At 45.3% G+C, this 144,179-nt stretch overlaps 7 protein-coding genes across 10 annotated transcripts in view; 3 read left to right on the top strand and 4 right to left on the bottom strand.

Moving 5' to 3' along the window:
- LOC130376216 (serine/threonine-protein kinase SBK1-like) overlaps nucleotides 1–10,615 on the top strand; it is a 12,258-nt gene extending 1,643 nt beyond the window's left edge. The window contains exons 2-4 of the mRNA XM_056583441.1: nucleotides 2,476–2,751; nucleotides 3,990–4,192; nucleotides 7,812–10,615. Coding sequence (XP_056439416.1) covers nucleotides 2,556–2,751; nucleotides 3,990–4,192; nucleotides 7,812–8,762 — 1,350 coding nt within the window. The 5' untranslated portion in view covers nucleotides 2,476–2,555 and the 3' untranslated portion in view covers nucleotides 8,763–10,615. The remainder of the gene's footprint in view (nucleotides 1–2,475; nucleotides 2,752–3,989; nucleotides 4,193–7,811) is intronic.
- A 41-nt stretch (nucleotides 10,616–10,656) lies between these two features.
- On the bottom strand, nucleotides 10,657–19,019 carry LOC130376194 (retinoic acid-induced protein 1-like). 2 transcript variants are annotated; one of them, XR_008893966.1, is made up of 7 exons: nucleotides 18,365–19,019; nucleotides 15,818–17,946; nucleotides 15,097–15,190; nucleotides 14,867–14,916; nucleotides 14,383–14,451; nucleotides 11,647–11,694; nucleotides 10,658–10,879 (listed from the first exon to the last, which is right to left on the bottom strand). XR_008893966.1 is itself a non-coding variant. In XM_056583421.1 (6 exons), the coding sequence occupies exons 2-5, from the start codon at nucleotides 17,903–17,905 to the stop codon at nucleotides 14,407–14,409; spliced, it is 2,277 nt and encodes a 758-aa protein (XP_056439396.1). In that variant the 5' UTR covers nucleotides 17,906–17,946; nucleotides 18,365–19,019; the 3' UTR covers nucleotides 10,657–10,879; nucleotides 14,383–14,406. The 2 variants fall into 2 exon arrangements, 1 of the variants encoding a protein (XP_056439396.1); XM_056583421.1 differs by lacking the exon at nucleotides 11,647–11,694 and having other exon boundaries at nucleotides 10,657–10,879.
- Nucleotides 19,017–41,590, bottom strand: LOC130376170 (myosin phosphatase Rho-interacting protein-like). 3 transcript variants are annotated; one of them, XM_056583393.1, is made up of 22 exons: nucleotides 41,375–41,590; nucleotides 40,406–40,483; nucleotides 40,203–40,268; nucleotides 39,760–39,911; nucleotides 38,781–38,865; nucleotides 38,286–38,454; nucleotides 37,230–37,365; nucleotides 36,164–36,287; nucleotides 31,639–31,731; nucleotides 31,288–31,341; nucleotides 31,099–31,176; nucleotides 28,366–28,455; nucleotides 28,139–28,248; nucleotides 27,120–27,654; nucleotides 26,849–26,953; nucleotides 24,378–26,738; nucleotides 23,856–24,003; nucleotides 23,318–23,435; nucleotides 22,130–22,268; nucleotides 21,607–21,708; nucleotides 20,898–20,984; nucleotides 19,017–20,268 (listed from the first exon to the last, which is right to left on the bottom strand). In XM_056583393.1, exons 1-22 carry the CDS (start codon nucleotides 41,498–41,500, stop codon nucleotides 20,128–20,130), a joined length of 5,097 nt encoding a protein of 1,698 aa, XP_056439368.1. In that variant the 5' UTR covers nucleotides 41,501–41,590; the 3' UTR covers nucleotides 19,017–20,127. The 3 variants fall into 3 exon arrangements, with proteins under 3 accessions (XP_056439368.1, XP_056439382.1, XP_056439376.1); XM_056583407.1 differs by having other exon boundaries at nucleotides 31,108–31,176; XM_056583401.1 differs by having other exon boundaries at nucleotides 31,639–31,728.
- Nucleotides 41,591–53,002: 11,412 nt separating this feature from the next.
- On the top strand, nucleotides 53,003–61,439 carry LOC130376160 (dehydrogenase/reductase SDR family member 7C-B-like). Its single transcript, XM_056583383.1, has 7 exons — nucleotides 53,003–53,151; nucleotides 55,105–55,281; nucleotides 55,772–55,884; nucleotides 56,144–56,354; nucleotides 59,572–59,664; nucleotides 60,178–60,327; nucleotides 60,813–61,439. Exons 2-7 carry the CDS (start codon nucleotides 55,119–55,121, stop codon nucleotides 61,016–61,018), a joined length of 936 nt encoding a protein of 311 aa, XP_056439358.1. The 5' UTR covers nucleotides 53,003–53,151; nucleotides 55,105–55,118; the 3' UTR covers nucleotides 61,019–61,439.
- On the bottom strand, nucleotides 61,225–63,622 carry LOC130402131 (globoside alpha-1,3-N-acetylgalactosaminyltransferase 1-like). The gene is given in 5 exon segments (XM_056606248.1): nucleotides 61,225–61,862; nucleotides 62,593–62,712; nucleotides 62,803–62,937; nucleotides 63,161–63,193; nucleotides 63,549–63,622. Coding segments are annotated over 5 exon segments (504 nt in total). The 3' UTR covers nucleotides 61,225–61,720.
- Nucleotides 63,623–73,284: 9,662 nt separating this feature from the next.
- LOC130376150 (adhesion G protein-coupled receptor E1-like) lies at nucleotides 73,285–87,231 on the bottom strand. The gene is made up of 10 exons (XM_056583373.1): nucleotides 87,113–87,231; nucleotides 86,236–86,411; nucleotides 85,333–85,536; nucleotides 84,554–84,757; nucleotides 84,103–84,344; nucleotides 83,941–84,007; nucleotides 75,357–75,448; nucleotides 75,041–75,200; nucleotides 74,745–74,810; nucleotides 73,285–73,733 (listed from the first exon to the last, which is right to left on the bottom strand). The coding sequence occupies exons 1-10, from the start codon at nucleotides 87,177–87,179 to the stop codon at nucleotides 73,674–73,676; spliced, it is 1,338 nt and encodes a 445-aa protein (XP_056439348.1). The 5' UTR covers nucleotides 87,180–87,231; the 3' UTR covers nucleotides 73,285–73,673.
- A 541-nt stretch (nucleotides 87,232–87,772) lies between these two features.
- Nucleotides 87,773–140,989, top strand: LOC130402122 (adhesion G protein-coupled receptor E2-like). Its single transcript, XM_056606235.1, has 21 exons — nucleotides 87,773–87,782; nucleotides 120,072–120,209; nucleotides 120,434–120,580; nucleotides 121,181–121,210; nucleotides 121,497–121,640; nucleotides 131,280–131,426; nucleotides 131,524–131,670; nucleotides 132,046–132,083; nucleotides 132,241–132,321; nucleotides 132,703–132,732; nucleotides 132,821–132,980; nucleotides 133,135–133,248; nucleotides 133,778–133,953; nucleotides 134,152–134,352; nucleotides 134,927–135,130; nucleotides 135,575–135,816; nucleotides 135,912–135,978; nucleotides 136,316–136,407; nucleotides 136,564–136,723; nucleotides 136,994–137,059; nucleotides 139,745–140,989. Exons 1-21 carry the CDS (start codon nucleotides 87,773–87,775, stop codon nucleotides 139,802–139,804), a joined length of 2,454 nt encoding a protein of 817 aa, XP_056462210.1. The 3' UTR covers nucleotides 139,805–140,989.
- The last annotated feature ends 3,190 nt before the right edge of the window (nucleotides 140,990–144,179 follow it).

Genomic DNA, 144,179 nt, shown 5'->3' with positions numbered 1-144,179 from the left:
AGAGAGAGAGAGCTAAGGGGAGCCGGCTCGGACCACCTCTGTCTCCAGAGATCTGAGGGACCAGGACCTTATAGATCCTCTAACATGGAGGGGTTAGACAGTGCAGAGACCGGACATTAAGGAGCAGGTAGGGTTAGACAGTGAATACAGAGACAGGTCATTAAGGATCAGGTATGGGTTAGACAGTACAGAGACAGGTCCTTAAGGAGCAGGTAGGGGTTACACAGTACAGAGACAGGTCATTAAGGAGCAGGTAGGGGTTGGACAGTATAGAGACAGGTCATTAAGGAGCAGGTAGGGATAAGACAGTATAGAGACAGGTCATTAAGGAACAGGTAGGGGTTGGACAGTACAGAGACAGGTCATTAAGGAGCAGGTAGGGGTTAGACAGTACAGAGACAGGTCATTAAGGAGCAGGTAGGGGTTAGACAGTGAACACATAGACGGGTCATTAAGGAGCAGGTTGGGGTTGGACAGTGAACACAGAGACAGGTCATTAAGGAGCAGGAAGGGGTTGGACAGTGAACACAGAGACAGGTCATTAAGGAGCAGGGAGGGGTTAGACAGTGAAAAGTAAACCCCCACCCTCAAGTAAACATAGAGCATGAACCCAAACCCCTTCGTCTATGAGTGAGATCCTATGAACATTGCAGGGTCTTTTCCTCGCTAGAGGAGACTGATCGCTTCGTGCTTAGTGTCATGGTGTCACCATGACACCACCACCATACTCTCTCCCACCCTCGCTCTCTCTTGATCCCTTTCTCATTTCAATCTCTATTCTCCCCCTCTCCCTCTTTCTCCTCTCTCTGTATCTCCCTCCCTCCCCTCTCTCCCTCCCTGAAAGGGATAGAGGCAAGGTGCTGATTGGAGACGGTTTCCTTTCTTCCCTCTGCTCTTTGATATGACACCACTGTGTGTGTTTGGTTCTAGTGTCTGTGTGTGTGTGTGTGTGTGTGTGTGTGTGTGTGTGTGTGTGTGTGTGTGTGTGTTTGCGTGCATGTGTGCCTCAACATGCATATATGTTCTATGATTGGTGCATATGAGTGTTAACGAAGCAACCACACTTGAAAAGGCCCCTGACCCAGTTTTCCTTGTGCTGTTGATCAAGAACCAAAGCCCTGCTGGTAGGAGCACGAATCATACCATCACACGTCACATCCCGCCCCCGGTGGAGAAGACTTCTCTGGGATGCTAACTTATTTAGCAGATACTTTTATCCAGAGCGACTTGAGCTGAGATGAATTCAGAGGACCAGAGGATCCGCCCGACCGGTTCAGAGACAGAAGCACGGCCAATCAGCAAGGCTCAATTCGATTAACCACCAGTGGTTCATACAAGTGTGGTGCATGGCAAACACACAGCATGTGTGTGTGTGTGTGTGTGTGTGTGTGTGTGTGTGTGTGTGTGTGTGTGTGTGTGTGTGTGTGTGTATGTGTTTGTGTGTATGTGTGGGTGTGAGGGGATGAACGTGTGCGTCCATACTGTGGGCAGTTTCTCTTCATGGATGACTCGTGGATCCAGTGTGTTCGCCACGAGCAGATAGGGATGCCCTCTGTTTTGTGGTGTGTGTGTGTGAGAGTGTGTGTGAGTGTGTTTCGTTGGGTGTGTGTGCGTGCATGTGTGTATATGTCTATGATGCACCACGTATCATTTCATGTGTCTGTGTGCACATGTGCACAGCCCCTGTTTGAGTGTATGTGTTTGTGTGTGTGTGTGTGTGTGTGTGTTTGTGTGTGTGTGTGTGTGTGTGTGTTTGTGTGTGTGTGTGTGTGACTGTGTTTTGTGTGTGTGGGTGTATGTGTGTCTGTGTGTGTGTGTGTGTGTCTCTGTGTGTGTGTTTGTGTGTGTGTGTGTGTGTGTGTGGTCCACACTGTGGGGGTTTCTGTTGACCTTGTGGAAACTCTGCTGAGTCGACCGGCTGCTGGGAGGTTCCGGAAGAAGACCCTGTGTGAAGGACAGACATCCCCCCCACCCCCAACCCCAACCCCAAACCCCACCCCCAACCCCCCAGTCTGATGGAGAGACAGCCCCCCGAGCCCCACCCCAACCCCTAACCCCACCACCACCTCTGACCCCAATCCACTGCTGTATGTGTGTGTGCTTGTGTGTACGTGTAAATGTTAATGTACGTTTGTGTATGTATGTGTGTGTGTGTGTGTGGGGGGGTGAGTGTGTGTGTACGTTTGAATGAGCGTGTGTGTGTTTGTGTGTGCTTGTGTGTATGTGTAAGTGTGAATGTATGTTTGTGTATGTGTGTGTGTGTGTGTGTGTGTGTGTGGGGGGGGGTGAGTATGTGCAGAAGGGATGTGTGTATTAGCTGATAAGAATTTATGTTTCTGTGTGCCGGTAGAGATGAGGATCAGATATATAACATCCATCCGTTTGTTTAAAAGGCCCGTGGAGCTGATGCTGTCGCCGTAGCAACCCTGCATCCTCTGATCTCACGACCTCCGTCCTGTTCTCCTCGCACAACAGGAAGAAGAGTCTGTCCTCCCCCCGACCTGACAGACTCCTGACCACGCCCCCTGGTGCTATAGCCCCGCGCCTCTGGAAGGATGAGTTCCGCCCCCCACTGCCCCCACCCGTACCCCAACCCGCAGCCCCCTGGGGGGGGGGACCTGCTGGAGGAGCTGCATCTCATCGCCGCCCACAACCTGGAGACCCTGGAGGTGGGGCGCTTCTACGAGGTCCTGAGGCAGCTGGGGAAGGGGACCTACGGCAAGGTGGACCTGGTGGTGCACCGAGTCCGAGGTGAGACAGACACGAGTGTGTGTTTGTGTGTGTGTGTGTGTGTGTGTGTGTGTGTGTGTGTGTGTGTGTGTGTGTGTGTGTGTGTGTGTGTGTGTGTGTGTGTGTGTGTGTGTGGGTGTTTATATTTGAGTCTGATAGTGATGGGTGTGTGTTTTTGTGTGTGTGTGTGTATGTGTGTGTGTTTCTCTGTAGGAGGTGGTTAATGCTCTCTCTAAATGTCAGCGCCCCTCTCTCTCCCTGAGTATCTCAGTGTTTCCCGCTCCATAATGAAACCATTCAGGTGGAGATCACTCTGTCTTCTGAGGTCAAGCTCTTAATGTGAAAAGCAGACAAACACGCATGCACGCCTGCAGACACAGACACACACCCCATCAAACACAGGTATCCTCAGACTAGAGCCCTTTACTCCATACTGCCCATACAGCAGACTACAGCCCTTAACGCCATACTGCCCATAAAGTAGACTACAGCACTTCACTCCATACTGCCCATACAACTGACATGCTTGAGGCGCGAACATTGAAGAAATGACAAAAAAACACAAATTCAAACAGAGAAGCCTGGGATTTATAAGGTGGGGTTTAGGAAGCTAGCGTTGGTATCGCTCTGTTGATTCTCCCCTCCCTCTCATCGGGAAAGCTAGCCAGTCTAGACGTAATGTCTCACTCCCTCTAACTCGCTCTGGAACGAGTCCAGCGAGGGGGAAATGGAGACAGGGACATAAGGTGATGTCATCTCATTGGTCTGATGTCATCTCTCCCTCACTTCAGAGGAATGGAATCCATTCGTTGCTTTTCCAGTTGAACTCATGAGCCCCCCCCCCCCCCCACTGTAACGAGGTGAACCCCCCCGCTCACTGTAACGAGGTGAACCCCCCTACCCCGTGGCTACCGTCTCTCCAGTCTGATGGCCGGGACCAGTTTACTCTGCCAACCTCCTCGTACCGGCTCTGTCGGAGGGACTGGTTTACATCCTGACGTCACGCTAAAGGCACGCTAAAGACGCTTTACCCAAAGAGACTCACAATAGGTCCATTTGTCAGAAGAAAGAAATACAACCATATATCGCTGTCGGTGCAGTAAGGATGTTCATAGAACCAAGTGCCAAGCACTAACAATCACCAGGTTAACCCATTCATCGTACACAACAGAGATAACTAGGATAAGATGCTACACGATGCTAAGTCCTGCTATTAAGTGCATGGCTCCCCTAACGACCGGGTCTGCTGTGGTTGCCAGGCACCAAGATGGCACTGAAGCTGCTCCGTAAGAAGACGACCAAGCTGAAGTCCTTCCTGCGGGAGTACAGTGCCTCGCTCTTCCTCTCGCCCTGCCCCTTCATCATCAGTACGCTGGGCGTCGCCTTCCAGACCGACGACCACTACGTCTTCGCCCAGGAGTTCGCCCCCGCCGGGGACCTCTTCGACATCATCCCCCCGCAGGTGAGGGCCGTACGCACACACACGCGCACACGCAAAGATCACAAACATACACACACACACGCACGCACACACACGCAAGTACCACAAACACCCGAGCACGCACGCACACACACATGCGCGCACACACACACACACACACGCAAGCACGCATGCCCACACACACAAAAAAATACACCTTCACCCACACACACAAATAAATACACAGATGGGCACAAACAGGTGTGCACGCAGACCCACACCAATGGACACAACACATATTGACATATGCGTACACCAACACACACACACACACTATGAAACATGTAGACTCAAGTCTGTCTCCATTCTCTTCAGCCTCCACCCCCACTGTCGGTTAGCCACCATCTCCATAGCAACAACAAATGTTTTACCACTTTGAACACATTTTTGTTGGCAATCCTGAGAGCAGTCAATAAACTGAATAAGGAACTGGAATACGACGTTGCATCGGGAGACGTGGTAGGAATTAAAAATTCTATGCTTTGTAAAGATTCACGTTCTATAACGACGTTCTATTGGCACAAATAAATATATGCCAGGGTTTATGAGGCAGTATTTATGGAATAGGTTACGTAACATTTGGTAACTTTGATGCCAGGGGCCGTCTGTATTGAGCCATTCTGAGTGCTTTACATCAGCAGGCATCACATGTTTAAAGGGCAAGCGAATAACGACCAAAACAACACACATAATACAACACAACACAACACACACAGTACAACACAACACAACAAATCAACACAGCACAACACAACAAGGACAACTTCAAGGACTCGAGCTGAACGGAGCGAAAGTAAAACAGCTTCTGATAAAAGCTGCTTTGTTTCCATATCCGTAGATATATACTGTATACATATAACCTGAATCTCTCCCCATTGTGGTCAGTCCAGCCGTCATTAGTGGGGTTTTATTGATTTATGGCTTCATTTATGTGAAATGTTCTAACTCATGGTACAATATGGAACCGTATTACAAATTAAAATAGTGTACGGCAGAGATGGAAATTAACTTTTTTGCCCACCAGCCACTGTGGCAGGTAGATTTAAAAATCGACCAGCCACTCATCTTTTTTACCAGCCACTTTTTATACGCTATATATTTTTTAATATATGCGTACATTTTAAACAATATAATAGTAACAATAGATAAGAAAAGTGTTTTTCATACACATCAGTTGGTGTTACGATGACAAGTTTGGGGATAATTCATCTATACAAAGTATTTTCATTAAAAAACGAATTGACATATTAATAATAAAACAACATGCATGGCTACACCATCATAAGTCAATAGGAACATTTGTTTTTTTGTATTTACATGTGACTGCATACAAATGTGTCCACACAGACATGGTAACTAACGTATGATAGTAAGTATTATATGCCCTTAACACTAATATTCAGAAGAAAATATGTGTGGCATTCAGTCCAATGCTGAAAATATATCTGTGGCATTCAGTAGGCCAATGCTGTGGTAAAGTGTGTAAAGTATGACCAAGTGTTTCTTTCTGTTCAATAGATAGAACTTTATCAATCCCCTGTAGGAGAAATTTGTTAATGTTTGTCCCTATAAAACAATAATGGTAAAATAATAAATACAAAACACGACGGTAACTGAGTAGGTCAAACCGTCCAATCTGAAGGCTCTACTTAACCACTCCCCCTACTCACTTCCACCAATGCGAAGCGAACAGAACTGAGTAGGGGAGGGCGTAGCCTAACTAGTTTGTGAACGACCCAGAGAAACGCAACTCAAATTCAATGTGAACATATATGAGGCTTTAATAAAGTGTGTCAAAAAGAGGGCATGTCCGGGCAAAAGAGGACGTCTGGTTACCCTACCGTGTGGCGTGTAGTGATGGGAATTTCGATTCACTTAGAAGATTCATAGTCATTTGAGTGAATCACTAAAAAGATCCGAATCTTTTGAGTCCTTTGAATCTGAATCAGTTGAAATTTTGTCGCTGAATGAGCCCAGCAGCCCACTCCCTAGTGCCTAAAGCGCACGCTCACAGCAAACCACTGTAATGCAGTTTTGAGGATATCCAGGGGAAATACGCGAACATATTTGAATATTAAAAAGGATGCATTGCAAACATCGGAGATGTCGCCAACGTGACTGCTATCTGAATTAGGAAAAAAACGTATGGATTAATTTTTTTTCTCTTCGAAGCTCGTCAAACACAGAAATATTCTGAGAGTTCACATAGTCAGCAAACAACTTTATTTTTAATAAGCTACTTTCATTTTAGAATACAATCTCTCGTAAAATAATGCCTTTGTAACAAAAGAGTTTAACGATTTACATTCAGTACGAGCCCGACCCATTTAGTATGAGTCCGTTGAGTTGGTCTTTCACTCAACAGGATATGAGTCCGACCCATTCAATATGAGTAATTTAAGTTAGTCTTTCACTCAAACGGATACGAGTCCGACCCATTTCAACTGAGTCCTTTGAGTTAGTCTTTCACCCAGCCGGATACGAGTCAGACCCATTTCATCTGAATCCTTTGAGTTAGTCTTTCACTCAACCGGATACGAATCCGACCCATGAATTCGCTCAGTCTATGGATCTGGATCTGTGTACAGCTCTGTCTACAGGAAGTTCTTATTCAACCACGCAGCTGGCAGCTCCGGGTCCTTATGCTTAATCTAAGTTACTATGCAGATGAAAAACGGAAGTGTTAATGTTGTTATAGACCTACAGTTTGATGACATTCGTGCATTGTTTTAATAATGTCGTCCGTAGCAGCCAGAACCGAAAGATTCGGGTTAATTGAGACCACGGACTCGTGACTCATGGGTGAATGTAAGGATTCGGATCTTTGAATCCGATTGACTCAGATTCAACCACCACTAGTGGCGTGTGAGCGTGTGCATGGGTTGAATTGCGTGTGTCTCACGCCGAACGCGTGAGACTTGAGAGCCCTGTTACCGATATTATCCCGGATATTGACAGTCGCAGTTCAGCAAAAGAGGCGTAGAGGAAGAAGGGGCCCGGATGTTGACAGTAATGGTTGTGGAACTGTGCAGCGCCGTATATAACGAATGTATGAGATATGCAAATTTGATCGGACCTGACTGGAAAGTATTACCCGCCACAGTGGCGGGTGAAGTGACACAATTCACCCGCCACCATACAAATCCACCCGCAAATGGCGTGTGGCGGGTGTTAATTTCCATCCCTGGTGTACGGGCAGTGAGATCTAAATCACCTTTGCATGTTATTGTCTGAAGAAGATACCACCAAATCATCTGTGCCTTAGTTTAATTACTCACAAAGTCCTGCTTCTGTGATTCATATTTTTAGCTAATGAGTTGGAAAATGAATACATAAATTTAAATGAATCATTCATTGGAGCTACGGCCTCAGGAGGCGTGTGACCTGATTATGTTGTTTTAATTAAACCCATTTTCTACGGCGATTGAGGGCTGAAATCTCTCCTTCAAACCGTGGTATCCCCTTGTAACGCAGGACTGCAGGGCGGAATCGAACCTGCACCCACTGCCAAGCGGGGCGCCCCAGGGTGAGCCCCGCCCACATACTGAGCCCCGCCCACAGGCTGAGGATCATACTGTTGTTTTGTCCTCCCTCCGTCCAGGTGGGGCTACCGGAGGGCGTGGCCAAGCGCTGTGTGCACCAGGTGGCGATGGCGCTGGACTACCTCCACAGCCACCGGCTGGTGCACCGCGACATCAAGCCCGAAAACGTGCTCATCTTTGACCGCGAGTGCCGCAAGGTCAAGCTGTCGGATTTCGGCATGACGCGGCGCGCCGGCTCCCCGGTGAAGCGCGTGACGGGCACCATCCCGTACACGGCGCCCGAGCTGTGCGGCGACGCGGCCGCCCCGCCCGACGCGGCGCTCGGCGTGGAGTACAGCACCGACGTGTGGGCCTTCGGCGTGCTGCTCTTCTGCATGCTCACTGGGAACTTCCCCTGGGAGAAGGCGCTGCCCGCTGACGTCTTCTACGACGAGTTCTCCCGCTGGGAGCGGCGGCGGGGCGGGGCTGGCGGCGTGCCGTCCCAGTGGCGCCGCTTCTCCGACCCCGCCCTGCGCATGTTCCGCCGACTGCTGGCCGCCGAGCGAGACCGCCGCTGCTCTGTCAAGGAGGTGTTCAGCCACTTCAACCACGCCTGGATGCTGGAAGCCAGCCCCGCCCCCACAGGGGGCGGCCCCGGGAATGTCACCGGGAATGTCAATGGAAATGGCACCGGGAGCGTCACCAGGAACAGCACCGGGAGCGTCGTCGGGAGCAGCCCCGGGCCTGTCGGCCCCCCCGGTAGCGGGGGTGTCGTGGCGGGCGTGGGGTTCCCCGTGGAGTTCAGCTCCTCCTCGTCGGAGGAGGAGGTGCTGGTGAGCAGGCTGAAGCACCAGAGTCTGACTCCTATGGCCGTGGTGAAGGGAGGCGTGCTGGTGGACAAGCGCTACTCCTCCTCCTCCTCCTCCCTGTCCGTTGGTGGCTCCGCCTCCTCCGCCAGCAGCTATGAGCGCACCGGTCGCGACGCCAGCGGCCGCATTCTACTGGCCACCCCCATCGAGATCTGCGTGTAACGATGGGGTTGTTTGGTTTAGTGTGTGGTGTTTAGGGCGATGTCACGTGCACTCACACATGCACGCACGCGGAGGCACGCACGCCGCCCAGCGCTGGAGTCTGACGAAGAGGAGGAGGATGATGATGTTTTGCCATTTAGGAAGAGAGGACACCAGTGCAGGCATTCCGGTTGCCAGGGTTACGGAGCTTCGGAGCAGCTACGGCCACGCCCTTCTTCATATTGCCAAAGTGTTTGTCGTTCATCGATCGTTTCCGATATCGATCGAGAGAACGAGTCTTTGCGGTGCTGTACAGAGAAGAACGAAGAGACAATCCACCGAGAGATGTGAATAAACACTTTACTGACAGCGAACTGACAGCCAATCACTGAGACTGAGAGAGAACGCGCCCAGCTTGGGTTCAACAGAACCTCAGCAGCGATGCAGCAACATTCTGTGACGACATCACAACATGTAGACCTGTCTGTATGCATCAGGCCTCCAGTTTTGTACAACTCATGTAGGCCGACACAGAGGTACATTCTGGTTACCAGTAGTGACAGAAGAGACTATGGGTTGTACAAATTTAGAACATACACATTTTTGTTAATTTATTTTAATTGCTTATGATTTTTCTTTTTTTACATAAATGGTGTTTTGTTATCGTTGTCATTATCATTCGTGTTTGGATGGAATTGTTCATTTGAGTAAAAGTCAAATATAATTAAATGGGTTTTATTGAGTGGCAGTTAAGATTTATCTGCTGTTTTTGCTGATGGATTAGTAGCTGCTGTCAGAGGCTTTAGAAGTAGATTTATCTCAGTTACAAAAAACTACTTTAATTCTTGGCAAGTAAAAATAATAAATACGAAAGACGGATGGATATAATATGTGAATATTTGAAAACTTGAAAATAACTTGAATTTAATTTAGAATATTTCAGCCCACAATTTAATGTACGTGTGTGCATTACTGAACTGATCATTGTTTTAAACAAAAACCAAGCTAATAATGGTCAGATACAGTGGTATCCTGATTACTTATACTTTTCTTACTTATTATGTATTTATTATTTAGTACCGTGAAGTTGGTTTGGAAGTATGATGGCGAATCGTGGGAAAGTAATGCAGGGAACGGAGAATTAGTGGAAGAGTATTTTCTCTTGCTCTCATTTTTTTTTGCATGTGATTGATTTTGTTCTGGTGGTTTAACAGTTGAGATGAACATGGCTGGAGTCTGAACTTAACCTGCCTGCAATCCTGGCTACACAATAATACGTTGTATATGGTAAGATTATATGATTTTAAAGGTTTGGTCGCTGAAGGATTCAAATTGGATCATTTTTATTCTTCTTTTGATCGTCTCGTTTCCTATTGGTTCATTTCAATGTTGTAATTTAATCGTTATAATCGTGACGTTCCTGTGTGGTTTGTACCCAGCGTACATTGCCAGGCTGTTCCCGACTTTAAACGCTCGACTTGGGACTTGAATAACTGTGTTGTTGTTGTGGTCTGTGTATAAAGATGAAAGCAGACACAATGACTGATTGCTTCTAAAAATCACACATAATGGGCGAGAAACTTTTTAAAATAAGACGACAGACAGATGAAGCTGAGATTAAATAAATAACACTGTGCTATAAAAAGAGGGAGGGTTCTTTTTCTGGGGTGTGGATGATTGCTGTTTATAGAGACAGGGAATGACTCCATAAGCCACATCCATCATTGTCTACGCTTGTTAACTGTATAATGTTATTCTAAACGTGGAGGTTTACAGTGAGGACAGGAACAGCGTCTCAGAATGTAAAAGCACCAGGGTCAAAGTTCAATGTTGTGGCCTGGTACGTAAAGGTAGAAAACGACTAATTTGTGTTGTTAGAGACAATAAAACAATAAAAACGCAATAGCAATGATCTTTTAAAGAATAGTTATTAATTTAATTTACATAAATTGCATAAATAACACAGAATCCAGTTCATTGTGCAGACACAAATTATCCAAACAAGGAAGTTCCACAAATTAATGTGTAATAAATAGTACAAAGTGACTTGCAGGAAACAAACTGAAGTGTGGATCAGAGAGCAAGGTTGTCCGTCGCCCGTAACTCACTCAGTTCCCTGCAGAGTCCCGGAAGGTGTTCTGCATGGGGTCACAGGTCAACGGGGACAGGGATCAATATCACGGCAATCTGGCTCCTCAAGACCTCAAGACATTTCTAGATGACTGGCGAGCGAGATAACCAACCACAAGCCTCCGCTGAGGACAGGAAGTAAGTCACAATGTTTTTTTAACTCGCAGATGCTTATGGGTGATAACAATATACAATATAGACTTTATATAAACAATAGATTCTTTGGATGGCAAACATTCTTCTTTTTTCAATAAAGTCGTGATACTGGACCAGTTCCTAGATCATGGAGCTGCTCATTCTATGGCCTGCTCCCCACCAGCATTGCCGCCAGTTGGGCAGGAAATCTTGCCCAATCTTCCAACACCACCCACCAGTGATGTATTAGCGCCCCCTGCTGGCCGTCTACTGCCCTGTGGACTGTGTCTGACCAAAGCTGCGTGTGAAGAGTGTGAACCACTAGCTGGGCCTCAATGGGGACCAGTGACTCACTGGGAACTATGGGAGAAGGGCTTCGGGGATACAAACGGGGTCTCTAAGGACATCCGTGCGAAACACACACGCATATACACAGGCACTTACGCACGCACATACACACACAAACACATGCACACACATACATACAAACACACACAAGCAAATACACACACACACACACACACACACACACAGTGTGTTGGTGGTATAGCAGCCTGTGTGTTTAACAGGGAGGCAGACAGTTGTCATATACTTCATCACAATATGAATGTCATTATTGTACTGGACGTCCTCTTCTCACCAGGAAGTGGGCAGCCCGCTCAGGTCAACATGCTAGCCGGTGTTACCACTGAGGAGACAACAGGAGGAGGTGTGGTCAGGTGTCACGTTGGGTCAGGGGGGCGGGGCTATGCAGATAATAATAATAATAATAATAAATGACATTTATATAGCGCTTAATATGGTACTCTAAGACGCTTTACATAATGGCCTATCAAAGTGGGAGTTAGGTGGGGAAGGCTAGTGTGAAAAGGTATGTTTTGAGGGCAGATTTGAAAGAAGAGAGGGTTGGAGAGACTTTGATGTGGGAGGGGAGTGAATTCCAAAGGGTGGTGGCAGCAACTGAGAAGGCCCGATCACCCCAAGTCCGTCGCTCAGTCCGTGGAACTTGTAGCAGATTGGCAGAATTGGACCTGAGGAATCGGGAGGGGGCGTGGTGATGGAGGAGGTCGGCAAGGTAGGGGGGGGCTAGGCTGTTGAGGGCCTTGTAGGGGATGAGTACGATTTTGTAGTTGATTCTGTGTTTAATTGGAAGCCAATGGAGTTCACGGAGGACAGGTGTGATGTGTTCTCTGGAGCGGGTACCAGTGAGGAGGCGTGCAGCTGAGTTCTGGACATATTGAAGTTTTTTGAGGACTTTGTTGGTGGTGCCGTAGAGAAGACCATTGCAGTAGTCAAGCCTGGATGAAATGAAAGCGTGGATGAGTGTCGCAGCAGCGGTAGTTGACAGGTTGGGGCGGAGGCGGGCGATGTTTCGGAGGTGGAAAAAGGCAGTTTTGGTAATATGGTTAACATGGGGGAGGAAGGAGAGAGTGGGGTCCAGGATAACTCCAAGGTTACGGATTTTGGTGGAGGGGGTGATGGTGGAGCCGTCAATGTTAAGGGTGAAGTTCAGAGTGGAGTGAGTGAGGGTGTCAGGACCAATGATGAGGATTTCGGATTTGTTGGAGTTGAGTTTGAGAAAGCTGTTTTGCATCCAGGTCTTGATGTCAGTCAAACAGTTGGAGAGGGTTGAGAGGGTGGAAGGACTGATGGTTTTGGAGGGGAGGTAAAGCTGTGTGTCATCGGCGTAACAATGGAACCGGAGTCCATGGTGACGAAGGATCTGACCAAGAGGAAGCATGTACAGAATGAAGAGGAGTGGACCAAGCACAGAACCCTGGGGGACACCGTGGATGAGAGGAGTAGTGGCTGATTGACAGTTGTTGATGGCGATGAATTGATGTCTGTCGGAGAGATAGGATCCAAGCCAGGAGAGGGCGGTGCCAGTGATGCCAAGGGTAGATTGGAGACGGGAGAGGAGAATGGAGTGATTGATCGTGTCAAAGGCAGCACTGAGGTCAAGGAGGATGAGGATATTTAGGGAGCCAGTGTCAGAGGATAGCAGAAGGTCATTGGTCACTTTGAGGAGGGCAGTTTCTGTACTGTGTTTGGAGCGGAAACCGGATTGGAAGAGTTCAAAGAGGTCGTTGGTGTCAAGGTAGGTGATGAGTTGTTTGGCAACAACACGTTCCAGGAATTTAGACAGAAAAGGTAGATTGGAGATGGGGCGGTAGTTGTTAGGGGAATCAGGATCCAGGCTGGGTTTCTTTAGTACGGGGGTGACTGAAGCAAGCTTTAGGGAGGAGGGGACATGGCCGGAGGATAGAGAGGAGTTTACAGTGTTCGTGATGAGGGTGGAGAGAATGGGGAGACAGGCCTTTAGAAGTGTGGTGGGGAGCGGGTCCAGGTTGCAGGTTGTTGATTTCATGGTTGAGACTATGGAGGAAAGATCAGAGGGGGTGATGGTAGCAAATGAGGAGAAGGATTGACCGGTGGTTAGGGGGGGATCCGGTTTGGGACGTAGGGCGGGGTCGATGGTCAACTGGCTGTGGATTGTGCTGATTTTATCATTGAAGAAGGATAGGAAGTTATTGCATTTTTCAACTGAGAAGGAGTGAGAGATGGTGTCCAATGGCTTGAGGAGTGTGTTAATGGTGTTGAAGAGGGTCCTTGGATTGCTGCTGCCAGACTGGATGATTCCTGAGTAGTAGGAGGAGCGGGCTGAGTTCAGGGTGTCGTTGTATAGCTGGAGGTGTTGTTTGTACATTTCCTGGTGGACGCTAAGACCTGTTTTGTGGGAAAGCCGTTCCAGTTGGCGTCGTTTGGATTTGAGATGGCGGAGTTCGTCAGTGTACCATGGGGCAGAGTGGGAGAATGAGACCAATTTAGACTGAACAGGTGCAAGCTGTTCAAGGCAGGACGAGACGGATGAGTTATAGCAGTTAACCAGGTAGTCGGGGGAGTTGTTGTGGGTGATGGTGAGTTTAGCGATGGACTCAGAAAGACATGTGGAAAGAGAGGATGGGTTAATGGATTTGAGGTTGCGGAAAGTGATGGTGCGTTTTTGCTTCTTATGGGGGGAGGGAGTGTGAGTTTGAAAAGTAATGGCCAGATGGTCGGAGATGTGTAGGTTGTTAATGGCCAGGTGACTGATTGTGATGCCAGTGGAACAGACCAGATCCAGGGTGTGGCCTTTGTTATGAGTTGGAAAATCGATGTGTTGGGTGATGTTGAAGAATGAAAAGATTTCCAGAAGTTCCATTGCGGGATAGGCGTTCCATGGCTCTAAGGTTATTCTGTTATAACCTTATATATATTTACATGAACATATTTCCCCATCCAGCTGCCATTCTAATGAGTTCAAGGAATGTATTTCTGAATCCGGATTATCATCACTTCATGACATCATTTGATGTCATGAAGAGGTGTGGCCTACCTGATGAGTGGGTGGTCCCTGAGGTCATCTCCGGAGGCCGGATTGAGCTGCCCTTGTCAACACCTTGTTCTACAGACACAAGGACTTAGGTCAGCATCCAGGTCATCACACTCTCCCCAGGTCAGCATTCAGATCATCACCCTCTCACCAGGTCAGCATTCAGGTCATGACTCTCTCACCAGGTCACCATTCAGATCATCACTCTCTCACCAGGTCGGCATTCAGGTCATCACTCTCTCACCTCGCAGTGAGGCCTCAGACAAGGTGGGGTCAGCGACTCATTATCATAACCCTAATCAATATGGATATTACGCAGTTGGTAATGACCAGGATAAGATAAGATGGACGGATATGAATCGATTCATCTTAGACAGGATATTTGCCTAAGAAAATCACCATGGCAACCACTCTGACTAGACCCCCCCCGCCCCCCTTGCCAACATTACAACGCTCGCTTCAGCCTCACTCGCCTTTGAGTGGTTACCTTGTGTTGGGAACATTTCATGGAGAAGTTTTCCTCATTTAGAAGACAACCTGCAAACAGAGACGCATTGTATTCATAATAGCCTCGTTGAAATTCCTTTAGATATTCATCCATCAATTTGCATAGCACTATTAACCATTTTCAGAGAACTAAAAATGTGTATTATTTTTGGTAAAAAGCTTGTTTTGGTAAAAGCTTTTAAAGTACATTAGTGCGGTTGTGTTGGGTACCTGAGCTGATGGCACATCGGTAGTGGTAGTTCAGACTGCAGCCCTTCTGGAAACAGCCCATAATTGCCCCCGACTCATGGCATTCACAGCACACCTGGAAATGAAATCACACACACACACACACACACACACACACACACACACACACACACACACACACACACACACACACACACACACACACACACACACACACACACACACACACACACACACACACACACACACACGTTTAACATTCAGTAAACAAAGTCCCCACTTTCTTTCTAAAACCAGACCCCCCACGTAGCCAGCATGTTTGAGCGACGTTACTTGATAATCCCAAATTAAAATAAAAAATAAACTGAATGCCTGCTAGACCATGACGTGTGGAACCCAGAGAGGCCGTTTGAATCAGATTTAAATACCATCCTACGGTTCTTCATACTAAGTGCGAATAAGTTGAAACTAAGTGTCAAGCCATATCTACATCCTATGCTACCCACTACATAATCATCATCTATGGTCACTAGAAAATCATCACTAGATGAAATTCTAGTTCTGATAGATGATGATTGGTCTTCCTCCAAAGGGCCAGTCCTCTGTTACGGTACTGACCACGTCCCTGGTGACCTGTATCCATCCATAGCAGTACTAGGTTACCCACTACATACTGTTCCACTTCCTAATCATCCATCCTAACTTGTCCTTGGGTTAGGTGTTCCTGTGCGGCGGTACTGACCACGTCCCTGGTGCCCCTGGCCGCCTCCTTCAGGCCGTAGAGCCGGCCCCGGACCAGGAACACTCCCGTGGCCCAGACGCCACAGTCCTCGTGGACCCACCACTCCTCCGGCCACCGCGTCGCCTCCATGGGAACGCGAGGGGATTCCGCTGCCATGACGGAGGACCGGTCGTCCTCATCATCACCACCGCCTCCCCCCTCCTCCTCCTCCTCACCATGGACACGGTCGCCCTCGGCGGCAGGACACAAACCGCCACACACGTGGATCTCGCTTCGTTCTGTCTTCACTCTCGGCGTGCGTTCGGCGTTGTCCGTTGTGGGCGTCGACCTCTCCGGCCCCACGGTGTCCAGCCGGGGGGAGGAGCGGCGCGGTGGGCCCCCCCCCTGGGGGAGCGGGGCCACGGGGTAGTAGGGTCCGTGGAGGTCCCCCAGGCCCAGGGCATTGGCCGAGCGGCCGCAGAGGCAGCAGGCCCCGGGGGGGCGGCCCCTGCTCCGGGGGCCCAGCCGGCCCAACCGGTAGCAGGAGGTGCCGGGCACAGGGCCGGGCGGGGCCCCGGGGCCGCCGCCCTCCTCCTCCTGTTGGTTCACCACCGTGCAGCTCCTCTTCCCCACGTGGATGAAGGGCTGGTAGTGGTCGGTCTGGCTCCTCCTCCTCCCCTCCCGGGGCTGGGTGTACTTCAGCAGGAGGTCCGGCTCCCCGGGGGCGAACAGCGGGGGCGGGCTGCTGGGACGACGGCGTTTCCGCGGTCGCCGCCGTTTCCCCGCCACGGTTTTCCTCGGCGCCGCCTTCCTGGCGGCGGGCGGCGTGGGCCGAGGCTCTGGCCGCGGCGCCGCGGACTGAGGGGAGGGTCGGGACCGCGTGGTCCTAACAACCTGTTTGGCGTCTTGGGGGGTCTGTGGCGGGGATTTGAGGCACGCTCGTTCTGAACGCCGCGTTCTACTGCGGGCCGATTCAGAGAGCTGCCGAACGTACCGACAATCGTCTGAATCCGTCGAGTTATCGGACGACTTATCGGAAGAGTTGTCGGAAGAGTCTTCCGAAGAACACCTTGGAGTCCGTGTTTTGCGCTGGAGCTTCGGCCGCGGGGGGGCCTCCGTCTGGTCCTCCTGCTCCTCCTCCGATGACGAGGAGGAGGAAGAGGCGACCCCGTTGATGTAGTCCATCACCTCCTCCGTGTCCTCCACCTCCTCGTACCCACACTTCACCTGGCTCCTCAGGTTGTGCTGCGACACTCTGCAGGTGAACTCCGCCGCCGTCGCCATGGGGATCGCCGCCATCCTGATCCTGGGGCTGCGCCGCAGGTCGCCGCGCTCACTCCCGACCGTCGCTTCGCCTGACACGCTCCCCTTATCGGACCCGCTGTCCTCAGAGTCGCGGAGCATCGGTTCACCGCCGCCGGCCGCCTCCTCCAGGGCGACGCTGTCCTCGTCGCTAGAGATGTTGATGGGCGACTCCGAGTAGTGGCCGTAGCGGACGGTGACGTCGGAGAGCAGCACCACCGGCCGGGCGTGGCGCTCCGGGATCACGCTGTCCGACGAGTCCGACGAGCACGAACTCTCGCCGCTGGCCGAACTCAGCGCTGAGGGGAGCAGGAAGCAGCCCCGCCCCTCGCCGTCCAGCGCGAGCTCCGCCCCCTCCGCCAGGCTGACGCTCCCCCCGCTGACGGAGCTGCACGCCGCCGAGTCCTTGGACGCTGACAGCAGGAAGATGACATCAGAGCCGCTGTCGCTGTCCGTCCCCGAGCTGCTGTCCACGGCGGCGGCGGTCTCCGTGGGGTAGAAGCCCGCCTGCCACAGCCGCCCGTGGACGCTCTCGTGGAAGAGGCCCCGGCCCTGCGGCGCCGCAGTCCTACAATCCATTGCGGCGTCCTGGAGGCCCGCCTCCTCCATCTTGGGCCGCAGTGGAAGGACGAGGCCGCCGTCGGGCCTGCTGCCGTCCGCTCTGAGCCGGGCTCTGAGTGGGGAGCTGCCGTCGGCGCTGCGGGTTACGGCGTGGCGGCGGTACCACTCGGGTCTCTTCACCAGGGCCATGGCCTCGGTGTGACCGCGGGGCAGGGGGCTGACGCTGAAGCCCGTCGACAGATCCATGCCTCTGGCGGCTGGCGCCCTCTAGCTGGTCCCTGCGGGTACTACAAGAAATAGATAGGTAAGATAAGTACATTTAACGGGACGATCAGAGATCCAGACCTGTGGGAGCCGACCAGGGGGTCCTCCTAAACTCGACTGTAGATGGGAAGTCTCAGTCTAGATCTTCATTCAGATAACAGGTGCAAACATAATGGCTATCTCAAAAGATGTTCGCATAAGCAGTATGTCTACTACAGTCATTGTTATGGTTGCACATTCACTAATATTAAAAGCCTCTCTATTAACACTCCGGTTAACATTCTTGGGATAGTCTCCAGATGCACAGAGGAGATCTCTGAGATGATGATAACAACATGCCCCATAGTACAAGCTGTTATGGAGGCTGTGACAGTGGAATAAGGGCCAATAACGTAAGAAAATAAATGTAATAAAGATAAGTCCTTCATAATATCAGCTTACCGAGACGGTTGAGATGGAGCTCGGGTCTCATCCGGCGCTGTTTCGGCTCTGCGGCTGAAAGAACAGCGCTGACGACCCCTCTGACAGCTGGCAGAGCGCTAGCCTTGGGTTAGCTTCTCTCGGAGGCTAACAGCTAGCCTCGAAGGCTAACAGCTATCGCGGAGGCTAACAGCTATCACGGAGGCTAAAGCTAGCACCAAGTTAGCTCGGTTAGCTTTGCTCCGTGGCTAACTGCTGGCCCCAGGTTAGCCTGGTTAGCTTCGCTCCAAAGCTAGCACGTTAGCCTGGCTAGCTTCCGGCCCACACGGACGGGATGAAAACAGAACCGTCGCGGCTCCGCCTCATCTCCGCAGACCGGTTCGTGTGTGACGCGGACCGACGGAGGACCCGCGGGTCACCAGAGGATCCATAGATCCAGGATCGGGGGGCTCGGCGCCATAATGCACCGTACAGCGGGGGTCTCTGACGGCAGCTTTACGGTACACAACATAGGACCTTGTTGTGAGGACACGGGCGACCAGACGCTTACTGCCGAGCCTCCCCGGACCCCCGGAGTGGGCGATGCAGAGCCTAATCCTGAAATAAAATAAATGTATACTAGGTTTATTATATTAACTGTTTCCTTAAAGTCCATAACTGCTGGCAGACAGACCGATCCACGCACACCCACATATTATGTGATCTTAATGAATTTGATTGAGCAGTGATAACTCGGTGATAGTATTCCAATGTGTTATTTATTAAGGAAACAAACATCGAACATTTAATTTTACGCACAATTTATGGAAATGTATAAACCTTATAAAGATATGTTGTATTAGGTTTAAAAACATGAGACTCACAATAAGTACATTTGTCAGAAGAAATAGAAAAAAATATCTATCACTATCTATCCATAGGCTATGTACAGTAGCCTATGGATTAATTCAAACATGGAGAATAAGATAATTAAAAAAAGGTAAAGTATGGTTTTAATGTTTGCACGAATACACTTTTTTTTTTTTTTACATAATTCTGGAGCAAAACTCATCCATCAGTCGGCCTATATAGTAGTTTATATTAGCCTATATACTGTCAATTAGTGCATATAATGTATTATACCAAGTTTTAATTAATCTATTAGTCTTTCCTTCGTAGATCATTATTCATGTATATATATATATATATATATATAATATTTCATATTCCTAATAGTGCAATTAAATTAGTTAACGGTTGCATCTGGTCCCAGAGAAGCTCAGTGCTGAGGTCATGAAGGCTGACCCAATGCGGTGGTTTCTCTGCTATGGTGGCCAGCCATTGGTCCATCAAGCCTCCCGTTCCACCCCTTGACTCGGGTCAAGGGTAATCTGCCCAATCACAGCTCAAGCAGCACAGATTGGCCTGCCCACATTGTTAGGGACTTCATCTAGGCTCTCTTGTGCAACCAAAGTGTATCAAGAGAGACGGGACCATGACGCCATCGTTACCGTCCATCTCGAGTAAATCGTCTGAGATGAGAAAGGAGCCCAGACTTTTTCTACAAGACCACGTATTAGACCAGGGCAGTAGATACACAGTAAAAACTGTAGATACAGAAGATACAGTAGATACAGTACACACAGACACAGTAATAAGCCATCTTCATCTCTCTTGTGAGGGGAATCCTATAGAGTGAACTCAGTGAGATCAAGGGGCCTGAAGACTACAACATTAGCTATGTCATTTATACACAGGGTGTATAAATGGGTGGGTTTAAATAAAGTTGGGAGTGGGGAGGGGGGTCATGGTATGGTTTGCTCAAGGGCTCGATGGGCCAGTCGCAGGTTCTCCTGTAGGACGTCCATGTCTCCCTGGAATCTAACCTTCAAGACAGTCAGCTCTGTGGAGCTTGCTGTCTGCTGTTGCACTGCGAGGCTATGGTCCTGTGTTACACAGAAAATAGCACTGGTAGTTATGTATTTATCACCACTGATGCTGCAACTACTACTGCTACTAGGCTACTATTACTAAGACTACTACTGCTAGTACTACTACTACTATTACCTGTACTACTACTATACTTCTACGACCGATACTATACTATACTGTACTATACTGCTGCTGCTGCTACTACTATTACTGTCTATAACTACTACTACTATTGCCGCTACTGCTGCTACTGCTACTACTTTTACTGTAAACTACTACTGCTACTTTGGTCTGTTTGACCACAAGGCTCTGGTCGTTTAGTGGTACAACATTTAACCAACCATCACTAATATATATTTATTAATATATACTACGACTATTACTATTTCCAACACTGCAACCATTACAAAACAATGACTACTACTGTGATACTACAATTGCTATGACTAAAGGTGCTAATGTGATGACTACCACTTGTTTATACTAGTATTACTTCCGCAATAACCATACTGATCCATAATCCTGATGATAATCCTGATGATAAACCTGGTGATAATCCTAGTGATAATCCTGATGATAAACCTGGTGATAATCCTGATGATCATCCTGATGATCATCCTGGTGATAGCAGTGTGACGCCTACACTGTGGGAGAGCAGCAGCTCCTCTCTGAGGGAGGAGACCTCCCTCCTCAGACCCTGGATCTCCCACTCCTTCATTCGCAGGGACATCTGAAACATTGTGGAATAGATCATGAATTATGGAACATTTATATGAATATTGACTTTGTCAAGTACCACAATCATCGAGAAATTAAAGTAATATTAAGTTTCAGTGACACCTAAGATAAGATAAGATAAGATATACTTTATTCATCTCAGCAGAGAAATAAAGGTGTTCCAACAACCGGCATACCTACACACATGTATGCATACATATCTAGTGGTCAGCAATAATATTGAAAGAAATTGTTTTAATGTTCAGTTTAGGATAAGATCAAACAATGTTCTCTTACATAGTATTAATGCACAGTCTGTAACAACAGTGAAGGCTCAGTCAAAACCAGCTTACCGTACAGCCTACAGACTACTGTATAGCCTCCTGTGGTACCTAGATAATTCGGTTACCCACTGTTATATAGTTATCACTACTACTACTACTACTACTATTACACCACCTCACATTTCCTCTTACATAATATAGGTTTTTCTCAAAGTCCGATCTGACAATGTGCTTTTGTGTATTAAGAACCGTCATGAATGACCAGACACCAGACCTCAGACCACAGTTAAAGAGATAGTTCAAAGTTAAGAGTTGGAGAGTTAAGAGTCTCCAGCCAGAGTGAGCGATCACCTCCTGCTCAAACACGCTGGCTCCCTGTCCGAGCGGAGACGCCTCCTGCTTGGAGCGGGAACGCAGCCGGCTGAGTTCTGTTGCTAGGAGACCGCTCAGCTCCTACACACAGGGACACACAGGGACACACAACACATCTGTTACAACATCAAAACGTAACACAACACAACCTGTTGAGTTCTGTTGCTAGGACAACGCTCAGCTCCTACACACACAGAGACACACAACCCAAATGTCACAGTACAACACAACTATCACAACACAATCAAATCATGCCAACACAACAAAACACGACCATTAGAACACAACACAATCGTCACAACATAATCAAACCATTCAAACGGCTCGTTGCCATGACGCATGGATCTGGCCCATCACATCACCCAAGGTTCTTGTGATTTCAAAATTAGTCTGGACGTCAACCTCCGATCTCATAACCGCATGGATAAAATACGTCACAGATGTTGGTTCATACACCTCATTCACACTCTTTGAAACCAGTGTCAGTGGACCCTGGGCTGACCTGGTTCCTCTCCTTCAGCTCCCGGTTCTCCTGGCCGCTCTGGCAGAGGGCGGTCCGCTCTGCCTCCAGAGCCCGGGAGAGGAGACTGTTCTCCAGCCGCTGGAGGGAGAACTGCTGGACCACAACCTCCAGCTCCTCCCTGTGGACCCCAGAGAGTCACACACACACAGACACACACATGCGCACTCACAGACAAACACATGCACGGACGCACAAACATACACAGACATACACAAACAGACATGCACACAAACACACACACACACACACACACACACACACACACACACACACACACACACACACACACACACACACACACACACACACACACAGACACACAGACTCACACACACACACACACACACACACACACACACACACACACACACACACACACACACACACACACACAGAATAAATAATTGCAAAAGGAACCCGTTCAGATAAATGAATACCAGATAGACAGAATCTGGAAGACAGAGAGTGAACAAACATGTCTTGGCAACTTTTACATAAATACACGTTAATATACATGTTTTTGATGCTCCACTAGCCTGAACATGATATTGTCCCTTATTGCCTGATACTAGCAGTAACTGACCACTAGGAAAATTACCCCTTAAGGACAGAAGACACACACAAGTCAGACGGTCGACTAAATGCTGCCAGACGGATCATTTCACACTCACTGCCTGTGTGTATTGTCACCAGTGTGTACAGAGTTAACAGTGTGTACCAGTGTGAATAGAGTGTACAGTGTGTCTAGTTTGTACCAGTGTATACAGTGTGTACAGTGTGTACCTGTGTGTAGTGCGTACCTATGTGTATTGCCTACAGTGTGTACCTGTGTGTAGTGTGTACCTGTGTGTATTCTCTACAGTGTGTACCTGTGTGCAGTGTGTAGTGTCTACAGTGTGTACAGTGTGTACCTGTGTGTAGTGTCTACAGTGTGTACCTGTGGGCACAGTGTGTGTAGTGTATACCTGCGTGTAGTGTGTGTACAGTGGGTGTAGTGTGTAGCTGTGTGTAGTGTGTGTGTACAGTGTGTACAGTGCTTACCTGTGTGTAGTGTGTACAGTCTGCACCTGTGTGTAGTGTGTGTAGTGTGTGTGTACAGTGTGTACAGTGCTTACCTGTGTGTAGTGTGTACAGTGTGTACCTGTGTGTAGTGTGTGTAGTGTGTACCTGTGCTGCCGCTGTGTTTCCTGCAGGTGTGTGTTGTCAGCAGAGAGCCGAGCCTGGTGAGTCTTGTCTGTCTGTCTGTCCAGCTGCAGCTGGAAAGCCCTCTTCATGGATTCTATGGCTGAGAGCAGAGAGGGGCTTTAATATCAACCCTGTTCTCAGTTCTGTTGAGTTGCGTCTGTATTCTAGCTCATTTGCGGGTTCCCTCAAATCAAAATATTTGAACTTTTGCGCAAGGTTTGCGTGAAGCTGTGTAAGGATCAGTGTTGAGATCGTCTCTGTGCCAATCATGCCTTAAAGTCCTAAACTACAACTAAAGACTACAGAATCAAAATATATATAATATAATATAATACAAAAAAGACTTGCGATAAAATCTAGGCGACCGGGGCATTATCCTTTATTTTGCTTCCCCAGAAGTGCAGTCTGCTGTGACAAAGTCTTAAAGCAGACTACTGGACCCAGGTGACCCTTTGTGTGATCGCATGAAACATCCCCCATCACATCCTCTATCCACCACAGTGAGCCTGCCAACGTTTACCCGTGACCGTGGCGGAGGTCTCCTCCTCCAGGAGCCGGTCTTGCTCCGTTACCAGACGCTGCAGCTCCCCCTGGTGGTGGAGCCGGACCCCCTCTAGTGCCCTCTGCTGGGACACCTCCAGGGCGGACAGGCCGCTCTCGCAAGCCGCCTGGGGACAGAGCAGGGAAACCGACCGTTATTCTGCTTCCTTCAAAACTAACACTAAGGGGGCGGTTTGATGGTTAGCGTCCGTCCAAACACCTTCTGCCACCTTTAGTGATGACGACTACGAGGAAACACAACAGAGGCAATGTGATGCATCAATATACATCCGCTGCATACACATTGAAAGGTGGACTCCAATATCAACATTGCAATTTCATTAAAGCTGTTGATAAATGTAACGTTTAAATGTTGCAAGCATTGGATGCATGATGTAATGCAGCAATTTAATAAATCAAATCATATGAAATGTAACGATCACCATGCATTTGTGTCATTGTTGCCATGGTCATTTACATAGAAGATTTCAGTTCTACTTGCCTTTAGTGTTTCCACATCCTTCTCATGCTGCAGCCGTAGAGTACCTATAATCCCCTCATGCTCTGCTCTCAGCACCTCGGCTACAAGGCACAGCTGCTGCTCCAGCTCCGCCACTTGTCCTCTCAGCCTTACGACCCTCCCCTCCTTGGCCCCTTCTTCCTCATCGTCCTCTACCTCCTCTTCCTTCTTGTCAAGGCCCACATCTCCGCCTTGATTAGACTTTTCAGTATTCCCCACTTCCCGATATGAGCTCTCTTTGCTGTCATGCCAGGAGGGACCCTTGTCTTGAGACCTTCCCATGCTTTGTATTCTATCTACCATGGCGTGGTCTGAGACAGGAGAAGGTTTGGCCGCATTAAGCGTTGAAGGAACCTCATGATTGGACTCCCCCATCATTTGTAGGTTGGACCTGGTATCAAGCAGCCAGATGCTAGGTGTTTGTGACTCCTTGTTTTCACCCAGAAGGTTAGTGCTGGGGGTTTTAGTGCCTGCTGAAGCCTTCTCAATCTCTTTCTCCAGAAAGGACACCTCGGCCCTCAACTCTTTGTTTTCCTTCCCCAGGCTCACACAGTTTGTGCAGGTAGGAGAGGTGATGAGCTGTCCTTGTTGTTGATTTTCATTGAGTTTCCCACTAGATTGGACTCGGTGTAGCCAGTGGTGCCCTGAACGGTAATATTTACAGAGTCGTTGACCCAAGAGCTTCAGCTTGTCACTGGTAGAGGAGTTATCAATAGAGGTGATGAAGTTCAGCAAATAAATGTTCTGCTGTATGCAGAAGTCGTTCCCAATATGTTTAGCTATGTCCATTGTGCCAGTGACGTCAGACCAATTCTCATTTTCTGGGGTTACCAAACTCCCAGTGCCATTTGAATACGTGCCCTCATCTATTTCCACCAGGCTAGCCCCCCCTATGCTTGTACAAGAAGCTTTTTCCAACAGAAAATCTTTGGCAAGAAGCAGCAGTTTCCTCTCTATCAACCTATGTTCTGTTACCTCCATCAGAAGAACACAGAGGAGTTTGTCCTCAGCGGTTTGTGAAGAATCAGCCTTTATCCTGATGAGCATTGTCCCCCATAACTCGTCTTCGTCCCGCTGAAGATAGCTGGCTAACGTAGACTCTGTTGCCTCTTGCTGTCTTTCTATTGATCTTACATCAGACCTGTCTATCATTTTGATTAGTTTCCCCTGATCTCTTGATGCCATCCCTGTCCCCTCGGAAACTTTCAGGAATTGTTCCTCATCCGGAATCTTCTGTCTCTCTGACGACTTTTCTTTCTCCAACTCTGTGCTGAGCCTCGCCAGCTCAGCCTCCAACTCCGCCGTCCTCCGCCCCCAGGTCCTCCAGGCCTCCTCCATTTCCACGTTGCAGGACCGCAGCTCGCTACAGCTTTGTTCTGATTGGTGGAGCTTCCGCTCCAGATCTATCAGCTTGGCCTCTGTGGCCTCGAAACAGCGCAGAAGGCATCTCTTACTTTCACTGTCCGCCATGGGCTCGTCAACCTCCACCCCGCTCTCGTCGGTGTCCTCAGAGATGGTTGGAGCCTGGAGAGCGGCAGATCTGAGCGCCTGGGACTCCACCTTGCTCAGACGTTGCTCCAGGGAGGCGATCAGCAACTTGGCCTCCATGAGTCCCTGGTTCCTTGAGTTCAGCTCCGTCTCCAGGAGAGCCACCCTCGTCTTGCTCCACCGCTCCATCTCTGGGAGGTGGCGGACGTCTGCCTTCAGTCTCTCGATCTCCCGGTCGGCCTCTGTCAGCTGGTTCAGCATCTCCTGGTTGTGCTGGTGGAGGGCCTTGTTCTGGCCTCTGAGCAGCTCAACCTCCTGCAAAAGTCTTGCGACTGTCGGCTCGTCTTGGCCGCAAGGAGACTCAAATAAGTTGTGAGTTTGCTGGTGATCTTGGTCTAAACCCTTTCCGTCCCATGTGGTTTTGTTTGTATGCGTGTCAGAGCTGGTTACATCCTGGTATGCTTCCCTATCCAGGTGGGTTTGGATATTGGAAGTGAGCCTTTCCCTGTTATAGTGAAGCAGTGACACCTCATCGTCAGAGACCAGAGACGGTGCGGCTGTGGTTGGCGAGGACGGGAATACAGGATGGAGGCCCCCCAGTTCCTGCTGGTTGCCGTTGGTGTCGTGCAGCCAGATGCTGGGTGCCTGAGATGGGGGAGATCCCTGGGACTCCACCGGGGACAGGGAAATGCCGAGCTGTTCCTGCATGCTCTGCCTTATGTCGTTCTGCTGCTGGAGAAGACCCCGCGTCTCCAAGTACAGTTTTTTCAGGCTCTGAGCGTGGCCGCTCAGTGGCACGGAGCCACGTCTACCCAAGGAATCGCCCTCCTTCTCAGGGCTCAGTGTGGAGTCCATCTTAGGAAGGAGCAGAGGTCTTGGTTAGTATCAGACGAGAAAGCGATGATGGTTGGTTACCAGCACAACCATGGGATGCTCATGCTTTTCTTTTCGGCTACAGTGGTTACCATTGGGCATGTCTCCTGATGGGAAAATCCTGTTGTTCTCAACTGAGCTTCCAACTCCAGCCTCCGGCAATCAGATTCTTCCAGACAACACTTCAGATCCTCAACCTTAAAGCAAATAGCAAACAACAAAATGTCACTTTTTCCTGTTTCCCAATCCTGCTGCACTATGTCCCACCAATTTTACAAAATGATCCCCCAAATACATTCAAAGTCAATCCAATGAATGTAAAAGATAGCTCTGTGCTTTTACTCCATCGTGAGCAGCCCTCACCCCCTGCCGGTAGGTCTCCATGAGCCTCTGCAGCTCCACCGTGTCCTCGTCTGCGGCCTCGGGGAACAGCGGCACCACCCTCTCCACCCTAAAGGTAGTTCTCTCCACCTGTATCCAGAATTTCTCCATATCCTCCTCCTCCACCAAAATCTGCTGGGGCCCAGAGGTTCCCCCAGGGGGGTCCAGCTCCCGGCCCCCTACTCCCTCGTCTCCTGCCGTCTCTCGGGACTGAGCGACGCCCAGGATGCTCTCGTACCTCTTCCTCCTCTGCTGGCGCCTCTTCTTCCTCTCCTGGTTCAGTGTATCCGGGGAGCCCGGCTCCCCACTCCGGATCTCCAGCTCCAGGCTGGACTCACTCAGCGGTCTGAACTCAGTCCAGTCCGAGGCCTTGCCGCCATCGTCCCTCCGTCTGTCCTGCAGGTTCTTGGGGGTGTCTTTGTGGTGCGGGGCCTCCTCTCTGGGCCCCTTGAAGGGCGAGTCGTGGGTGACGTCAGGCTTGGGGAGAGCCTCGGTCGGGAAGTGGATTCCTGGAAAACTACAAACCGGAAATAAAACACAACACAAGGAGACTATAAGTAGACTGCATTCTGAGGATCTTTAATGAGCCATCGTGGAGATGAATCCAGGTTGCTTCAAGTCAGCTAGCGGACTAGATTAGTCAGCTCTAGTCCCTCCTACTATCGAAATGCAATTTCAGATGTGAGACGTAAACGTTGGTTAACAGACACTGAAGCAAGAAGAACAAGAACGAGGAGAACAACAACGAATATGTGTTTTCTCTTAATCTTTCAACCAAGCAATGTCCGAAACACGTTACAAAAAAAGGTCCCTTACTGCCTCCCCACAAGCTGCCAACCCAACTTCCCTTTATCTTCTCCTTTGCTAGAGGAGAACCCTTGGAGACGAGGGGAAGCTGAATAAGCCATTAACGATGGACAACAGACACACTCAGGGCCCAGCATTCCTAGAAGATGGCTGATAGCTGTGAAGGCGACGACGGCTCGTGATGTTGGTGTTACCTCACTACTTTAGGAGCATGGGCATGGCTGACGTTCTTCATCAGTGCTTGTATCCAGTTCTTGCGTATCCCAGCCGTCATGGCGGACAGCGTGTGGACGCCTCTCCGGGTCTGAGGAGAGATCAGCTCGACTTCAAACTCAGGACCAACACAGACCGTTACTAAGTGTAGCGATACGACGCAGTGATCAGTACCACTACAGACTGAAGGAGGGTCGGGTCTTCTTACGTGGATCTGGAAGCCGTAGTTCCTGAGCACTTGGTACTCGGACACCTCGTAGCATTTGGTGAGGTTAATCTCTCCTTGGAGGTCAAAGGCCTGTCCATAAAAAATAATGATACTGTACATGATATACATTTACATTGGCCTTGTCTTTCAACAGATGCTTTTATCCACAGTACACAGAACAGTAATAATAATAATAATAATAATTCATTTTATTTGAGGGCGCCTTTCAAAGCACCCAAGGTCACCTTACAGGGCAGTTTAAAAACAGAAAACATAATCAACAATCATAAAAAACACAAGAACAAGATACATTGAACAATTTACATAAGTGGGGTGAGATGGGTTAGATGGAATATGTCAGTTTAAAAAGATGTGTTTTGAGACGAGACTTAAAAGTGGAAAGAGTGTCGGAATTACGGATGTCAGGTAGGAGGGTGTTCCAGAGGTGGGGGGCAGATCTGCTGAAGGCTCTGGACCCCATGGTAACCAGGCGTGCGGGAGGCACAGTGAATTGAATGGAAGAGGAGGACCGGAGAGTGCGGGTGGGTGTGTTGGTGTGTAGGAGTTCACAGATGTATGGAGGGGCGAGGTTGTGGAGGGCCTTGAAGGTGAGGAGCAGGATCTTGAAGTGGATGCGAGTTTTGACCGGGAGCCAGTGAAGCTGCTGAAGGACAGGGGTGATGTGATTAATGGAGGGGGTTCTGGTGATGATGCGGGCGGCAGAGTTCTGGACCAGTTGGAGTTTGCGGATGGACTTGAGGGGGAGACCGAAGAGGAGGGAGTTACAATAATCGATGCGGGAAGTGACCAGGGTGTGAACAAGGATCGCTGTGCTATGGGGTGTGAGGGATGGGCGGAGGCGGTTGATATTGCGTAGATGGTAGTAGGCAGACCTGGTGATGTTATTGATGTGTGCTTGAAATGATAGTGTGCTGTCGAGGATGACACCCAGACTCTTAACCTGAGGGGAGGGGGAGACTGAGGTGTTGTCGATAGTGATGGAAAAGCTGTCAGGTTTTGTGAGGGTTGATTTGGTGCCGATGAGGAGGACTTCTGTTTTATTGCTGTTGAGTTTGAGAAAGTTGCAGGTGAACCAGGATTTTATTTCTTGTAGGCAATCGGAGAGGGAGGTGGGAGGAAGGGTAGAAGTGGGCTTGGTGGATATGTAGAGCTGGGTGTCATCCGCATAGCAGTGAAAATGAATGTTAAATTTACGGAAAATATGGCCAAGTGGAAGTAGATAAATGATGAACAGGAGGGGGCCTAGAACAGAACCCTGGGGAACACCGGTAGTGACTGGAAGTGACTGGGATTTGAAAGTTTTGAGTTGGATGAACTGAGTACGGCCGGAAAGATATGATTTAAACCAGTGCAGGGGTGTGTCAGTGATACCAATGGAGGCCAGTCTGTCAAGGAGGATGTTGTGTGAAATGGTGTCGAAGGCCGCACTCAGATCAAGGAGGATGAGAATAGTGAGGTGTCCGGAGTCTGCTGCCATGAGAAGGTCATTGGTGATTTTAACCAGGGCTGTCTCTGTGCTGTGGAGGGGGCGGAAACCAGATTGAAATTGTTCGTAAAGATTATTGAAGGATAAGTGAGCTTGAACCTGAGATGCTATTGTTTTTTCCAGAATTTTTGATATGAAAGGGAGATCTGAGATAGGACGGAAGTTGTTGAGGTTATTGGGGTCAGCACCAAGTGTCTTGAGTATGGGGGTTATTGCAGCTGTTTTGAAGGATGATGGGACGAGGTCGGAGCTGAGGGAGGAGTGTATGATGGACGTTATTAGGGGGGAAAGAGATGGTAGGCAGCCTTTAACTAAAACAGTAGGGATAGGGTCCAGCTGGCAGGTGGATGGTTTGGATTTCCGGATGAGGACAGAGATTTCCTCAGCAGAGGGAAGTGTGAAGCTTGAGAGTAGACGGGAGAGAGGGGCGGAGAAAGTGGAAAAAGACGGAATGTGGGTGATGTTAGGGGTCAGTTGCTGGTGAATGTTTCCTATTTTGGTGGTGAAGAATGACATTAAGGAGTTGCAATAATCAGTTGAGTATAGATGGAGAGCAATGGAGACCGGTGGTCGTAAAAAGTTTGTTGACAGTGGAGAACAGGGCCCGTCTATTTCCGTCACCTGAACTGATCAAATTGGTGTAGTGGGTAGATTTGGCTGTAGAAAGAGTGTCCTTGTAGTGAAGAATGTGGTTGTAATATATTTCTTTATGTATAACAAGTCCAGTTTTCTTGCAGAGGCGTTCCAGTTGACGGCCTTTCGCCTTGAGTTTGCGTAGTTCAGTGGTATACCATGGGGCAGAGTGAGTGAAGGAAACGGAGCGGGATTTAAGGGGAGCCAGGGTGTTAAGAAGATCATGAAGACTGTTGTTGTAATGTGAAACCAGATCGTCGGTGGAGGACAGACTGTCAGTTCTGGGGAGGGAGTTGATACCAGTAGAGAGTGTATTTAAATTAATGTTCTTAATGTTGCGGAATGATATAACACGGGGCAGTTTTGTAATGGAAAATGTAAGGTTGACAGTAAAAGATATAAACATGTGGTCGGAACAGTACAGTGTTATATCAGATTGAATAGCCTCATAGAATAAATAATCTATATACATATATAAGTATATACATACACACACACACACACATATAAAATAAAAAAATTATAATGAATAGATAATACAACATTTTAATATATATAAATATATATATATATATATACACACACAGACACACCCAGAATACCTCTTCAGCGATGGAGTCCCTGTAGTATCTGAGGCTGTCGGCTGACAACACAAACCAGAACTTCCTCCACTTAAAGGAAGAAAACAAAGTTGATCTGAGTTAGTCTCTTGTGTGGACATGTTGAGTGAGTGATGGTGCGTTGAGGACAGAAAGGTCTGCCCGAGTTGGAGAAGACCTCACCTGGTCCTGCTCCAGCTTCACCATCCAACCCTTCTTGAAGTTCAGTAAATCAGGCTTCAGGGAGGAACAAGAGAGGAATATCAACGATGCCATGCCGAAGTGTTATCCGAATGTGATCAGGGAGAGATAAATATAACTGGCTTACTAAAATATTAAATATAGATAATATTATCAAGAGTGTGTTGTTGAGGCATCTCCTTGAGGAAGGTCAATGAACTAAACGTCAGCATAAATGCGATTAGCTTCCATATTCAACAGGGGTCCATTTACTATTACAATACGTCCTTTACATTGACTTTGCTTTTCTTTGCTGTCTTCTTTCGTTTTATTCCATGGTTAACCTGAACTTACAGTCTTAATGGCGTCTAAAGTCCTGCGGTCCAGGGACTTGGCTCTGCGCTGCATGATGGAGACATGGGATCCGACTCCACAGGGCTGGGTCTTCTGGAGCAGACAAGAACCCAACATGAACCCTCAAGGCTGATCCAACCCCCCCTAAAGGCCGGTCACATCACCCTTTGACACAAGCTGGATCGCCCCTTCACAATGAACCCTGAAACTGGTCTGAATGAACCCCTGAAACTGGTCTGAATGAACCTGTGAAACTGGTTGGAATGAACCCCTGAAACTGGTCTCAATGAACCCCTGACACTGGTCTGAATTCAACCAATAAAACTGGCCTTGAAGAACTCCTGACACTGGTCTGAATGACCCCTTGAAACAGTGAGAATGAACCTTTAAGAGGTCACAACACAGACCTACAGAAACATTCTGGAGACTCTGTCCGAGCGGAGCTGGCGACAGGCATTTAGAATGAACTCAATAATCCCGGGCAGCATCGTCTCTTATTACAGGAGATGTCAGCGGTGCCGTGTGTCTGCGCGTGCCAGCCGTATCGTCCTGGTGACAAGGCGGATCGCCGTGGCGACCAGGTACCCCCTGGCCAACAGAAGCCCTCCGAGAGAGCGCCGTCTTTCAGGGCTACATTTCACCCAAGTCAGTGGAACAAGAGCGCTTCTTTCATACTCTCCAGAGATTCATTCTCCCCTCTTACATAACTCTTGCCACAGAAAAAATAAGGGTTTAAGAGGTACAGAACGTCCTTTGTCTGTCTGGAGGCTTTTACTTTGAAAACTGGTGGAGAACACAGGGATGTGTGGGAATAATAAACGGGCGCCGATCACTTCAGATACGCTGGGCGGCTCTGGGTGGAGAGGAGGGAACGGAGGGAGAGACAGACCAGTCGGGTGAGCTGGGTTTGGATTAACTCCTCGAAGACCAGACCTCCACCAAAACAAAGCCGTTGCCAAATTGCGAAAGCCAATCCTGTGGAGAGCAGGCTGTGTCTCTAATCCGACATAACCAGCCGATACCGGACTCACTCCCTCGGCTATCCTTCATTCAAAATGTATATAAACAAGGAAAGGCCCAGCAAACTTACTTTTTTAACTTTTCCTAAGTTGGTTTCAGTATACCATATGGAACTCCTCTGAAGGCAGGAGAATGTAGTAGTGATTAGTGTCCATGGTTCAAAACCCAAAGGCCACAGTCTCCCTGTAGGCATCCATCTCTTCCCTGGACCCTTCCTTGCTGACGTGCGCGGAGGCGTCCAAAGCCCCTCTACTGACACCATTCACTAGTTGTTTGTGCTGTGTGTTTGTGGTGTTGTTCGCGTCTTTATGCTCTGCAGGCAGACAGACCCTCGTAAAGATCTTCAGTCTCCTGTTGAATCACCAGGGGCCGTTCCTGACAGGGCGGTGACTGCCACTTATAATGACAGATGTGCGCTTCCTCAGAGGCAGACCAGAGAGGTGACAGTCTTTGGGCCGTCCTGACACCTACAGAGGCTGTACTTAATAAACCTGGGGGTCGCTCTAACCCCAACGCCCCTGTGGTGACTTCAGCAGCCCCTCTGGGTCTGGGTCTAGGTCTGGGTCCTGGTCTGGGTCTGTGGGGGTCTGGGTCTGGTGGGTCTGGGTCTGGGGGGGTCTGGTGGGTCTGGGTCTGGGAGGTCCAGTGGGTCTGGGTCTGGTGGGTCCTGGTCTGGGGGGACCGGGAGGTTTGGGGGGTCTGGGTCTGGGGGTCTGGGGGCTGTGGGTCTTGGTGTAGGTCAAGGTCTGGGGGTTCTCGGGGGTTTCGGTCTGGGGGATCTGGTTGGTCTGGGTCTGGGGGGGGAAACCGGTTCTGTCAGGAACACGGAGCAAAGGAGGGCTGTGACTCATGGCACGCCCCCAGGAGTGGGTGAACACACACATGCCTTCTCCCTCCCATCCGGTGCTGACAGCAAGAAGCTCCTGCCCTGACAGCCAGGAGCTCTTGTCCTGACAGGGCAGGTGATTGCATGACGAAGACCGCTAATGGAAATGTTCCGTCACCTCCCTTAAAAAAAAAAAGGACAGGCTGAGACTGCACCGTCTGGAATCAAACCCGGGACAAACAGTGCCTAACGTGACTCAACCACAGGGCTGTCCTGTCAACACACACACAAGCACATATCACACACAGACACAAACACACACAAACACACACACACACAATCTGTGGACACATACATGTGCACTTGTGTTTGTGTGTGTGTGTGTGTGTGTGTGTGTGTGTGTGTGTGTGTGTGTGTGTGTGTGTAAGTGTGTGTTTGTTTATATGTGTGTGTGTGTGTGTGCATATGTGTGTGTTTGCTTGTGTCTGTATGTAACCTGAGGAACACCTGGTTCAACTCCCTGAGGAACACCTGGTTATGCTCCGGGAGCAATGTTCAGGGGTGGGGGGGGGGGGAGTCAGACGGGGACGGTGGATGTTAACGGGACAGCCTGCCCAGGGCCCCGTTTCCCGATAACGATGGATCTTCGCTCGTACGATCATTCTCCCGATGGATCTTGCGATCCATCGATAATTTCTTTGGAGCGTTTCCCGAAACTCCTCTTAACGTGAACGCGCATTCGCTGCACTCACGACGTCGTAGGATTGTAACTGTCTACTGACACGGTGCTGAAATGGGCTCCGTAGGAGGGGGAGACGCAGGAATGTCGCAGGAAAATTGTGTTAAAAAGGGTTAAAATATATCCCCATCAAGGACAACAGCAGAGTAGCCTACGAAAAAAATAGACTGCAATTATATGAATGCTAAAGACATTAAAACACAATTGATTAGGCTGAAACCGACATATATCAGTCCTAATCCTGAATGCACTGTGCGTTTCACGGCATTTTCCCCCCTGAAATAATTCCATATGACAAAAAATTAAAAATAGCTTGTGTGACAACTACATTTATCTTAATGGGCTGATTTCTGAAACATGCTTTGTGCAGCAAAGAGAGCCGACTTAATCTGATTCCGCATAAGGGTTTCCTTGATTGATAATTTGATTGGCTATAAAAGCCCCTCCGGAAATAGGGTAAGGTAGGCCTATGTATTGATGAGGAATACAACGAAGCCCACCGTCTGGCCCGGTGCATCGTTGAGCGCACGATCGGGAGGTGGAAGTTGCGCTTTAGATGCCTTCACAGGTCAGGCGGAGGGCTCCAGTTTTCGCCGGCCAAGTCATGCGCCGTGATATGTGTGACGGCTATGTTGCACAACATTGCAGCTAAGGCTGGGGTGGCATTGCTTGAACCGGAGGACGCTGAGGACGATGACGACGAGGAAGATCGGTGTGAGGACGGCCTCCCTCATAACTACGCGGCTGGTTTTCATGCGCGTCGAAGAGTGATTGAGACTTTTTTTTAACCCCCTCCACCCTCCCACATGTCACTAAACATTCCCGTCAACGTGACCAATCCCCATCATATCCCAGCCTTTTGCCTGCTCCTTTGCTTGTTTTTTATAATTTATTCTATTTCTTTATTTTTATTTTTATTTTTATTTATTTTTTTATTTTATTACATTATTTTATGCTACGTTTTATGAGTAGCCTATGTCAGTCTGCACAAATCCCCCTACTTTCTCTCACACATTTTGAGTGCCCTGCCTGCGCAAACATTTTCTGGACTGTCCCGTTTTATTTTGGCCATTTTAACATCTTTGTTAATAAATTAATTCATAATCTTTATTAATTACCAAACTAAGAACATAAAGGCGCAATGCGTTTTAATAAAACGCATCCAATAGACGGAATGTCCGATGGTGTCGCCACTGAGGCTATAGCTGACGATGCTCTTAGCGTCCTACGAGTACCTACGAGCACCCCTGGAGTACTCGTTAGCTACGAGCGTTTTCAAGACGTTCGTTCCCCACGATGCTTTCAGGAAACGCGGTGAAAACTCTACGATGCCCTTTCGACGCACTTCACGATCCACTTAGGCTAACGACGCTTTCGGGAAACGGGGCCCAGGTCTGTTTTCGGGTTCATGTTGGTTCTGTTGTGGTCTTCAGTCATCAGGTCTCTTCACTAACTCTAGAAAACAAATCCTAACACTCTTGTTTTGTGCTTTAACTGAACACAGAGGATTTGTTTTGGCATAAAATATATTTTCGTCACTGAAATTCAGTACCAAAATTCAAGTACAATTTTATTTCTAAAAAGTAGTTTCATTTATTATTAATCTGGACTGCATTTTAAGGATCTAAAGACCAATCGTTATCCTGATAGATAAACACCACATGGATGTCTGAAAGATAACCTCATTAGGAGCCCAGATGCCCTCATAACACAGCGTCTCAGATGGGACAGAAGGAAACCTCCTACTGGGCTAGTCCCCTAAAGGTCAGAGGGTCACCTCGCTCTGTGGTAAAAGTAAAGTAAAGTTTAAATTAATTGTTTTAAATTGAACAGAACTGAATCAAATTTAATTGTTTTCAATTGAACTGAGCTGAACTGAATTTAATTTAATTGTTTTGAACTGAACTGAATTTAATTTTGAACTGAACTGAATTAATTACCTCACGTTTGTTAACACGAGCTTCGCCTCTACCCATCCTGGACTCTAATTGGTCCCCTTCAAGCTTCGTGTCCGTTGCCGTGGGACACGCCGTCTCCTGGTTCGCCTTCTGCATCTGGTCCAGTCTGTTGGAACCGCAGAACAACAGTTTGGTTTGAGCACGCAACGGCTCATATGCCCATACAAGGAGCTTCCTGAGCCGTTTCCGGTCCGGTGATTTAATCACTCCACAGGGGAACACAAAGAGTCTCTACTTAATAACACTTAATGACCCGCACACCTCAGACAGGCCACCACCAACCTTCTAACAGGTCACCTCAAACCCTGCTCCAAGTTAACCCTTAAATCACCCAGAGGCCCAGGACTCAAGCAGAGCTGTGATCCTGTCCCCTTAGTGAGGCTGCTGTTTCCTGTTAACGACAACACGGAAAACTGGACTTTGAATGTATCTGGAAGCTTTGTCCTGACAGCCTCTATGTACGGCCTATATCCGGTACACTGAGATGTATCTTACATACGTAGCTCAGTAAGAGAGGGACAAAACATTAAATACACAAAAGTTTAAGTTTGAGGAGGCTCCTTTCTTCCAAAGAATAGTAAGAAAAAACACACAAAGTCAGTTGTGGTCATGAAAAAGATATGTAATTACACTATCCATGAGGAATTTCTGGCCTTATTTATGAGGGGGGGGGGGGGGGGCAGGCCAGTGTTTTGCCTGTTTCCCAAAAAGGCAATTGCAGAGCAAGCAGGGTAATCTCCAGGAAGAGGTGCTTTAGTTCTGCGGTCGTAGCTGTTGACTCCAAAGCTGAACGCTCTGGCAGCCGTGGTTCTGCTCAGGACCTCTCAGCTCAGAACCTCTCAGCTCTGAAACCTCTCTGCTCAGGTCCTCTGCTTGGAGGGACGACTCTTCACTCCCTGGTGATCAACAACTGGCTAAGTTTGTGAACCAGCATCGGGCCGCAGGTTGTAATGACCCGGGGCTGATAGTCTACAGGTCGTAGTGCCGACTTAGTTAGCAACCCGCTAGTCGAGCCACCGAATCCTCCAGACGACCTCAATCAACTGACCTTCTGTCGTTGGCCGGCCGGTCGCGTTTCGGTGAGGCGCTTGCCGCGCCCCTCCAACGCGTCGCGGGTTTGACCTCGGTACCGGCCGAAGAAGATCGCCCCCTGCTGGTAGTGGCGGGGCACTGCAGCTTGTTGCCTTCAGTTCCAGACGTCCATGAATGAGAAAAATCAAACAACAACATTAAGTAATGAAGCAGACAACTTTTTCCTACATAATAACGTAGCGATCCATTTCTTGAGATAATGTTCTCAAAGTTCTGTTACAGAAGTGTTGTTCCAGGTTTGACGTTGAATTGAAGCATAGCTATCCTTGGTGAGTCAAACGTAACCTACAGGAACACATTTTAAGGGACGGAACTCAACAGAACCTCCACTTTGTGTTGGTTGTGTTGTTCTAGAAGTCATGGTCTAAAAATACCGTGGTGAAGTAATGTAATGCAGTTCCACTCATGTCACGGGATGTAGTCTAATTGAATCCGCGTTTGGACGTGTTTAGTATCGGAGCCACTGACTACAGCGAGCTGCATGAACCCCTCTGACGTCTGCAACAAGAGGTTTACGACTCTGGGAGAGGAAAACAGTCTGAGATGATATCACTGGTATCTGTTAGTGATGATGTCATCTCCAACTGTCAGGGTGAACATCTGCTGGAGGCCAGATAGAGAGTGGGGTGGGAGAGAGAGAGAGAGAGAGAGAGAGAGAGAGAGAGAGAGAGAGAGATGAGAGGTGGAGGAATAGATTGTGTGTTAATTTAAGGGCTCTGATGTATTTTATTTGTTTAGATGTATAATTGCGTTCATCTGTTTGTGTATGAAAGGCTGTATCAGTGTATGAGTGTGTGTGTGTGTGTGTATGTACAACTGTGTGTGTGTGTGTGTGTGTGTGTCTGTACACCTGTGCACGTGTGTGTGTGTGTGTGTGTGTGTGTGTGTGTGTGTGTGTGTGTGTGTGTGTGTGTGTGTGTGTGTGTGTGTGTGTGTGTGTGTGTGTGTGTGTGTGCATGTGTGTGCATGTATTTGTGTGTATGTGTGCGTCTGTTTTGCCTCTCTGTTCCACCTGAGGAGGGTTGGCTGGGGCCCAAGGGACCCGTGTCTGAGCCTGTCCAGCTCCGCCCCCCTCCTAGCTTGGCAGCCTTCCTCAGGCCAGCCCCAGGCTCAGTGGGCTGGCTTCCTACTCCCTCCAGTAGACACGACCCGGGGGTGGCCATCTTTGCTGGACAGGCTTCCTGATATTAAACAATGTAGTCAACAATAAAATGAGACAATAAAAATCCTTTAAAACCCACAAGCACGGATACTGTCTAACTGAAATTCAGTTTAAACTGTAAAATAAAGGTTTTATTATATGATCATGACACATAAGGGGATAATGTATGTATTATATTAGACCTGAGACGCTGAGAAAAGCTTCGTGGTGAGAACCGTTTCCATGGTTACAAATGGATTTGGACAATTGATGCAAAAGTCGATGAACCTAAAACTACAAAGATGGAGGGTTCCCTCACCCGCCCTGAAGAGCGCTGTACCAAAGGGTTGTAGTTCAGGACAGTACCTGGGCTGGGTCGCGGCCCACGCTGTGTTTCCTGGAGCTGCGGTGCTGGTTGTTGCGTTGAATCCCAGCGATCTGCTCGCACCACCTGGCCCAGAGGAGGAGAACACACTCTCTGTTGGACACCTAAATACGCAGTGCAACGGCTCTCTGACGCAGCGGGGGCTCATACCGGCAACCCCACGATGGAGGACCAACGCTCTGACTGCTAAGCGGTTGGCATTCTTCATTCATGAAGAGGTTCGCTGAGGTCGCAGTGACAGAATAACTTACCCCACTGCTTGACCCAACTCTCAAGACTTGAGCGAATCCGCACCAAGCAGAAAACAAGTCAGTCTGCAGAGGACCTCCTCTCTCAACCACGGCCATGGAGTCAGCGCTCAAAGCACCACTAGCAATATCGTTCAAGGGCTTAGGAGAGGGAAACCGTCGGGGAGATGTGTTCTTTATGTTTAAAGGTTTCTCTGGTAGGGTTGGAACGCTTCTGTACTGGGCCAGGGAACCATGTCCAGGGTTAACAGCAGCTCCTTGCTCAAGGGTAGGAGGAAATAAAGGGGAACCACAGCACAGCACCACAGCACTTGCACTTAATGTTCTCAATTCTTTAATGTTGTACGTCCTGGCACTTTAAAACAGTACCTTGCATTGTGTAGCGTTCTATCTATCTCTGTTGTATACGGGGAATGGGTTTACCTAGTGATGGTTAGTGCTTGCCACTTGATTCTATGAACATCCTTACTGTACCGACAGAGATATATTGTTGCTTCTCTTTCTTCTGACTAATGTATTTATAGGTCGCTTTGGATAAAGCATCTGATAAACGCCCTGAATGTAAATGTAATAGAAGGTCTGCATTGGACGCCTCTAGGTTAAACGCATGCGTATGCGCCACCTCTGATTGGCTAACGAGGTTTCTGAACCCAGGGGAGCAGAGTGGGCAGACACACACACAAACACACACACACCCAGCCCCCCGACATACCCGCTGATCATCTCGCGGCTCTCCCCCCTGATAAAGAGGTCCTGCTGGGGCGTGGCCAGGCGCAGCGCGTTCCTCTGGCCCGTCAGCGGCTCGGCGTCCACCACCGCCGTGCACGAGGTCATATCCACCGTGCCCTGGGGGAGGGTGCTCATCTGGGGAGGGATACAGAGAGAGAGATAGAGTCAGAGGGAGGGAGAGTGAGGGGGGAGGGAGAGAGAAAGAGAGAGAGAGAGAGATGAGGTTTGAACAGATCAGAAGGACGTGGGGGTGGGGTGTGTATGCCGGAGAGAGAGGAGAGAGAGAGAGAGAGAGAGAGAGAGAGAGAGAGAGAGAGAGAGAGAGAGAGAGTATTACAGGAGAGAGGCCCGCTGCTATTCGACCCAAACATCTGGCCCCACACGTCCATGCTTTAGTAGTTAACTGTAAAAGATTTAACTACTTACCAGTTCATCCAGGGCAAATGAGAGGTTTCCATTTTCATAGAGGATGAAGAATCTTCTCTGCCATTTCTGCCAACGAGACACATTGTCAGTACTGTACAATAATACAACTCAATCCAAACCAATGGAGATGTGGTTCCTCTGCTGTTTTATCAAGCTTGTATCAAACGTGCTTTAGTTGACTTTGAGCCGTTCGTTGTTCCTACCCGAGATCTCTGGGCCGGGTTGTCGAAGTCTGTCCCTTCTGGGGCCAGACAGAGCCAGCCTCCGTATATGGGCTTGGCCTGGGGACCGAGAGAATCCTCATCAACACACCGGAAGGACGTCATGTTACCCCATAATCAGGTTTGAGGGATGCTGGTTTGAAGGGTGCTGGTATGAGGGGGACTGGTTTGAGGGGGAATGGTTTGCGGAGGACTTGACCTCCATCATAAAACAACACACCTCCACCACAACACAACACACCTCCATCACAACATACCTCCATCCCAACACACCTCCACCACAACACATCATACCTCCTTCACAACACCATCACAACACACCTCCACCACAACACAACACACCTCCGACACAACACACCTCCATCACTCACACATCTCCACACAACACACCTCCACCACAACACACCTCCATCACAACACACCTCCACCACAACGCAACACACCTCCACTGCAACACACTTCCATCACTCACACATCTCCACACAACACCCCCACCACAACACCTCACACCACACCACACCTCCATCACAACGAACATATCTCCATCACAACACACCTCCATCACAACACACCTCCACCGCAACACACCTCCATCACACACACACACACATCTCCACACAACACACCTCCATGACACACACATCTCCACACCACACACCTCCAGCACAACACACCTCCATGACATACACATCTCCACACCACACACCTCCACTCGGCTCGGTGTGTCCGTCTTCTCGAGTCACTAAGCTATGAACCATCAGCTATAGAATACTGTTTTTACAGCAAAATAGAAATATAACCTGTGTCAATTTTCTATCAGTAATTACAACGTTTAGTAAACGACAACTACTAATGAACTCCTCCGACTGAATTAGATCGATGTCCTAATTGAGTATAAACACACGTGTACAATTAGAAAGAATCTGCCGACAACACACGTAACGATCCTACCTGTTCCCTCTCATCGTCGGACATGAGATGCAGCTCCCGAGGTTTGAAGCAGTTCTGACATTTGTTTTTATTAAAAATATTCGCTTGAAACTTATTACAAGGATTCGCCGCTTTATCCACAGACATTTTCACCCTCGATAAATCCGCCCGCTCCAAAACCCTCTCAGCTCAGCTATGAACGGAGCGGCTTATGCTCATGAACATCTGTCAAATCCCCGACTTTCCCATTTGAAAATCCTCCGTATGGGACGTCCCACTCCACCCCCCGCCGTCCCACTCCGCCCCCCACCGTCCGCCTCTGCCCCTTTCCCTACCCCCGCTCCCGCCTCCTTCCCCCTCCTCTCCAGGGCCCAGTTTCCCGAAAGCATCGTTAGCCTAAGTGGATCGTGAAGTGCATGGTACGAGCATCGTACAGTTTCCCGAAAGCATCGTTGGTAACGAACGTCGTGAAGGCTCTCGTAGCTAACGAGGACTCGAGGGTACTCGTAAGACGCTAAGAGCATGCGTTTTATTAAAACTCATCCAATACCACGGGAAGCCCAGCCATTTCGCACCAAAAACAGTGGTTACCGCCGATATATTAAGACTACTGTTAGATTTAAACAGCAAAGGTAGAGACATGTTAGAAGTCAACAATAACATAATTTATTGCAGCAATTAAAAATTCCAAAAATAGGTCTACATGCGCAGCCGAAATGTACCGATCAAACGTTACAAGGCATATAATAAAATCAAATGATTCCATTGCTCTTGTGTGGGAGGTCGCTTTCGAGCTGCACTTGCTGTCTCCCTCTGGTTTTAATTCAACCATCGTGGTTAAAATGTCCTCATATTGATCAATGACAGGAGACATAGGCTAGAGATCTACTACTGAAACCAGCGGGTGTCGGATAATTTCTGCAGGCGTTTTTTGTTGCGATTGTTTGCATTAAGCACTGTAGGCGCTTCGGTGAGGCTGTGATGAAGTTCACTATTTATTGGACCCTGTCTAGACAGTAAGGAACATCCCTGACCTTAGTTAATCGAGTTTGTAGTCTACACTCAGGGCCGGTGTTGTGCCGAAAAGTGATCAGCTGCCAGAAAGTGATTTCAGCCGCGGGAGCGCGCACAGCCTGTTAAAGCCAGGCTATATCGCCTCGAAACGTGTGTGCGGCAGCAAAGTCAGATCAGTCACACTAGTCAATAGCACTACAGGACTATATTGTCCGCTGTATTAACACAGATATGTACTTTAAGGTGACAAGACATCGACGTTGTACGGGGATCGACGTCATAGGCTCCTTGAGACAATTATCCTTCTTTATGTTTTTAAAACATCGAAATTATTTCTGTGTGTCCATTTTATACAATAAAACATACATTTTCTTACTATGCATTGTTTTCCCAGATTATAGATTTTTGAAGAAAAATGTATTTTCTTCTCAAAATTAATTGAAAACATTCATGAGTAGGTCCTATCACATTAAATAGATTAGGGTTCAAACTGACACTATCATAGGCCCCGTCCACACGAAGCCGATTTCATGGCGAAACCGCAAAGGTCTTGTACGGTTCGGCCTTCCGTCCACACGAAGCCGGTGAATCCGCTGACCGAAACCGTATACTTCTGAAACCACCCTCGGAGGTGGTTTCAAATCTACCCGGTTTCGTTTTGGATTCGTGTGGACGCCTGGCCCTGAAGCCGACTGAAACCGCAAAGCATGACGTCATCGCCCCACCCCTCGACCCTCTAGCCAATGACTGTTAAGCCTGCGGTGTCAAAGAACTCACAACAACAAAGATGACGGCGGACTACAGGCTTGTAATCGTTGACTGACTGTTTGTTTGTGTTGTTAGTGGTTTCGGGGGGCAGCCTTTATGCACATGCTCGCCTCTTCTTCTTATTACATTTTCTCTTCTGGATTTCTGTAGCAGAAGCAGCGCCCCTTATGGACCTGGCATGTGTACTACAGCGTTTCTACAGATCTACCCGGTTTCGCTTGACTTCGTCTTCACGGAGATACTCCGAAACCGGATAGATCGAAACCGTAACGGTTTCGCCCGTTTCGGCTTCGTGTGGACGGGGCCTATAACATTCATGTGGGCTATGTGGGGTAGATAAGAACCAATCCAGTCTCTTTTATCAGCTGTAATACGTTATAAAGCGAAAATATGACACATTGGAGTCCTTTTCCTCCTGCCAGAAAAAGATCTCAAGCCCTCTCTTGGTACTGAAATGTCTTTTTTGCCTTAAAGGCACCCAGTGCAACTTTATGTAAACATTCAATGAAAAATAAACATTCAATTTCTAGTCTTTTTTACACGTAGTAAGTTTCAATAACTCCATACCATTACATATCGACATTCAAGGAGCAAAGATGAGACGTCGTTGTGTGGTGAGAACTGATAGAAAATCGTAAACAACAACAATCGCCGGTGGGGAGAAGCCATTTTTCCATTGACTGGAAGCCTGCTTTATTTATTGTAGGTTACAAAAAATAAAGAAAATGGTGGCATTGTTGTTATCGATTTTCTATCAGTTCTCAACCAACCCAGTCGCCAAGAAAAAACGTCAGTGGTGTACGTTTCCATGAACACTGGATACGTAGCATTTCAACGTAAAGAATAGCGTGTTATACCTACGGTATCCACGTGTGCCGCTGTGGAGGCGGGTTTCGGGGTTTGGGTTTCACGGCTTTCGCGGCATATTGTGGACACGATTGTTTAGGGGGGGGGGGGGGGGGGGGGGGGGGAGACTGTTGTTGACCGGGGAGGGGGGGGGGGGGGGGGAGACACGTTTGTTGAGGGGGGGGGACGACACACGATTGTAGGGGGGGGGGGGGGGGGGGGGGAGGACACGTTAGTTGAAGGGGGGGGGGGGGGGGGCATACTTGCCAACCCTCCCGATTTTCCCGGGAGACTCCCGATATTCACTATCCTCTCCCGTTTTCCTCCCGCTGTTAAAAATCTCCCGCAATTCTCCTGATTTCTGAAAAGATTTCATGTCTCCCTTTCTCCCCACTTTCGTCATCATCACAACAACCTGTTCTTCAGAAAAGGATATTGTTTGAGCCCCCGCTGTTACCACGGAGACGTTTGCCGCCGCTCCGTGGTATCAGCGGGCGCGACCAATCAGAGACGTCTCTCTGACGCTACTCTAGTATTCTTTCTTCCGTTATTCTACCCGCGCTCGTGAATAAACCTCAGAGTATTTAAAAAGACAACAAAGAAGACGAGAATGGAGCCGAAAAGAAAAAATACACTTGTAAATTCAATCATGAATGGAAATCGGAGCTCGCTTTTCTTACTACTAGGTTTAAAGGTACTGGCTATGGATGATTTTTCCGTGGAGCACGGCGGTCGGACGGACATAAAACACCATGCCAATACAGGCAAACATAAGAAGGCAGTAGCTGCTTCAGAGTCTCAGCCAAGCATCGCTGGTTTGCTGGGGAAAGGGAGACCAGATGCAGTCATATATGCCGAAACAAAAATGGCAATGTTGGTGGCAAAGAATAATATTCCTCTGAGCTTTACTGACGAAATAAATAAGTCAGTAAGGGACATGTTTCCTGACTCGGATGTAGCAAAGAAGTATGCCTGTGGGAGGACCAAAGCCGCACAGATTAACATACCCTTAGAAACATATAAACATTTATTTTTTCGTAATGAAAATGATAAAAACAATCCATATAAGGATAATGTTCCAAGCTTTCTATTTACTATGCGTACATGGGATAGGCTAATTTCACAGCCCATTTGCAGTGATGGTAAGAGTTAACCTACATGTAGCACTTACATGATGTAGTAGCTTACTTGGTAGTTTTGTTTATTAGAAGCTAGTGTATTTGCGTGATAACATAAGACTTATTGGAAGTTGCTAAGATAAAAGCGTCAGTAAAATGTAATGAATGTATTGAAATGAAATCTATTGATATGTAATAATATGAAATGTAATAATATGAAATGTAATGATATAAGATGTAATGATATGTAATAATAACATGATATTTAATGATATGAATTCTATTGATATGTAATAATAATATGAATTGTAATGACATGAAATGCAAATTAAATGAAAGTATTCAACATAAAATTGACGTTTCAATTTAAAAAATAAATTGTTGGTTTTATTATTTTAAAGTCACCAGAATGCGGGAAACAATGACTTTAAAGCTGAAAATGTTATGGGGGGGGACCCCCAGACCCCCGCTTTAGTTTGGGAATCCTCCCTATTTTCGAAGTCTCAAGGTTGGCAAGTATGGGGGGGGGGGGGGACACGTTTGTTGAGGGGGGGGGAGACACGTTTGTAGGGGGGGGGCACGCTCGACAACGAGAGTTGGTTTTTATTGAACGCTCGACAACGAGAGTTGGTTTTTATTGAACGAGACTTCAACACGGAACAGCTGCGCGAAACGATGGTCACGTCACTCTCGGTGACGGTGTCGACAATAATGAACACACGAACAATGTTAATAGAACAACACACAACCACATAGCATCCCGAACCCATTAACCCCACTTAATCCTAACAACAAAACAAGTTAACAAAAGCCCCATTTGTCAACTGAGAACCCCAATTCCCAGAATCCCCCGCGGCTCCGGAACACTGCGTAGCTTATATTAATCTTTATTATCTGAATGGGAAATGCAATATTTTAGGACAGATACACCATTAAACGCGTTTCTAATGACATTTCTAGTGAGAAATGTACATTTTCCTTACATAATCTTCAGTCAGTGAATGTGTATGATCTTTATTAATCTTTATTATCTGAATGGGAAATGCAATATTTTAGGACCGATTCACCGTTAAACGTGTTTCTAATAACATTTCTAGCGAGAAATATACTTTTTAATTGCATAATCTTCAGTCAGTGATTGTGTCTGATCTTTACTTTTATAGTTATTAGGAGTTGATCGGCTCGCTCGCATGTTTCAACGACGTCAGGTTGCTTTCGCTAAACTAGCAGCTCACGTGATTCCTGCGTTTGTGTTATTAAACTGTTACTTTATGTAACTTTTAATGATATCATCTTGTTAGAAACACGTATATCTGAGAGCCAACCCAGTCGCCAAAATCATGCCTACGTTGACAGTGTACGTTTCGTGAACACTGGATTACGTCGCATTTCAACATAAAATAGCGTGTTATACACACACGTGCACACGCACGCACATGCACAGACACACACACACACAAGCACACACAAGCACACACACGCACGCACAGACACACAGACACAGACACACACACACACACACACACACGCACACACGCACACGGTGCATTTCGCTGCTAAAACAACAACAAAAAAATATTCCCTCAAATATTATTACTTTCAAAACATTGGCCAAAATGGCCAATAATATCATTTTTTTTTGGGATGCTTCTAGGACATTTTGGGTGGATTTTGAACGGTATGTGGGGGGCACGTTTTTTGCAGGACCTGGCAACCCTGCGCTGTTGCCCGAGATCTGGATCCACCCCGGCGTGGTGCCGTCTCCTTTTGACCTTTTGACCCCAGACTTCTGGGGGAACAAGGTGTCCTTCAACATCTACACTTCCAGGCGATTGCAACGGTGCCACACATGAGCATATTCGAACATGTTTAATGGTAGTAATTAGCTGTCGAAATTGGAGGCCTTAATCAATTACTGAGCAGCTATTGATTTGCTTCCCGATCAAGATTTGTCACAAATGACATGTTATTTAGCATCTACACGTTGAGCTGAGTCCAATGACACCAAGAACGACACTCTAGCTAATGGTAACATGTATTTTACATGGTACACCTAGGTCTAGGACATGATCTCGGTGTAGCAAGAGGCCGAGCTTGATCTCATTGGACTCAGCTTAACGTGTAGATGCTAATTAACATGTAATTTGTCAAAAATCTCCATCGGGAAGCAAATCTATAGCTGGTCATTATTGATAAAGGCCTCCAAAATCGACACCTAATTACTACCCCGAAGTTTTTGAGATAGGAAGGTCCTACCGCCCTGAAATTTGAATACCATATTCTAGGGCCTAACTGGGACCCCCGCACCGAAACTTGGCCCGGTCGGACCCCGAGGGCAGGAAGGGGGGGCCTGCCCTCGGGGTCTGACCGGGCCAAGTCTCGGGCAGGAAGGGCCCCCCCTTCCTGCCCTCGGGGTCCGACCGGGCCAAGTTTCGGTGAGGAGGTCCCAGTTAGGCCCTAGAATAAGGTATTAAAATTTCAGGGCGGTAGGACCTTCCTATCTCAAAAACTGTTTTTCCACCACATTCTGAACCATTAGGTCTTGCATGCTACACTTCTGAGGGGCTTTGTCCAAATGACACTCCATTTGGGAAAACTTTTTTTCTCTAAGGGCTAGAACTCCAAATCTCGGATATGTCGTACACGGGGCCCCGGGAAAAGTGTGTAAACATTTTAGCATCCCTAGCTATCTCGAAAAGGTCGGCAAAGGGGCGTGACCTCCAACAGTACAGTAAATGTACATAAGACAGAGGTTAGTTTCTAGTCCCCATTTTTTGTGGGATGGAGGTGTACATTTGTGGCTAAAGGTGTGTAGACACAGCTGGCCTGTGGCCACGTTTTTGAAGTCGGGGGTCAAAAGGTCAAAAGGAGCCGGCACCACGCCGCTTATGAGATAACAAAAAGTTAATGTGTGTTTCTCTCATAACTTTTTGTCATTATTAAAGAGAGGCCTGATTCTCAGATATGCATGTTGGATGGCTAGGGTGTTGGTCTGGGAAGAACTTCAGGCCAAAATCTTGCAAGCGAGCCGCTGGGTGCAGGTGCAACGAGATGGAGCACTTGCTGAGCCTGGACTTTCATAATCTTCGCTCTGTGAATGTAGAGGATGTTTGGTCGGATGTTACGACGAAGAATCATAATGTGAATGGGAATATTCTATAAATCTCTTGATATCATCTTTCGTCTCAACACTTCTGCTGCAGCCACTTAAAGTCTCACTCCGAGAACCTTAAAATATGAATCAATCCATTAGAAGTATGAAAATATCTTCCCGGTGGTGCAACAGAGCAAACAAGGTGTCCTTTGACATCTACGTTTTGAGACGATTGCAACAGTGCCACACATGATCATATTTGAATATGTTTCGGGGTAGTAATTAGCTGTCGATTTTGGAGGCCTTTATCAATAATGACCAGCTATAGATTTGCTTCCCGATGGAGATTTTTGACAAATTACATGTTAATTAGCATCTACACGTTAAGCTGAGTCCAATGAGATCAAGCTCGGCCTCTTGCTACACCGAGATCATGTCCTAGACCTAGGTGTACCATGTAAAATACATGTTACCATTAGCTAGAGTGTCGTTCTTGGTGTCATTGGACTCAGCTCAACGTGTAGATGCTAAATAACATGTCATTTGTGACAAATCTTTATCGGGAAGCAAATCAATAGCTGCTCAGTATTGATTAAGGCCTCCAATTTCGACAGCTAATTACTACCATTAAACATGTTCGAATATGCTCATGTGTGGCACCGTTGCAATCGCCTGGAAGCGTAGATGTTGAAGGACACCTTGTTCGTCCTCTAACGCCACCGGAAAGATATTTACATGCTTCTGATTGACTAATGAATTGATTCAGCTATTCCCCCAGAAGTCTGGGGTCAAAAGGTCAAAAGGAGACGGCACCACGTCGGGGTGGATCCAGATCTCGGGCAACAGCGCAGGGTTGCCAGGTCCTGCAAAAAACGTGCCCCCCACATACCATTCAAAATCCACCCAAAATGTCCTAGAAGCATCCCAAAAAAAAATGATATTATTGGCCATTTTGGCCAACGTTTTGAAAGTAATAATATTTGAGGGAATATTTTTTTGTGTGTGCGTGTGTGCGTGTGTGTGTGCGTGCGCGTGTGCGTGTGTGTGTGCGTGTGTGTGTGTGTGTGTGTGTGTGTGTGTGTGTGTGTGTGTGTGTGCGTGTGTCTGTGTCTGTGTGTCTGTGCGTGCGTGTGTGTGCTTGTGTGTGCTTGTGTGTGTGTGTCTGTGCATATGCGTGCGTGTGTGTGTGTGTGTGTGTGTGTGTATAACACGCTATTTTATGTTGAAATGCGACGTAATCCAGTGTTCACGAAACGTACACTGTCAACGTAGGTATGATTTTGGCGACTGGGTTGGCTCTCAGATATACGTGTTTCTAACAAGATGATATCATTAAAAGTTACATAAAGTAACAGTTTAATAACACAAACGCAGGAAGCACGTGAGCTGCTAGTTTAGCGAAAGCAACCTGACGTCGTTGAAACATGCGAGCGAGCCGATCAACTCCTAATAACTATAAAAGTAAAGATCAGACACAATCACTGACTGAAGATTATGCAATTAAAAAGTATATTTCTCGCTAGAAATGTTATTAGAAACACGTTTAACGGTGAATCGGTCCTAAAATATTGCATTTCCCATTCAGATAATAAAGATTAATAAAGATCATACACATTCACTGACTGAAGATTATGTAAGGAAAATGTACATTTCTCGCTAGAAATGTCATTAGAAACGCGTTTAATGGTGTATCTGTCCTAAAATATTGCATTTCCCATTCAGATAATAAAGATTAATATAAGCTACGCAGTGTTCCGGAGCCGCGGGGGATTCTGGGAATTGGGGTTCTCAGTTGACAAATGGGGCTTTTGTTAACTTGTTTTGTTGTTAGGATTAAGTGGGGTTAATGGGTTCGGGATGTTATGTGGTTGTGTGTTGTTCTATTAACATTGTTCGTGTGTTCATTATTGTCGACACCGTCACCGAGAGTGACGTGACCATCGTTTCGCGCAGCTGTTCCGTGTTGAAGTCTCGTTCAATAAAAACCAACTCTCGTTGTCGAGCGTTCAATAAAAACCAACTCTCGTTGTCGAGCGTGCCCCCCCCCTACAAACGTGTCCCCCCCCCCTCAACAAACGTGTCCCCCCCCCCCCCCTTCAACTAACGTCCCCCCCCCCCCCCCCCCCCCCCCCTACAATCGTGTGTCGTCGTCCCCCCTCAACAAACGTGTCTTCCCCCCCCCCCCCCCGCCTCCCCGGTCAACAACAGTCTCCCCCCCCCCCCTAAACAATCGTGTACACAAATTGCCGCGAAAGCCGTGAAACCCAAACCCCGAAACCCGCCTCCACAGCGGCACACGTGGATACCGTAGGTATAACACGCTATTTTTTACGTTGAAATGCTACGTATCCAGTGTTCATGGAAACGTACACCACTGACGTTTTTTCTTGGCGACTGGGTTGTCTCACCACACAACGACGTCTCATCTTTGCTGCTTGAATGTCGGTATGTAATGGTATGGAGTTATTGAAACTTACTACGTGTAAAAAAGACTAGAAACTGAATGTTTATTTTTAAGCCTCGAAAGTTGCACTGGGTGCCTTTAAAATGAGTTGAGAACATTCATGAGTATCAAATTACATAGATTATAACCCATCCAGTGTCTATTACCAGCTGAAACACCTTCAAATGGCAAATATAAGACATTTCAGTCGTTTCCCTCCTGCCAGAAAATGATCTCAAGCCCTCTCTTTGGACTGAAATGTTTTATATGCCTTAAAATGAGTTGAGAACATTCATGAGTATCAAATTACATAGATTATACCAAGATTGCCACTCAGCTACCCCTGCCTAGACACTTCACCATTTTGATCTTACCCCTGCAGCCCGTGCCAGCCATTTCCACTTCACTGCCCAGGATTTTCCTAACAATAAATCAGTTTAACTTCATCAATTTTCATTGTCTGTGTTCTGCACTCAGCACAACCCCATAGCAGTCATGTTATTACAACAAACAAGCCAAAACAAACAAATGTTTTCATATTCAAACTATTTATCAGGGGATGAAGACATTACCTTCATGACCAAAACACCACAGTTACAACCATCCTTTTGAATGCTGTGTTTGATTGTGGCTTGCTGCCACTTTACATCCACCCAATCAGTCTTCTGATAGCGGTTCTGCCGCATCCTGAAGAACTGGCTGTAGTGATGGTTGAAAGATTCAAAACATATTTTATCGTGATTGTAATTTCAATTCAATGAGGGCCTACTTTGCTACAAGCAAACAAAAAAAACAATGTTACATTACAACATTCTTAATGTTAAATAAAAAATAATACAAAATTGCAAGAGATTCACAATTCTTTTTGTACACGATCGACTGAAATGTCTTATATCTGCCCATGTGAAGGTGTTTCAGCTGGTAATAGACAATATGGGATATAATCTATGTAATTTGATACTCATGAATGTTCTCAACTCATTTTAAGGCATATAAAACATTTCAGTACCAAGATTCGGCTTCAGATCATTTTCTGGCAGGAGGAAAACGACTGAAATGTCTTATATTTGCCCATGTGAAGGTGTTTCAGCTGGTAATAGACACTGGATGGGATATAATCCATGTCTACGTCTTTGATAATTAATGAATGGAACGTTGCATTTTTAATGTCTACAAATATTCTATACTAGAGCCAATCAATGAAACCTTATGCGGAATCAGATAAAGTCGGCTCTCTTGCTGCGCAAAGTATGTTTCAGAAATCAGCACATTAACATGTAGTTGTCACACAAGCTATTTTGGATTTTTTGTAATATGGAATTATTTCAGGGGGGAAAATGCCGTGAATAAATGTATGCACAGTGCGTTCAGGATTAGGACTGATATAATTGTCGGCCTAGGCCTAATCAATTGTGTTTTAATATCTTTAGCATTCATATTATTGCACTCTATTCTTTTCGTAAGCTACTCTGCTGTTGGCTTTGATGGGGAGATATTTTAACCCTTTTTAACCCCATTTTCCTGAGACATTCCTGCGTCTCCCCCTGCGTCATAGCCCGTTTCAGCACCATGTCAGTGGACAGGTACAATCCTGAGAACGTCGTGAGTGCAGCGAATGCGCGTTGATGTTAAGAGGAGTTTCGGGAAACGCGCCAAAGAAATTAACGATGGTTCGAAAGATCCATCGTGTGAATGATCGTACAAGCGAAGATCCATCGTTATCGGGAAACTGGGCCCAGACCAGACCGACGGGAGGACGAGCTACGTTCTACTGCCCTCTGCTGTCTGAAGTCACAACGTGTCTTAAGTGTTGAAATATAAATCTCTATAGATTCGTGCTTACGTAGAAATCCATTAAAACCAATTCATGAAAATGTTAAATTAAAGTTAAAACAAATGCAAGAACGGAGAGGGGGGGGACCTTGGGAGGACGGGGCACCCTGGGGGAGGAGGGGGCACTCTGGGGGAGGAGGGGCACCCTGGAGAGGAGAGGGCATACTTGGGAGGAGGGGGCACCCTGGGCAGAAGGGGGCACCCTTCTCCCAAGCACACACACACGCACGCACGCACGCACGCACGCACGCACGCACGCACGCACGCACGCACGCACGCACGCACGCACGCACGCACGCACGCACGCACGCACGCACGCACGCACGCACGCACGCACACACACACACACACACACACACACACACACACACACACACACACACACACACACACACACACACACACACACACACACACACACACACACTCACACCTCCCCTGTCATGCTATACATAACATGCTGGAAGATGACAGGCTCAGCTGTCCTTCTATTTACGGCCTGCATGTGTCGCGTGGCAGCAGGCCTCAGAGTAGACCCCAGATCAGAGCAGACCACAGAGCAGACCAAAGAGCAGACCCTATATCCGCCTCGGATGACTGCTGGAGTCGCTGGTCTCAGAGGGTTCAGTAAACCGTGTGTGTCGTAGTAGATCTACTATCGCCTTCCAACTACCAACACGCAGTAAGTTGATGGCTAACTGCACCACAACATTATGCCCTGTCATTTGAATTACTCTGTTTGAGGGGGTACATAGATATATATTTATACCTAAAACCATTATTCTATTCATTTGTTCATTGGTTATTTTAGGTTTCCAATGGACATTTCAGGGTGAAGCGCTATGATTTCACCTACTGATTGTTTGATACAAGGCCTACAGGTTCCTTAAACTACGGATGTATTCACTTTGTTCCATGCTGTGTTGGTGTCTGTCCAGCTGTTTGAAGATGTATGAAGGAAATGGTCAATGTGACATTTAGCTTTAACAGAAGATAAGCTTTCTCTACTGTGGCCGAGGCAGCGATATATTTAGGCTTTTCGTTGGCGATAGTCCGCCATTTTGTGATGCCTCAAGAGAGTTATATTATTGTAAAACCCTAAATTAATGTTAATATACCATAAACTATGGCATGAGAAATGCTGAGCAGTGTCAAATTTGACAATTTCCCCCCCATGATGACAAATATGTTCAAGATGAATGACTGCACAATGACCAAAAGCCCATTAGTGCCACTAACACTGCGATGCTCCTGTACTTCTATGATGGCGGGTTGCGAGCCCGACTGTGGTCGCTGCGGGATTTCATTTGGCCCTTTGCCAACATGAGAGTCTTAAGGGTGCAGTGTATGTAATTACATATATATATATATAATTAAGTATTTAAGCCATGTTGCACTACCATGTTTCTATAGTAGCCCAGAATGGACAAAAGGCTCAAGCGTGCACATGTTTTTGGATTAATAACCTGTTTTTGGGTTTACAGATGTAGGAGGGAGGTTCTGAGTCCACATGGTGATGACCCATTTGTGATGCTTTTTAGTTCAGTCATCGTGTAGGAGCGTCATAATAAGCAATATTTCACGAGCTGCTCCACACACCATGGCATTATACTTAAAATAGCCAGATCCTTAACCCTTCGTCGAGTGCTCCTCATATAGCCAGTGAAGTCAAGTTTATACCTCATCCTTTCACCAAAATGTCCAATGTATTTTGAGGATTGAATTATAAAGAGCTTTCACACAGTTTAACCCAAGTGAATTGGGTCATTTCTATTCTACTATTCTGATCGTTGATAAAAATGAGATGACTTTGACAAAATCACAAAAATTATCAAATCATCGTTTTTTCCATCCATTTTTATGATAGAAACATGGGAGATTGTCTTCAGTCTCTAGTTGGGGGAGAGATGTCATGTTACCACGATGCATGGCGCCAACCGGCCCCCTCTAGTGGTTGCTTGTGGGAGGTCACAACTTTGTCCGTGGAAGTTCATAAAACCTGGAGTTGAAATTCCACACAGCAGCATGAGGAAAGACCTGCTATGTAGCAACTTTGCCTCAGGTTAAGATAACCTGAATGTCAGCTCAACATATCAAATAAGTCTGTTAACCCAGGCTCCCGAAGTGGGCCCTGCACATTCTTCTACTGCAGCTATATTTACTACATAGCTATTTAAACTGTTTAAAATGACTTAGAAGTAGAACGTTCTCTCGAGGGTAAAATGTGCCCGTTTCAGTTTTTGCTTCTGAAATATATCCTCTCCTTTGCTTTAGTTTCCTAATTGTAAAAATCTATATCTATATAATCTATATTTATAAAAGGGTTTAAAGGTGGGTCTGAAAGGTCCATATTCATAGACCATCATCTGATCCATACATCGCCTTGATTACCTTCCAGAGACACCAGGCGTCAACTCGTAGACTCCCTTCTCATTCCGAAGAAAAACATTCTCCATTCATATTTCCGCTTATTGTATCATAATAATACTATTTTCACATCAATACTTCCACAACCTTACCTACAGCCTTGACCCAATTAAGCTTTTGCCATCGTCCTTGACATCCATTCAACATCATCGGACCAATCTAGGTGAGAATACCTCACCAGGCTGACTCAACCCGACCTTGTCTCCAGGACAACCAGCAGCGATGGACCCGGTGCTGACCTCGGTGGTCCTGGTGGTCCCCTGCGTGCTGGTGGTGCTGGCGGGGCTGGTCTACCTCTATGGGCTGATGGTCCACCTGTTCTCCCAGACCTCTGTGAGGAACAAGGTGGTGGTGATCTCTGACGCTCTATCCAGCCTGGGGAGAGGTGAGGACGCCCCAACAGCCGCACGGTGGAGCAGGCGTCCAGAGGCGGCCTGGGGGCTCCTGCTCCTCCTCCTGCTCCTCACCTCTCCCCCCTCTGCTCCTCCTGCTCCTCACCTCCCCGCTCTGCCCCCCTCCCTGCTCTGCTCCTCTCCCTGCTCCTCTCCCTGCTACTCACCTCTCCCCTCTGCTCCTCCTGCTCCTCACCACTCCCCTCTGCTCCTCCTGCTCCTCATCTCTCCCCTCTGCTCCTCCTTCTCCTCATCACTCCCCTCTGCTCCTCCTGCTCCTCACCTCTCCCCTCTGCTCCTCCTGCTCCTCACCTCTCCCCTCTGCTCCTCCTGCTCCTCACCTCTCCCCTCTGCTCCTCCTGCTCCTCACCTCTCCCCTCTACTCCTCCTGCTCCTCATCTCTCCCCTCTGCTCCTCCTGCTCCTCACCTCTCCCCTCTGCTCCTCCTGCTCCTCAGCTTTCCCCTCTGCTCCTGCTCTTCAGAATGTGCCAGTGTGTTCCACCGAGGAGGAGCGCGGCTGATCCTCTGTGGGAGGAGCTGGGAGCAGCTGGAGGGCGTGGCCGATGAGCTCTCCGCCTCCTCAGACCCCACTACGGTACGGGATCCACTAACGAGCCTTGTTAGTAAGATGGATGGATTGATTCATAATGATTGATTGATGGGTTCATTGATTTATTGATGGAGTGATGGGTTGATTAATGATTCATTGATGGTTAATTAATTGATTGATTGGTTGATTGGTTGATTAATGATTAATTGATGGGGTCATTGATTGATTAATGGATTGAATTGACGATGATGGATTCATTGGTTAATTGATTGATTGCCACCCCCCCCACCCCCCTCCACTACAGACCTTTCTGCCCAAGCTGGTGCTGCTGGACTTCGGGGACCTGGGCAGCATGCCGGAGGTGGTGACGGAGGTTATGGAGTGCTACGGCAGCCTGGACCTCCTGATCCTCAACTCCAGCCTGAAGGTTCGGGCGCCGGCCGCCGCCGTCTCCCTGGAGACCGAGCGCCTGCTGATGGACTACAACTACTTCGGCCCCGTGACCCTGGCCAAAGGTCAGCCCCACAGACCAATGGACTCTATGTTCTTATAGTAGTATTAAATATATATTATATTAACAACTACTTTGGCCCCTTCACCCTGGCCAACGGTCAGCCTCACAGACACATGTTCTATGTTCTGATAGAAATATTAAATATATATTATATTAAAGGTCCCATGACATGAAAATCTCACTTTATGAGGTTTTCTAACATAAATATGAGTTCCCCTAGCCTGCCTATGGTCCCCCAGTGGCTAAAACTTGCGTTTGGTGTAAAACGAGCACTAGCTGTTCTGCTCGCCTTTGAAAAAACGGAGGCTCAGGTGCGCTGATTTGGAATGTCTGTGTTTAGGACGTCATCAAGCATCTAAGCTCCTCCCCTTACTCTGCCTGGCCCGCCCTGAGACATTGGCCCGCCAATGAGACTCGAGCGTGCGAGCGCCACATGTGTGTGTGTGAATACACACACTGTAACGCAAGTGTTTCTTGTCGGTTCTTTGACATGTCTTGTATTTCCACAACGAGACTGTTGTGGGGGTTATCTGAGCCATGGTTGAGAAGGAATTGGGGGAAAGGAACTTTGGCTTTGACTCGCTGAAGTACATGAACTGCGACAGGTCGCCGGTTGCCGCGAGGCACCATCGCCCGGCAGCGGGCAGCCGGCAGCAGGCAGCGCGCGGTTCAGTCGACTTCAGGTTCAAAGTTCAAAGTTCAAAGTACTTCATTTGTCATTGCCATAAAGACAACGAGACAGTAGAGGCAACCAGACTTACACAGCTAAATAATAATAAATAACAATTAATAAATAGATTAATAAATATCATACATAAAATAATAATAAAAATAATAAAAGCAATATATCTCCATATCTCCATATCTCCATATTAAGGTGCATCAAGTCTTCGAGTGCAGTCCATGGGGGGCAGGGAGGGCTGGTCCGGGGGCGGGGGGGGATGAAGGGGGGTGGGGAGTGGGGTGGTCAAGCTGTTGAGGAGCCTTATTGCACAGGGATAGAAGCTCTTTGCCATCCTGGAGGTGCGTGCATTTTTTGATCTGAACCTTTTCCCTGACGGGAGTAACAGGAACAGATGATGGGCAGGATGAGAAGGGTCTGTGAGGAATGCGTTTAGAGCGCTGCAGGCAACGGGAGGAGGATTGATGTGAAAGTGGAAGAAACAGAGACGTTGCAGAACCCGACAAAGTCCTTTGTGATTCATAATATCGTCTGGAGGGGCACACAGCTTTTGGCCGTGATAATATGTATTATATGATATAGATATCTATGTATTATATGATATTATTTAGATATAGAGCTCCAGGACTGTAACGCAACTGTTGTACACTTCCTTGTTATTTGAATAACCGTTGTGCTTTTGGTGTTGTGGCGCATAACACGTCGGACTCTCGTCTCTGGTATTTCTACAACGAGACTCGTATTGGGGGTTATCTCAGCCAAGGTTGAGAATGAATTGGGGGGAAGGAACTTTGGCTTTGACTCCCTCAAGAACATGAACCACGACATGGAGGAGAAAGGGATTGTTGGCGTTGAATGTCTCCCGCTTGAGCCCCGCTGAGGGACCACCGCCGGAGGCGGAGGTGCCTAAGCACTGCCCGGCAACGATCCCTTTCTCCTCCTTGTCGCGGTTCAGTCTACTTCACATTGATGTGTACGTTGAAGAACCAGGAACGTCGGAGAACCCAACGCGGTCGTTTGAGATTCATAATATCGGCTCACACAGCTTTTGGCCGTGATAATATATATTATATGATATAGATATCTATGTAGGCTATATGATAATATTTAGATATAGAGCTCCAGGACTCCCGTGTGTTGTAGAATATTTACAGAACACAGCTAAAGGCTGTGTGCGCCTCGCCATTGCGCTGCATCCACTATAAACAGAGCGCATGGTACCGTGGCTGCAAGCTGCTCAGGGCCACACCCCAACCCTCCTCCTTGACCCGCCTCGCTCCTCCTCATTTGCATTATAGCTACAGACACCAAAACAGCGCATTTGGGGGAAGCTCAATGTGCGACTGGCTCGGAGTGGCTGTAACTCTTCACCACGGCTGAATTTCGGGAACGTCTTTGAATACTGTGTTAGTTGCCCGCTAATACCTATATTAAAGAATACATAAAATAGCATGTCATGGGACCTTTAACAACTACTTCGGCCCCGTCACCCTTGCCAAAGGTCAGCCTCACAAATCCATGGACTCTATGTTCTAATAGTTTTATTATATAATATTAGATCAACTAGTTGTAAGAAAGGATTATGAAAGAAGCATATAAAAATATGATTATTATTTTTAGCATACGTACAATAGGTGTTCACTAGCTCACTGGTTGCTGACGGCTGTGGCAGGGCTATTTGATTCAAATGGACATCAGTGATTATCACCAAACTGGTCTGTGAACGACATCAACAGAGGAATGATGCAGCATTCCTCAATGACAGAGAAACAACGGGAGGGAGGAGCAGAGAGTTAGGGGGCAGTTGTTTTATGTTTATTATTCAAAATCCAGATGTCTTCTGCTCTATAAAATCTCAGATCTTAATGACAGATGCACAGTACACAACGTTTAGTGAGCCGATGTTCGGAGAGGAACTAGAGGCTAGAGTACAGAGCAGTGCTGTGTAAACAGTTAATTAAATGGTTTGGACTCTCTCTGGGATACATCGTATCACAATGCACTGACATGCTGTTCTCTGCAAGCTGAATCTGGTGTTGTTCAGTAGTTCACTCAGGCACTCAGTCTTTAAAGAAGACTTAGGATCCACAGTGTAATCGTCCTGTGTTAAAGTCATACCATTAGCTTAATGTAAGACAGGATGATATGTAGCTGACGTATCGATTTTGATGTGACTGTGCAGAGTTAAATTATCTATAATGAGGATTTCTTTGCACAAATTACAGGAAGTGAGGTGAGACTAGTGCTTCGAACACTCTTTGTTTTAGTTGTAGTATTGTGCTTGAACTTCAAACCTTTGTTCCCCTGGTTTCCTATTGATCTCCTCTGGTTCTCATTGTGCTCTATTGGGTCTCCTCTGGTTCTCATTGTGTTCTATTGGGTCTCCTCTTGTTCTCATTGTGTTCTATTGGGTCTCCTCTGGTTCTCATTGTGCTCTATTGGGTCTCCTCTGGTTCTCATTGTTCCCCATTGGGTCTCCTCTGGTTCTCATTGTTCTTTATTGGTTGCCTCTGGTTCTCCTCTCATGGGTCCACAGGCGTCCTTCCCACTATGATCTCCAGGAGGACGGGCCACCTGCTGCTGGTCAACAGCATCCAGGGGCGGCTGGCCGTCCCGTTCCGGACCACCTGTGAGCGACACACCCACCGGGCACTCTCAGAATGGAAACTGATGTACCACACTAATCGTATTTAGGCCTATAGTGAATGTGTGGGACAGATGTTATCTTGATCCAACATCATCAGATCTGATAAAACAAATTTCATCGAAACCTTTAGTCCATTATAAAAGAATCTCATATAATCCAATGTTTTTTAATGAATCTACTCGTTAGCGGGTAGGAGGAAAACTGTGATGCTGATCTAATCATCTCTAATCCAGAATAATCCGGTCTAGTGTTAGACTGCTGGAGAGTAGATCTAATCTTCTCTAATCCTGTATAATCTGGTTTACTCTTCTCTAATCCATTATAATCTGGTCTCCTCTTTTCTAATCCAGGTTAATCTGATCTACTATTCTCCAAACCAGTATAATCTGGTCTAATCTTCTCTAATCCAGTATAATCGGGTCTATCCAGTATAATCGGGTCTATCCAGTATAATCTGGTTTACCCTTTTCTAATCCAGTATTATCTGTGTTCCAGACGCAGCCTCGAAGCACGCAGTGCAGGCCTTCTTTGACTGTCTGCGGCCGGAGGTCCAGGAGTATGGCATCTCCGTCAGCACGCTGAGCCACACCTTCATCTGCAGCGCCAGCACCCAGCAGCCAATCAGTGCCAAGCCCTACTGGTCATGTGAGTACTAGCAGCCAATCAATTCCAAGCCCTTCTGGTCATGTGAGTACCAGCAGCCAATCAACTCAAAGCCCTTCTGATCACGTGAGTACTGGCAGCCAATCAGCTCCAAGCCCTTCTGGTCATGTGAGTACCACCAGCCAATCAGCTCCAAGCCCTTCTGGTCATGTGAGTACTAGCAGCCAATCAGCTCCAAGCCCTTCTGGTCATGTGACTACTAAGGGTCCATTTGTGGGCATTTCATTCAAGCCTGTTTATTTTACTCTTTCATTAAATATAAAAAAGAAGAATGTATTACGCGTCCACGTTATTGCCAACTGAAATAGCCCTGAGTGAGCAGCTGCCCACATTACTGTCATTGTACCGCAGTGACATCAGGGTTCATCAGGGGAGCCCTACTCAGTGACCATTGACCTCCTATAGTTATGTACCCCGCTGGGGGGTCATCAGGGGAGCCCTACTCAGTGAGCTTTAAATTCCTACAGTCCTGTACGGCCCAACCCCGCTGGGGGTCACGCCAGGGGCGGCGGTCCGGGAGATCGTGAGGACGGTGAACGACAAGAGGAAGGAGGTGGTCATCGCCCCGTCCCTCCCTAAGGCTGCCATCTGCGCCCGCTCCTTCTTCCCCAACCTCTTCTTCGCCGTGATGGCTGCCGGGGTGGAGAGTTCCGCAGTGCTGGAGTCGCAATAGACCCCAGGACTGCTGGTCTTCATGACCTACTTGTACCTGCTAGTTCGTGGGACATGTACTCTGATGTCTTTTTAAAAGAAGGGAGTTGGGGGTACAGGATACAAAGTGCCAGACAGGCCCATTGCAGCCACTGAGGTAGTCATGGCCAGACATTTAGACATGAAGACGAAGATTAAGAGGATTTTAGATGTGGGAAGATGGTGGGGAGGTGGGGCAGATGGAATAAAGATGAATTTACAATGAAAAACAATGACGATAGCCACTTCTGTTTAATAAAACTGCGTTAACTCAATATAAACCTTTGTCATTATTGAACATCAGTCATACATATTATCCTTAATATCATATACCTTTGAATTCATGACATTGAAAGACACATTACAACCAAGGTCATTTGGAATGATTTGTTTTATATTCACCTCTTTGGGTGTTCAAAAGTGAGTTCAAATGTTCCGAAATTTCAATCTGTATCATAAAAAAAACTGTTTTGTGGACCATCCACGATGTTGGCACAACCTATCACATTGTTTGAGTGTCATAATGCAGTGTTAACTTCCCCTCATGTTTCCAGGATTGACTTAAAATCAGATTGGGACCGCCACCCCCGTATTTAAAACATGCCTAAACATATTATACTTATATAAATAACCCTAACAAAAACAGAACAATCCCTGCCCCGTCCCTGGTCGGTGCTGGAGGCCCTCACACGTTGGGTCGGATCTCTGAGTAGTTCTTCTTCACGCCCGAGAACCGTATGATCCGGAGTTCGGGTTTCCTTAGTTTGAAGTCCTGCCACATGTACCTGGAAGACAGGACCTTGGTGGGCTTGTTGATCCACATGAACCTGGAAGACAGGACCGGGGCCAGGGGACCGGGGTGAGGAAGTGGGGATTGGGAGCAGGGCTCCATCCGACATCAGGCCCTGGAGGTCATCCTGGGCCTGAGTCTATGGAGGAAACACTGTGTACTCCTGGGCAGGAGTTGGTTGGATGCTGTTCTAGGCTTTGAGAAATTCTAGTAACTTTGAAAGGGTTACTAATGGGATTTCTAAGTTCTAAAATGTTCCGGTTTTTCAGACACAATTCTAGTCGGTTAAATTGGGTTCTGTCAGAGGCATCACAAAATTGGGTTCTATCGAGTCCCTCTTTTCAGACCCAGTTATATTTTGCCATCCCCTGCTCTCTTTGTCAGATCGGGTCAAACAAGCTCTGGTTTTCAGACACAGTTCAAGTGGGTAAGATTGGGTTTGGTTAATTAGACCAGGCCTAGAGAATTCTTGTTCATCAGACCCAGTCTGATGAACAAGAAAAACATGTGATCTTGCCCCGAGGCCTAGCACAACTAAGCTACGCCACTGGTGTCTACTGTGACCTTCTTCAACATTTATTCCCCCCAGACATTACTAGCCACTTTAAAAGGAACAGTATGTTGGGTAGTTAAGTTAGCATTATTGAAGGCAGTTTAATGTCAGTATGTAGCCTTAGTGAAGGTAGTTAGCAATAGGTAGTTTGAAGTGTCAGGATTAGGTTCTAAAGGTTGCCATACTAACAGGGTAAGGGCACAGGTTCAAATACTTTTTCTGTTTTTGGCCATGCGGACGTCAGGGATCGGTGAACACATAGTAATCCACCCTGTATCCAACAAAAAAGTGCTGCTCTGCTGTCAGTAGGAAGTCTCGTAGGAAGCGAACATACCAGTTAGCAACAAACGGCCATTAAGAGATGGGTCTGAAAAAGTGAATCTGGAGAGTCTTAAATGTCTGCCCAAAGAAAATGAGGTCCTACTTTCCGACAGCGAACACGGTGGCGAAGATGGTGAGGTTCTGGGGCTTGTAGATGCTGTCCATCAGACGGGGATCAAAGGTCCCTTCCCAGACGATGGGGGCCAGCCAGGGGGTGACAGCCACGATGTCCAGGCGGCTGAGACATGCACATGCATACACATTTTGTGAATTTGGCAGACGCTTTTATCCAGTACATTTGTACAAGAAAGAGAATTAACAATATATCTCTGTCAGAACAGTAAAGTGTTAGTGTCAAGCAATAACAATCTCTAGGTTAACCCATTCCTCATATGCAACAAAGATAGATGCACAATTTCAAATACACACACTTGACATCCATAATGGGGATGCGGTCTTACCCCTTTGTGATGCTGGGCTGTTTGTACTTCAGACTGAGGGAAAAAGAAGACAATGGTGAACAGTCTTGGGATCAGGAGCTGGGGCTACGGTGCACTGTTGGTCTAACGCCCATCTCAAACGATTCAGTCAGGCGGATTCTGGAATCTCTTAGGGTCAGTAGGTCGGACGCACGGATGGAACCCGGGTTTGATACCATGTGAATAAAACGCCTGTCCCTGTACGATCCCGGTGGTCCTGTTCCATATTCCTATTATAACATGCTGGATGCCTTTAGACGTTTACAGTTGTTTGTGAGCGCTGCTCTATCATTTCAAAACCGTGTAGTGTGGCCAAAACTTTAGCCACTCCCACTGCACATAACCCACTGGTAAGGCAAGTTTCACTCACTGGTCTGGGGCCAGCAGGGGGTGCTGCCTCCCTGTCCGTCTCAGGACGTCCAGACACTCCCAGGTGTAGGCCATGGTCGGCTCCGGAACCGTCCTGTCAACAACAACAGATAATTGAAGAACTGCTCCAAAACAATGGAAAATGGAATGCATTTATAGAGCGCTTTTCTATTCAGTGGCAACTCAAAGCGCTTTACAATCCTGCCTAACATTCACCCATTCATTCAACCATTCACACACCGACGGCGGTGACAGCCACACAGGGTGACAGCCAGCTAGTCAGGAGCAGTTGTGGTGAGGCGTCTTGCTCAGGGAAACCTCAACACTCAGCTAGCAGGAGCCGGGGATCGAATTAGCAACCTTCCAGTTACCAGTCAACCCGCTCTACCTCCTGAACCACCTGCCATCCCCAATCCCCGTCTCCACAGTGGAATAGGCTTTCCGTCTCATTTCATGCAATCAACAGAGTGTGATGCTCCAAGAAAGATCTAGTGATAAACAACATGAGTCCGATCCTGAATCGCAAGGCAGCCAAGTCAAACCTCAGGAACCACAACACATGTTTGAAATAGACAGTGGACGAAACATCTGGAAACCATTTCTTTCGAGCAACATATTAATCAAACTGGCAAACAACTGACATGATGCAAACAGGCGGCCACAATGAACATGCTGTCCCTTGTCGAATCATGAACACAAACAAGGTGTTAGGTGAAAATTAAACGTTTATTTACCTCTATGGTTGAATGACATAGTAGAGTGTTGCCCTAAGGATTTGAAGGGGAAGAGAGAGAGAGAGAGAGAATAAATGAACAATGCAGTACTTGACTGAATTCAACAATGATTTGTCTGTATGGCAAATACATTATGCCATACAGACATTCTTTTATCTTACGGAAGATAGACATGGTACCTCTGGTCGATAAGCACATACAAACGCACCTGAACTGCTGCACAAATAAGCCCCTCTTCTGACAGAGCCTTACTGACCTGTACATCTTTTGAAAGAGCCTTACTGACCTGCCCCTCTTCTGACCCTTATTTCCAACACCGCAGCCCAGATTAGTATTTCGTTTTTCTTATGACCAATAATAAGTAATGAACTGAATGATAAAACAGCTCCCAGTGAAGGGGGCTTTCCTTCTCCTTCTTCCCCTTCATCAGAGGGGTCATCCTCGTAGGACGGACACTGGAATCACTCACGGCTCATGAGTAATGAAGTACCTTCATGTGAACATTGAACTCCTCACAAGGCTCTTCACAGAGCTGTCCAGCGGGTCCAACACACACGTGATCACAGAATATATTTGGTTTCATGCAGTTGTTTTTTCATACCTTTTAATGGATAATGTCCTGTTTAAAATGTTCCTATTTGACATGTGAACACATTATCATATGTTTAAAGAGTTTATTGGAATGCTTCACCGGTGGATATATGAATGTTATATAAAGTAAATAATTCTATGTATTCTAAATGTGCAAAGAAAAATGAAATCGGTTCATCCTAGCCTGAGAAAAGGCAGGAAGTGTCTCTCTGGCTCAAAAGTAAGAAATACTCCAACTCCCAATGCATTGCGCTCGCTGCACCTCCCGCCTGTTTCCGTTTAGAGGGGGAAGGACCATAAACAGACGTGGGGTCGCCATCTTGGAATGGTGATCCGCTCCGGATGGGGGAGTGGTATTTGCCGACGGAGCCATGATATGATGGGCTGACGGACTCAACTTCTGAATGCAAGAGACGGAGCCGACGGAGCGTCCGTCCCCATTCAAAGTCAATGGGGATCAGTCAACGGACGGAGGTAGTGGGCACGAGGCATAACCCTACATGCCCACTGCACCGTCAGTCAACGGACGTGGGAAGGCGTGGCTGACGGATGGGGGAGTAGTCTTTGCAGAGGCATCTGTCAGACAATCAAATCGCTTCGCCGGGTTCTTCCCGCTTCTTCCTGCTTGTTGCGAGGCAAGATGACCTGCTTTCCCGCTTTCCAGTATTGTCAGTGCCCTAGTCGCTTCACAGTGCTTAAATTTGCATACGCGATCTGATTGGATGACGGATCCGTCGCTGCCGAAAAAGTTGAACATTTTTTAACTTTTTGACGGAGCCGAAGGCTCCAACAGAACGGACGGATCCACAATGCATTGCGCGTCCGTCCCCATTCAAAGTCAATGGGGATCAGTCAACGGACGGAGGTAGTGGGCACGAGGCGTGACACCTTGTTCACACTACATGCGTCCGTCGGCGGATGGCAGAGGACTTGTCGGACGTATAGGGGTCTAGTCTTTGTAGCCGCATATGCAGAAGTTGCGAAAATTTTAACTTTTCAGGCTGCAACGGATCCATCAGCCAATCAGATCGTGGCTCCGTCGGCAAATACCACTCCCTCATCCGTCAGACATGCCTTCCGTCGTACGTTGACGAACGGATGAAGTGGGCAAGCTGTGTCATACCTCACTGAATACCACTGATTTTCACACGTTTTTTTGTCATATGTGTAGCTTTGATAAAGGACACATGGTTTGGTGTGTTTTATTATTCATAGTTGGCTTAACAGTAATATAATATTCTTATATGCTAAGTGACCAGCCGTCCGAGATCAAAACTGGTAACATAATCCCAGAGAAGGGAAAAAGAAACGGTCAGCTATTTTTAAGTTAAAGAAACAATATATATATATATATACATATATATCCTACATAAACAATGTATGAATACATTAGATATCTATATATCTTACCTTATAGACTGTATCTCTGACTGTTGCTGCAGCCGCAGTTTACTCTGTGTTGACACTTTGTATTGATATTTTGTATTTACTTTTATTAACAACATTCTTTCCTTAAATTATTATAATGTTTACAGTGATTGTTTTATATTTATTTTTTATGCATGTCGCTTTGGAATAAAGCGTCTGGCAAATACTTAAACAACATATATAAACACCTGAACGTTTTTATGTCAGCTAAAACCACCAATCCTTTTCACTGGATTCAGAATAAAAACAAATTCTGTCTTACCCAACAAAGTTAGTATTTGAATGTTGTTACTTGAATGACTCCATTTATATCATGGTTACAATTATACAAAGTATTGTCTTATACTTGGCCTAAAATGAGAATGCATCATGATACAAATCTGCTGATGGAATGTTTTTTTGTGGATGGATGGATGGAATGGACTGGAGTTTGCAGGTGGGAATTGATACAGGAAAATGATCAGACCAGTACGAGTGAAATTCAAAATACAATAAAAAGAAGCCAGGGTAAATGCAGACTGACAATTTAGGCCACGTTCACATCTAGCGTTTTTTGTAATAGGGAGAAGTTGAGCCTACCGTTTTTTCAACAAAAAGAAAAGCTGGCAGCGTTTTTGGCCCTAAAAGCGCAGAGAGCGTTTTTTTCTATCGACTAGCAACGAATCCATTCTAGACCCGACGTTACTCCCCTACTACCTATCCAGGCTAGAGCCCATTAGACATGTTGTAGATCTCGACATGTTCTGTAATTAAAACTATTAATCGCTCCACCGGCAATTTCCCGAGTGATTTGTCTGCCATTGTTTCTTGTTTTGGCAGTTGAGAGTTTCCTTCGTGACGAAGTGTCAATGTTCCGCTTGTGATTGGTCAGTTGCCCAAAAGACGCCTGACGTCGGCCGCTTTCTTCCTGAAAGTTTCTTCCTGAGTCAACGCTCCGTATGGCAGAAGAAAACGCTGGGAGAGGCGTTTAAAAAAGCGGCCGTGACTTTTTCCAGAAACGCTCTGCTCCATAGGAATATAATGTAAAACAAGCGCTGGCAGATTTAAAAAAAACGCTAGATGTGAACGCGGCCTTAGAGTGCTTAAAAAATAAGAGAATAAAATACAAAAAAATTATCATGGAAAATAAATCTATCGCATTAGGCCTGATTATCATGAGTTAGGAGTGAAATTAAAAATACAATAAAAAGCAGTCAGGGTAAATGCAGACTGAACAATGTAGGAAGGCAATGGAAGGCAATGTGAATGTAAGAAAGATCAATATCTGTGGGATTAAAACCCTGAAAGAAGACTGTTTTGCATAGCTTCTTTCTCGTGCTTCCTTTCTGAAGTTCAAGAGAGGCGTGTTTCGCAATGTGGTGCAGCCTTTTCTTATGAAACACATACACAACCAATGATAACAAGTCTTAATGGTGGTTGTCGATGCCAAACTGTGTTCCCTAAGCAGATATACATCCTCTGTTACAATCTCCCCTCGGACTTTGCTGCACCCTGGCTCCCCATTAACACTTCAAGATGGCGGCCGCATTTCTCGCGTCCCAGCAGCCAATGCTGCGTCTATTTATAGGATGTCTATGGGAAGGACCCATTATATATGCCGTAGCTCAGCATATCAAGTATTTGTACTCAACCTTTTTCCCCAGTTAAAATAGGTGTTTATCTTATACAGTAGGCCTACTTTAGTATAACAGCACTTGGGGTGGTAAACAAATCACAACAACCAACATGAATTTGAAGTTTTATTCATGAAAAAATATGAACTATTTACAAAAATAAAACGTGTAGGGTGCGTTTGCTAGAGTCAAAATAGTCACAGCTCATCTTGAGCATCTACTGTCTACTGGTAGCCATTAGCTCTGATGGCCTGGACAACACAGGAAGCCGAAACCGTCTAAGAAAGAAAGAGAACATTAGCAAAGCAAGATAAGTTATGCCTTGAGTAGCCTATACAGCATTACACAGACTTCAAGCTACCGTAACGTAGCCTATGCTCTGCCAATAAGATTGGCCAATTTCGGATAACTACATTGTCACGTTCCCCGGGACTCAAAACTATTGTAGCCAATGTGTTAGTAAAAAAAACACTTACTCTATGCTCCCGGCGGACTTTGGCTGGCGTTTCCACTTCGCTTTCTGGGTCCGGAAATATGCATCCATTACCAAACTGTTCAGATAAGGCATAAAGCCTGGGGGAGAGGTTATCCACGGACCTGTCCTCCCCAAATTCAGCCATTTTTTCTGGAGGAAACTGGCATCGCTGAAGTTTGCTGCAACACAGGGACTGTTAGGGTCTATAGGCGAAAAGAAGAAATCGGTGCGCCCCGGCGGCTCCTCGTCCCCGGCAACAGGCAAGGCTTGTTCAGCTGCAGCCGCAGCAGCCTCCGCCTCTATTTGTGTCAATTCTTCCTGGCTGTATTCTGGCTCGTACAAATAGCCCCGAATGTCCGAATCCAACAAAAGATTTTCAAAATCCGCTTTGGCTGTTTCACATTGCACATTTGTTCTCTAGCTAAGCGGTGAAGGAACATGGCAGACATTGTGTTGGCATCTCGTACGCGAGCTCCCGCCCCCCCCTCATTCCTTATTGGTGGGCTCACAAATTTGGAACCAGTGATTTGTAGTCCTCTGCCCTTCTAGCAGGCAAGCAAAGTTTCCCAAGATGACATCAAACGCTTTATTTGACGTCACCTTGGGAGAAAATTAGATCAGGAAAGCTGGGCCAAGAGAAGACTGGGTTAGACTGAGGGAAAATAAACTTTTTTTTTATATTACAATAGCGATTTTAGAATGATAGAACGCCGGTTCTGAATCGGTGAAGTAACCCTTTAATGAGTCACTAATGCAAACCCCTGTCTAGGTGGTATAGGGCTGTGTCTCCTTGAATAGCAGCAGCAGCAGACTACTTAATGAGATGTCCCAGGAGTCACAAAACAGTAAGACAGAGAGTCAATCCACTCACCCCAGAACCACTGACAGTAACAGACACACTATCCTGCTTGGTCTTCGTGGCCTCATGCCGGTCATTGGACTGGGTCTGGTTTAGCTCTTGTCCTCTGGGGGAGCGAGTTAGTCCTCTGGAAGTTCCTTCTGTGAGTGAGTGAGTGAGTGAGTGAGTGAGTGAGTGAGTGAGTGAGTGAGTGAGTGAGTGAGTGAGTGAGTGAGTGAGTGAGTGAGTGAGTGAGTGAGAGAGAGATTGAGATAGAGTCCATTATATTTACACTTAGAGCGTTTAGCAGACGCTACAATAGCGACTGTACAATTTTCTGTACATTTGTCAGATGAAGGTGAAACAACATATCGCTCGTTCCTCTGACCTTAAAAGTAGAGCGAGTACCACAAAGGCAGTCGACTTCAGTCCATACATTTTAAAAAGGACACAAGCAATTCAGCTCTCTCTACACTACACCTTGAAACTAGGGAAATTCACGAGACAATGAGAGCAGAAAACCAAAACACGTTCCCAGAGAGAACAGGAATACCTACCAGCCCTGGTCACAGACGAGCTGAAACACTGTGTTCGTAGATTGTAGGGACGGCACACAGACGTCAGCTCTGACACAACGTACACATCTTACCAAGACCCAGGGAGGATCGGGGGGCTCAGAGTCGCACAGACAAGCAGGCACTGACAGACACAGCTCCTCAAAGCACAGCTCCTCAAAACCCTGCTTCAGGGATCTAGATTCCTGGTAAACTGGATATGTTACTTCAGAATTCTGGGCAAACCAAAGTTTTTGGTTTCAAATATAGAACAAGACTACAAAGTTCAGCTCAGACGACTCCTATATAACCCGAGTATGAATGACCTGATATCGCAGATCTGGCACAGAATTCAAATCTGAAGATGATAAAAACCCAACTTCAATAACTAGTCACCAGACCTGGTTTTAGTGTTTCAGATTAACTAGGTGATGGTTAACCTTTGGACCGGTGCTGCATCCTGTCCCCAGCCTCTGGTCCTTAGCCTCTGGTCGTCAGCCTCTGGTCGTCAGCCTCCGGTGTCCAGCCTCTGTTCGTCAGCCTCCGGTCTCCAGCCTCTGGTCTCCCTTCTCTGGTCTCCAGCCTCCGGTCTCCAGCCTCTGGTCCCCAGCCGCCGGTCCTCAGCCTCTGGTCCCCAGCCGCCGGTCCTCAGCCTCTGGTCCCCAGCCTCTGGTCTACTCTGCCGCCGGTCCTCAACCTCTGGTCCTCAGCCTCTGGTCCTCAGCCTCTGGTCTTCAGCCTCTGGTCCTCAACCTCTGGCCCTCAGCCTCTGGTCCTCAGCTTCTGGTCCTCAGCCTCTGGTCCTCTGGCCCTCAGCTTCTGGTCCTCAGCCTCTGGTCCTCTGGCCCTCAGCCTCTGGTCCTCAGCCTCTGGTCCTCTGGCCCTCAGCCTTTGGTCCTAAGTCTCTGGTCCACTGGCCCTCAGCCTCTGATCCTCTGGCCCTCAGCCTCTGGTCCTCAGCCTCTGGTCCTCTGGCCCTCAGCCTCTGGTTCTCAGCCTCTGGTCTTCCCTGCTGCTTCCTCCAGAGGCTCCTGTAATGGGTTTCCTTGGTTGATTCCGCCGTCGGGTGTGTGAATGTTCGAAGGAACCGTCGCAAGCCGCTTTGGATAAAGCGTCCGCTAAATGCCCCAAATGTAAATGTAGGTTATTAGGTGTGCGGTTGAAAGGTGAAGTATAAGAAAGACTTACTGAGATGCAACAGCAGGACCCAGGAGAAAATCCCGGCTGTTCCTCCTCCTCTAAATCCTAAAACACCAACCCTTCCTGTTGAAGGCACATGTCTGAGGGAATGGCACAATGACTAAATGTGTTCTAGGAGGGTTTCAGCTGAATGCAAAAAACAATAAATAAACCACAACCTAATCAGAAGATATATAACAGATCCCAGCAGGTACCCTGGGAGGACAAAGAGGCATGTCGCCATAAAGTGTGCCTGATTCACTATATCAAGAGGGACAGAGCTTCGGAAAGGGAAAAGAGCTAAGAATAAGGCAGGATCCAGTTAACAGCAGCACTACCAGTCCAAGATCATAAAGGACCCGGCACAAATGGAACTGCAACACATGGAGCCACCACCACAACTACACTATCAACAAAGGATAACAACGGCAACCCTCCTGACTGGACAAATAGGAACCCGCATTCTTGACAGTGTTATAGACCAGGGACAGTCGCCCGACAAGAGGCGAAATGATACGACTGGACACGCCATGAAAAGACTATGCTGAATCAAACAAGCATTGCTGGGGATGGTGACTAACGGATAATTTCAGGCGATGCCAACCCCTGCCAACCCCTGCCATGTAATTGTGCCCAATGGCAGCGCAACCAGCCAACATCAAAGCTGTTCATGGGATACACAGCCAAAACAATTCCTGAAGATGGTGACGGGGCACAATCCAGATGTTGCCTACACCAAGAAGGAAGAATGGCCTGGATATACACAGGAGGTTTACTGGTCTACACCAGCCGCCACCGAGAGAGAGCGCCACCAGTCCAAAGGCAACACATCAAGGTTCTTGCCATCTTCTCTACACCCCACTCTCCAGTTACAGCCTGGGATCCCAACCTACATCGCGTGACAACCAGGATGGTCAAAAAGAGTAGGAGCTCCCCACATCTCCATCCTTGCAGAATCATGCAGATATGTCCCGCTGTAGCCTCATACTCAGTCGTCAGCAACAGAGACCAGTAAACCAAAAGGCAGGGTTCACGCCTGAGGAAGTTGGGCAAAGCCTTTATTTGGATCCCAATTAGCGTCCACAAAGTGGTCGCTAGTCTTCCTGGGGACCACACAGAAAGTGACAACAATTAATACAAACAATAATACAAAGTCTGAGTACGTCAAAGGTTCCTAGTTCCTTGGGTGAGTTCCTGCAGTTAAACCGCGTCTGGATGCATCTTACATAAGGTTAAGTACTTCTTATTGCACGGAGAACAAGGTGGAATCCGTTTTATCAAACGATTACTCTAAATATGTGATATCCCTTTTTTACTTGAAATTAGATCTTGATAACTCATTGTACTCATTACAACCCAGGGCTTGATGGTATTAAGTAATCTGCAATTTAACATTACATTGGCTCTTTCACAGATATGATGGGTACAATTTTTAAAACTACATTCATAGTCACAGTGTTTGTCATATTTTTGTGTTGTTTACACTCGACTCCTCTCAGACCCATAGTCGCTGAATCGCTGTTCGTTCACTTACTGTGAGTGGTGAGAAGAGGCTTACTGAGCGAGCGTACAATAATACTATTCAATATCAGTGAAATGGTAAATGCATGCTGTCTTTGTATTTTCTGTGTCATGTCAGATTAATCAAATATTTTAATGTCTTGTCAATCTGTCTAGTTCTTTCATGGTTCGTTCTCCACCCGGGACCCGGGACTCCCATTGCAACATTACTAAATCAAGTCTATTATCTTGCTGATATGTTAAACATCCAATAAACAACTACTATCCCGCTGCGTTTGGTTAAAGTTGTAGGCTAACGTTGTGTTGATTGATGACCGACAACCACGATCGTTTGAGAATGAGAACGAGGGAGGAGCCGAGTCTGACTGACTTCACAGCTACCGGCAACTCGAAAGAACGAAGGAATCTGAAGGATTTTTTTTTGGCGAACTTACCGACGCGAATTGAATCAAGGAAATAATCATTGAATCCATCACTAATTACAATTAGGGCATTTTGCAGACGCTTTTATCCAAAGCGACCATGCAAGGTGACAGCCAGCTCGTCAGGAGCAGTTAGGGTTAAGTGGCTTGGTCAGGGACACATCAACTGAGATAGGAGGAACTAGCAACCTTTCGGTTACCAGATATCGGCTCTTCCTCCTGAGCTAAGCCGAATAACCCATTAGGGGGTACAGGGGTTCCACCTTTTTGTACACTCAGATAGGACCGTCCACCACTTGTCATGTGTTTTGTTGTACTGTTGTTTGTGATGAATTAACAACAGGGTAACAGTGATCCATGGATGGGGGATGGGGTTTGTTGTCTGGGTATTTTGCAAGAGAATGAAGGATCAAACGATGCATCTTGGCTCTGTGGTCGATTTGGGACGAAGGACTTGGGAACAACACCTTGATTTGAATAATCTTTGGGTTATCCCTTAATTGCTATGTAGTTGTAAGATCTTAGGTATAGTATTTGTACATCACAATATCCAACTCAGAAGTAAGGAGATTTTACACTTTTTTTACTTACTTATTTACTAGCCAAAAGGTTGGGTATAACAAAACAAATAAAGCCCTTGCCACGAAAAAGGGACCTACACATGATACATGGAACAGTAATTCTTAGTGTTTACATGTGTTATTAATACATTCATCTAAGTCATAATTTTACATCCATTGCTTTCCTTTTTTTATTCTCCTCTTTTCACCATCACTTATTTTCTTGCTCCTCAGTGGCATCCATGTTGCTTGAACCGGAATGAAAGTCTTTCTGAAACGAGAAAATATAATGTTTGTTGTTGTAATCACAATGCAATAGTAATACAATAAAATGACTATTCTCATTCTCCAATTCCCTTGGATCCGAACATTTACCAATCACAGCGGTGTATCTGATTTGGCGAGCCAGAAGCGAGCTAAACAGAGGATGACAGCGCTGCGAGGGAATCAGTCCGGAATCAGTCAGTAAACATTGCAAGATGGCTATGGATGAACACCAGTTGTTTGAAACGGCTTTGGCCGCTACAATAAAATAGTTAGACTTGGCTTTTCCTCAAAGCTCTCCTTTGCAAGGATGACACTTTTGCTGTTTCATCGACCGTATACGGCAAGAGTCTAATCTATCGGTTAGCTCCACTGGTAGCTTAGTTTATGGGGCTCTGGATACATCACCCCTTGTATTTTTCTGATTGGCGTAGTGTTATCCAATTGCGTGCGTGATATTTTCCCTCGAGTTGGGCCATTTTCATTACTCATAGAGTACTAAAGTGAAACGTCACGTTGTCCTGGCAACCGGATTTTCAGTTCTAAACAACCAAACGAGAGATGGCGTTTTCCATTGCTTCCATGTGTTGTTTCTTTCAAAATGAAAATAAATCAATTTCAAGAGGTTCAATTCACTACCAATCGAAACATGTCGAGGCGTTCATGTATTCCCCAAAAGGAAATGTTTGCGCTAGCCTGAAAGATTACGTTTATAATGTAAAAGTAAATTGGCCCAATCTAAATATTACTTACATCATTGGTAAAGAAAACTCGCAAATCAATTCGCAAAAAAATACTTCCTTTTCTATAAAACGTTCGTGTGGCATAGGATTTCCCCTTGTTAATCTGGTTTGTGTAGAACGTGAATCGGTTGCCATGTAAATGTGACGTCACACTTTAGTACTCTATTGCAAGACCTTACAGCTTTCTATATGTGGGTTTCAAGGCTTGTGAATATATAGAATTCAAGTTTTGTAATTTTTAAATATGTATTTAATTTTTTGTCTATGCCCCTCACCGCTGTTCCAGCGTTTCCAGATTTCCCGAATGAGCAGGACAGCCATTTGATGTATTCTCCCCTCACCTTGGAGGTACAACAACATAACATGGATTAACACTAATGATAATATCATCAATAATCGTATCTTAATGACATATTGTAGGCTATTTTTTGTAGTCACTTTCTATTCGATAGTGAAAATAGAACTGCTAATCATATCACCATTATCAATGTACCAGTTGGATTGACATTGTCCTGTTCTTACTGTCCTGTATAAAGATGAACCATAACAAGTGTTCCTGATTTGGACCCACCTCCTTGTTGAGCAGACAGTGCACAATGAAGAAGAAGGTGCCCTGCTGGGAGTTGAGCAGGATGAAGAGCACCTGGAAGAAGAGGTTGGCCTGGTACAGACCCAGGACCCAAGTGCAGCCCAGGATGACAGACTGGGCCAGTATCTTGAACACGATCAACCTGCAGAGACGTTCAAGAGAGGCTCAGCAAAGTGGATCAGGTACAGGGCGCCCCCTCTGGACCAAACACGTTACTGCACCCTCATTGGCTGGAATAGTTCCAGTTTACGTAATGCCAGACAGACGGACAGACAGAGAGAACAGAGTCTGGTTGAACCTGGTGTCCTTGGACTGCGACACGTCACTCTTCATGCTGGCCAGGGTGGGCCTCAGGCACACCAGGGTGGCACAGAACAGCACCAAGTTCATCTTGAATGACACAAAGGCACATATTAGATGAGCCCACATATTAGCCCCCTACAGCATTATCTCTAGGAAATCCTGGAATGGGCACAGACAAGCATTGGACCTCTCATGCTGGCACAGCGCCCCACCAAACACATACTTTAGAACGTTGGCCAACATCTATTCAACATGTTGGCCAAACCTTCACCTGACAACGACCACGGCAAATAAACTAAAACATGCTTTGCTACTGCTTTACCGAATACCAAGTCTTGGCGATAAGGGTTGCTGAATCAGTAAAAAAAAAAAAACTTTTGTATAGACTTGCATTCATGTGAAGTCGTCTTCCTAATTCTCTTATATCAAAGCACTTTGTAAACTATTGTTTTTAAAGGTGCTATATCAATAAAGATATTATTATTAGTGGTCCGAGCAGCGAAGTTGCTTTGCCCTTATTGTTTCTGTAACTTTTTTTTTTCTCAAATTCTGTAAATGTGTATAATAAACCCCAAAAAATCATGAATTAAGTTTATTTCTCCCCACCAGATTGACCTGGACTCAGAATTCTTTCAGAATATTAATCTCTAGAATCAGACGCTTTTATAAAAAAACACAATTTCATATTAAAGCTAAACACATTAAAAAGATTCACAGACTACAAAAATAATCAAAAATTCACCAAAATCGCCACATAAAATCTTTAGACCAAACCTCAGAAATATCAGTGAACAGAATTTGTTTTACTAAGTTCCATTTGAGAAATATTGGCCAATACAGTTTGAGCAGTTGGCCCATTTTTCTTACATGACCAATTTGTTATTCTATAAAAAAACATACAACTATTATTAGGTGGATACCAATACCCCCCACTACTAATAAACCCAAATTGTGGTACTGCACCCAAAGGTGGCTCTATTTAGAAAAATTATGAACTAGCCTTATTTCTCCTGACGAGATAGACCTGGACTCAAAATTCTTTCATCATATTAATCTCTAAAATCAGATGCATCTTTTTCACCCCGGTCTTCTGCTCTAAAAATGTTTACTTTTGCCACAATTTCATAGAAAAGCCAAACTTCCACAGTCGCAACCCATTTTGCCTACATGACCATTTTGTTGGTGTTTAACCATACGGCTATCATCAGGTGGATACCATTTACAGTGCACATTTACAGATCTGTACTCTTTTAAGAAAGCCCTTAATTCTCTTGTGAAATGTGAGCTTGGAGTTTTCTTGATGTTGTGTGCTTCTCAATAGACATTTTCACTATGTGAATGAGGCTTCATGCAGTTCAGGAATGTCAGTGGCTCAATGGGATAATGCCTTGTACTGGTGATCATTAAGTTGAGAGTTTGAATCCCGATAAGAACATTATGAATAAGCTGAACATGACATTGTCATTGCCACTAATTTAAGAAACACAACATTGAACAGCACCTGAAATTCATTAGGCAATCAACATTCTGGCTCATTTATTTCCAAGAATCTGACTGCCAAGACACAGTATGGCATTAAGGGGAACTTCTTCGTTAATCATTTTTCCTTCATAATGAACTCTGTCATATTAATATTTCTTCCGTCAGTGTTCTTGACAACAAATGTTTAATTTCCCCAGGATTACAAAGATTTTTCAGGTATTTGCTTTTAAAGGTGAACTATGCAACTTTGGTTACTTCTTCGCTTTCTTCTTGGTTTGCGCTTGCATTGAGCTCCCCCTACAGCTTCGGAGGAGATATTTTACAACACTGTCGTAACAACTCGTTGACGACCCTTCCCCATCCACTTCTACGCTAGCCATGTGCATTTGTTTTCAAAGAAGCCGGCGAATGCCATGTCCTAGGTAGATGTTCATAAAGAGTAGACAAGGTTATACATTTTGAAAGGGTGTATGTGTAACAATAAACCCATCCTTTTTTATAGTTGACGGGGAGATGTTATCTCCTAGATTAGAATTGTTTTTTCTTTGGTTGTTGAACAGAACGAGTGTTGGCCAACATAATACATAACGATAGCATGAACAAGGCAGATGCTGTGTCTGGAAGATTAGGGACACATTCACGTTTAGGTGTAAATGCCTGCAAATAAACAATGTAAATAAATATATTTCTAAATGGTTTTAAAATGTTTCCATTTTTTTAAATAACAGATGTTTTCACCACCGTTCTTTCCTTTGTTCAACAATACACACTTCGGTTAGAAAAATATTTATTTTGGACATTGAAAGAAATGCAAGTGACAGTTCTTCATGGTTTGTTTTTTGCCTTACGGCTAATGTGTAACATCTTCTTGAGGGTTCTCTGGATTTCCTCGTGACACTTATACCCGCACAAGTTCGGATGTGGGTGGTGGCTGTATCGGGGCAGGCAGGCCGAGCCATCTTGGGTCATCAAGCCTCATAACAATGCTGTTTGCCAATGCTTATAACTAAGAAAAAATACGAAGAAATCTTTTTACAAACATGTTTACAAGTGGGGAACTACACCAAAGTTATAACATGGCTAAAGCTATAATGGAGGTTCATGTATCGTAACAGTTCTGTTATCGACGAATATGTGCTAACTAGCAGCTCTCGTGCAGGGTACTGCATTATATGGCCAGCCGGACATATGACATGATGTAGGATATACACTTATAGAAAAATCTGAGGCATTCGAATAGCGGTCTAGTGATTTAACTAAACAAGAACCTGGATTCGGGGATTTAGCCGGTATCTCGGGGACGAGACAGACTCGTGTCTGGCCTCTCTGTCGGTCAGTCTCCCTTTTCTCTCTCCAACATTGGGTTTCTCTGTCTCTTTTTAGTTGGCTGATCCATGATGAATGTAAAGATACTATGAAGGTATTATTGTAGCAAAAGTCTTTAGCACCTGTAACTGCAGAATTTGAATGCGTACACTAAAGTCACAGTAAATTTGAAGTAGTTTATATTTATTTTGCATGTGTACTAAAGTCACAAATGTGTAACAGTACATTTGTATTCGTAAATATATTTTTTTATACCATTGTAAACACAAAATAATAATAATAGATTCAATTTATATAGCGCTTTTCTCACACTCAAAGCGCTTTACATAGGGGCACAAAAATAGATAAACAAGAAAAAAGTTTGAGTTGATGGGGCTAGGGATAGGGAGTGAACTAGGGGTAGGCAAAGGAGAAGAGATGAGTCTTGAGGCGGGACTGGAAGATGGTGAGGGACTCAGAGTCACGAATATGTTGGGGAAGGGAGTTCCAGAGCCTGGGAGATATCCTGGAAAAGGCTCTGTCACCAAGGCTGTGGAGTTTTGATGTGTGGGTGGAGAGGAGACCGGCTGAGGAGGATCTGAGGGCCCGGGGGGGGTTGGTAGAGGGAGAGAAGGTCAGAGAGATATGGGGGGGCCATATGGTGGAGGGCTTTGTAGGTGAGGACCAGGAGTTTGTAGTGGATCCGATGTGAGATGGGGAGCCAGTGGAGATTCTTGAGGACTGGGGTGATGTGGTGCCACACTTTAGTGTGAGTGAGGGGACGGGCTGCTGCATTCTGGACCAGTTGGAGTCTGTTGATGGAGGTGGTGGAGATGCCGGCGAGGAGTGAATTGCAATAATCAAGGCGGGAGGAGATGAAGGCATGGATGAGTCTTTCTGCAGCGTGGGATGTGAGGGAGGATCTGATCTTTGCAATATTATGGAGGTGATAGAAGGAGGTTTTGACAGTGTGGCGGATGTGGGGTTCAAGGGAGAGGGTGGAATCAAAGATTACGCCAAGGTTGCGGGCCTGGGGGGAGGGGGAGACCGTGGTGCCGTCGATAGTGAGTGTGGGGGGGTTTGCGAGTTTACTCAGGGTTGATTTGGAGCCAATGAGGAGGAGTTCAGTTTTGTTGCTGTTAAGTTTCAGGAAGTTATTTTGCATCCAGAGAGTGACTGAAGACAGGCAGGATTCAATGTGGGAGAGGGGGGGGTTGTGGGGGGATTTGGTGCTGAGGTAAATCTGGGTGTCGTCGGCGTAGCAGTGGAAGTCCATGGAGAAATGGCGGAGTAACTGACCGGGGAGGAGGTAAATGATGAAGAGGAGGGGGCCAAGTACAGAACCTTGGGGAACTCCTTGTGTGACGGTGGCTGTGGCAGATGTGTGGTTGTGGAGGGAGATGAAGTGAGATCTGTCGGAGAGGTAGGAGTGAAGCCAGCCAGTGCACTTCTTTCGATTCCGAGGTTGCTGAGTCTGGTGAGCAGGATGGTGTGGCATACAGTATCGAAGGCTGCACTCAGGTCAAGGAGGATGAGGAAGTTGAGGGAACCAGAGTCGGCAGAGGTGAGGAGGTCATTGAGAACTTTGAGGAGAGCGGTTTCTGTGCTATGGAGGGGGCGGAAGCCAGATTGGAGGGGTTCAAAAAGGTTATTGGCGTGGAGATGGGATTGGAGTTGTGTGGTGACAATGCGTTCAAGGGTTTTGGAGAGGAAGGAGAGGTTGGAGATTGGGCGGTAGTTACTGAGGGAGGAGGGGTCGAGAGTGGGTTGATGCTAGTGTAAGGAGTTCAGTGAAGTCAGAGAGGAATGAGGGATTAGGTTTGGGTGGCCGGTAGATGAGGATAACTGTTGTGGCGGAGGGGGCTTTGAAAGCAATGAATTCAAAGGATGATACTACTGAAGGGAGGGCGGGTTCTTTAATCAAATAGGTCTCTTTATGTATGACGGCGAGACCACCTCCACGGCGAGAGGGGCGGGGTTTGGCGATGTAGCTGAAACCAGGGGGAGATGCTTGGTTGAGGGAGAAAAATTCATTGGGTTGTTGCCAGGTTTCAGTAAGAAGAAGGAGGTCGAGGTTATTGTCAAGGATGAGTTCATGCATGATGGGGGCTTTATTGGGGAGTGAACGAGTGTTGAGGAGGGCAAAGTTGACGCAGCCAGAGGGGGGTGGGATTGGGGCAGGCTGGAGAGCTGAGGTTAGTCAGGATAGCTGTGCAGGAGGACAGAGGGGAGCTCACCTGCCTGGTGAGCTGCCGCCTAACGGCAGCGTTGAAAGGTCCGGAAGCAGCTGAGTCCTGATGACGTGGTAGGGGCGTGACGGAGCGTGCAGGTGACCGGGTGAATGGGACGCAGAGACCGTGCTGGGACAAAACAAATCCACGGCGGGAGCTCCTGTGGATGTAACGCCGACGACGTAGGAGTCCAAGTTGTTTGATGACTGAGATGGATGATGGGAGGGAGTAGTTGAAAATACCAAACAGCTGTGCAGGCGAATAGGTGAGCATGATGCTGCCGGGCGGAGGGAGCAACAGCTCAGCGATAGCGGCTAGCCGCGGGCCCGGTGCACAGAGATGGATGACAGCGGTGTAGACCAGGATTACCCACGGCAAGACAGGAGGAGATGGACCAGGGAAAATACTTACTGGGGGGAGACCATGCAGAGTGAGGAGGATGGATGTGACCAGGTCTGGCCGACGGAACAGCCTAGCGTTAGCCGCCACTAGATAGATGAGCGAGGGGGACCCACTAGCAGGGATCGGGAGGCGAGTGGCTGATAGTTGTCCGGCAAGGCGATATAGGTTGTTGGAACCAGATGGCTCTTTTCCCGGTGAGGCAAGATTGACATTTGGAAGACGTCAGAAACAGCCAAATGCCTAACTACCCAGCTAACAACGTCGGTGAGGCTAAAAATCAATGTCCCGAAAAACTGGAAGGGCTCGTAACAATAGCTTGTTAAAAGTGAAAAAATACAAGTGAAAAAAAAGCACAGGAAAACTATTTTATCAGTCACAAAAATCAAAAAAAAGTTGTGATCAGAGAAGCGGCGAACAAACAACACCAGCGTCCTCTCTGGTAGCCATGACAACAAGAGCAGCATTTTTGCTCTTTCTTTGCGCGGGATACGTTTCTTTCTGGAGAAGTGAAGAGGGTGTCCTACTGAACGGAGGTGGATATCCTACATTATGTCAAATGAAATGACTTAGTTTAAGTGAATTCCCCCCAAAGTATTTCATTAACATGCCGCAAATGTCCTTCAATGTATTTTAATAGTCACCATAACATAAGTTCAGAAATGTTAATGCAATACTTTGGGGGGAATTCACTTGAACTAAGTCATTTCATTTAACATAATGTAGGATACCTGCGAGAGTATGCTGCGATCTTTATAGCTCCATGGCTGGCACGCGGTGGGTCCCAGTGTAATTTGGGAAATGCATCCCTGCCGGCGATTTTCATTGGATTAGGAAATTATGGGCGGAACTATTTTGTCCCGCCCACGGACGCTCTGGCATCTACGGATACGAATACTTTTGCTGCACATTTACCACCTAGACGTGTTGCAAAACTACCTGCAGAAAAACCCACAGCTGAGACTTGCAGGAGCAGATTCGAGCAGTTGTAAAATGGATTTGTGCTCGCTCATTAAAATCCTGAATTAACATAGCGTTCTTTATCATTTTATTCGTGAGGAAATTTTTCACAGATGTGCAACTTCTGATACATTAGTTCAAATTTGGGTTTACGAATGCACACCTTTTGGGCATGTTCTCAGATTATGAAACACGGGTGTGTTTTGCACCAACTGCGCTGCAATAATTGTAGCAAAAGGATTTGTGAACCTGTAACACAGATGTGCGTACCTGTAGACCCTATTTTGTGTTTACAATGGTATCAAAAAATATTTACGACTACAAATGTACTGTTACACGTTTTTGACTTTAGAGTACACATGCAAAATAAATATATACGTCTTCAAATTTACTGTGGCTTTAGTGTACGCATTAAAATTCTGCAGTTACAGGTGCTAAAGACTTTTGCTACAATAATACCTTCATACATTCCCTTCGCTACTTGTGTTTGTATCGAGCCGGTGTTACACCAAATTCTGCAACCCGCCGAAAAGTGTGACCCATGGGGGGCGCTGTTGTACATTTTCTGCAACATGCACGTGTGCATTATAACAAAAACATAAATAAAACATAAGATCTCCCCCACCGGTGGGTCTTTCTTTTCTTGATACTAACATTCATTCTAAGCAATTTAACACTGACTGTAGCTTTTTATGGGTAAAGAAGCAACGGTGAAGGACCGTACAAAACACCCTGTCCATTGTATGGGTCTGTAAAGCGCTAATCAAAATCAAATGCATTTATTAAGCACCTTTAATAAAAAGGTAATTGGTTGGGGGGAGATCTTATGGATGTTTTTGTCATGCCTGTCTACGCTTCAAACTCATGCATACTGCAGAAAATATGCAACAGCGCCCCCTGGAGTCACACTTTTCGGATGGTCGCAGAATTCGGTGTAACACCGGTTCTGTGTTTGTGGGTCTGTAGTGCCGTAAAGCAATTTGTTGCTTCGTGAGATCCGAGACTCCCGCGAGATCCGAGACTCCCGCGAGAGTGGGCGGCGGGTTGCCGGCAGAAACTTGCATATTCCCTTTTTCCGCCAAGATGCTCTAGGGGAGTCGAAACAGCGACCAATCGACCCATAAAGTGTTAAAGAACCATCACAATGACTCTTAACCTGTTATGTTAAGGTAAATTAAGCCAAAAAAGTTGCATAGTACCCCTTTAAGAAAGCCCTTAATTCATTTGAGAAATGTTTGCTTGTGCCGTGTTCCAATATCCATACTATCCGTACTTACTAGCCTAAGTTTGAGTATGTAGGGCGTTCCGATTCAGATCGGGCGAAAATAAGGGTACTGAAAGGACCCGGATGGTGTACTCAAAACGGTCAAATCGCGAAGTGTGGATCGCGATTTAATCTACGGCTAATCTACGGCTTCACAACAGCAGCCATTTTAGTGGCGGAAGAGGGCGGACCCAGGCTGAGGCAAAGTCGGCGCATTTTCCACATAGCCTGCATTAATTTAAGAGTTAATAGTCATTTTGTAGTTTTTATTGTTTTTATAGCCTTTTATAGCAGCTAGGCGTAAAGAGTTCACCGTTCAAAGAGGGATATTTATTTCCGGGGAGGAGCCGCGGCGGCAGTCATGATCGTAATTTCCGGTTAGTGCACCACGGAGTATTTGATTTGGTACAACACTGACATCTGAAAATTAGCGCACTTAGTGAGTGCGGATAGTGTACTTAATTTAAGTGTACTCATGGAAGTATGGATATCGGAACACGGCATTGGAGTTTTCTGGATGTTGTGTGCTTATCAATAGACATTTTCACCATGTGAATGAGGCTACATTTCAGGTTTGTCACTGGCTCAATGGGATAATGTATTGTACTGGTGATCCTTAGTTTGGGAGTTTGAATCCCAAATAGACAATTTTGAACAAGCTGAACATGACATTCAGCCATTGCTATGCAGCCTAGTCACCTGAAAGCCGAGGCACAGTATGGCATTAAGGGGAACATCAACATCTCTCCTTCATAATTATATGTCATATTTATGTATCTTCCATTAGTGTGTTCTTGACTTTTCATTTAGCTCGGACCCCGTTAATCACAGCTTGCGGTTATATTTATTATTATTATTACTTGTTGCTAATGCTTTGTGCTGAATTATGTCCCACAGTGTAACAAAAATACAAATACAAATAAAGCCAATGTACTCACACCAAGGAGAGCGACCACAGGCCCTGTCAGAGCCCAGTTGAAACTGCGTTCTGTGGATAGCCAGCACCTACACAGTTTTAAGAACAGAGTGTGTGTATGTCATATATGTAACTATAGATACACATGGTCATATGTGTGTGGGTCACTGGCAGTGCTACTCACACCTGTGAGTCTGTGGCACCATATCCATCAGAGAACACCGCGGCAGACACGCCCAGAATCACAAACGGTGCGCCATAGCCAATCAGGTACAGCACTGGTGTGGAGAGGCCGTCCCTCTGGATGACCTGGACCTTGGAAAGTCTCCGGACCAGCAGGAAGAGCTGCAGGGCCTCCAGGAGCATCCAGGAGAAACTGGCCAGAATCAGGAAGTGGAGCACGCCGGCCATGACTTTACAAGCCACCTACAGAGACGACCAGGTTCAAGGTATAATATACCATCAATATACCATTTTGTCAGGCCCATGTAAAATATAACGCTAATAAGGCAATACCTCAAACTATAAGAATGCCCTCCCTCCCATTCAACACTAAGAATGCCCTCAGGGTATCATGAGGAGAGCATATATCCTCCCAGGCGGTGGATCTGTTCCCCTACTGTGTGAACAAACACCTTATTGTCAACGTATCGGTCCATCCAGAGCATCAGGAAGTGGGAGGAGGCGAGGCTGATGCAGAGGTGCAGACGGGCCGTGTTGTTGATCTTAGCATTCCAGCTGCACAGGAGGAAGGTCACGATGGCCAGCGCAAAGAAGAACAGGCCGATGGTCACACACACTCTGTTCAGCCACTCCAGGAAGGGGTCCTCTGGAGGAGGCTGGTGACGAACAAGTGAAGAAAACGTGACGCTGGTGAAAATATCGGGATATTGTCGATCTGCCGAAAATCGTCACCGCTTGTAATTTGGCCCTAAAACAACACGGACAACGCTGTCTGCTGAACGTTTAGTCTGGAGGAATCTAAGGGCCAAAGTGAGATTGGTTTGGATGGTTTTCATTCACTCTTTTTACGAAAGTATATCTGACAGAAATCTCTCTCTCTTGCCAGTGTGGCACGGCTGGGAGGGGTTGTCGGCAGAAGTCGAAGTTTATGTGGTTAATCTGTGCTGGGGTGGCCTACAGGCAACTTTTTCTCTGACTTCAGATATTGAGATCTCTACTGTAAAACTGATTGTTGCATTAGGGACCTGTATTGTAGTGGTATGTGTCACAACGTTGGAGCAGTTTCTGCATCAAACAAGGCAGGGATGGAACCCTGTCCTTCCTGCTCCTTTGGCTCTCTTGTAGAAAAAACGCATCGGTCAGCTGGAGGAGGAAAATACGGCGTCCACAGAGAACAAAGACAATACATTGAGCAGTTGAACCACCTCAGGTTGGGCTGCTTGGTACGTACCTCTCCGATCTGCAGGATGAGAGCGAAGGTGGAGAGGTGGGAACAGCTGCAAATGGTGTAGTTCTCATCGGAGTACGCCACCCAACAGCCATTTACCGACCAGCGGCTGGCCTCTGCCTCCTCGCCCGTGGTGGCATCCACCTTCACGGCCGTCTGGTCTTTCCCTTCCCAGTACACACAGGTCACCAAGCCAGCCTCTGATTTCTGAGGATGCAAAAAAACAAAAAGCAAACAGTAAAGAACTGGGCCGTGTTCCAATACCCGTACTGTCCGTACTGCGTACTCAAAATTTGAGTACGCAGTACGTTCCAATTCAGATCCTGCGAAAAGAAGTATACTTCAAGGACCCGGATGCCGTACTCAAAATGGGCTAATCGTGAAGTGTGGATCGAAGGACACTCTCCGTACTCAACGGCAGCCATCTTAGCTACGTAGCGGAAGAGGCGGAGCCAGGCTGAGCCAAAGTCGGCGCATTTTCCACATAGCCTGCATTAATAGAGTCATTTTGTAGTTTTTATAGCTTTTATAGCTGCTAGGCGTAAAGAGTTCACCGTTCAAGCGGGATGTTTATTGCGGGGGAGGAGCCGCGGCGGCAGTCGTGATCGTCATTTCCGGTAAGTGCACCACAGAGTACTCGATTTGGAACAGCACTCACATCTGAAAAATTAGCGTACTCAAGTGAGTACGGATAGTGCAGATAGTGTACTTCCTTTAAGTGTACTCATGGAAGTACGGGTATTGGAACACGGCACTGATATTGCTTCATGGATGATGATGGATGGAGGTATAATATTTTAGTGGATGGATAGATGGGAGGGTGGATGGATGGAGCTGTTGATACATGGATGTAGGTACAGATGGATTGGTGGATGAGTTGATGACGCATTCTGTCAGACAGTTCACCTTCTTGTGCTGGATGGTGAAGTTGATAGGTTGGGAGAAGTTGGAGTGCTTGGTTTTGGGTAGGAAGGCGGTGATGATGTCAGAGTTCATCTCAGTCTGGTTCTCGGTCTTGAAGAAGCCGGGAATGAGAAGCCTCTCCATGTCGCGGAGGGTGGGGACTGCAGCTGCTACCGATCCTGCAAAAAAAACGACAAATACTTTTTTGGGGTTGAGGTTTACTTCATTATAAAGTTGCTAAGATTTAATATTGATACGTTTTGGCCGTAGTATACTGCAACACAGCCATTGAATTCCCTCCATAAATGTGCCAAACATAAATATTTGGCTGCTGGTTGTAAATATATCGAGCTAATCTACGGCTTCACAACGGTCGTGTGTAAACCCTTGGGTGACTTCACAGAGGCTACATACATAGTGTGCCACATACTCCTCATCACAATCGTTACATTATTGTCCGTTCCTCTTGATGCTTTTCATGACAAATCAGGCATTAAAAAGGAGTTATGTTCAAGAACATTTTACGTGGGTGATTACAAACTGATTATCCAAGGTGTTCTCGGTCAGTCTTATTACCGTAACCCTTTAAATACAGCGGTGAGCCCTGTGCGTAATGCTGCACGATGGCACTGCTGGAGGACCATGCAAATGGCAGGATTCGGAGGGAGAGGGTCTTCAGGGACAATAACGATTTATTGGTACATAAAAATAGGTACCTTTATGTCAGACCACTTCTTTTTTAATTCTGGGACTGTGCGCTCCGTGCCACTGACAGAGTTCACTGCTGCACCAACATGTTGCCACTAACACTGCTTTTTGTTGTTAGTGATCCCAATCCCAAATTACCAAAACAAAACTACTTTTCGGGCCTCCACCTCACCCACAAGTGTCTCCACTTCAACCTCCGTGAAATTTAGCTTTTTTGCTTTTCTCAGTCCTTCTGCCATTGTTTCCGACAAGACATAATACTTGCATCTGAGACTGTTTTATATGCAGATCGCATTCATGAGGTCATTTTTATTGACCATTTATGGTTAAAAAGGGGCGTGTACAGGGCGTAATGTGAAGCTGATTCAGCTGCGCACACTTGTAGGCACTCTGTGATTATAAAGCAAAGATGCTTAGAGGTGTGCGTACGCAGGGTTTTATAAGTCTGAATATTTTTTGGCGCACTCAAAACTTGGCTTTTGGGCATACGTACACTTTTAATAACGATCCCAAGCACAGTTTTATAAATGAGAAGAACATTTGGCCAAGTCCAATGTTTTCTCTGAATCTCCATAAAATGTTCTGAGCAGGGTTATTTTCACATTTGTATTTTTTTTTTCTTCATTAAACAGACTAAAAGCGACCACAGTATCCATGAATTAGAACAGAAAGTCATGATACAAGTGATTTGATGTTTTTCACACTTCGTATGTTCACGACTGCCAATCAAAGAACAATATATGGAAACGATGAACGATTTTTTACAATGCATTTCGATCACATTTCATTGTCCTCAAATATACCAGAAGGTTGCCCCACTAAACAACCCGAGATGGCCGCAGGTAAATAAGGTTGATGGTCACATTCAGTTCTTCCACCTAACCAGCTGAGGGGGTCACTATTCCTCACCATTGTTGTCCTGTGCCAGAGCCTCGAGGTTGACCTCCATGCTGATTCCTTTGACCGAAAGGACATTACTCTCTCCATTACTGCTTCCAAGACTGAAGGTCTGTATGTTCAAATCTAGAGGGAAAGTTACAGAGACAAAAGGCAATAAACGAGTTGATTGTGATCCAGCAAGCCTTACCGTAGTTCCTATTGCCTCATTCCCAGTACCTAGTTCCAACAACCTAGGGACTAGGTACTAGCTTTAATGTCTTGGTGGCACATTTCGTACCTACTACTGCAGTCTGGAGTGTCTTGTTCGTGCTGTTCTGGTTGGGTTCTACCAGGGAAGAAACCAAACCCTCAGAGATGTCCAGGATCACACTTCCTGTATCTGCGTCACCATCACTGGTCACCGCCTTGGGCGACTTAGACTTAGCACCTGACATTTCCTGGGGCAGAAGGAAAGCGTTGCTATAGTTGTGTGACGATTTCTTGAAGGGGATTAACAGAATAAACAGACCTAATAGTTTAATGTACCATTGATGCAGAAAAGCAGTTTTTCACCGTCTGAAAAAAAAGCAAAGACAACAAACTGCCGATGTCATTAGACTGTTTATTTTGTGTAACCCTGTTTTATGTTTGAAACCCCAATCAGGTTATCTGTTTGAGAACTAAGTAGTCTCTGAAGACAGATCAGCAGCTTGTAGACTTTTTTCACAACGCCCCAGCCAGTGTCTGACAAATTAAAAGTACATTTCCTAGACACAGTGTTCATGAAAATGTATCGCCCTCGAAACAGAACCGAGGTATTTGATTTGAAATCAAAGATTAACCCTGCATCATGATTGGTTGAAGTACCTTGGACCCTGCTCTGGGTTTCTGAATCCCGTCACCCAAGACCTGGCTCCCTAAAGAACAGACATGTAGGCTTGAGTGTCTATAGAAAAAGATGGCCGCCACTCGTCTGTCTTGAGAGACTGTGAACTAACTATTTGTTGATCCATACACTGACCGCTTCTGACAGAATGACACCTGCATTATTCTTCAGCTGTTGGGCGATGTTTCCAAGAAAAGCTCTTTCCTTTGTTTGTCCCTGAAACAGCAACACAAATCCACTCTCAAACTTTTCCATTCCCATTTCATAAATTTTTAAGAATAGCTATTTTTTCAATCTTCTTTCTGAATGCATCTCCCAAACTATTTATTTCAGTTCAGTTAACAATTGTTTTCTTATAAATAACAGTACTTGCCTCTGGAGGTTCAATCGCATCAATAATGTCCTGAAGACCTATTAAATTATTGTTGAAGACAATCTCTTATTAATAATTACCAACAATAATAGTGATATTAAACATCTTTAAAGTGGCCTAAGCCCATGAATTTTCTATAGGATTTTTGTTCTGTGATGATTTAATCACCTTCATGTCTGTCTACATTGTATGTTCTTCGTAACAACTTTGGTATGTTTATGTAAATGTTATTATGATTAATCATGACCGACCTTCATGTTTGTGAAAATGTGATTCAATTCGATGTAAGATAACTATCGCTCTCTTGAGGTTGTTTTTATGCCTGAAGAAGTGCATTCCTAACTACAATATGTTCAATAAGACGGTCTGCTCACTTTGGCAGAACGTGTAACCGGGTTCCCAAATGACCCCCGTTGAGGGGTAGTTGCCATCAGGACAGGAGCAGTCGAAGGTCCCTGGGGCGTTGGTACACACGGTTTTAGTTCCACAAAGATCCACCGTCTCACTGCATTCATCGATGTCTGTGGAGAAGACAGCAGGTTGGTCGAACCAACCTGCTTTTGAATCAGGCCAGTACAAGCACAACATTATTGGACAAGGAAAGACCAACCACACACCATTGCATGGATTTTCAGAGCTGGCGATCATATCTGAGAGGTTTAGGCGGTAACCATGGTTACAGGTGCAGAAATGGGCCCCGATTGTGTTGTTACAGACGGCCTCAGGGCCGCAGATGGGGACGTCTTCCACACACTCATCAACATCTGTTCAGAGACATAAAACATATTTTCATGACCAAATTCATCCTTTGCTTTTGTATATTTGCTGACTTTGTAAAATGTATCCATCCTTGGCTGGTTTGGGTACACCCACTGTATTTGGTAACACAATCCACAGAATTATAAATCAGACAAAGTAGGACAATTCTACGATGGCAAGTGATTATAAATTGTATCTAGTTATTTAGTCTATAAAACTATAGGACATAGTTTACAAGTAGAGAGCGATCTTGATTGTTATATTAAATCGGCTCTAGAGCTGTAGAAACATGGCGGATCCGTGGAAGATGACCGCTCTCTATGTAGATATAGAGGGCTCTTTCTAAGGTCTTCACAACACAACCATTCTCGTTTACCTGGGAATATGTACTTTTTATGCGTAAAAGGACAGTCAATTATTCCAACCCGGTATCACGCGATTTCGTGATCATGCGCACGAACGTTAATCTATTGAATCGTGTCCCAGAGCGCGATAGTCCGACTTTTTTCGTGCTACACAGAACGAAATGTAAACCAATGCATTCTGATGGGAGTGTTCTCAGACAATTAACGTGCTCCACAAAACGAAACGAGAGAGAAAGAGAGAGAGAGGGACAGGGAGAGAGAGCAAGAGAGAGAGAGAGGCTTCAGAATGGTTTGCCAGACAGTACAGTACACCCTAGTTGCTGCATTTATATGTCAATATTTCCGATTTTTTAAGCAGACTTCCTCAGAAACTGAAACGAACGTGCTCCCCAGAACACGCATTTCTCAGACAATTAACGTGCTCCACAAAACGACACGAGAGAAAGAGAGAGAGGGAGGGACAGAGAGAGAGAGAGGCTTCAGAAAGGGTGTGCGCAGATAGTACAGTGCACCCTAGTTATGTTTATGCCAAAACCACAAATGCTATTGCCTAATTATATTTACTGTCTATATATATATATAGATATAGATAGGCTATATAATTAGGCTATAATTATATTATTTAGCGTGTAATGAGACAATCTATAGCCAAATTGTCGAAGATGCCCGAGAATCTCCGGAAATATCAGCATGGGAAATCGGCGCATCAGACCCATGAACCTATAAAGAAAGACGTCATCTGAAGAGGGAGAGAACGTTTGCGGTGCTGGTTTGTGTCACGTAAGTACAGGGCTCTCAAGTCTCACGCATTTGGCGTGAGACACACTCAATTCTACCCATCCACACGCTCGAACTCGGTGTTGTTGGGAAAAATAACCTGCTGAGTACATCACATGTACATTACAAATATAGCTAACTCCTACCCTAGCCTGATGAGCACATCACATGGCAGTCACATTACAATATAGTCAACTCTTGCTCTAAACTTTTAACACATAACACAAACATGATAATATAGTCAGGTCAAGGCCAGAGCCAAGGCCCCATTTCCCAAGCAGGCAAATGGTAGACACTCAGACAATGCACCAGTCATCCTCAAGAACGGGAGAGCCACATTAATTTATCACACCGGAGACACCCCGAAACTCTCCCCCGTTAGGTGGCTTATACCAGGGCCTGGGAGCCAAGGTCAAGCAAAAACACACAGAACCACACACACCTCAAACGCACACACCTCATCGAGAGGAGGATACAGCATAAGACGGTATGACACAGGGACTCTTGATCTTCTTCTGAAGCAGACCTTCCACGGAGGCGAAGCTCTGGACATCAGCGCTGATTAGGGACTTAGACATATTCGATCTCTCACGCTTTATGACTCTGTATAACCGTTGCCACTTTACTTAATAAATCCAAGGTCCTCGTGCCGACAGACTTTATTACCTCTCCGTCTCATTTCATCTGGTCCAGTAACTAACAGACCTTTTTTCCCCTCAGTGTCACGAAAATATGTGACACTGTCACGTTATTTTATCTATTGAAACGTGATCAGGGAAACGTATTTTCTAAATTTTGTGTTTCAATTGGAAGTATTTGTCGTGTCACTAAGCACGACTTCCAAACTAAGGTTCTGTCCGGGAGCGTTCTCTCTAATGTCCCCCTAATGCTACGTACCGATCATTCATTGTTGAAAATTGTCTGTGATAACTAACAAATTACAGCTTTTGGCCACCTGTTTCTACTAAAATTGTCTGTGATAACTAACAATATGACAGCTTTTGGCCACCCGTTTCTACTTTCACCTTTGATTCTGAGAAATTGTGACAATTCACGGATACATTAAATGCAGGTGTGCTGCTCTGTAAACCGCGATGGAAAAAAGGGTAGCTGCTTCACCGGTTCTTTTTAGAATTGTATGTCTTGATGTTTATTTTATCTAGCCATCTATTGTCTTGTTTTTGGCTATGTGAATGAAAGTCTGCGTCGATGCCTCGCAAGTCCAGTGTCGCGAGCGGACGTTGCCAAGACATCTAGAAATCATACCGTATTTAATGGATTATCATTAATATTGATGTGTAGGGGTTGATTATAACTCGTGGATAATATTGTTTATACCACGGTCTGGGGGAATACTCGTATTCTGATTGGCTGCAGGGCGTGCACGAACTCCTGATATAGGCCTACAGACACCTGCTAAGTAGTTCCAGTCAGTGTTTAGATTCTCTGCCCGAGCCCGAGCCCGACCCGACCAGACCCGCGGGCCGGGTCGGGCCGATATTTCCCACCAATATCCTCGGGCCGGGCCTTTGATCGAGCGTTTTTATTTTTATTTTATCATTGGTTTATTGGCCTAATCTGAGGAGAAATCTATGCCACAAACAGAAATATTATAGACCTTTATTACACAGGTCTTCTCAATGCCGTGGAACGCTCCGTTCACTTGCATGGGTAGTAGTCCGGTGACTTGTCAACCCCAGCGTCTTCCGTTGCTAAGCGACGTCACCGTCTTTGCGGACAAATTATTTCTCTGCTGATCAACACTACGAATGGCCAAAAGACTTGTATGCCCCCCCCTTAAATAAATACTATGGCAGAATTATTATTATTCTCATTCAATTTGAACATGTGTTTTTAAGATAGAGTGGTGGAGGGATGACGTATGTTGGCCAACCCGGAAGTGAGCGTCGCCCTGGGTTCCCTTGACAAAAATCCAACAGGTTTTTCCATTGGATTTTGGATTATTGCAGAAACATTTGCATCTTTGAAGCACCTCCTCAAAAACTGAAAATAAAAAAATGAATAAAAATAACCGTGCTCCAAAGAACGTAATGTAAAACCAATGCATTCTGAATGGGAGTGTTTCTCAGATTTTTCCATGCTACACAGAACGAAATGTAAACCCATGCAAATAAAGACTTCATGGTCATATTAATTTAAACATCATTAATCTCCTGAGTGTGTAGGGTGGTATTCTATTTTTTTCAACGGGGCTGCATCCAGTCACTTGACCGTCATGGTTGCTATGATGGTTGCTGTCAACCGCCCCCCTCTAATCATTACATGGCTCTAAAAACCATGCGGAAAAGGAGCTGCTGTCAATTGTCTTTTTTTTGTCGTAAACTAGGGTCCGGTGGTTAAAAAATAGACAGATATTCAAAGGTATCCTTAAAAGGCAGCTTCGATGTTTTTATTTTCTCCAGTTTAGAGTTCTTCTATAACCTATTTTTGAAAGCCAAACACCAAACTCATTGATTTAACGAGGCAGGGTTATTTGAAACAATATTTGTGAGAGGTCATTCTTTCTCCTGAGTTTGCTTCCTATTTATGTCTAGTGTACACCCCTACTGTCCACAAGCATCCCCCCCCCCCTCCCCATATGGATCACAATCGCTTAGGACCTTGGGTAACCTTTGGCCAGGTCATCACGATTCACGAGCAAACAGAACCAGCAGCAAAGTTTACGTAAACCAATTTCTTACCTTATGTGGCCCTCCACATGAAGGCTAGATGACGTATCCATATCGATATCCAGTGTCACAAACATGCTTTTTATAGGAAGCAAAAGGACCGGCTATTTTCTGAATAAAAATGTCAATTTTGGCTGTCTGTCTTGAAACTTCTCCAGTGCGTTCACACCAAACGCAACGGGACGACAAGATCCTATACAAAGTGAACGTTTAGACGCGTATCGGGCGAATTTTTTTGATTTGTCGCGCCACACTTTCGCCGTGCACAGGCGAGCGCGAGAAGAATTAGTGTTCTACATCACAGCGTCCCACTCCTATCACAGGAATCTAGAATCAATATGTTCAGGGAATGGTCAGAATATTGTGCATATAACATGAACATGTTTTTCAGTTTTTCTCGATTGTATACACACACAAAATTGAACTATGCACACAATTCTGAAAACTTGAAGCTCATATATCAACTACAAGACTCCGGACTGCAAAACTCTGAGCACAATTCCACTGTTTTCACATTTTTGCAAAACTCATCATTTAGCACACTTGGTTCACCTGGAAACACTGGCCTTCAAAACGCAACAACTAATTAACATTAAGTCTTAATCACTTCTCACCTGTTCAAACTCAATTTGCAACACTATGCTCTGACACAATCATGTGTCAGAGCATAAAGGAGGCATCAGGTGAGCTTTACTGTGTTGTAGTTTCCCCTCAATTATAATCTTTTTTTTTTGATGGCCTACGAAAAGCTTTTTATGCGGTCAGTTCATTACATCCCCTGAAAGACAGTCTAAACATTTTGTTACTGTAGTGTTTTTCATTTTACTTATCAGTGCATTTACTGTACTTTAATATGCCAAAATAGGTAACATTGGTGTATTGTCATAACAATGTTGCAGTATCAACTATAAGTGTACAATATAAATCTGGGAAGCTGGGATTGTGAGTTTAGCCCATTGGAGCTTGTTGGATAGACAAATATGCCTTGTATCCTATTCTGATACGATTGTGTCAATGCAATATTTATATGATCTACAGTATTGTATTGCAATATGGCAACAGTCGTTATACTATATGTTCCACCTAATTGCAACTTTAAAAAAGAAAGCTATTTCTAAAAAAAAATATTATATTTGGAATATGTAACATGGCCTCATGAAGCCAAAACATATGTAAATAGTATTTTGATTTGTGGAGTTTTGACAAAATGATTAACTCTTCTCAGGTTTGTGTTTATAGTTTTGAGAAATTGAGCTATAGTTTCAGAAAACGTGTTTAAACGGTTGAGAAAAACTGTAAATGCAGGATATATGCGTGGATGTTACAGAAAATGAAATAATGTCCATAGGTCGTAAAGAAGTGCATATGGATAGATACGATATGGGTGGGACGGGGGAGGGGTGGGGGGTGGAAGGGGGCGGTCGATGGCAACCACCATATCGCAAATAATCTAAAATAAATCTAAAATAATCTCCCGATTGAAATGCATTGGTTTAATATTGAATTAATTACATACTAAAATATATATAGAATAGAATATAATCTTTATTTGTCATTGGGTTGAATACAGTGTATTTACACAACGAAATTAATGTGCAGATCTTGTTCAGTGCTTTTTAAAAATAATAAATGGAATACAGTACGAAATATTAATAAATATATAACAACAATAACAACAATAACCCCAATAACCCCTCCCCCTCCCCTCCACTTAAGGCACATTTAGGTGTCCTACACCCTCCCCTCCCTCCCAGACAACAACCCCTTCTGCCCACATATATCTAAATAGCAGCAGGTCCAGGAAGGTAAGCATAATGAGGAATGTCCAGAGGTAGTGGTGATCGTTCATGTGGTTGTCTATGTATTGCAAAAGGGGTTATTTTTTGTTTAGCGTACATAAGGCCCAGGGGAAGAAGCTGTTGGTTATTCTGGTGGTGCGTGATTTCATTGAACTTTATCGCCTGCCAGAGGGAAGCAGATCCAACAGGTGGTGAGCAGGGTGTGCAGCGTCTTTTAGAATGGATCTGGTCCTGTTTCGGCAGCGGGAGCTGGCCTGCTCTTCCAGGGAGGGCAGTGGGCAGCCTGTGATCTTCTGAGCTGTACCTATGACCCTCTGAAGTGCCACCCTGTCTGCCGCCGAACTCCCAGCATACCATGCTGTGATGCAGTAAGTGAGCACACTTTCAATGGTTGACCGGTAGAAGGACACCAGCAGCTTTTGTTCAAGATGTTTTTTTCTGTGAATTCTCAGAAAGTGTAGTCACTGCTGGGCCTTCTTTTTTATTGCTGTTGTGTTTGTGGACCAAGAAAGCTCCTGAGAGATGTATGTTCCCAGGAACTGTGTCGTCTGAAGTCTATGATGATTTCCTTAGTTTTTGATGTGTTTAGTTGGAGGTTATTTGCTGAACCCCATGCTGACAGCTGCTGGACCTCATCTCTATATGCCGTCTCGTCGCTCCCAGAGATGAGTCCGACCACAGTGGTATCGTCAGCAAATTTTATAATGAGGTTGGAGATGTGGGAAGGGAGCAGTCAGATGTGTATAGAGTATACAGAAGTGGGCTCAGCACGCAGCCTTGTGGGGAGCCAGTGCTGAGTGTGAGGGGGGAGGAGAGATGGGGGCAGAGTCTCACTTGTTGTGGTCTATTAGAATGGAAGTCCTTTATCCAAGCGCAGGTGGAGGCAGGGAGGTGTAGGCCCAGTAGTTTATTTATCAGGATGTCCGGGAATCTATGAAGAGCAGTCTTGCATAGGTGCCTGGGTGTACGAGGTGGCTCAGCGTAGAGTGGAGGGTGATGGCAATGGCGACCTCAGTAGAGCGGTTAGCCCTATAAGCAAACTGGTGGGGATCAAATGATGCTGGGAGGCAGGCCTTGATGTGCTGGGCAACCAGCCTCTCCAGGCATTTCATCACCACTGATGTGAGTGCAATGTTATTGTTGTAAAAATTGTTGTTAATATTATACCTACATAAATAAATATACAAGTATTTAGTTATAATATTATAAGTAGACCATGTAGCTATTATCATTATAACAATATCTGTATCTGACCATTGACCATCCTCTCGGAAATTCTATGAATGAAATTCATATTGACGGTATGGCACTATATCCCTATTCTCGCCCACCCATCTTGATCTGGATAATCTGGTGGTCTCCATAAATAATAAATAAATATAAATATGTATGTATGTATATATATATATATATCAGTGGAGGGTTCTCCGTTGAGGAGAGGGAGGAAGATCCTCCTTAACATTGTTGAGAATAAAAAATGTAGATTGCCCAGACTACTGTAATGAATTAATGCCCTTAAATATGACTACTTTACAGTTTTTTTCAATTGCTCGAACACGTTTTGCAAAATTTGGCTCGTTGTGTCAAAACTCAACACACAAGCAAATAAGACACAACACTGGGAAATAAACCATTCACATCTATGTCAAATTGAAACTCGGCTATCGAAACCTAACAATTCTTTGTAAAAATGGCACTCTGATGTCAAAATGCAACACACTTGCATCATATGAATACACTTTCAGATCACAGCAACACACTGGTCTACTTTATATAAAACACTGCAGTCTTTCATGTTCACTGTTTTTATTTAGTTCCACAGAGGGCACGTTTTCACCACAACCAAAATAAATACTAAATACTGTACATTGCAGTACTGTACATTACAGTGCAGTAAATACAGTTTGAGCAAAAATATATAAATAAATAAACCCTACTGTACTGTGAACACAGATAAACATGGCAATTGTGCATGGGTGGGCTTATGGACCCTGCCGTCTGTTGGGGTCTGGCCATAGGATCTCATCAACATCACAAGCAATATTTTCTTCCGCTAAGCATTGGGGAAAATATTGCCTTGTGTGCCTAATCCATCCATGGATTGACCCTATGTTGAAGTCTCCGCAGGCCTGTTCCATTGCCTGCACAAGAGGCATGCGAGCATGAGGTTGGCGGTCATATACGCACCATCTCCAAGCCGAAAAGAATTCTTCTATGGGGTTTAGAAATGGTGTGTAAGGGGGCAAGCAAAGGACTTCAAATTGATGATGGTTGGTGAACTAGTTGCGTACCAGAGCAGCCTGATGGAAACTAACATTATCCCAGACAACAACAAACCTGGGCTGCTCTGGTCTTCCTGTACAGCTGCATCGTGAAGTGCATCCAGAATTGTTATTATATGTTCGGTATTGAAGGGACTTATGCCGCTTTTCCACCGCACACGTAGCTCGACTCGACACGACACGACTCGACACGGTAGCAGCACGGGTCCTTTTCCACCGCAAAAGTACCTCCTGGACATGGGCGGGGTCGGCTGCGCGAAAGGGCCGTGACGTATTTTTGTACGCGACGCAAACAACACCTACGCAACCCACACATGGACAGAACCCACATAACAACAATGGAGGACATCGATGCGATGGTATTCGTGTTCGTATTATTAGCTGGCATGTTGAAGAAGTTGAAGAAGTGGAATATGTGGGCTGCGGCGCTGCTATGGCTGTTACCAGCATGGTTGCCATGTCGCTCTCGTGACTTCGTCAGACTCTCTGGCCAAATCAGTGGCCGGCCGTCTGTCGACGTCACCTTTTAGCATCGGCTCAGCCGCTTGGAACCTAGAGCGAGGCGGTACTAGAAAAAGCAGCCACTTCAGGTACCAGATACCATGTTTTCGCGGTGGAAACGCAAAAAATGCGAGCTGAGTCGAGTCGAGTCGTGTAGAGCTGGTACCATGCAGTGGAAAAGCGGCTTTAGTTTTGTTTGATGGTGCAGTAGCCCTTGAAGGCTTATGGCAGCACACAATGAGATATTTCCCCCGCGCTGCCCCGGGACTTGCACAATTGCCCTTTGGCCAATTATGTTACGACCCTGTCGTCTTGTTTTGCTTAGGTTGAATCCAGCCTCATGAATGTAAATACATTCATGAGGCTGTGCAGCTCCATCCATCTCCAAGATGCGCTGTAACAAAACAAAATACATGCAATACATAGTTTAGATGGCATTACTCAAAACACTCAACTACAGTACTACACATACAGAACCCCCCCCCCCATCGAACAGGTACCTGGTACCTCTCTGAATGTATATATGTGGTACTGATACAATGGCACATATTCAGCTGTAACTGGATGACACCAATACTGTATTGTAAATGTAAAGGACTGTAACACTTACCTGTACATATTCACGTCGAAGTCCTTTGACCCTGACACTGTTTCTCTCAAATGGGACCCCGTACAATTGCTTCATGGTAATTTGGTGCTTTACCAAGATGCGGCTGATAGCATTGTTTGCTCGGACCAGGTCCACAATGGCAAGCTCCTGCTGTTGGGTGAACAGGCGTTGGCGTCCGACCCCAGAAGGTCTTCTAGTCATTCTATAGAAAAAAGCAATCACGAAATGTTACTGTATTGGTTTGCTTCTTTTCATACAGTACTGTATATACTGTACTTTACTGTATATAGCCTACCATAGAAAGTACTGAAACATCTCAATGTAGGTAATCACAAAACTACCACTTTCGTACAAAAAGGAGCATTAGCCACCCTGCAATACAGAACATGTGATATGGTACAGTACTGCAAATACTCTAGATACAGTCTGAGTAGAGTAGAAAGTAGAGAGTTGAAGACATACCTGTTTTCCAGTCGGAATGTCCTTATTATGGATGAAACTGTGAAACGGCTGAATTAGGGTGGACTCTCTGCCCAGCTTCCCTCATAGTCAGGCCATGGTTTACAGTATGACATGGTCCACCAAAGTTGCTCTTATGTCATCGGAGATAATGTTCCGTGCACGGCCTCTTCCACCACGTCCTCCTCTATGTCTCTGTCCTCCTCTTCCTCCTCTACCTCTGCCTGCTCTGCTCTTGCTGCATCCATGCTCGCAAGTTCTCAAAATGGCTTAACTGAGGCCTTTTTGCAGCTGGCTGATTGGTGTTCAGTTTTGGAAGAAAGTGTTTTAAGGTAGGGTGACCAGATTTGAGTTTGTGAAAAAGAGGACACTTCGTCGCGGGGGGGGGGGGAGGCGAAAACATGGGTATTTTTTCTTTAGTTCGTCCATGAACTTACATTTACGTTTAGGCATGGCTGCAGATGTAATGTGCTGTTGTAAACAGAGTGGAAGCGGCAAGGTGCTCAATGTTGCCAGATTGGAAATGGCAAAGTAACGTACCAAAGGCTCAAAATGGTCGTATTTGGAGGATAATTATCGTGGCTCTGGCAACCCTGAGATCGGTCGCCCAATGACAGACTCTCTCTACAGTCAGCTCGCGCAAGAAGGTGGAACGTAAGGGAGATACCATTTCCAGAACTTGGAAGGCCGTAATAACCATAGACATATACAATGGTAATAACTAGTAGGTTATGTGAAAGACCCAGAAACACAAATATGCGACGAGGTAAAAACAAATATGCGACGAGATAATGTCCGAAAACCGGACATTATCATCAATTAATAAAACCCCCCCGGACGGGACGTAAAAAGTGGACATGTCCGGGGAAAAGAGGACGTTTGGTCAGCCTATTTAAGGTGTGTAAGTAAGTATTCTCAATTAACCAATGTGTTTAGGATTTTGAATAGATGTGTTTTCCCAATGGTACCATGAGACGTCATTTTCGAATTAAGTGTTTTATGTATGAAATACTGTGCAGTGTGCAGGAGCAAGTGTGTTGCAGAAAGGAGCAAGTGTGTTGCACCATTGCAACTAAAGTGCAAAGCAGCGCTTTTGTTTAAGGAATGGTTACATGTGTTTAAGGTATAGAAACAAAAACTTCAAGTTGTGTTGCTTTGGTCTGTGTCTATAGTGTTCAAGCAATTGAAAAAAACTGTAATGCCTTTGAATATATAATGTTCGTTTCCCTGGGTAAAGGGACATTAGCCCCCCCTATCGCCTTTTGACAATTACTTCAGGGAGGAAGGTCCTCCCTCAGTCTCCGTTGACTCCCATTGATTTCCCAGAAAGTACTGGCGGCCGGTGAATAACATGGGTTTCAATGGGAGAGAGGAGGAAAGTCCTCCTCTGAGTGGGTGTGACCTTACAGGCGTCTGATTCGCGCAAATATCTAGTCGCGCTGCGCTATGAACCAATCAGCAGGATCCCTGGCTGGTGAGCAGTGTTGCCAGATTGGGCAGATTTCCCACCCAATTGAGCTACATTTAACCGCTTTAGGCTGGGAAAATTATCATTGGTCGGGAAATTTACCCAATCTGGCAACGCTGTCGATAACAAACAAACCCGCTCTGCCTGCACATTGCCGCTCAGTCTAAGTGACGCAAAGCAGGTGAAATCATCTGAAGGATAACGAGATTCTAACATTTGCGAATAAAGTGTACAATGGAAACATTGGAAACAGAGGACATTGTTCATGTTTAATTACACAAAGCATTCCATTCATTGAGTTACAGTGCTAAGTTAGCGACCAAAGAAAAAGGTAGACCACTTCGCAAAATCTAGATCACCAAAAGTTAGGCCTGTCACGATAACAAATTTTTCTGGGCGATTAATTGCCCCAGGAATTATTGCGATAAGCGATAATATTGCCGTTTTTCAACTAATATAATGATAAAGTACGCCCTTTCGAAGATCAATAAACCTTTATTTTTAAAGAACACTGGAACTGGCCGTCTGGAAGACTTTTAAAATATCCAGAATAAATTAACAAAACAACCAAAAACAATCTATTATTAACAAAAAATGCTCTTGAATGAAAACCAAACACCACCAAAAACAATAAATAAAATTGAAACACTAAATAAAAAGGATGTAAACACGATTGCGCCAGGACTCCGCCTCCCACACAGACAATGCAACAAGTTAGTAGCCGCGTTTACATGGCACATCTGATCCGCATCTGATCCGCATAGATTTCTATGCGGCATAGATCTGTTCCTAAAATGTGTTCCGAATGTAGGCTACTGTATACATGGCAGTAACAAAAGTGTCCGTTCTGTCTCGCGCACACCTGACACATCTCTGGACCGGCGGCGACATAATGGATGTCTTATCACTATCGGGGATTTTAAATTTGATTTTAATGAAAGCACAGCAGGAGAGAGCTTTTCTCTGCCTGCTCCTTCAATTAAGAAGGAGGAGGACAGCGCAGCAACGTCAATTTCTCGTCAGATCTTTATATTTACCTTAAGCTCCGCCGCAAACAAGAGGAATTTGGATGCGAGTCTGCAGCCAAGACTGGTGGGAGAGAGTGGTCTTACAGGAATTTAGTGACCAGGAATCCTCGAAGGTCCATTTGCGAAATACTGCAGCTGCCATCTCTCTAAGTTAAAAAGTATTTTAACGTTCAGCCTGCAAAAGTACTACTAGTAGCCTACTCATTTACAGTTACCTCGGACGCGCGCGGACACTACGATACGCGAACACGTCATTAATAAACACCCATGTCCCATCGCTTAGCAACCGGACACGCTTACCGGACTACTTTTACGGAGTGATAACAAAGACGTGAATCAGGCAATAAATCCACTTTCCTTGACAGCGGTGAAGTTCGGTGTGCTTAAAAGTACAGACGGAGCTCAGTGGACCAATTGCGAACTACTGCGGCTGCTCTAAGTTAAACCCCAATCTATTCGGAATAAGTGCATACATGGCGATTAAAACGGGCTACACCACCACTTCTATTCGGCATAGAATCTATGCCGAACAGATAATTGTATTCCGAATGAGGCGTATACATGATCATTATCTGTTCCGCATAGAAATCTATGCGGAACAGATGTGTCCATGTCAACGCGGCTACTGACACTTGACGAGGGGGTTTACTCGTTGTGCCCTGTAATTATGAGCCGGAGCCCGATTTCAACCCGACATTTGTTACTTAGGCCTACCCTGCTAAATATATATATATATATAATATATATAATGCATAGAACGCCGGTCACTATCGGGAAAATAAGCCCCGACAGGGCGAACAGGCGACCGACGCGCAGCGAAGGTGTCTTGCTTCACCCTGAAGGGGCTTATTTTAGATAATGACCGTCGACGTTCTATACTACATCATCCCGCTTATTACAAGGCTACTTGCCAATACGAAAAAATAACTTCACATGGTGTGTCTTTTTACAATTTATTCGTTAGCAGCATTCGTAGTGTTGATCAGCAGAGAAATAGTCCTTCAAAGACGTTGACGTTGCTTAGCAAACGAAGACGCTGGGGTTGACAAGTTACCGGACTATCTATGCAAGTGAACGGAGCGTTCCACGGAATTGAGAAGACCCGTGTAATAAAGGCCTATAATATTTCTGTTTATGGCATAGATTCCATTCGCACTCTTTTTTTTTAAAAAGAGTGCGATTTCCAGCGAATGGAAATTATTGGGGCCGGCAAGAAATGATCGCTCATTTTAATTTATCGCGCAATTAATTGATTTATTGCATATCGCGACAGGCCTACCAAAAGTAATGGCAACGTCAGTGTTGTGGGTGCTACATGGTTTGCTAGGTACTCATGGCTTACTGGTAGCATTACTAGCAATCGACTGTATTGCCGGCCCTGTTTGCTAATGAATAATGGCCAATCTCCAACTTGGGCTGTTTATGGTTTCCCTGATGTGAAAAATCTTGATAGGGCAACCAAACGCCACGACTAGTGTCAAGTTCACGTTGGTGCTGCTATGCGACTTTCCTTGCTAGGCACCATGCCTATAGATCAGGTTAAATCTAGAATAATGTTCTCGTTCTTTTACTAGTTTGCTACTCTGACCGTTCTGTTTGATATTGTGGAAAGGGTGAATGATTCAGAGCATGATGCATTTTAAATGGCATCACTTTTGGTCAGTCTTTTCTTAAAACAATTGTACCTGAAAATAAACATAGCTAAATTACAACCAATATCTTCAGTCATTGAGGGAAAAAATAGGCCCAGATTTTTTTATTTACTTTTACAAATCAAGAGTAGGCCTGATTTGACTAATGGGCTTTGCATCCTTTCCTTCTGCCCGTGTAGTCCATTTCAAATACACGCTGCCCACCAGCTTTCAAATGACAGTGTTGGCACTGGTGGCTTTGTATCAAATGTATTCACATAACTATCCCTCCCTACTATTTGAGTCACCCTGAAACAACTTGAGTCTCACATTCTTATGCCACCATACACCAACAGTGCAAGCAGGCCAATGGCAACCAAGCGCGCGGTCCTTCCTCCCTCACTTTAAAAACTACCAGCCGCCACTAATATATATATATATATGTATACCTATTTATATATATGCATACTTATATAACGGGTGGCTTAAATCCAGCGATCTGATTGGTTCCTAACTGCTGCATAATGAGCGTATACATAACTGCTATGACGCCCCATCATTTTGTGAAAGTTTACATATCACTCCGCGCCTGGAAGTAGAAACAGTTACAAAGTAAAAAATATGTTGAACGATGGAGAGGGTGTAAATGTTGTTACTCCGGGAGTGAGCAAGGCGATGGAGAGACTAACGAAAGCTTAGGCACACGGCGAGTGAACTGCTCCATAGGATAAATTGCCGGCGAACCGCTCTAGCCGAGCCTTCTCTCGGAGGGACGCTAAAGTGTGTTGCATAGCGACCGCCGTGCATTTTGAAGGCAGCCAGGAGGGACTACTTTTTTGTATTCTTTAATAAAACGCTACTTTGACTTTCTTGGTTTCTTTTTAAATGTAGTGTGTCTATGACTTTCATTTTGCCATAATAGTAACCGTTGTATAAAAGCAATAGATCACTTCAGTCAGTGGTATGTGCTCATTATACCACTGGGAAGGGGGTCGCTGGCACTCCGCTGCACGTCGGGGCCGGACAACGCCCCTTAACAGTGGTATAATGAGCACATACCACAGCCTGTCGTGATCTATTGCTTAAATATACAGTATATATATATTTATTATATACGGAGACCACCAGACCTCCTCGAAGCAACAAAATACTAGGGGTGGGAAAAATAATCGATTCTTCGATGCAACGCGATTCTCGCTAGAACGATCTCGATGCAGATAAATGAATAATCAAAAAGAAAAAAAAAAGGGGGTTGTAATTTTAAAATTATTGAATTTATCTTCAGTGTTTATTGGCCAATCTGATTTGTCTTGACACGATTGCGATTCAGCCTACGCATAGCATGCGCGCAAACTCACAGCCAGACACAAGAACTCCTTTTAATTCAAGAGCAGCTTTTCCTTTAATGACATAGAAAAGAAAGATTAGAAAGAAAATAAAACTGAAAAAAAAAATTGCATGCTTCCATATTGTGTTATATAATGCAAGCTGCATTGATTATTGCATTGTTTATAAAAGGAAAAGAAAGTCATATTTGTGACAAAAGCTTTCTCTCTTATGAAATATTAGATAAGTTAATTCATCTGTTGATGTCTTTAATGATCATCACAAAAGTAGGAAGTGATTAGCAAACTCTGAGTAGCAAACCCAGATGTATAGATTTATTTTTGAAAATCACGCATGGAAATGTACCTAAAAGAAATTGTTCCATCGAGATGCATCGATAATCGCTTCAGAATCGAATCGTTGACCTCATATCGGAATCGAATCTAATCGTGAGGTGCCCAGAGATTCCCACCCCTACAAAATACATAAATATATAGGCCTATATATGTATAAAAATGTGTATATATATATAAATACACATACATATTTATAGATATTTATTTATTTTGTTATGTTTATATCTATATTTATTTATTTATTATATACAGAGACCAGCAGACCTCTTCGAAGCAACGAAAATTTTCTATTCAATTCAAGATGGGTATAATGCCACACCGTCAATATGAATTTCATTCATATATATATATTTATATTTATATTTATGGTACATACTGTATATCATGGATCCCTGTGAGACCATGTTGATTCAGGGATCTGTGTGTGTGCCACGGAATATGAGTATCATTAACTTGCAATAGAGCAAATTCCGTTGCCATATTAGGGACAATTTAAGTGATTCCGTGAGGCATCCACGGATTTTGAGGTAAGCGCCCGTGGTCGACTCGGTCGTTGAGACGGGGATTTGTGTGTGTGCCACGGAATATGAGTGTCAACTGAGTGTAACTATTTTAAAAGAAGAACATCTTAAAAAGTTTTAAATATTTAAACAATCTGAATAGAAGTGTGCGACTCCACTAATCTGAACATTTTAAAATTGTGGAAAGAGTAGGGTCCCAACGTTTGTAGAGAATATTAAAGAAAGAATAAAACTGAAGAAGAACAATAGTTGAGCGCTGCATGCAGCACTCAACTAATAAACACAGGGAGGCCAAAAAAGTAACATGGCCTTAAAAATGTAGTAGAATACTCACTACATGCACAACTCAATTTAATTGTTGTAACTACAATGGCAATCAGTGTTTGTGTGCATCTGTGTGCTCTCTATGTGCGAGCAGTGTAGTAGCTTTTCCACAAACCATTTCGTTTTGGAGAAAATAACATGGTAAATATGGGTATGGGATACTGCTAACCCTCTTATTCATCAGGCCTACATGTCTCTGAAATAGTTCTCTGACCTTCTGAGTGGTTTGAAGGTGAAGTCTCTCAGCTAGCGTTTCAGTTTAGCAGTGCAGACTGTCTTCTTCATTGGACCAGCGGTCTAGACCTGTTCCTAACGTCTCGTCAAATTCAAGTAAGCTTTGGTTCTCATTCAGGGAATGTTTTGTCAGGTGAAAAATAGTGCAAAATACGAAACAATATCATTGGTTACACTCCAGAGGGAGCCAAACATGATATTGTTTGTCACCATTATGGTGTTCTGCAGATAGGAATCGTACGACGGAGTATTAGGGCCACACTTGAAGATTTTTTTATTTATTTTTTCGGGACGAGATTAAAGTCGACACGTCGACTTTAAAGTCGACATGTCGACATTAAACTCAAAATGTCGAGAATAAAGTTGAAATGTCAAATCGACTTTAATCTAGACATGTCAAGATTAAACTCGAAATGTCGAGAATAAAGTTGAAACATCATATCGACTTTAATCTCGACGTGTCCATTTTCCGTTCCTGTCAGCACGCAGACGCTCCAGGCATCCTCCCAAGCGTGCAGCTGATGACACAAATGCCGCTTTTCCACTGCATGGTACCAGCTCGACACGACTCGACTCGACTCGACTCAGCTCGCCTTTTTTGCGTTTCCACCGCGATCTAGTACCTCAAGTGGCTGCTTTTTCTAGTACCGCCTCGCTCTAGGTTCCAAGCGGCTGAGCCGATGCTAAAAGGTGACGTCGGCAGACGGCCGGCCACTGATTGGCCAGAGAGTGTGACAAAGTCACGAGAGCGACATGGCAACCATGCTGGTAACGATAGAACAGCCATAGTAGCGCCGCAGCCAACATATTCCACTTCTTCAACATGCCAGCTAATAATACGAACACGAATACCATCGCATCGATGTTCTCCATTGTTGTTATGTGGGTTCTGTCCATGTGTGGGTTACGTAGGTGTTGTTTGCGTCGCGTACAAAAATACGTCACGGCCCTTTTGCGCAGACGACCCCGCCCACGTCCCGGAGGTACTATTTGCGGTGGAAAAGCACCCGCGCTGCTACCGTGTCGAGTCGTGTCGAGTCGTGTCGTGTCGAGTCGAGCTACATGTGCGGTGGAAAAGCGGCAAAAGTAGTCGGCAATAACCCTCGGGTCATTGTATGTGGTGTAGGCCTCCATCCAAACAATATAGTGACTAAAACCGTCAATGTAACCACTGATGGCAATGCCGTATGGCTTTAGTTTATCGTACCCATCCATATGCCAGAGTGCATTTCGGACCTTTGCTGTGATATTGCCTGCACCTCAGACGCCGGGCACGCCTTTACTCAACACCCTCAGGATCAAGCAACTTGATCAATTGTCTTACTGTATTTTGTGACACAACATAACCTTTATGTAGCCTAGGCCTATTGCACGGAGGTGCAACCATCTGTATCCAAGCATCTGCCCATTTCCCATGTTAAACCCGATTCTGAAATACAATTTTCCCAAATTATCTAAACAAGCCATTGGAATCAGTGCAGGCCCATGGAGCGGTTGCTATCCCTCACAACTAATTTCAACTGTATTCTCGACATTTCGAGTTTAATGTCGACTTTAAAGTCGACAAATCGAGATTAAAGTCAACATAATATTTCAACTTTATTCTCGACATTTCGAGTTTAATCTCGACAAATCGAGATTAAAGTCGACATAATATTTCAACTTTATTGTCGACATCTCGTGTTTAATCTTGACATGTCGAGATTAAAGTCGACATGACATTTCAACTTTACTCTCGATATTTCGAATTTAATGTCGACATGTAGACTTTAAAGTCGACGTGTCGACTTTTATCTCGTCACGGCAAAAATATTTTTTTTCTTCATGTGTGGCCCTAATACTCCTTCGTAGAATCGTCAAGGTAAGACGTTCTAAATTAATTATTTGACCATCAACATCTAAACAAAAAAGAGGAGAGGAGATGAACCCTTCAAAACGGCCGATTAAATTTGGGTCTAAGTGTGAAGGGTTAAATGAAAGAAGCCTCTTTCTCAGAAGTCAGCTTTCAGAATTCTGTTTACTTTTTGGTTGCAATTTCAAATGACAGTAAAATTGACTTCTTTATCTTCCCTCTAAAAAGGGTGGCTTGTTTCTTCGCTGACTTTATGAAAAGTTCTGCCCACTGTGAGGGACATGAATCCAATAAACTAGCTAGCTAGCTTATGGGGTGTGATTTGGTTTCCTTCACAATTGCAGGGTAACATAACCGCGAGTGAGGAGGTCATTGTTTCTGATTTATTATCTACACCTATTTCTAGGTTAACTTTTTTTAGTTATTAATAGGAAGACCCACACCAGAGCTAAAATTGGTTCAGAAAACCAAAGCTTTTGAAAAGCATTTGAACTCCACCAATGCATGCGAAACCTGTGGATGACGCGATCAACCAAGGAGCGAAAGCTTTATTGTTGGGATTGTTTGATTTGTTTGTTTTGCACCCTGGTTCATTCTCATATTCTACTGAGGTGAGTGTGATGATGTGATTATTTGTCAGGAGGATTAGCATTTCGCCAAAGAGATAGGTGTTTTTAGTCTTGGTGTTTACTCTCCCTCTCTCTGTGCTGTTTGCTCGTGGCATAGCCCCGGCTGGAAGAGCGTATTCATGTTGGTTCAGAGCTGGAATTGTTACAGGTATCTTTGTTGTACTATAGGTTGAGAAGACTAAGCTAAGCCGGTGGTTTGCTTTTTTTGCGACGGGGAAGGGGAGTCAGAGGGCCATGGTTTAAGAGTCACGGTTCGCTACTGGTGTTTTGTAAAGTATTATAATGTAAGGTGAAAAAGTCTCTTTGCTAACAAACGAGATACAAAAGTTTGTCATTACAAATTACTCTTCATGTGAGTTTATTTTCAGTCACCTGGACATTTTCCGTCAGAAATTACCAAGAATAAATGATGTGTTGAGTGACTTTTCAAATAGAAGAGGACATTCTGAGGATATTGATCGGTTTGTCTCAAGGTTGAAAGAGTTTCATGCCATTTATAGTTTTTTCAGTGATATAGCCTTCTTTCGAGTGCGGCAAGGAACCACCTATTGAAATACCTCTGGCTTTATGACGTTTGGGTGTGACAAGTTTTTACAAGACAAATTTCATGCCGGTGCAAAAATAACACATGCTTTCATTTCCATTGAATATATTTACATCACATTAGTTTGACAGAAATCCTGAAGGACTTGAAAACATGCAATCACTACCAAACAAGTCCCTCTCTTAATCCCAAATAGCAAACAGCTATTTCCAAAGCTTTTCTCTGCAGAGCTTAAAGTGCACCCTTTAAACTGATTTTCTAATGTTGCCTGAGTAGGCTACATATGGAAACCTAATGATGCAATGATCTTATTCCAGTGGTTGCAAAATAGTGTTTAGGAAAAAGAAATTACATTAATTGCTTTGCAATACATTTTTTTAGTATTTCTTTCTTTGTGGAACTGCAAGGCAGTTCCAAAAAGAAAATCAAACATGTCTGTATAAGCCTCGGGCCGGGTGGAATAGGGCAGGGCTGGGCTCACCAAAATGTTGGTCTTGTCCACCAAATCAAAAGTTTACAGAACATTTTCCTTCTGTTCAGCCAATGGGAAAATAGGATAGAAAAAAAAACAGAATTGTTACTGACTTCTGATTGGGTGAGCAGTGTCCAACCCACCTCCAAAGTCCTGCCCACTCATTCTGCTCATTCTGTTCCGGTACAGACACCTGGAGCTCTGCAGCAGACCCGTCCTGCAGTCTCTCGGAGCATGCCCAAGTTGGAGGAGGGGAGCTGGTGACGGTGGAGCTTCAATTTGAAGCGGTGGCGATTTTTGACCTTTTCCAAATTTAATCTCAGTCCCCCTATTTTTTGTTTTATTATTGTTTTTCATTTTTCATTTTTTTCCTATCCCTTGTCTTGTAACAGACAGGGGATAAACAAGTACAGGTTTAAAGGTCTTTATGAGAGTTTGATAACCAGTATTCAAAGGTCTTGATGATACACACTCCGGTGCAGTAGGTGGCGCATGCACCTTTAACGTGGCGGAGGAGAAATGACCGCTCTCCTTGGATGATTGGATCTTAGGTTTGATCTGTGTTTAATGCAATAGGTCACGAATCACGGTGAAAGGGGCTGATATGCGTGACAAGCTTTTGAGGAGTTCGGGAAGTTATGAAAATTATGGCAGTTATGGAAAATCTGTATGGCGGCGCAGGTGTGAGTGTTTTCATAGGAAACGCAACACACTTAAGTTCTAATTGTGACACAAGGCTTAAAACATATGGGGGTGCTACAAGGGTAGCGTAAAAGGGTTGTTTGTACATTGTGCAAAGTTAAAATGAAATGCTAGTTCACATACCTAACCCTGGGGCTAACCCGCCCAAGTGGCCCAGCTATAGGTTCAAATAACCACCCTGATATAGCAGGCTACAACCGGCCCTGACTAGCCTAAATTATGAATGTTGTGCAACTTAAAGGTTGGGTATGGGATTTGCGAAACGCCAGCAGATTTTGAAAATACACAACTCAAATGGTCCTACCCCCTCTCCTTCAACGCTGTTGAAGCCTCTGACACCACCCATTCCAAGTACATGGACACGCAATCATGCACGAGCGCGAACACAGATGCGCGAGAGCGAGCCATTAGCTAGTTAGCTAGCTCCAGTAGCTACCGCAGGATAAAAATAAACAGAAGCTTGCTCTGGGTCACGACTCGAAGTGCTTTGAGTACGTGCACGAGGGGGTCACGCGCGGGGGGAGGGGGAGTGCAGTACGACGTTTGATTGACGTACTTACTGTCCAATGCCACTCTGTGGTTCTGGAAATCATTGGCTGGAGTTTTTCGAGCCCTGCCCGTTCCACAGATGATTGACTTGTTTAATTTTCATGTAAGTACTTCTAACTCAGTGGCTGTACGTGGGTTATGATAACAGTTTCAAGTAATTTTTGCAAAAATGGCCAAAAAAGAGAATTCCATACCCAACCTTTAACTACAATGAACATAATAAATTAATATAATGAAGGCCTAAGTGCAGTTTAAGACTTCTTTGTCATTGATGAAATAATAATGAAGTAAAAGCAATAGATGGAAACTAGATAAAATATGAACATTTCCCCCAACCTCTTCATATATGAAACTTATTTTAAAGTTATTACAGTGCAGCCCTTTCCTTTTTTTTTCTTTAAAGCTTTGTCCATAAGTCCTCAGTTGTTAGCCCAAGCTAATGTTATTTGGTGGAACCATGTAGTTTAACTATCTTGAAGATCCTTTTATTCAAAGCAACTTACTGTGATTCTCCTTGTGATACACCTTATGAGCAGGTGTATTTAGGTGACTTAGGGAGGCCTATACAGATGTTGAGGAAGATGTAGGATTTGGGGAACTAAGGGATGAGGACTGGTAGACAGGTGTTTGTCTTATTGTCTTATGCAAACTCAATGCGTGGTTATGGCGAGATGGCTCTGAGTCCTCCTTCCCAGCCACCTGCTGAGAACTGTGATTTTACGTCTTCTGACGTAGAATCAATTTGTTTTTTTGCATATTATTTTGCATTTGGCTAAAACCCTCCTATAAAACATATTTTGGTTATTGGTTAATCTAAGTCCCTCAGATATTTATCGGACAGGAAGGCTTGGGGTTCATTCAGAGGAGGAGGACCAGCCAGGATGTTCTACTGGGCCCTGCTGTTACATCTCAGTAAGTCTTTCTTACGACTTTTAAATTCACTATTCAACCACACAGAATTAAAAACAATAATTGTATTTTAAGATGTTAGCCTGATTATTTATGCAGCTATCTAAGGTGTCAGCCATAGACATATTAATTGTCTGATGTTCAGTTAATCTTCCTATTGTTAATAGTTATTCAACCTGAGCAGTTTATTGTAGTTATAAATAATGTCAGTTGGTCCTGAGGTATATTGTTGTCAAGATTGCATGCATGTTTTGATGAATTCAAACATGCATCCATTCATATATACATGCTGCAAGAATGCATCAGATATAGGCAACAAACACCCAAACACAAGTAGACAACTCTAATTGTTATTAGACAACTAAAAAATGTCAAGGCATCAGCTGATCATTCCACCTCCATATTTGTTTTATTTCTGCTCAGGTTTGCTTGTCATCCTCTCCCATGCTGAATACCTCAATGGTAAGGCTGTTTCATTGATTAATTTGAATGTGACTATCATTAATGAGATCCATGTTGTTGACGCCATCACATCAATGCATCCAGGATCCTGCAACGGCTACACCAACCTGACGGATCCATGGCGCAACCACGCCATTAGAAGAGCAGACATCCGTGGCGACCCAAGCGATGATAGACTGTTGGTAGACAAGTGGTGGAGATTCACAGGGATTGGTGGAGATAGAGCCAGTGAAATTTGTGTAAATAATGCGGGTACCTTCGGATACCCATGGAATGTGAAGGTGACTTATCCAGTCAATGAATCCCTGACACCAACAATGGGATCAGCAGGCAGACACATCTCTGGATGCCACAGTAACACAATTTCCGTTGAGTGGGTGATCTGCCCGGGAGCCTTCCACGTCTTCAGACCACTTGGTGCTGGGCCACTGCGTACCGGCTTCGCTACCTGTGAGAATAGAATTGTCTACGTTTAAATTCTCCCCTTCACCATGTTCAGTGTCAAAATAATTGTTCCTACGATTTTTGACTATGATGTGTGTGTGTGTGTGTGTGTGTGTGTGTGTGTGTGTGTGTGTGTGTGTGTGTGTGTGTATGTGTGTGTTTGTGTTGGTGTGTGTGTACTCTCATTCAGATCATTCTAAGTGTGGTCCAGACTCCTGCGGTCCCCTTGCTGAATGTACCAGTACCCCTGTAGGAGGCTGCATTTGTTTCTCTGGGTATGAAATCCCCCCTGAGCACCTTCCTGTTAATGGTTCCTATGGCTGTGTTGGTGAGCTCCATTGGTCTCTCTTCAGTTTAGATTATTGTGTTTTAGCTAAGCTTGATTAAGCTCGTTTTACTTCAGCTTGGTTACCTTAATTTATCTTATCTTAGTTTACTTATTCACTGCAGGATGAGGTCAGCACGTTATAATATCACATTATTAAAAAAATGATGATGATGATTCTTATTTAGTGTGTAGTTGTGAAAATTATGCCTGTTGATTGTCTGCAGACATCGATGAGTGTGTGAGAACTGCTGATATCTGCGGTCCGGATACCATATGCACCAACGTCAATGGAACGTACAACTGTACCTGTCTGCCAGGATTCAACAACACTAATCCAGCAGAGAAACTAGGAACGACTCCCTCCTGTGAAGGTAGCGTAAGATCCTCCTCCTCGTCCTACAGCTTTATGAAATCAGATATTATAATAGCATGAATAGAATTGAATAATATTCTCTAACACACTGGCGGGGGGGAGGGTTCATTAGGCGAGGCAGACTTTTACAATAAAGATCGTAGTGTGGGTTTAAATTGTTCCGCTAAATTCAAGATTGGAACCAAGCTCATATCGAACCTCGCATGAAGGCCTAGATCACATTGAAAGCGACCTGAATGATACAACGATTTACGGTCATTATAGGCCTATTCTTTAAGGGTATTTCATTAAAAACACAAGATACACAAGAGTTATTGTAATTCTTACATAGGGAGTAAAAGTATATCCACTAATTTAATCAAGATAGTAAGAGTATAACTCAGAATAATTGACCGGCCACGACAAAGTAATGTAGGCCTAACGTCTTTCGGGCTATTCGTATTATTTTGTAGTTTCCTAGTGATGGTTGCTTTTCAACAATGACAAAATAGCCATAAAATAAGAAGCGACCAGTATTGCGCTTTAATATAACTCAATTAGAAACACTTCTTTTATAATGTTCACTCCCTAAAAGTGTCTGTCCTTGACTCTCTTCGCAGACATTGACGAGTGTCTCGAATACCCCTGCGGTGAGGGTGATTGTAAGAATATCCCAGCAAGTTTTGAGTGTAACTGCCATGTGGGGTATCGGCTTGTGCCTACTGCAGCTCCACAATGCCAAGGTCTGTAAAAAAACACTCCAACACCAGCTCCAACCCCCAGGGGGACAATATCCCTGTGATATCAACACGGCCGTTATGTTACCTGTGACTTTCAACATTGTAATACGTTTGCATTTCTTGACTGATTTTGGTTGGAGTTGAGTTCTGTTTGTTAAGATGTGTTTCTTCCTTCCACTTATTGCCCCTTGATTAGATATTGACGAGTGTTTCAATTCCACCGTCTGCGGCCCTCGTTCCAACTGCACCAATATTCCTGGAAAACATATCTGCCAGTGTGAGCCGGGATACATAGCCACCGACCCGTCCATGGCCCCTGATGAGGACAACACCTGTGAAGGTAGCTAGTCACGCAATCTGCTGAATGAACTTCAGGGGAACGGCAGACTGAGAGACGTGGAGTAGCCCCCCAGGCGTGGTCTTGGTCAAACTCTGGACACTCTGGACACTCAGTGCTAAACTCGCAGATTTACTTAATGTAAATTCAAGACACAAGAAAAACAACGCACAACATTTACAAACGCTAGGAACACACAGACGGGGGGGGGGGGGGGCTGTGGCCTGGAGCTAAACACACAAGATGCTGTTGAAGCACAACATTTACAAACGCTAGGAACACACAGACGGGGGGGGGGGGGGGGGGCTGTGGCCTGGAGCTAAACACACAAGATGCTGTTGAAGCACTCGGAAAGTCAGGATAAGAGAGAGCTAGAGAACCACCAACAATATGATGAAGGAATAAACACACTCACACACACACAAACACACACACACACACACACACACACCACACACACACACACCCAACACACACACACACACACACACACACACACACACACACACACACAAACACACAAAGACCAGGGCAGGTAACAGACTTTGCAGGAGCTAACGTGGACAAAGGTGGATTATTATACATTATGCTGTTGATCACTCAGATCTGGATTCGGTTAAATTAGCAATGTGAATAATCAACCCGGTATCACGCAATTGCGTGCTCCTGCGCACGAACGTTAATCTATTAAAGCGTGTTCCCGAGGATAGTCCGACTTTTTGCGTGTTACACAAAACGAAATGTAAACCAATGCATTCTGAATGGGAGTGAGTGTTCTAAGACAATTAACGTGCTCCACAAAACGGTACGAGAGAGAGAGAAAGAGAGAGCGGGAGGGACAGAGAGAGAGAGAGAGAGAGAGAGCGAGAGAGGCTTCAGAAAGGGTGTGCGCAGATAGTACAGTGCACCCTAGTTATGTTTATGCCAAAACCTATATATATAATTAGGCTGTGGAAATTGCAATAAGTTAAGAACACAACTTCGCACGTTGAGCACACAGCCGTGTGACTCGTTTATTTTGTAAAAAAAGAAAACCGGAAAACAAAGCGTGCTGAAGGTAAACAAATCCAGCATGGTCTGTGACGTCATGAGACGCACGTTAGTTGAAGGGGGGGGGGGGACACGTTTGTTGAGGGGGGGGGAGACACGTTTGTAGGGGGGGGGCACGCGAGAGTTGGTTTTTATTGAACGCTCGACAACGAGAGTTGGTTTTTATTGAACGAGACTTCAACACGGAACAGCTGCACGAAACGATGGTCACGTCACTCTCGGTGACGGTGTCGACAATAATGAACACACGAACAATGTTAATAGAACAACACACAACCACATAACATCCCGAACCCATTAACCCCACTTAATCCTAACAACAAAACAAGTTAACAAAAGCCCCATTTGTCAACTGAGAACCCCAATTCCCAGAATCCCCCGCGGCTCCGGAACACGGCGTAGCTTATATTAATCTTTATTATCTGAATGGGAAATGCAATATTTTGGGACAGATACACCATTAAACGCGTTTCTAATGACATTTCTAGCGAGAAATTTACATTTTCCTTACATAATCTTCAGTCAGTGAATGTGTATGATCTTTATTAATCTTTATTGTCTGAATGGGAAATGCAATATTTTAGGACAGATACACGATTAAACGCGATTCTAATGACTTTTCTAGCGAGAAATGTACATTTTGCTTACATAATCTTCAGTCAGTGAATGTGTATGATCATTATTAATCTTTATTATCTGAATGGGAAATGCAATATTTTAGGACCGATTCACCGTTAAACGTGTTTCTAATAAAATTTCTAGCGAGAAATATACTTTTTACTTGCATAATCTTCAGTCAGTGATTGTGTCTGATCTTTAGTTTTATAGTTATTAGGATTTGATCGGCTCGCTCGCATGTTTCAACGACGTCAGGTTGCTTTCGCTAAACTAGCAGCTCACGTGCTTCCTGCGTTTGTGTTATTAAACTGTTACTTTATGTAACTTTTAATGATATCATCTTGTTAGAAACACGTATATCTGAGAGCCAACCCAGTCGCCAAAAGCATACGTTGACAGTGTACTTTTCGTGAACACTGGATTACGTCGCATTTCAACATAAAATAGCGTGTTATACACACACACACACACACGCACGCACACGCACAGACACACACACACAAGCACACACATGCACGCACAGACACACACACACAGACACACACACACACACACACACACACACACACATGCACATGCACACGCACACGCACACACTCACACGGTGCATTTCGCTGCTAAAACAACAACAAAAAATATTTCCTCAAATATTATTACTTTCAAAACGTTGGCCAAAATGGCCAATAATATCATTTTTTAATTGGGATGCTTCTAGGACATTTTGGGTGGATTTTGAACGGTATGTGGGGGGCACGTTTTTTGCAGGACCTGCAACCCTGCGCTGTTGCCCGAGATCTGGATCCACCCCGGCGTGGTGCCGTCTCCTTTTGACCTTTTGACCCCAGACTTCTGGGGGAATAGCTGAATCAATTCATTAGTCAATCAGAAGCATGTAAATATGTTCCCGGTGGCGTAAGAGTACAAACAAGGTGTCCTTCAACATCTACGCTTCCAGGGGATTGCAACAGTGCCACACATGAGCATATTCAAACATGTTTAATGGTAGTAATTAGCTGTCGAAATTGGAGGCCTTAATCAATACTGAGCAGCTATTGATTTGCTTCCCGATAAAGATTTGTCACAAATTACATGTTATTTAGCATCTACACATTGAGCTGAGTCCAATGACACCAAGAATGACACTCTAGCTAATGGTAACATGTATTTTACATGGTACACCTAGGTCTAGGACATGATCTCGGTGTAGCAAGAGGCCGAGCTTGATCTCATTGGACTCAGCTTAACGTGTAGATGCTAATTAACATGTAATTTGTCAAAAATCTCCATCGGGAAGCAAATCTATAGCTGGTCATTATTGATAAAGGCCTCCAAAATCGACAGCTAATTACTCCCCTGAAACATATTCAAATATGATCACGTGTGGCACTGTTGCAATCGTCTCGAAACGTAGATGTCAAAGGACACCTTGTTTGCTCTGTTGCACCACCGGGAAGATATTTTCATACTTCTAATGGATTGATTCATATTTTAAGGTTCTCGGAGTGAGACTTTAAATGGCTGCAGCAGAAGTGTTGAGACGAAAGATGATATCAAGAGATTTATAGAATATTCCCATTCATATTATGATTCTTCGTCGTAACATCCAACCAAACAACCTTTACATTCACAGAGCGAAGATTATGAAAGTCCAGGCTCAGCAAGTGCTCCATCTCGTTGCACCTGCACCTAGCGGCTCGCTTGCAAGATTTGGCCTGAAGTTCTTCCCAGACCTACACCCTAGCCATCCAACATGCATATCTGAGAATCAGGCCTCTCTTTAATAATGACAAAAAGTTATGAGAGAAACACACATTAACTTTTTGTTTTCTCATAAGCGGCGTGGTGCCGGCTCCTTTTGACCTTTTGACCCCCGACTTCAAAAACGTGGCCACAGGCCAGCTGTGTCTACACATCTTTAGCCACAAATGTACACCTCCATCCCACAAAAAATGGGGACTAGAAACTAACCTCTGTCTTATGTACATTTACTGTACTGTTGGAGGTCACGCCCCTTTGCCGACCTTTTCGAGATAGCTAGGGATGCTAAAATGTTTACACACATTTCCCGGGGCCCTGTGTACGACATATCCGAGATTTGGAGTTCTAGCCCTTAGAGAAAAAAAGTTTTCCCAAATGGAGTGTCATTTGGACAAAGCCCCTCAGAAGTGTAGCCTGCAAGACCTAATGGTTCAGAATGTGGTGGAAAAACAGTTTTTGAGATAGGAAGGTCCTACCGCCCTGAAATTTTAATACCTTATTCTAGGGCCTAACTGGGACCTCCGCACCGAAACTTGGCCCGGTCGGACCCCGAGGGCAGGAAGGGGGGCCCTTCCTGCCCGAGACTTGGCCCGGTCAGACCCCGAGGGCAGGCCCCCCCTTCCTGCCCTCGGGTCCGACCGGGCCAAGTTTCGGTGCGGAGGTCCCAGTTAGGCCCTAGAATAAGGTATTAAAATTTCATGTTGGATATGCATGTTGGATGGCTAGGGTGTAGGTCTGGGAAGAACTTCAGGCCAAAATCTTGCAAGCGAGCCGCTGGGTGCAGGTGCAACGAGATGGAGCACTTGCTGAGCCTGGACTTTCATAATCTTCGCTCTGTGAATGTAAAGGATGTTTGGTCGGATGTTACGACGAAGAATCATAATGTGAATGGGAATATTCTATAAATCTCTTGATATCATCTTTCGTCTCAACACTTCTGCTGCAGCCACTTAAAGTCTCACTCCGAGAACCTTAAAATATGAATCAATCCATTAGAAGTATGAAAATATCTTCCCGGTGGTGCAACAGAGCAAACAAGGTGTCCTTTGACATCTACGTTTCGAGACGATTGCAACAGTGCCACACATGATCATATTTGAATATGTTTCGGGGTAGTAATTAGCTGTCGATTTTGGAGGCCTTTATCAATAATGACCAGCTATAGATTTGCTTCCCGATGGAGATTTTTGACAAATTACATGTTAATTAGCATCTACACGTTAAGCTAGTCCAATGACACGTTAAGCTAGTCCACGTTAAGCTTGAGTCCAATGAGATCAAGCTCGGCCTCTTGCTACACCGAGATCATGTCCTAGACCTAGGTGTACCATGTAAATACATGTTACCATTAGCTAGAGTGTCGTTCTTGGTGTCATTGGACTCAGCTCAACGTGTAGATGCTAAATAACATGTAATTTGTGACAAATCTTTATCGGGAAGCAAATCAATAGCTGCTCAGTATTGATTAAGGCCTCCAATTTCGACAGCTAATTACTACCATTAAACATGTTTGAATATGCTCATGTGTGGCACTGTTGCAATCCCCTGGAAGCGTAGATGTTGAAGGACACCTTGTTTGTACTCTTACGCCACCGGGAACATATTTACATGCTTCTGATTGACTAATGAATTGATTCAGCTATTCCCCCAGAAGTCTGGGGTCAAAAGGTCAAAAGGAGACGGCACCACGCCGGGGTGGATCCAGATCTCGGGCAACAGCGCAGGGTTGCCAGGTCCTGCAAAAAACGTGCCCCCCACATACCGTTCAAAATCCACCCAAAATGTCCTAGAAGCATCCCAAATAAAAAATGATATTATTGGCCATTTTGGCCAACGTTTTGAAAGTAATAATATTTGAGGAAATATTTTTTTGTTGTTGTTTTAGCAGCGAAATGCACCGTGTGAGTGTGTGCGTGTGCGTGTGCATGTGCATGTGTGTGTGTGTGTGTGTGTGTGTGTGTGTGTCTGTGTGTGTGTGTCTGTGCGTGCATGTGTGTGCTTGTGTGTGTGTGTCTGTGCGTGTGCGTGCGTGTGTGTGTGTGTGTGTGTGTGTGTGTGTGTGTGTGTGTGTGTGTGTGTGTGTGTGTGTGTGTGTGTGTGTGTGTGTCACCATTCAGATCATTCTGAGTGTGGTCCAGACTCCTGTGGTCCCCTTGCTGAATGTACCAGTACCCCTGTGGGAGGCTGTGTTTGTGTCTCTGGGTATGAAATCCCCCCTGAGCACATTCCTGTTAATGGTTCCTATGGCTGTGTTGGTGAGCTCCATTGGTCTCTCTTCAGTTTAGATTATTGTGTTTTAGCTAAGCTTGATTAAGCTCGTTTTACTTCAGCTTGGTTACCTTAATTTATCTTATCTTAGTTTACTTATTCACTGCAGGATGAGGTCAGCACGTTATAATATCACATTATTAAAAAAATGATGATGATGATTCTTATTTAGTGTGTAGTTGTGAAAATTATGCCTGTTGATTGTCTGCAGACATCGATGAGTGTGTGAGAACTGCTGATATCTGCGGTCCGGATACCATATGCACCAACGTCAATGGAACGTACAACTGTACCTGTCTGCCAGGATTCAACAACACTAATCCAGCAGAGAAACTAGGAACGACTCCCTCCTGTGAAGGTAGCGTAAGATCCTCCTCCTCGTCCTACAGCTTTATGAAATCAGATATTATAATAGCATGAATAGAATTGAATAATATTCTCTAACACACTGGCGGGGGGAGGGTTCATTAGGCGAGGCAGACTTTTACAATAAAGATCGTAGTGTGGGTTTAAATTGTTCCGCTAAATTCAAGATTGGAACCAAGCTCATATCGAACCTCGCATGAAGGCCTAGATCACATTGAAAGCGACCTGAATGATACAACGATTTACGGTCATTATAGGCCTATTCTTTAAGGGTATTTCATTAAAAACACAAGATACACAAGAGTTATTGTAATTCTTACATAGGGAGTAAAAGTATATCCACTAATTTAATCAAGATAGTAAGAGTATAACTCAGAATAATTGACCGGCCACGACAAAGTAATGTAGGCCTAACGTCTTTCGGGCTATTCGTATTATTTTGTAGTTTCCTAGTGATGGTTGCTTTTCAACAATGACAAAATAGCCATAAAATAAGAAGCGACCAGTATTGCGCTTTAATATAACTCAATTAGAAACACTTCTTTTATAATGTTCACTCCCTAAAAGTGTCTGTCCTTGACTCTCTTCGCAGACATTGACGAGTGTCTCGAATACCCCTGCGGTGAGGGTGATTGTAAGAATATCCCAGCAAGTTTTGAGTGTAACTGCCATGTGGGGTATCGGCTTGTGCCTACTGCAGCTCCACAATGCCAAGGTCTGTAAAAAAACACTCCAACACCAGCTCCAACCCCCAGGGGGACAATATCCCTGTGATATCAACACGGCCGTTATGTTACCTGTGACTTTCAACATTGTAATACGTTTGCATTTCTTGACTGATTTTGGTTGGAGTTGAGTTCTGTTTGTTAAGATGTGTTTCTTCCTTCCACTTATTGCCCCTTGATTAGATATTGACGAGTGTTTCAATTCCACCGTCTGCGGCCCTCGTACCAACTGCACCAATGTTCCTGGAAAACATATCTGCCAGTGTGAGCCGGGATACATAGCCACCGACCCGTCCATGGCCCCTGATGAGGACAACACCTGTGAAGGTAGCTAGTCACGCAATCTGCTGAATGAACTTCAGGGGAACGGCAGACTGAGAGACGTGGAGTAGCCCCCCAGGGCGTGGTCTTGGTCAAACTCTGGACACTCTGGACACTCAGTGCTAAACTCGCAGATTTACTTAATGTAAATTCAAGACACAAGAAAAACAACGCACAACATTTACAAACGCTAGGAACACACAGACGGGGGGGGGGGGGGGGCTGTGGCCTGGAGCTAAACACACAAGATGCTGTTGAAGCACAACATTTACAAACGCTAGGAACACACAGACGGGGGGGGGGGGGGGGGGGGGGGGCTGTGGCCTGGAGCTAAACACACAAGATGCTGTTGAAGCACTCGGAAAGTCAGGATAAGAGAGAGCTAGAGAACCACCAACAATATGATGAAGGGAATAAACACACTCACACACACACAAACACACACACACACACACACACACACACACACACACACACACACACACACACACACACACACACACACACACACACACACACACACACACACACAAACACACAAAGACCAGGGCAGGTAACAGACTTTGCAGGAGCTAACGTGGACAAAGGTGGATTATTATACATTATGCTGTTGATCACTCAGATCTGGATTCGGTTAAATTAGCAATGTGAATAATCAACCCGGTATCACGCAATTGCGTGCTCCTGCGCACGAACGTTAATCTATTAAAGCGTGTTCCCGAGGATAGTCCGACTTTTTGCGTGTTACACAAAACGAAATGTAAACCAATGCATTCTGAATGGGAGTGAGTGTTCTAAGACAATTAACGTGCTCCACAAAACGGTACGAGAGAGAGAGAAAGAGAGAGCGGGAGGGACAGAGAGAGAGAGAGAGAGAGAGAGCGAGAGAGGCTTCAGAAAGGGTGTGCGCAGATAGTACAGTGCACCCTAGTTATGTTTATGCCAAAACCTATATATATAATTAGGCTGTGGAAATTGCAATAAGTTAAGAACACAACTTCGCACGTTGAGCACACAGCCGTGTGACTCGTTTATTTTGTAAAAAAAGAAAACCGGAAAACAAAGCGTGCTGAAGGTAAACAAATCCAGCATGGTCTGTGACGTCATGAGACGCACGTTAGTTGAAGGGGGGGGGGGGACACGTTTGTTGAGGGGGGGGAGACACGTTTGTAGGGGGGGGGCACGCGAGAGTTGGTTTTTATTGAACGCTCGACAACGAGAGTTGGTTTTTATTGAACGAGACTTCAACACGGAACAGCTGCACGAAACGATGGTCACGTCACTCTCGGTGACGGTGTCGACAATAATGAACACACGAACAATGTTAATAGAACAACACACAACCACATAACATCCCGAACCCATTAACCCCACTTAATCCTAACAACAAAACAAGTTAACAAAAGCCCCATTTGTCAACTGAGAACCCCAATTCCCAGAATCCCCCGCGGCTCCGGAACACGGCGTAGCTTATATTAATCTTTATTATCTGAATGGGAAATGCAATATTTTGGGACAGATACACCATTAAACGCGTTTCTAATGACATTTCTAGCGAGAAATTTACATTTTCCTTACATAATCTTCAGTCAGTGAATGTGTATGATCTTTATTAATCTTTATTGTCTGAATGGGAAATGCAATATTTTAGGACAGATACACGATTAAACGCGATTCTAATGACTTTTCTAGCGAGAAATGTACATTTTGCTTACATAATCTTCAGTCAGTGAATGTGTATGATCATTATTAATCTTTATTATCTGAATGGGAAATGCAATATTTTAGGACCGATTCACCGTTAAACGTGTTTCTAATAAAATTTCTAGCGAGAAATATACTTTTTACTTGCATAATCTTCAGTCAGTGATTGTGTCTGATCTTTAGTTTTATAGTTATTAGGATTTGATCGGCTCGCTCGCATGTTTCAACGACGTCAGGTTGCTTTCGCTAAACTAGCAGCTCACGTGCTTCCTGCGTTTGTGTTATTAAACTGTTACTTTATGTAACTTTTAATGATATCATCTTGTTAGAAACACGTATATCTGAGAGCCAACCCAGTCGCCAAAAGCATACGTTGACAGTGTACTTTTCGTGAACACTGGATTACGTCGCATTTCAACATAAAATAGCGTGTTATACACACACACACACACACGCACGCACACGCACAGACACACACACACAAGCACACACATGCACGCACAGACACACACACACAGACACACACACACACACACACACACACACACACATGCACATGCACACGCACACGCACACACTCACACGGTGCATTTCGCTGCTAAAACAACAACAAAAAAATATTTCCTCAAATATTATTACTTTCAAAACGTTGGCCAAAATGGCCAATAATATCATTTTTTATTTGGGATGCTTCTAGGACATTTTGGGTGGATTTTGAACGGTATGTGGGGGGCACGTTTTTTGCAGGACCTGGCAACCCTGCGCTGTTGCCCGAGATCTGGATCCACCCCGGCGTGGTGCCGTCTCCTTTTGACCTTTTGACCCCAGACTTCTGGGGGAATAGCTGAATCAATTCATTAGTCAATCAGAAGCATGTAAATATGTTCCCGGTGGCGTAAGAGTACAAACAAGGTGTCCTTCAACATCTACGCTTCCAGGGGATTGCAACAGTGCCACACATGAGCATATTCAAACATGTTTAATGGTAGTAATTAGCTGTCGAAATTGGAGGCCTTAATCAATACTGAGCAGCTATTGATTTGCTTCCCGATAAAGATTTGTCACAAATTACATGTTATTTAGCATCTACACATTGAGCTGAGTCCAATGACACCAAGAATGACACTCTAGCTAATGGTAACATGTATTTTACATGGTACACCTAGGTCTAGGACATGATCTCGGTGTAGCAAGAGGCCGAGCTTGATCTCATTGGACTCAGCTTAACGTGTAGATGCTAATTAACATGTAATTTGTCAAAAATCTCCATCGGGAAGCAAATCTATAGCTGGTCATTATTGATAAAGGCCTCCAAAATCGACAGCTAATTACTCCCCTGAAACATATTCAAATATGATCACGTGTGGCACTGTTGCAATCGTCTCGAAACGTAGATGTCAAAGGACACCTTGTTTGCTCTGTTGCACCACCGGGAAGATATTTTCATACTTCTAATGGATTGATTCATATTTTAAGGTTCTCGGAGTGAGACTTTAAATGGCTGCAGCAGAAGTGTTGAGACGAAAGATGATATCAAGAGATTTATAGAATATTCCCATTCATATTATGATTCTTCGTCGTAACATCCAACCAAACATCCTTTACATTCACAGAGCGAAGATTATGAAAGTCCAGGCTCAGCAAGTGCTCCATCTCGTTGCACCTGCACCTAGCGGCTCGCTTGCAAGATTTTGGCCTGAAGTTCTTCCCAGACCTACACCCTAGCCATCCAACATGCATATCTGAGAATCAGGCCTCTCTTTAATAATGACAAAAAGTTATGAGAGAAACACACATTAACTTTTTGTTTTCTCATAAGCGGCGTGGTGCCGGCTCCTTTTGACCTTTTGACCCCCGACTTCAAAAACGTGGCCACAGGCCAGCTGTGTCTACACATCTTTAGCCACAAATGTACACCTCCATCCCACAAAAAATGGGGACTAGAAACTAACCTCTGTCTTATGTACATTTACTGTACTGTTGGAGGTCACGCCCCTTTGCCGACCTTTTCGAGATAGCTAGGGATGCTAAAATGTTTACACACATTTCCCGGGGCCCTGTGTACGACATATCCGAGATTTGGAGTTCTAGCCCTTAGAGAAAAAAAGTTTTCCCAAATGGAGTGTCATTTGGACAAAGCCCCTCAGAAGTGTAGCCTGCAAGACCTAATGGTTCAGAATGTGGTGGAAAAACAGTTTTTGAGATAGGAAGGTCCTACCGCCCTGAAATTTTAATACCTTATTCTAGGGCCTAACTGGGACCTCCGCACCGAAACTTGGCCCGGTCGGACCCCGAGGGCAGGAAGGGGGGCCCTTCCTGCCCGAGACTTGGCCCGGTCAGACCCCGAGGGCAGGCCCCCCCTTCCTGCCCTCGGGGTCCGACCGGGCCAAGTTTCGGTGCGGAGGTCCCAGTTAGGCCCTAGAATAAGGTATTAAAATTTCATGTTGGATATGCATGTTGGATGGCTAGGGTGTAGGTCTGGGAAGAACTTCAGGCCAAAATCTTGCAAGCGAGCCGCTGGGTGCAGGTGCAACGAGATGGAGCACTTGCTGAGCCTGGACTTTCATAATCTTCGCTCTGTGAATGTAAAGGATGTTTGGTCGGATGTTACGACGAAGAATCATAATGTGAATGGGAATATTCTATAAATCTCTTGATATCATCTTTCGTCTCAACACTTCTGCTGCAGCCACTTAAAGTCTCACTCCGAGAACCTTAAAATATGAATCAATCCATTAGAAGTATGAAAATATCTTCCCGGTGGTGCAACAGAGCAAACAAGGTGTCCTTTGACATCTACGTTTCGAGACGATTGCAACAGTGCCACACATGATCATATTTGAATATGTTTCGGGGTAGTAATTAGCTGTCGATTTTGGAGGCCTTTATCAATAATGACCAGCTATAGATTTGCTTCCCGATGGAGATTTTTGACAAATTACATGTTAATTAGCATCTACACGTTAAGCTAGTCCAATGACACGTTAAGCTAGTCCACGTTAAGCTTGAGTCCAATGAGATCAAGCTCGGCCTCTTGCTACACCGAGATCATGTCCTAGACCTAGGTGTACCATGTAAAATACATGTTACCATTAGCTAGAGTGTCGTTCTTGGTGTCATTGGACTCAGCTCAACGTGTAGATGCTAAATAACATGTAATTTGTGACAAATCTTTATCGGGAAGCAAATCAATAGCTGCTCAGTATTGATTAAGGCCTCCAATTTCGACAGCTAATTACTACCATTAAACATGTTTGAATATGCTCATGTGTGGCACCGTTGCAATCTTCTGGAAGCGTAGATGTTGAAGGACACCTTGTTCGTCCTCTTACGCCACCGGGAACATATTTACATGCTTCTGATTGACTAATGAATTGATTCAGCTATTCCCCCAGAAGTCTGGGGTCAAAAGGTCAAAAGGAGACGGCACCACGCCGGGGTGGATCCAGATCTCGGGCAACAGCGCAGGGTTGCCAGGTCCTGCAAAAAACGTGCCCCCCACATACCGTTCAAAATCCACACAAAATGTCCTAGAAGCATCCCAAATAAAAAATGATATTATTGGCCATTTTGGCCAACGTCTTGAAAGCAATAATATTTGAGGGAATATATTTTTGTTGTTGTTTTAGCAGCGAAATGCACCGTGTGAGTGTGTGCATGTGTGTGTGTGTGTGTGTGTGTGTGTGTGTCTGTGTCTGTGTCTGTGTCTGTGCGTGCGTGCGTGTGTGTGCGTGCGTGTGTGTGCTTGTCTGTGTGTGTCTGTGCGTGTGCGTGAGTGTGTGTGTGTGTGTATAACACGCTATTTTATGTTGAACTGCGACGTAATCCAGTGTTCACGAAAAGTACACTGTCAACGTATGCTTTTGGCGACTGGGTTGGCTCTCAGATATACGTGTTTCTAACAAGATGATATCATTAAAAGTTACATAAAGTAACAGTTTAATAACACAAACGCAGGAAGCACGTGAGCTGCTAGTTTAGCGAAAGCAACCTGACGTCGTTGAAACATGCGAGCGAGCCGATCAAATCCTAATAACTATAAAACTAAAGATCAGACACAATCACTGACTGAAGATTATGCAAGTAAAAAGTATATTTCTCGCTAGAAATGTTATTAGAAACACGTTTAACGGTGAATCGGTCCTAAAATATTGCATTTCCCATTCAGATAATAAAGATTAATAATGATCATACACATTCACTGACTGAAGATTATGTAAGGAAAATGTACATTTCTCGCTAGAAAAGTCATTAGAATCGCGTTTAATGGTGTATCTGTCCTAAAATATTGCATTTTCCATTCAGATAATAAAGATTAATAAAGATCATACACATTCACTGACTGAAGATTATGTAAGGAAAATGTACATTTCTCGCTAGAAATGTCATTAGAAACGCGTTTAATGGTGTATCTGTCCTAAAATATTGCATTTCCCATTCAGATAATAAAGATTAATATAAGCTACGCCGTGTTCCGGAGCCGCGGGGGATTCTGGGAATTGGGGTTCTCAGTTGACAAATGGGGCTTTTGTTAACTTGTTTTGTTGTTAGGATTAAGTGGGGTTAATGGGTTTGGGATGTTATGTGGTTGTGTGTTGTTCTATTAACATTGTTCGTGTGTTCATTATTGTCGACACCGTCACCGACGTGACCATCGTTTCGTGCAGCTCTTCCGTGTTGAAGTCTCGTTCAATAAAAACCAACTCTCGTTGTCGAGCGTTCAATAAAAACCAACTCTCGCGTGCCCCCCCCCTACAAACGTGTCTCCCCCCCCTCAACAAACGTGTCCCCCCCCCCCCCCTTCAACTAACGTGCGTCTCATGACGTCACAGACCATGCTGGATTTGTTTACCTTCAGCACGCTTTGTTTTCCGGTTTTCTTTTTTACAAAATAAACGAGTCACACGGCTGTGTGCTCAACGTGCGAAGTTGTGTTCTTAACTTATTGCAATTTCCACAGCCTAATTATATATATATAGGTTTTGGCATAAACATAACTAGGGTGCACTGTACTATCTGCGCACACCCTTTCTGAAGCCTCTCTCTCGCTCTCTCTCTCTCTCTGTCCCTCCCGCTCTCTCTTTCTCTCTCTCTTGTACCGTTTTGTGGAGCACGTTAATTGTCTTAGAACACTCCCATTCAGAATGCATTGGTTTACATTTCGTTTTGTGTAACACGCAAAAAGTCGGACTATCGTGCTCGGGAACACGCTTCAATAGATTAACGTTCGTGCGCAGGAGCACGCAATTGCGTGATACCGGGTTGCATTGCTACAAACGCAGAGCACAGTGAACGAAGGAATTCTATAAGCGTATTCAATTAACAAGATATGCCCACATTTGGAGGAGTTAGCGATGCATCTGCTTTTGAAGACGATTATGAGGAATGTGTTGTATCAAACGAACCGCTAATGTACGAGCCGGTGTTTTGATGTCCAAGCCAGCAGCAACAAGCCACATTTGAGTCCTTTCTGGATCTCGCACTGGAAATTGGTGGAAACTTTGTGGTGCCCATCTGTACCGTTTATTTCTACAATTTCTAAAAGCACACTGAACCATCATGTTGCCTAGTCGTTCAATTGCGCTTCTGTCCCACGCTTCTCTGTTTACGTTCTTCTGTCGTGATTCGGTTACAAACCTAACCAGCGCATAGTAAAATTCCGCTTCTGCTGAGAAAGTAGTCCCTCGATGATTCATGCGATGCAAGGTTAGTTTTATTTCTAACATTATTCTATCAACACAGACATTTAAATCTAAAGTCTGGCGTTATAATTGATTTACCTCGGGTGTACTGTGGAGTGGGTAAGACTGTTTTTAATAGCAGGCTAGCATTGCCCATTGCCTTGCGCTAGCCTAGCACGAGCGAACTCTGCAACTAGAAGGACTGAATGAAATGTGTTGAAAACTGTCTCCAGTGATATAGAATACCAATGCTCACTTGGGAATCAGGCCCTATGTCCAAAATTCCGAACTACCCCTTTAAGTCAGACTGAGGTCGGCTTAGCTCAGTTATCTTGTAACCGAAAGGTTGCTAGTTCGATCCCCAGCTCCTCCTAGCTGTGTTGATGTGTCCCTGCAAGCAAGACGCTTAACCCTTATTGCTCCTTACGTGCTGGCTGTCGCCGTGCATGGTTGACTCTGCCGTTGGTGTGTCGATGTGTGTATTAATCAATGTAAGTCGCATTGGATAAAAGCGTCTGCTAATTGTAATAAAGACGCTTAATTGAAAACCATGCAGGAAATCTCTCTCTTAGTGTGTGTGTGGATAGTGCTGGGGCCTCTACGAATAGTCAAATCTCCTAACCTTTATGCCTCCTTTCCTTAGCCTTTGAGAAAAATGTAATCGGGTCAAGGAGAGATGAAAGGTGCTTCCTTTCGAACATAAAAAAAGACAACACTGTTTAAAAGGAATTCGACTCCACTCTTCCAAACCAACGTTATTGTGCGACGGCGGGTATTGCCGATCTATAGCGTCTCTAGTATGAAAGCACAATTTTCCGAAGATTGACCAAAGCAAGCGCTCTTTGATCCATGCGTTCATGTCGTATTGATTTCAATCAGGTTATCGCCAACAGTGAGAATCACTTAGGTCGGACTTGGCCAACGGGAATATTTCAGGTCATTTGAATTCCAATTCAAGCGAATAAAAAGAGGCTAAACTTATGTTGATGTTGAAATTAACTGCCCCCAGTAGTCTTTCTTAATGTGAAGTTGGCATTTTCTTTTCTTATAGTGTATTTTATGTGCTTACTAACCAGCAATAAATAAATTCATTTATATTTAAATAATTATGTTTCTGGAATTGGTATCCATTATTATCAATTGTATTTTCTTCTCTTCTATTCTTCTGCTTTACTGCATCTCCCATGCGTCTTCGCGTAGTGTCGGTAAACTTCGTCGGTGGCATGTTGCTTTAAATATTGCCACCGTAAAGGATTATGGGATACCACTATCTGCTTTCCTTTCTCAAAGGAAGCTCAGGAGTAACCAATGCTAAAGGAGGGTTAAAGGAAGCATTGAAGCTCCTTTCCTAAGCATTTTTAGAATTCGAACCACCTTTCCTCCAAGCACTTCCGGGTCATCTCCATAGGAAAGGAAATTTCCTATGCAAAAAAGAGAATTCGTAGAGGCCCCTGGTGTCATCTGTGCACACTAATTTCTTGTTTGACCACAGGTGTGCAGCTTCTCCCAGCCCCAGAGTCATATTCACAGTGATGAGCCTTTTTTTATTTGAGCATGGGTAGCTGTACTTTCAAGCTCATTTGACTATGGCGTAGTTGACCAATCAGGTTACCCTCACAAATAATCAAATTATTTGTGAGGGTAGCCCAGGGCGTCACACGCAGCCCCAACTCTGGTCTTGGGTTTCCACACTCTGCCCTCTATGTGTATCCACCAAGAAAATGAAGATTCAACCTTGCAACTCAGACACACTCAGACACACAGCGCTCAACTCAAAGATTTACTTAATGTAAATTCAAGACACAAGAAAAACCGACCTTCACAAACACTAGATACACACAAGACCAGCTGCAGCCTGGAGCTAAACACACAAGCAGAGTGTTGGAAAGATGCTGTTGAGGCACTCGGGTAGTCAGGGAAACAGAGAGCTAGAGAACCACAAGGGGCATAGACAATATGATGAAGGGAATAAACACACACACAAACGCACGAGCGCGCGCGCGCACACTCACTCACTCACTCACTCACTCACTCACTCACTCACTCACTCACTCACTCACTCACTCACTCACTCACTCACTCACTCACTCACTCACTCACACACACACACACACACACACACACACACACACACACACACACACACACACACACACACACACACACACACACACAGGGCAGGGCAGGTAAGAGACCATGCAGGAACTAATGTAGCCAAAGGTGGAATATTATAAATCATGCCTCATATGTCTCTGAACAGATGCTGATGAGTGTGTGGAAGACGTCACCATCTGCGGTCCTGAGGCCGTCTGTAACAACACAATCGGGGCCCATTTCTGCACCTGTAACCACGGTTACCGCGTCGACCTCTCAGATATGATCGCCAGCTCTGAAAATCCATGCAATGGTGTGTGGTTGGTCATTCTGTGTCCAACAATGTTGTGCTTGTATTGCCCTGATTTAAAAGCAGGTCAGGGTCTACCAACCTCCTGGCTTCTCCACAGACATCGATGAATGCAGTGAGACGGTGGATCTTTGTGGAACTAAAACCGTGTGTACCAACGCACCAGGGACCTTCGACTGCTCCTGTCCTGATGGCTATTACCCCTCAACGGGGGTCATTTGGGAACCTGTTGTCACGTTCTGCCAAAGTGAGCAGACCGTCTTATTGAACATATTGTAGTTAGGAATGCACTTCTTCAATTATGAAAACAACCCCAAGAGAGTGGTAGTTATCTTACATCGAGTGTAAGATACATATGAGATAATATCTTACATTTCCACAAACATGAAGTCCGGTTATGATAAATCATCATAACATTTGCATAAACATACCAAATATGTTTCGTAGAACATTCAATGTAGACAGAAATGAAGCTGATTAAATCATGACAAGACAAAAAACCTGTTCCATCTGTAGTAAGATCATTAATGGGCTTAGACCACATTAAGGATCTTCAATATTATTATTATGATTATTGATAGTAATTATTAATACGATTTTGTATTCAACAATAACTAAATAGGTCTTCAGGACATTCTTGATGCGATTGAACCTCCAGAGGCAAGTACTGTTTTTTTCGAGTATAAAATTGTTAACAGAAAAATAATAACTAGTTCAGGAGAAGCATTAGTACGACGATTGAAAAATTAGCTATTCTTAAAACTGTATGAAAAGGAAACGGAAAAAGTTTGAGCAGGGATTTGTGTCGCTGTTTCAGGGACAAACAAAGGAAAGAGCTTTTCTTGGAAATATCGCCCAACAGCTGAAGAATAATGCAGGCGTCATTCTGTCAGAAGCGGTCAGTGTATGCAAAAACAGTTAGTTAGTTCATAGTCTCTTAAGACAGATGAGTGGCGTCTTTTTCTTTCGACGCTCCAGCCTACATGTCTGTTTCTTTAGGGAGCCACGTTTTGGGTGAGGGGATTCAGAAACCCAGAACCAGATCCAAGGTATTTCAACCAAGCACGATGCAGGGTTAATTTTCATTTATTTTCATGAAAACCTTTGCCAGGAAATTTACTTAGAATTTGGCAGATACTGGCTGGGGCTACTCATCAGTCTTCAGAGACTACTTATTTCTCAAACAGATGACCTGATGGGGTTTCAAATAATAACACAGGATTATACACTATAAACAGTCTAATGACATCTGCAGTTTGTTTCTTTGCTTTTTTTTCAGACAGTCAAAAATGGCTTTTCTGCATCAATGGTACGTTATAATATTATGTCTGTTAAATCCGTTAATTCCCTTCAAGAACTTGTCACCCAACTATAGCAACGCTTTCCTTCTGCCCCAGGAAGTGTCAGGTGCTAACTCTAAGTCGCCCAAGGCGGTGACCAGTGATGGAGATGCAGATACAGGCAGTGTGATCCTGGACATCTCTGAGGGTCTGGTTTCTTCCCTTGTAGAACCCAGCCAGAACGGAACCAACAAGACGCTCCAGACTGCAGTAGTAGGTAGGAAACATGCCACCAAGGCATTAGAGCTAGTCCCTTGTCCCTTGGTTGTTGGAACTAGGTACTAGGAATGAGGCTATAGGAACTATGGTAAGGCTTGCTGGATCACAATCAACTTGTTTATATCCTTTTGTCTCTGTAAATTTCCCTCTAGATTTGAGAATACAGACCTTCAGTCTTGGAAGCAGTAATGGAGAGAGTAATGTCCTTTCGGTCAAAGGGATCAGCATGGAGGTCAACCTCGAGGCTCTCGCTCAGGACAACAATGGTGAGGAAGAGTGACCCCCTCAGCTGGCTGGGTGGAAGAACTGAATGTGACCATCAACCTTATTAACCTGGTGGCCATCTTGGGTTGTTTGGTGGGGCAAACTTCTGGTATATTTGAGGACCTTGAAATTTGATCAAAATGCATTGTAGTGCGGAAATTAAATGTAGGGAAAAATAATAATTAATTCTCATAGTTTCCACATATTGTTCTTGTCGTGAACGTACAAAGTGTGAAGAACATCAAAATACTTGAATCATGACTTTGTGTTGATATTTATATATACTCTGTATGTTTTTAGTCTGTTGAAAAAGGCAAAAAAAGTACAGATGTGTACAAAAATAACCCTGCTCATAACATTTAATGGAGGTTCAGACCTTAGGAGCAAAATATTTATGTTTGGCACATTTATAGAGGGAATTCAATGGCCTTGTTGCAGTGTACTACAGCCAAAACGTATTAATATTCAATCTTAGCAACTTATAATGAAGTAAATCTGAACCAAGAAATTTTTTTTTTCTTTTTTTTGCAGGATCGGCAGCAGCTGCAGTCCTCACCCTCCGCGACATGGAGAGGCTTCTCATTCCCCGCTTCTTACAGACCAAGAACCAGACTGAGATGAACTCTGACATCATCACCGCCTTCCTACCCAAAACCAAGCACTCCAACTTCTCCCAACCCGTCAACTTCACCATCCAGCACAAGAAGGTGAACCGTCTGACAGAATGCGCCATAGTCGTCAACTCATCCACCCATCCATCTGTACCTACATCCATGTCCAAACCTAAATGAATACACCCTTCCATCTATCTATCCACCAAAATATTATACCTCCATCCATCATCATCCATGAACCGATATCAGTTCCTTACTGTTTGCTTTTTTTTTTTTTTGCATCCTCAGAAGTTGGAGGCTGGCCTGGTGACCTGTGTGTACTGGGCGGGCAAAGACCAGACAGTGGCGAAGGTGGATGCCTCCGGGGGCGAGGAAGCGGAGGCCAGCCGCTGGTCGGTAAAGGGCTGTTGGGTGGCATACTCCGATGAGAACTACACCATTTGCAGCTGTTCCCACCTCTCCACCTTCGCTCTCATCCTGCAGATCGGAGACGTACGTACCAAGCAGCCCACCCTGAGGTGGTTCGACTGCTCAATGTATTGTCTTTGTTCTCTGTGGACGCCGCATTTTCCTCCTCTAGCTGACAGATGCGTATTTTCTACAAGAGAGCCAAAGGAGCAGGAAGGACAGGGGTCCATGCCTGACTTGTTTGATGCAGAAACTGCTCCAACGTAGTGACACATACCACTACAATACAGGTCCCTAATAAAACAATCGGTTTTACAGCGGAGATCTCAATCTCTGAAGTCAGAGAGAAAGTTGGTCAAAGCCCAGCCTGTAGGCCACACCTGCACAGATGAACCACATCACCACTTCTGCCAACAACCCCTCCCAGCCCTGCCACACTGGCAAGAGAGAGAGATTTCTGTCAGATATACTTTGGTAAAAAGAGTGAATGAAAACAATCCAAACCAATCTCTCTTTGGCACTTAGATCCCTCCACACCAAACGTTCAGCAGACAGTGTGTTGTTTTTGTGCCAAATTACAAGCGGTGACGGTTTTATCGACACAACCATTCCCGATATTTTCACAAGCTTCACGTTTTCTTGTCTTGTTCCTCAACAGCCTCCTCCAGAGGACCCCTTCCTGGAGTGGCTGAACAGAGTATGTGTGACCATCGGCCTGTTCTTCTTTGCGCTGGCCATCGTGACCTTCCTCCTGTGCAGCTGGAACGCCAAGATCAACAACACGGCCCGTCTGCACCTCTGCATCAGCCTCGCCTCCTCCCACTTCCTGATGCTCTGGATGGACCGATACGTTGACAATAAGGTGTTTGTTCACACAGTAGGCGAACAGATCCACCGCCTGGGAGGATATATGCTCTTCTCATGATACCCTGAGGGCATTCTTAGTGTTGAATAAGAGGGAAGGCATTCTTAGTGTTGAATGGGAAGGAGGGCAACCTTATCTTTTTAGGTATTGCCTTATTAGCATTATATTTTACAATGGGCATGACCAAAAGTTTCATAGCCACAAAATCAAGACAGGGTCGAGACTTGGTCGACCTCTTTATCGGTTGGCATTGAAATCTATAGTTTGTAACTACTGTAACCAATTACAAGGTTGTAGACAGTCAGCCATATAAGGAAAAGTATTAGGAAGGAACGCCCTTGGATATGAGGTCATAGGAAGGTAGGCCATATGAGGTTGTACTGAGGATAAAGAGCATAGAGGAGGGTCGGTTGAATACCTTCAACCTGGTCGTCTCTGTAGGTGGCTTGTAAAGTCATGGCCGGCGTGCTCCACTTCCTGATTCTGGCCAGTTTCTCCTGGATGCTCCTGGAGGCCCTGCAGCTCTTCCTGCTGGTCCGGAGACTTTCCAAGGTCCAGGTCATCCAGAGGGACGGGCTCCCCACACCAGTGCTGTACCTGATTGGCTATGGCGCACCGTTTGTGATTCTGGGCGTGTCTGCAGCGGTGTTCTCTGATGGATATGGTGCCACAGACTCACAGGCGTGAGTAGCACTTCCAGTGACCCACAGACTTATGACCATGTGTATCTATAGTTACGTATATGACATACACAAACTTTGTTCTTATAACTGTGTAGGTGCTGGCTATCGACAGAACGCAGCTTCAACTGGGCTCTGACAGGGCCTGTGGTCGCTCTCCTTGGTGTGAGTAGATTGGCTTTATTTGTATTTGTATTTCTTGTCACACTGTGAGATGGGACATTAATCGACGCGTGGCATTAGCAACCAGTTACTTTGTATTCTGTACTGCTGTAACCATAAAAGCATGATTTTAGTTCATTTTTTCTAAGTAGTTGTCGGGTGAAGGTTTGGCCAACATGTTTAATAGACGTTGGCCAACGTTCTCATGTTTTTTTTTTGTTGGGCGCTGTGCAAGCATGAGAGGTCCTCTGCTTCTCTGTGCCCAAATCAGGATCCCCTAGAGATTATGCTGTAGGCTAACATGTGGGCTCCTCTAAAATGTGCCTTTGTGTCATTCAAGATGAATTTGGTGCTGTTCTTTGCCACCCTGGTGTGCCTGAGGCCCACCCTGGCCAGCATGAAGAGTGATGTGTCGCAGTCCAAGGACACCAGGTTCAACCAGACTCTGTTATCTCTGTCTGTCCGTCTGTCTGTCATTACATCAACTGGAACTATTCCAGCCAATGAGGGTGCAGTAACGTGGTTGGTCCAGAGGGCGCACCCTGTACCTGATCCACTTTGCTGTGCGTCTCTTGAACATCTCTGCAGGCTGATCGTGTTCAAGATCCTGGCCCAGTCTGTCATCCTGGGCTGCACTTGGATCCTGGGCCTGTACCAGGCCAACCTCTTCTTCCAGGTGCTCTTCATCCTGCTCAACTCCCAGCAGGGCACCTTCCTCTTCATCGTGCACTGTCTGCTCAACAAGGAGGTGGGTCCAAATCCAGAACCATTGTTATGGTTCATCTTTATACAGGACCATAAGAACAGGACAATGCTTATCGAACTGGTATATTGATAATTGTGATATTATTAGTTATAGTATTATGAGTGAAATATTGAAAATGCAACACACTTAACCACTTTCCAATAGAAATTGACCATCCAAAAAACTGCCTACAATCTTTATATGTCATTAAGTTAAGATTACTAATGATATTATCCTTAGTATTAATCCATGTTACATGGTTGTACCTTCAAGGTAAGGGGAGAGTACATCAAATGGCTGTCCTGCTCATTCAGGAAATCTGGAAATGCTGGAACAGCGGTGAGTGGCATAGACACTCAATTCAATTCATATTTACAGATTACAAATTAGAATTTTACATATTTGCACAAACACAACTGAATTGTACTTAGGGATACAGATTGAAGGATCTATTTGTCGAGATAAGTATATGTCGATTGCCATGGCAAAAAGCACAAAGTTGAATATGTGTTTAACCATACTACTACAAACCCAAACTATCCATCAGTAGTATTAGTGCTAATGTCGGCAAAATGCTACTGCTAAGCCACCAAACAAAGTAGATATAATTTCATCTCTGGGAACAAAGACCACGTTTGGACGAACCCCACGGTGTCACGGTACCCTGGGCAGAGGCATCCAACCGAGCAGCAGTTCATTGGAGAACAGGGCCTTAAGATCCCTCAAGGATCCACCCAGTGCCACGTGATGCTTAAACCACACGTCTTGCTTCCATGTACAAATAAATGGATGACTAAGGTCCCCCCCCCCCCCGCGCAGCCCCAGGAAGACGTTACGGCCTCTGGCTCAGCGTCTTGACTTGGTGGGCCCCCTGTCACTGACAGGGGTCCCAGCATTCGGGGGTCACGGAAAGCGGTTGCAAGTCAGAGTTAACTTCATACAGCTTTGTTCGTTCACAGTTTCAAAAAGGGTCTCAAACGTTCCCCGGCTATCGTCAGGATGTGGGTGAAACTGTCTGGTTGAATGATAAGCTTGGCTAGACACTTGAATAGTGGCAAGAGTTACGAGAAGGCATTTCATCATGCCTTCCTCAAGGCACCGCCATCTTGGTCCTTCTTTCTGAGCAAGCTTCCCCGCACCAAATCCTGAGTGGTATATAAGGAATCCACCCACCACTAGGGGGTCAAGGAGTACAACCACATACATTTACCAAACACGACAAATATCATCCAAATGCACATCAAACAAGCCGGAGATGTTTATGAACTAGTTCTACAAGTGGGAAATAAAGTAAAGTCAATACCAAGAGGCTTATGTAGGACCTGAGATCTAACAGCACTCTTACTAGATAATGTGGTGGGCTCTTGAAGGGAAATGGTATGTTAGTAAGACCAGGGTATCTGCAGGTTTCAGCAAGTCAAATTTAAGACTTTTTAAGACCTTTTTAATACCACCTTGAATGAAATTTAAGACCTTAAACACGCAATGGTGGGGGGGATCCCGCTGTATTACAACCCAAGCATAGCATGTGTGTCACTCAATGAGACTCATTCAAGTTTACTTTCTGTCTGTTCATTGAACATAAAGTGATAGTCCAGGGCTCCAGACTAACTTTTTCCTTGGGTGCACTGGTGCGCCTACATTTTTAATTTGGGTGCACCAGCACGTATTTATGGTATTAAATTGCCTTCAGTAAGACCTGGGGGGTATACCACGAACCTCGTTGAACATACCCAGGCTTTCTTGGGAAAACCTGGCTCGACAGAGCCGCAACTCTCAATCACAGTTAAATGGTACCACGACGCTCACTTTAGATTCAATTAGTTGAACCAGGTTTTCCGCTTTAGGTTCAATGCGCGTTCACATAAAAGGGGCGTTTCTCGCGTCATTTGACTCACCCTTATGCAAAATAAATCGCGCAAGAGCGGTGTATTTCATCCAAGGCGAGCAATGTATTATTATGAACTCCTACGAGGAATTCAAAGTTCAAATCACAGCCAAAGGGAACACGGTTGCCCATAATATGGCTAGGGTGGCGTGCTTGTTGGCCTTGTTGACGCTGCAGATTCGCTCGTTTCGGATGAAAGGCGCTGGTCCGAAGCGAGTTATATACGCCGTTTTGTCCCTTCCAGCAGTAAAGGTGCTCGCGATTTGAGAGTCAGGGAACATCAAACCGAAGAGATCTCCTATCCCCTCATTTGAGTTGTAGGACTGGTGCTTGACCACTGTGTTTAGAATCCACAACACCTCCGCTTTCAGTGTTGGTGTCGCACCAAATGCTACCCTCAGGTCAGTGCTAGCAGCGCGGACCGTCTGCGGCGCCACCGCCGCAGCAGAGATGCAAAACGTAGAAATGGCTGGGGTCTGTGTGTGGCTCCTGGCAGAGGTTTTATGTTTTTGGCTCTGCATATGGCTGACGACAGCCTTAATCCCCATGGTGCCGAGCTTGAATGTAGGCTACTTTTGCACGGAATGCATCTGGCCTGTTCTGGGTTGGCAACGGACGCTAGCCAACCTCGGAAACGGACGTCTTCCAGCCAACTGACGTTGAACTTGCATTTACCCATTGTTGCAGACTAGCTAGCAAGCGCGCAGACATCCGTTTATATATGCAGCTAGCAAGAAAGTAGCCCCTCGTACATCTCCTTCCCGAAAAGTCCCGCGAGAAAATAAATAAATAAAATAACCCTGCCCCGACAAATTTAAGACCTCCGAGTTATAAATTTAAGACCAGCATATGACATTTTTGACGAATTTAAGACTTTTTAAGGCCTTAAATTTAGAAAAATGAATTTAAGACTTTTTAAGACTTTTAAGACCTCCGCGGACACCCTGAAGACTATCCAATAGCTTGTGCGACGGATAGGTCAAAATTACAACTGAATAATACAAAATATTCGAGTTATTTACCTATTTTGTGGCTTTAGAAAGACGTCAACCATCAACAGCAGGTTAGGGTAAGAAAAAGACAACAGCCAAAATAGTCATTTGATTGTATTATTGTTGTATTGTGATTGTTTTCAGAAAGACTTTCATTCCGGTTCAGACAACATGGACGCCATTGAGGAGCAAGAAAAGAAGTGATGGTGAAAAGAGGAGAATAAAAAAAGGAAAGCAATGGATGTAAAACATTATGCCTTAGATTAATGTATTCATAACACATGTAAACACTAGGCAAAAACTGTTCCATGCATCATGTGTAAGTCCCTTTCTCGTGTCAAGGTTTGTTTGTCATTGTTTTGTTATACCCACCCTTTTTGTCTGGTAAATAAGTAAGTGAAAAAAGTGTAAAATATCCTTACTTTTGAGTTCGATATTGTCATGTTCACATAATATACTGATTAAATTACAACTTCATACCAATTCAAAGTTCACCCATTTAGATTTGAAGAAGATTATTTAATCAAGGTAAAGTTCCCATCTCCTTTGTCCCAAATCGACCACAGAGCCAAGATGCATTGTTTAATCCTTCATTCTCTCACAGAATACCCAGACAACAAATCCCATCCTGCTACATGGATTACTCCGTTGTTGTTAATTATCACAAACAATGTGTCAAAACACATGACAAGGGATGTCCCATCTGTACAGGGTTCCGTTCTGAAAAAACTTGCTTCAAACACTCTGCAATGCATTCTTTGTTCCACTTGACATGCAGTAAACGGCCCTCTTATTGCATCCATATCGGTAAACATCATTCACATAATGATCACTTCCTGTTATGTGTATCGATCGTTCATCTCGTTAGCAGTCGGCGCTACAAGCCAATGTGTTCCACTGCGGGATGTGAATACAAGGATGCTTTTGAACATGTCAGTGTGCAGTTGTATCGCAACAGTATTGTTTTGGATACCGGCTTCCCCTGAAAGAGTGCTAGCCTACTTTCTGTTATCGAACAGGGAAACAACCTCAAAAGCAAAAGTTTCCAAAACATGGATCTATTAAAAAATGGACACTAGTCATGGGTGATTCATGAATAACTAGTTCTCTTTGAACAAATCTGTTGTGCGATCCAACCCTACGATCCAAATCTGCGAGGGGATCGTACATTTCATTGATTCTTTCTTGGATTTGCACATGCGCAAAATGTCTAAGATCTGCTACGTATGATCTGTAGTGGATCGTTCATTTACTTCCTATTGATCACTATTGACCCTTTTTTTATTTGATGTTTGCGTATTAAAGTAGATCCTCAGACACAGGTGCATGGTTTTTTAGTGTTCCAAACAAAAGAAGAATTATGGTGATTGATTTTGAAAAAATTTGAATGTTGACAATATCGTGTACTATTTGTCTACTTGTCTGATTAAAAACGAATGTTAACTTAGCCCCCTATGTCTTCTCTGTGTTACCATACATCTCCTAGTATATGCAAAAGCGCATTAGACTACCGTATTTGACACTGGTTTATTATTTATATGATCTGGTACGTACAATCCGGATCTGCGCGAGGGTCGTTCATGTCGTTCTTTTGTTTTTACGATTTTCTTCCGCATGCACGATTGAAAGCTCCAGATGATTTGGGCGGAAAGGCAACTCAGTCCCTGTACGGCTTACAGCAATCATAACAAAAACCCCTTCTTCAGTCGCATCCCAAAGGCACTCTAAAGGTTTTGCCCACCTTGCTCAGGCATGAACCACGGCTTTTGGTTTACTGGTCTCTGTTTCTGACAACTGAGACCAGTAAACCGGGACATGTCTGCATGATGCTGCAAGGAAGGAGATGTGGGGAGCTCCTACTCTTCGTGACCACCCTGGTCGTCAACCAATAGAGGTTGGGATCCCAGGCTGAAACTGAAGAGTGGGGTGGCACCAGTGTAGAGAAGATGGCAAGAACCCTGGAGCCTTGTCCTTTGGACTGGTGGCTCTCTCGGGGGCGGCTTGTGTAGACCAGTAGACCTCCTGTGTAAACACATTCTATTCTCCATCTTGGTGTAGTTACATCTGGATTGTGCCTCATCACCATCATCAGGAATTGTTTTGGCTTGGTGGAGCCCGTGAACAGCTTTGATGTTGGCTGGTTGCGCTGCCATTGGGCATAAGTAGATGGCAGGGGTTGGTAGCGCCCAAAATCATCTGTTTGTCAGCATCCCAAGTATTTCTTGTTTGATTCGGCATAGTCTTTTCCACGACCTTGTCTTGTCATTCCGCCTCTTGCTGTTGGTTTAATTTTTACAATTCATTCATCTTTAAGTAAACTATAAATGAAGTGAAAACTGAAATCTACAATGGCTTGTTCTAAATCACTCAAAGTAGAATTATAAAATGTTGTCTACTTAATGTGGATAATAATCCTGTGGATTATGATACCGAATACAGTGGGTGTACCCAAACTAGCCAATGAGTACATGATAAATATGCTTTATGACTCTGTACAGAGCCGCCATGTTTCTACAGCTCTAGACCCAACTCGCTTTCACTGGACAAACAAGATCGCTCTCTTACTTGTAAACTATGACGTATTATTTTGTAGACTAAATAACCACATAATGTATCATCATTTGCTTGTTCTAAGTCACCCACAGTAGATTTGTGCTATTTCGTCTGTGCTGAGTTCTTCAAGGAAAGTGATCGAATCCAAAGGAATAGCTTTAAAGAGACTTTATTTGGTATAAAGTATTTTCGGTATGGTAAACTGATACTCTGAAGCAAAGAGAGATTGAAGATGTATCTAAGCACGTGCGAGTGTCTCCTAGCTGATCAAAAACATTAACCCATGTATGTCTAATAGCTGCCAAGAAGATTCTGAAGACATGCTCGATCTGTAGGCTGTTATGGTCTGAACAGCGCAGTCCGGAAGTAGTGGGAGGAGCCGATGTGAGGTAACCCTTGGCTTTCTCGCCTGGTCTGTGGTGCTGCCTTCTGTGGCTAAAGTATTTATTGCAGCCTTCAGTAAGGTCTTGCTCCCCTTGTGGCTATGTATAGTATATACGGCTTATATGTATGGTCCTACTCCCGAGTGGTTAAGTGAGGGAAATATAGCTTGTGTTCTTAAAATACGTAAAAATGAAGCCAATGAAGGATACATTTTACAGAGTCAGCAAATATACAAAGCAAAGGATGGTTGTGGTGAAATAATTTATGCAAAACATGTTTTATCTTTGGACAGATGTTGATGAGTGTGTGGAAGACGTCACCATCTGCGGCCCTAAGGCCGTCTGTAACAACACAATCGGGGCCCATTTCTGCACCTGTAACCAAGGTTACTGTGTTGACCTCTCAGATATGATTGCCAGCTCTGCAAATCCATGCAATGGTGTGTGATTGATCTTTATGTGTCCAACAATGTTGTTATTGTACTGCCCTGATTCAAAAGCGGGTCAGGGTCGTCAAACCTCCTGTCTTCTCCACAGACATCGATGAATGTAGTGAGATTGAGGTTTTTTGTGGACTTGATACTGTGTGTACCAATGCACCAGGGACCTTCTACTGCTCTTGTCCTGGTGGCTACTTCCCCACCACGGGGGTCATTTGGGAACCTGGTGTCACATTCGGCAAAAGTGAGCAGACCGACTTATCAAACATATTGTAGTTAGGAATGCAATTCTTCAAGTATGAAAACAACAATACAAGAGAGTGGTAGTTATCTTACAATGAGTGCAAGACAATATTCATATACATTATATAAGCCATCTTACATTTTCACAAACATGAAGGTCAGCCATGATAATCATAATAACATTTGCATAAGCATACCAAAGATGCTACCAAGTAATTATGATGTAGACAAATTAGATTAGATTAGGCTTTATTGATCCTTTTGGGATGACTCCCTCAAGGAAATTGATTGTCCAGTAGTTTACAGAAAGAAACACAACACAAGAAATCCACCCTCACTAAATCACAACACACCCCAGCTCCACTCATAATTATCGATGGATTCCCAGTACCCTTCTCCTCCAAAGTAAAGAGCCTCGGCGTCATCCTGGACAACACCCTCTCATTCGCACCCCATATTCACAACATCACCCGGACTGCATTCTTCCACCTCCGCAACATCGCCAGACTCCGCCCATCACTGACCCAATCCAGCACTGAAATCCTAGTTCACTCATTTGTCACATCACGCATAGACTACTGCAACGCCCTCCTCACCGGACTCCCCACCAAACTCATCAACAGACTGCAGATCATTCAGAACTCAGCCGCCCGGATCATCACCCGCACCAAATCATCTGACCACATCACCCCTGTCCTCATTCAACTTCACTGGCTCCCAGTACACTACCGCATCCAATACAAAACCCTACTCCTCACCTACAAAGCTCTCCACAACCTAGCCCCCAGTTATCTCTGCGACCTCCTCCAAGAATACACTCCCTCCCGCTCCCTCCGCTCAACCTCTGCTGGACTACTATGTATCCCCTCATCACGACTCACTTCAATGGGTGCCCAGTCATTCAGCTGTTCAGCACCCAGGCTCTGGAACTCCCTCCCCCCACACATAAAACAGTCAGAC

Source organism: Gadus chalcogrammus, chromosome 2, assembly GCF_026213295.1.
Source record: "Gadus chalcogrammus isolate NIFS_2021 chromosome 2, NIFS_Gcha_1.0, whole genome shotgun sequence".
Classification (NCBI taxonomy): Eukaryota; Metazoa; Chordata; class Actinopteri; order Gadiformes; family Gadidae; genus Gadus; species Gadus chalcogrammus.
This window is presented reverse-complemented; position numbering and strand designations above follow the sequence as displayed.

Coding starts and splice junctions, on each gene's coding strand:
- LOC130376194 (XM_056583421.1), bottom strand. CDS start 17,905: ATGGATCTGTCGACGGGCTTCAGCGTCAGCCCCCTGCCCCGCGGTCAC. Junction 14,917..15,096: donor CCGATGTGCCATCAGCTCAG/GTACCCAACACA, acceptor CTCTGTTTGCAG/GTTGTCTTCTAAATGAGGAA. Junction 14,452..14,866: donor TGAAATGTTCCCAACACAAG/GTAACCACTCAA, acceptor TTGTGTCTGTAG/AACAAGGTGTTGACAAGGGC.
- LOC130376170 (XM_056583393.1), bottom strand. CDS start 41,500: ATGTCTGTGGATAAAGCGGCGAATCCTTGTAATAAGTTTCAAGCGAAT. Junction 28,456..31,098: donor TCGCTGAAGAGGTATTCTGG/GTGTGTCTGTGT, acceptor TTTTATGGACAG/GCCTTTGACCTCCAAGGAGA. Junction 26,954..27,119: donor TGGAGACCTACCGGCAGGGG/GTGAGGGCTGCT, acceptor ATTTGCTTTAAG/GTTGAGGATCTGAAGTGTTG.
- LOC130376160 (XM_056583383.1), top strand. CDS start 55,119: ATGGACCCGGTGCTGACCTCGGTGGTCCTGGTGGTCCCCTGCGTGCTG. Junction 55,282..55,771: donor TCTATCCAGCCTGGGGAGAG/GTGAGGACGCCC, acceptor CCTGCTCTTCAG/AATGTGCCAGTGTGTTCCAC. Junction 55,885..56,143: donor CCTCCTCAGACCCCACTACG/GTACGGGATCCA, acceptor CCTCCACTACAG/ACCTTTCTGCCCAAGCTGGT.
- LOC130376150 (XM_056583373.1), bottom strand. CDS start 87,179: ATGGCAGAAGGACTGAGAAAAGCAAAAAAGCTAAATTTCACGGAGGTT. Junction 75,201..75,356: donor TCGCAGTCCAAGGACACCAG/GTTCAACCAGAC, acceptor ACGTCTCTGCAG/GTTGATCGTGTTCAAGATAC. Junction 73,734..74,744: donor CTGGAAACGCTGGAACAGCG/GTGAGGGGCATA, acceptor TTCTCGTTTCAG/AAAGACTTTCATTCCGGTTC.
- LOC130402122 (XM_056606235.1), top strand. Junction 121,211..121,496: donor GTGTCTCGAATACCCCTGCG/GTGAGGGTGATT, acceptor CCCCTTGATTAG/ATATTGACGAGTGTTTCAAT. Junction 132,981..133,134: donor GCTCCAGACTGCAGTAGTAG/GTAGGAAACATG, acceptor ATTTCCCTCTAG/ATTTGAGAATACAGACCTTC.